General features: G+C 33.8%; 6 protein-coding genes, 1 long non-coding RNA gene and 1 pseudogene across 13 annotated transcripts; 6 read left to right on the top strand and 2 right to left on the bottom strand.

Annotated features, from left to right (window-relative positions):
• Nucleotides 1–724: 724 nt before the first annotated feature.
• On the top strand, nt 725–9,264 carry LOC147392251 (sodium/calcium exchanger NCL1-like). Its single transcript, XM_086459871.1, has 9 exons — nt 725–1,175; nt 3,869–4,048; nt 4,359–4,540; nt 5,733–5,878; nt 5,967–6,234; nt 6,323–6,447; nt 6,531–6,762; nt 7,678–7,980; nt 8,571–9,264. The coding sequence occupies exons 1-9, from the start codon at nt 785–787 to the stop codon at nt 8,817–8,819; spliced, it is 2,076 nt and encodes a 691-aa protein (XP_086315997.1). The 5' UTR covers nt 725–784; the 3' UTR covers nt 8,820–9,264.
• A 14,107-nt stretch (nt 9,265–23,371) lies between these two features.
• On the top strand, nt 23,372–30,827 carry LOC147392252 (sodium/calcium exchanger NCL2-like). The gene is made up of 9 exons (XM_086417371.1): nt 23,372–23,964; nt 26,592–26,771; nt 27,433–27,614; nt 28,148–28,293; nt 28,382–28,649; nt 28,944–29,068; nt 29,160–29,394; nt 29,658–29,960; nt 30,377–30,827. Exons 1-9 carry the CDS (start codon nt 23,583–23,585, stop codon nt 30,623–30,625), a joined length of 2,070 nt encoding a protein of 689 aa, XP_086273497.1. The 5' UTR covers nt 23,372–23,582; the 3' UTR covers nt 30,626–30,827.
• An 8,464-nt stretch (nt 30,828–39,291) lies between these two features.
• Nucleotides 39,292–41,756, top strand: LOC147392253 (uncharacterized). The gene is made up of 4 exons (XR_015183243.1): nt 39,292–39,322; nt 39,581–39,805; nt 41,332–41,371; nt 41,462–41,756. It is a non-coding gene; the product is annotated as an uncharacterized LOC147392253 (long non-coding RNA).
• A 14,200-nt stretch (nt 41,757–55,956) lies between these two features.
• Nucleotides 55,957–62,144, top strand: LOC147392254 (sodium/calcium exchanger NCL-like). Its single transcript, XM_086457586.1, has 7 exons — nt 55,957–56,481; nt 59,234–59,419; nt 59,542–59,723; nt 60,085–60,221; nt 60,307–60,583; nt 60,668–60,970; nt 61,519–62,144. The coding sequence occupies exons 1-7, from the start codon at nt 56,073–56,075 to the stop codon at nt 61,765–61,767; spliced, it is 1,743 nt and encodes a 580-aa protein (XP_086313712.1). The 5' UTR covers nt 55,957–56,072; the 3' UTR covers nt 61,768–62,144.
• Nucleotides 62,145–64,042: 1,898 nt separating this feature from the next.
• On the bottom strand, nt 64,043–66,793 carry LOC147392255 (uncharacterized). 3 transcript variants are annotated; one of them, XM_086457588.1, is made up of 6 exons: nt 66,356–66,792; nt 65,415–65,957; nt 65,238–65,345; nt 64,905–65,065; nt 64,576–64,804; nt 64,043–64,470 (listed from the first exon to the last, which is right to left on the bottom strand). In XM_086457588.1, the coding sequence occupies exons 2-6, from the start codon at nt 65,946–65,948 to the stop codon at nt 64,306–64,308; spliced, it is 1,197 nt and encodes a 398-aa protein (XP_086313714.1). In that variant the 5' UTR covers nt 65,949–65,957; nt 66,356–66,792; the 3' UTR covers nt 64,043–64,305. The 3 variants fall into 3 exon arrangements, with proteins under 3 accessions (XP_086313714.1, XP_086313713.1, XP_086313715.1); XM_086457587.1 differs by having other exon boundaries at nt 65,415–65,964; XM_086457589.1 differs by having other exon boundaries at nt 64,576–64,809; nt 64,910–65,065; nt 65,415–66,793.
• Nucleotides 66,794–77,978: 11,185 nt separating this feature from the next.
• LOC147392256 (transcription factor TCP4 pseudogene) lies at nt 77,979–80,384 on the bottom strand (annotated as a pseudogene). The gene is made up of 2 exons (XR_015170280.1): nt 78,413–80,384; nt 77,979–78,334 (listed from the first exon to the last, which is right to left on the bottom strand). The product of XR_015170280.1 is annotated as a transcription factor TCP4 pseudogene (transcript).
• A 10,645-nt stretch (nt 80,385–91,029) lies between these two features.
• LOC147392257 (uncharacterized protein At4g18490) lies at nt 91,030–99,156 on the top strand. Of its 2 annotated transcripts, XM_086417260.1 has the most exons (14): nt 91,031–91,179; nt 91,535–91,661; nt 92,024–92,215; nt 92,378–93,208; nt 93,405–93,590; nt 93,681–93,803; nt 94,558–94,749; nt 94,852–95,017; nt 96,025–96,092; nt 96,188–96,227; nt 96,357–96,512; nt 97,702–97,812; nt 97,913–97,998; nt 98,130–99,156. In XM_086417260.1, exons 1-13 carry the CDS (start codon nt 91,116–91,118, stop codon nt 97,967–97,969), a joined length of 2,313 nt encoding a protein of 770 aa, XP_086273386.1. In that variant the 5' UTR covers nt 91,031–91,115; the 3' UTR covers nt 97,970–97,998; nt 98,130–99,156. The 2 variants fall into 2 exon arrangements, 1 of the variants encoding a protein (XP_086273386.1); XR_015170279.1 differs by lacking the exons at nt 97,702–97,812; nt 97,913–97,998; nt 98,130–99,156 and having other exon boundaries at nt 91,030–91,179; nt 94,852–95,073; nt 96,357–96,453.
• A 415-nt stretch (nt 99,157–99,571) lies between these two features.
• Nucleotides 99,572–106,664, top strand: LOC147392258 (P-loop containing nucleoside triphosphate hydrolases superfamily protein). 3 transcript variants are annotated; one of them, XM_086458525.1, is made up of 9 exons: nt 99,572–100,146; nt 100,296–100,510; nt 100,720–100,879; nt 102,164–102,355; nt 103,256–103,418; nt 103,515–103,759; nt 105,740–105,916; nt 106,012–106,134; nt 106,219–106,664. In XM_086458525.1, the coding sequence occupies exons 1-9, from the start codon at nt 99,682–99,684 to the stop codon at nt 106,522–106,524; spliced, it is 2,046 nt and encodes a 681-aa protein (XP_086314651.1). In that variant the 5' UTR covers nt 99,572–99,681; the 3' UTR covers nt 106,525–106,664. The 3 variants fall into 3 exon arrangements, with proteins under 3 accessions (XP_086314651.1, XP_086314652.1, XP_086314653.1); XM_086458526.1 differs by having other exon boundaries at nt 99,573–100,146; nt 100,720–100,870; XM_086458527.1 differs by lacking the exon at nt 99,572–100,146 and having other exon boundaries at nt 100,373–100,510; nt 100,703–100,879.
• The last annotated feature ends 16,580 nt before the right edge of the window (nt 106,665–123,244 follow it).

The following is a 123,244-nucleotide window of genomic DNA, read 5'->3' on the forward strand; positions in this document are numbered from 1 at the left end:
GAAAGAAACCACGTGGCATAATCTTTGGTGGACTTACATCCCAAGAATGGACCTGATTGATCAGTTCTACCACTTGGATTTAAGTATTATGATTAATGGGTAAAGCCCATTTGAATATGCTCAAATTTAATGGACCTGATAGATCAGTTCTACCACTTGGATTTAAGGACTATTATTAATGGGTTATGTTTAAAACAATTGCATTTCAAACCAATTTGAAGATGCTCAAATTTAATGGACCTGATTGGTCAGATCTAAATTTTTTTTTTCTTTTTTTTTTGGATAAGTAAGGACTTTGTATAAGTATCATTTAAAAGGAACTTGCCCTTATTGTAGAAGCCTAATTCTAGGAAAAGAAAGAGAATCCCCTAGGAAGGAAAGAAGTATGAATCACTTGGATTTTAGTATTTTTCAAAATGGGTTAAACTAATGATATGAAACAATTGCATTTCAAAGCTGATTTGAAAAGACTGAAATCTGATGGCTGTAAATCACTGATCAGACTTTTATTTGTGTGATATTTGGATGGGCCAAGAGTCAGTGGGCCCTAGAATTGATGCAACACGGAACTTAAATATCGGTTTTCTTTTTTATTATTCAATGACCAAATTGCTAAGCAATTACGAAGACCTTGACCTTTTCTAAATTCGACCACCAAGTGTCAATCAGGACAATCAACTTAGAAGTTTCCTGTAAAAGGACTTGAGTGGTCATCTGATATTTTAATTTGGTCATATATACCTCCTCTCCTCTCCTCTCCAAGCACCAAGGGAAGTTCAAAAAGATGACAAACAAAGCTGGAGTTTCTATCATTCTTCTTCTCCTCTTCCTCCTTCTTGAAAAGGGAAAAAGTCGATCTCTTGGATTCTCTTCACCTGAATCTGATCAATTAATTTCAGATGGGATAGACGATCATGTCGATCAACCTTCCTTCCTAATGCTCAACAGGTTGCATTCTTCCGAGGAGTGTGAGCACATGTACGGGTTTTTGCCATGCGCAGACAACCTTGCAGGCCATCTCTTCCAAATTGTGGCGTATGAGTACCTATTGTATCTTGGGGAGAAATATGTTTCGGCTGGGAGCGAGCTCATGTTCAAAATCCTAGGCCCCGGAGTGTTCGGTGCTTCCGTGTTTCACCTTCTTGGTGCACTTCCTGAGGCCTTGCTAGTCCTTGGTAAGTTCCTTTCTGATTTTTTTTTTCTTAATTCGTCTTTCCAATAATTATGACCTTGGCTGGGTACACTAAATTTTGAAAGTTTTGTGTTTTTGTGAGTTTAATCCATTTTTTAAGTAATTTTCCTTAACTTTGAGTTATGATCATTGAAGTAGAATTAGGATGTGAAAGATCTTCCAAATCTAGTGAGAAGCTCTCTGGGGAGATCATCTTGGCCTTCCTAGTTTTAGAATTCCCTTTCCTTTGTACTATACTTTTTTTTTTTTTTTTTTTTCCTTCTATACAATCCTGTTTACTTCACACAAAAAACAGGGGGGTTGAATTAGGATTAATTTTTCAAAAATCCCATGTTTTCCTGTTGATTATTTGTACTATGTTTTTATAACACTAATGCTGAGATGACACACGATTTACTGTGATTCTCACAATTCTGACATTGAGATGCGCTCATAACCGTAGATGGTTTTTACTAGTGTGCATCTCCAAGTCAGAATTGTGAGAATCACAGTACATCCTGTGTCACCCCAGCACGACTCTTTTTATAATAAACATATAAAATATTATAAACATATATTACTTATTATAAAAACCTATAATACATGTGGGTACTTTTGGATTGATTGGAATTTTGACGTTTTCTCTCTAAAGCATGCCTGGAAGTTGGAATATCCAACCTGGAATGCCTGCATGAATTTCCAAGGGGGTACGAATTGTGATGGGAATTATAATTGGGAAAATGCTGAAGTAACATTGAAATTGACATGGTTGGGTGGGGGGCGGACAGTTCAATGTAACTCCAGGACAAGTTGTAACTCTTAGGAATTCGTGACCAAAACAACCAAAAGAGATTTATTTGTCAGAATTACAATTCCAACTAAAATAACGCTGAAGTGACCCCAAAACTGCACCTCACATTGCACTTTCCAGACATGGAAGTGTAACTCTTCCAACTATTGCAACTCCACCTTCCAAACCATTAGATAGATATATAACAATCAAATTAAGTTTACGTGTGATATCTAATTGTGTTTATGACTCATATGATTCTTCATGGAGTATGACTTTATATGATTCTTCATGAAGTAGATCTCCTTAAAGTACTCACATTTACACATTATGATTTGTAATTATTTCATAAGATTGAATTTAGTTGTTGTTGGAGTTATATTTAGTTCTAGACAGGGGCAAGGTCAGGATTTTTAATTAGTGAGGGCTAAGAGCTAACAATAAAAGTGTCATTATCTAATGTCGAAGTGCATGTCATTATTTTGAAAACACACACACATACAAAAATGTGACTTAGAAAGGAAGGTTTTTCCAAAATTTTGAAGATAAATAATTTTTTTTATTAAGTAAGAAAAGTTTCTTGACCACATTACCTTGTGGCGTCCGAAAACATGATTTGAAGCCACAAGATTGTAGAGCAAAAAATTCCAAGAATTTTGAAAAAAAAAAATTATTTAATTTTAATTTTAAATTTAGGAGTTACATATGTCCATTTTTAACACCTCTGATCAAGCACCAAAAAGTCTTCTTTTAAAAATTTCTTATTTGAATTTGAGTTTTTCTATAAAATCTACAACACTGTGTTCTTGGATTGGCAATTTTGTAATCGATGAGGGTCTAACAACCCTTAAAATGATTTTAAATCTTATTAAGTTAGTGAGATTAGCCTAACTCATTTTTGGGCTCAATGTCTCAAAGTGGAAATTTCGGCCCAACACATGGATGATGGGTCTGGCCGGCCAGGTATGCATGACGGTGAGTTTGAAAAACATTGTGGCCATATTTAATATCAATATCAAGCAATACAAAGGGGACTAAACCACGAGTAGTTTTTAAAAGCAAAAAGTTTAGTTGGGGCTATATTTAATATGGAGCACTACAAGAGGGGTCTAAATCACGAATTATTTTTAAAAAAAGACTTAAACTGCCTGCCCTTCAAGCATACCTTGTTAAAAAAATTAAATGCCAACATCATAGAAGCTTTGGTTTGCTTAAATTAATGTATCAAATACAAAGAATCCAAACTACATACGACACAAAATGAAATCTAAGAGGTAATTAAAAACTACCTAACCCTTATTTTTAAGCATTTAACCACATGATTTCCTAATAATTTAAGATAAATAACGAGTGATCAGATATTTCAATTTATATATATTGTTATATCGTGATTGGTGAAATACAGCTCAAGTCAACGTGACATCTACTAGAGTTGGATCTTCATGGATAACGATCTTTAGGTTGGATGTTAGGGATCATTTTATCCATTTGACTTGGTCTTGGATAAAAATTGGGATCCATCACCTTTTTTTTTTTTTTTTTTCTGACCCTTCAGAATTAGAATTAATAAAAACATAAGTTTAGACAAAATTGATTGAAGAACAAAATTCATCCGAATTAGATATAGATTTTGGTTAAGATTTTTAAGATGATGATGACTTCTATTATTGTTGATGATGATGATGATGATGGGATTTCATCTTGGGATTAGTTTCTCTAAATTAAAGACTAAAGCCATGTAAACTAATAATCAGGATGACAAAACAGCCCATGTTAGTTTTATTATTTTTATAATTGGTACACTATTTTTATATATAATCCCACTTGCATGACAAGAAAGAAGAAAAAATAAAATTGTGGCAGCCACGTAAAAACGTTGAATTTTGACTCTTTTTTGTTTTTTTCAGTATCTGGGCTTTCTTACAGTAAAGAGACTGCACAAGAGAAGGTCCAAACAGGAGTGGGCTTGCTTGCTGGATCAACAGTCTTGCTTCTAACATTGCTATGGGGAACTTGTGTTTTTGTTGGAAGGAACAAATTTCCAGGGAGATCGACTTCAAAAGATACTACTCTTTCACGCTTAACTGGTGTGTTTTCTTTCTACAAACTATTATAAATCTAAATCTTAGAAAGCTTCATACTTCAATGAGGTTTTGTATTATAAATAGTGAAAAATCTTATTAATGGGCTTCAAATCTGAAACTGCCTGATATACATGGACAGATTCATGGTTAAAATTTCAAATGTAACAATTTGATTACAAATGTATCTCCACAGTAACTCTTCCATTAATTTGTTAAATTTTCGATTTCATGACTCCTTAAATGTCTAGATATGATTTATAGATTTCCAATTATAAATTATTAATTAATAAGTTTCAATCCCTGATTATTGCAGATTCTGGTATTATTACTGATCAGGAAACTAGCTATACTTCAAGGATTATGGTCCTATCAGTGATCCCATTTATCATTGTTCAACTACCACATATCCTCCAATTATCTCATGGGAGACGCCTTATTATATTGGTTTCTCTTTTTATTTCCGTTGGATTCCTACTGTTTTACTTCCTCTATCAGGTAATCCATTTATTATTCAATAAACTATTTTGTAAATTAATTTACTCTTTCACATGTATTTGCATGCTAAAGCTATTTATTTGTTTCACTTGGTCATTATCTGAATAAAGGGACTAAGTATAGAAGTATCAATGTTCTTATAAACCTTAATTGCCGATAAATTAAATAAGTATTCAAGTCAGTTCAACTATGTATATATTTACAGGCATGCCTTTCCAAATGTATCAAAATCAATGCTAATCAACCCCTAATAATGTATATAATGTCATGCCATACATCAATAGTCACAACGTGAAAAAAACCTATATTTGAATGCCCGAGACTGTCCAATTTCATAAAATTTGATGGATCAAGGCATCAAAATTTTCACTGTCAATTTTTTTTTTTTTGACGGACCGAAACCATTAAATTAATGGAGAATGGGAGAAATTTGATGGCTCTAAGCCGTCAAATTGGGGATCATCAAAAACTTTAACAGCCATAGGCCATCAAAATTCACTTTCTAAAATTTGTGGGGTTTGGCCCGTCGAATTTTCTTGTCAAAATTTTCAGTTTTCACATAGTGAGTAATTACAGTGCATTTTTGATAAATCTAACCCTTTTGCTTATAATATGATATAAAATCCATCTATGTGAGCATTGGGCATGTGTTGCATGGTTCCAAGAACAGATAAAGATGTGCATTGCATTTTCTTTGTTTTTTTGCTGATCAAGCAAAGATGATTTTAATGATAGCCCAGAGCATACCCTCTATGATGCAATTCTAAGCGATGGGAGACCCATCAAGTCCTCATTAAAAGCCATTCTAGCATTACTCAGAAATTCCAAATCAGATTAATAGTGCGATTACTCTAGATCTTGAAGCGAACTTGGCTCTAGCATCCGCTACTTTGTTCACTTCCTTGAAGCACATGAACAATTACCCATTGAGGGTCGAGTAATTCATCCCTCATGCACCAGCTGGCCCCTTCAACCATCCATCAATCATTTTAGTGCCTCAACCACCAATAGAGAATCGGATTAGATCAAGTACCTTCCAGCTGAACAAGTTGAGACCTTCATATATGCCTCTAATTTAGCCGTGCAATTTTGATATTATTATATTTGTAGAAAATTGTGGCTATGACTCTCATTAAATAATTTGCTATTTTGTTCTGTTATTTTATTTATTTTTTTCCCAATATTTGGACAGGTTTTTACACCTTGGATTCAGAAGAGAAGATTAGAATATGTGAAGCATGAACATCTAATGGTTGGATTTCTAAGACATGTGCAAAGGCATGCATCGAGAAAACTACTCACAGAAGCAGGCACACCCAATACACCAGCTATAAAGAGGTAAAATAAAATCTCTCACCTATATTATGTAGTTTTCAAGGTTTGAAAAATAGTGTTTGATCAATTTTTTTCTCTATATCAATTTCAGGTTATTTAAGAAAATTGATACTGATATGGATGAAAATTTAACTTCTACTGATTTAAGAGAGTTGCTCTTTGAAACCAAAGCTTTAAGAACAAATTCAACTAAGAATGATGCAATAGAAGAAGTAATGAAAGATTTTGATCAAAATGGTGATAATAAGATTTCTAAGGAGGAATTTGTCAAAGGGTTCAAGAGATGGCTTGTTAAGCATAAGCACGTAATTGATGACGAAGGTTCTTCCTCGAAAAAGGCTCTAGATGACTTATACCAGGTAACATTTACCCCAGTTTCTATATATATAAATAGTCCCTTTTATTTTTAATGTTTTATAGATATCTTATTTGGGTATTTATGTACAGGAGAGAATGATAGAATATGCAAGAAGTAAGTACCTGATACAAGAAATTTTAAGACATGTACAAATTGACCCACAAGGAAGCCTCTTGACAAATGATGGGGAACCAAACGTAGTTAATATAAGAAGGTTAGTTCTTATTATGTACTTTATGCAGTTTTCATAATTTAAACCTATTATTTTTTATCCTTCACTAAGACATTAAAATGCAGGCTATTTGAGAAATTCGATCTTGATGGGGACAATTTTATCTCTCTTTCGGAATTAAATGAATTGATACAAGGTATCAAGTTTACAAAGATTGATTTGGATAAGGAGAAAATAGTGGAACAATTCATGAAAGAACTCGATAAAGATGGTAACCAAAAGATTGATCAAGAGGAGTTTGTCGAGGGATTCACAAATTTGATTGACTCAAGAAGGTCTCAAGATGACTTATACTTGGTAAGTAAACCAATTTAATGCATTAATTTCTTGATTCTAACCTTTTTTTTTTTATTTTGTTATCATGACATTTTTAAAAGGAACCATGACTAATTGCAAAATGAATGATTAATATAACATAATGGAAGTTAGTTTAATCCCTCGAATAGCCAAACTCTTAGGATATGTTTGATTGGACATGGAAAATAGGGTGGAAAATGACATTTTTCAAGTGTTTGATTGCACATGAAAATGGAAATTCATTTTCCACCTCAATCAAAAAGTCCTCTAAAACATGGATTTTACTTTCTCACCCATATGGGTGGGAAAGTGAAATCCACCCAATTCTTCCCCACTCATATCTTCTTCTTCCCTACCACCATCACCATCACACAAAACTCGTCGTTGTCGTCATCACCATCTCCGGTCACTCTCTCTCTCTCTCTCTCTCACCTCCACCACCGCCACCGCCACCACAACCACATTCTCTCCTCATCTTCCTCATCATCTTCTTCTTCACTTACCTCCGCCACTAACATCGCCGCCACCACCACCACCACCTCCACGTTCTCCCCTCTTCTTCCTTACCTACTTCCGCTGCCATAGCCACCACCACATCCTCCTCCCTCCCTCCCTCCCTCTTCCTCCTCATCTTCTTCTTCCTCTCCCCCTCCTCTCATCTTCTTTCTCCTCCTCCTCCTCCTTCTTCTTCTTTTTCCTCATATAATTTTCTCATAATTTTATCCAAGTACAATCAAACAATAGAATTTGATTTTTCAACCCTACCTATTTTCCACCACTAGTTTTTCATGGATTTCAAATTCCATGGGAAGTCACTTTCCATGCAATCAAACATACCCTTAAGGTAAAATCATTGTTGATAGTCCATATACCTTAGATATTGATAAAGAAAAATGTCATTTTTGTGATGAACAGGAGGCTTGGAAAGAAACTGATAAGTTGGTGGATGAGCGGGAGTCAAGTGAAGGGACAATTGATAGTCCTTTATGGACTTGCTGTAAATCAATACTACTATTGTTGCTGGGCACAACTATATTATCCTTACTTGCTGAACCTCTTATAGAATCTGTTCAAGATTTCTCCAAAGCTGCAAATATACCTCCTTTCTTTGTGTCATTTATCTTTATCCCTGTGGCTACTCATTCTAGGGAGGCAGTATCAGCAATTGTAGCTGCAAGTCATAAGAAGGACAGAACTACTTCTTTGACATTTTCTGAGGTTTGTCTCTCCTTTACATATAATTCTTTATCTAAATATTAGAAGATGTTGTGCTTTGGTTGAGATGCAAGATTACTCACAATATCACTCCCATGAATACTATATATCTTAGGCACTTGTAGTCACCAAAATCTTAATGGTGTTGTGGCTATTTACAGGTGACTTTAGAGCAACTTAACCAAAATCTTTACTTTTCAGTTGCACCACAAACTTTACAAAAAAATAAACATAAAAAATATTATTTGGTTCTATCTTTTGTTTTATGGATGGATCAATTAATTTTTTTTAAATGTCAATAGCATTGTCTAAATAAAAGAGTTCATTTACAATGCATAAATAAAAGCATAATATGCAATTAAGAAACGTGCATTTCATCAGAATATTGGTCACTTGTGATTGTGAAATATCTTGCACTGATTAAGAGAAATATAACTTTTTAATTAGAATAAGTATCAATAAGTATTTTCAATAATTGCTACTCATAACCCTAAATAGATATTAATTACACTACAATATGCCTTGATGATGAGTTATATGTGAATTGAATTACACATTCTTTACAATAACTAAGTACTTTTTTTTTTGTGCAGATTTATGGTGGGGTGTTCGTGAACAATATTCTTGGCTTATCTATTCTTCTGTCACTGATTTATATTCAAGGCTTGCAATGGGATTTCTCAGCCGAAGTGTTGATTGTTCTTAGTATTTGTGCTATAATGGGTCTTCTTACTAGCTTCCGCTCCAGATTCCCACTTTGGACATGCTTCATAGCCTACCTTTTGTACCCATTATCTTTGGTGTTGATTTATGTTCTCAACTATGTTTTCAACTGGTCTTAGGAGTTATAGAAGGTGAACATTTGATGGAGGAGGCGATGGCTAATCCAAGGAAATATTTCATTTCAATGGTTACTTCATATATTTCCCCAACAACAAGGGGTAAATTTTGAAGATCAGGATTAGCTTGGGTTCAATTGTATATTTTTTTATTTTTTCCCCTTTTCCCTTGTTGCATTTATTTTTCTTTTCAGTAAGAAATCTTTGCTGGTGATTATCTTGCCTCCATCGCTTCAAGAAGGAAAGAAGATAGAATCTAGCAGGATTTTCAACACCCTCCACAATCCATAAAAGAGGGTGTGTTTTGGCGAATTAATAATGGGCCAGCCTTCTTTTTCTTTTTCGTTTTTTTCTTGAATATGTAAATTAAGGAGCATTCCCCTTTTGCATTTGTATTTTTATTTTATCATTGTCAATCAAAAAACAACTCTCGCTTGCTTAGCAAAAATTAATCTTTGTTTGTGATTTTAAGTTATTACGAACTGGTTTAGATTCTCATTTTGATAGAATGTTTCAGTCGAGAGAAAAATTAAGTTGGTCTCAACCAAAACGATCCAAACATTTCAAAACAGTCCAAAACATTCAATACTTCGAGGTCAGTAGTGTTTTGTGGCAATGTTAGCCAAAATATAAAAAAAATTCAAATCCCTTAGAATTATGCAGAGCTTGTGAAATTATTAGAGCCACTGACTTTTTGGCTCATTTTAGTACACATGAGAGAATTTTTTTTTTAGAGTCTTGATAATATGACTCGTCAAGTCGCATACTCAATTGACTCACTGACATGACAAGTTAGAGAACCGTAAATCTGTATGCCTCGGGATTTTTATTATAGTGGATGGTAATGATATTCCTCAAGAGCTTGCGAAAATAATCTCCGATTATGTAATCTGTAACTATACTCGTGTAGTTCTTACTGAGTAAAACCAGCCTACTAAAAAATAAATAAACAAAAAATATAAAATTTTCCATGAAAACAAATTCTGAAATGACATAATACTTTGAACCATTTTCACAGCAGTTTTGATTGTAGTTTCAAGTCTACAATAACTCTTTAAGCTTATTCTAACTGTCTCTATGCAGATTAGAACAACTTTCACTCAAAGTGTAATTGAAAACTTTTGGGGTATCTATGGTCTTATTTTCAAATAACTTTCTCCTAGTTTGCTACCGTGCAAGGAGTTATCGTCCATGGGCAGAATCACAACCTATTGGCCAGGTTCTTCTCAATGATTGCATCTATGATAAAATAATTCCTATTAAACTAAATAACCGAGATTGAAATATGATCTTTTGTGAGAATACGTTGATCACAAAGAAATAGGAGAAACGAATTGATACCCTATTATGTTAGAGACTTGATTTATATAAGGATGAGTTCAAAGATTAAGACTGAGTGTGGTATCTTTGAAAAGAGAAATACAAAATTACGAATTTTAAGAAAATTGGAAAGTTTCCTAAATACTTACTTGGACAACGGTAGTAAAGAGTATGATTAATTAGTATAATTACTCGGTTGTGGGTCAATCACCATCTACTCATGTTTTATCTCCTATCACATTTTTGTCAGTTAAATTTGAAATAACTTGATTGATTTTAATTCCAACCCAATAAGAGTATATATAAAGAGATCCAACACAGAACAATCCCTTGTTTGTGGGGACTGAGTGAGTAAAAGATGGAAAATACAACCATAATAGAAAATACAACAAAGATGGAATATATAGCAAACAGAGATTTAAATTTGAATTAGTAAAATTCTAGCATTGTTTTTCGCCATCCTTTTGGCTAATTTTTTTTTTTAAATAAACAGTCTACTATCTTCTAAATATATAGCATTTGAATTAATCCCATATTTAATTGTTGCCGTAGACCGATTTGCTTTCTAAGGGTGTGTCGATGGTGATTAACGAATAGGCAAGGCCTAACGGTAAAAGATAATGGAATTCAACCAACTTTAATAAGTTAGCAACTTGGCACCTTCAGACGTTTCATAGCTAAGGTTGGTTGCCTTGGTTTGAAATAAGCCGAGAACATAGGACTGGTTGGAGAAGCAGTTAGATTGCAGATGGGGTACTGTGTTGTCCCATTGGCCAGCGACAAGGTCCAAGTTAAGCCTGACCTTAGAAACTGTTAGGGAATCAAATGCAACAGATTATGATACATGAGATACATTGTATCATATCAACGTATCTCATCTCAAAAACTTCTTAATGCAGAATATCCTAATTGATATTGTTACATATATTATTCTCCAACATTCTCTTCCTTTTCCTTCCTTTTGAGATGAGATACATTGTATCATGTTGCATTTGGATCTCTAACAGAAACAACAAAATTTCTGTCTTTTGGTTCTTGCTTTGTGCTCCCTTCAGGCAATATGGCTTTCTTAATACATGAAGCAGCTGGACGATAATAGCTCTTCGATTGCTATATTCTTATGATAGTGAAGGCATAGTTAATACTCTAAGAGAGAGTAGATACAAAAGTTCAGATTGAAGATCTTTGTGAGACGGCCCATGAATCTCGAGAAAGATCGTGGGGCACGAACGCCAATATATGTTTTTATCATTTGACTCATTCTTTATAATTATAACTTTATCTATTCCAGTTAATTGTTCTATGCATTTAAAATCAATTGATCTACCCAAAACTCGATCAATCCAATCTTAATAAAGACTAAAATTAATCAAGAGGGACCATTAATATTTTCTACCTTTAGGATCCCATAACCTGACCATGGGCGGAAGATTTAGGTTCAAACCTAATCTATATTTGAAATTTGGAGCCAAACCCAATTCCAAGATGGGGTTTTGTCTGTTGTCCCACACAACAATAGTTTAAGTCTTTCTTGTAAACTTTCTGGTTAGATTAATTGGGCAGGCAAAATGTCATCACAGTAGTACATGACTTTGCTGCCAAAAATTCAGGCATTTTCACTACCATCTATTATTGATCGTTTGTCGTCTTTTAAATTAACAATTTCAGCAGAATAATAATGGTTCATTAATTTAATGATAAAATTTACGTCTTTTGTTGGTAACAAGGAAGTTGACATGGAATTATTAATCCCACGAAGAATTGTATTTGTAATAAAAAATATATATATGAACGGTCAGCGGCGGAGTCAAGATTTTCTTGTAGTGGAGGCCAACTATGGTTAGGTGTATAGTTGAAAAACTTGAAGATGAATGGTTTTAGAGAGAAATTCAGAGATTTTTGAGTAGAAGTTGAAGAAAAAGATATTTAGGTCATTTCTAATTAGTGCATGAGAAGGTCCGGTCAAGAGGCAATGTCATCGATAAAAAATTGAAGAAAGGGAGGGGGGTAGGAGGGATTGGAGAGAAGTGAGGGTGTGAAGGTAAATAAAGAGAGAAATGAGGGAGTGAGGATAAATGGGATATGTAATTAGTTGAAAATATAAGGGTGTCTTATAATTTTATGGGAGTAATTGCCCCCACCACCTCCGCCCTGTGAATAATGTTGTTATAATGGGGAAAGGGAATCCTTAAATTGTCACTATTATGGCTTTTGATTTTTTTACGGAAGTGTGAAATGTGATACACGTGCAGAATATGAGTTAGACCATTTATGTGAATCAGTAAACTTCAATATATTTATAATTTATTAAGAAGGTATGATTGGAGCTAGGAAAGAAAATAACTTTAATATATTATAAATATATTGAAGTTTTAAAACTCTGTAAGGGCGTCTTACCAATAAGAACGACAAAATGCCGAAAGTATTCTACGATACCTACTTTTTAAATATTTAATATAAAGACTATGGATAACGATGAAGTAACATTAAAATGTACAGTGATAGTACATTTTGATGGAGTGGTGCACACATAATCATAGATGCTTTTCATCGAGATACGACTGAAAAGTATTATGATTATATCTGTCCTCATCGGAATGTCATCTCAATGAAAAGCCCACCACATCAAAATGTCAGAATCCATGTAGATTTCAATGTTACTTCCCTCAACTCAAAGACTTCTACGTAGTCCAGATTTGGGTTTTTTTTTTTTATCAAAATAGGATCATCCTACTTGAATTTGCTTTTATATAATTATTTTAACTTCGAGGAAAGTGTATTGATATGAAATTCAAAAGAAAAGTAAAGCGTTTAACTTATAAAAATAAGCAACAGTCAAGTAAGTTCAAAATTTTGACATGACCCTTTTACACATTACATGAAAAAAGGGATAAATTCGACGGACCTTTGGGATTTACCTTATCTTTCACTTAGTGATATAGCTCTACTATAAAAAAAATAAAATAAAAAATTATTAGGAGAAAGGAAAGCAGCGTGATGATTAAATCTTGATTTGAGTAATTTCAATCATGATCCTGGATGGTAGCTAGAAGAAAAAAAATATTAATATTGTAAATCTTTGATTAAAATTTTGCTCAAATCCAACAGCCATAAATTATTAATAAGCTAATTTTTAGAATGCAAATCTGTTAAAGGGTAGGGAAAATATTAAATGACTTAATGAGCTTAAAATCATTGTGCCGATAAAATTAATAATAAATAATAAGAGGTAAGAAATAAAACCATTGTGGGGTTATTGAGGTTACATGAGAATTATTGAGTTGTCCAAATTTGAAATTGTTCCGTGTTGTCTTATTCGTGATCAAAACGGATTTGCTAACATCATAAATGCAGTATAATCAAACCAAGAACTGATTCGAGATAATACTCAGTTTTAGTCAATAGTAGATGGTACCTCCAATTTTGGATTTTCATCAATATTAGAGATATATATTTTTTAAGGAAAAATTACTTAAAAGATATTAGTGGAAGGATTTTTTTTCTAAATAATCCCTAATTAAGATTTGGGTAGTATCTGATAAGGTCCCAATAATTTCATTTTGGGACCGTAATTTCACCAAGATTATCAAAAGTTTAAGTATTAGTTCCCTTAAAATAATAATAAATTTTATTAAATCTCAAATTAATGTGGCTAACAATAGTTTGTTACTAATTTCAGGTGAAAAAGGTACATTAGGAAACCAACAAAAGGTGTAACAATTACTGTTACAACATGCGAGCAAAAATGAAGTATCCGACAAAATCTCGAGGAATTTGGGCGCCACGTCACCGCCCCGCTGTTAGGCCTTGGTGCTCCACGGTGATTTCGAGGAATTTGTCATCGAGATTTTCACAAAAGCTTACAATTGCTTCAGTGGTTGTAACCGATTGGGTCATTCGAATCAAATCATCCGTCAAATCAACCCGATTACCCGAATACGAAGGTTATAAATTGGAAGGTTGATTTCAGAGAAAGGGGCTCTTCTCTTCTGTAATTTTTTATTTTTCTTGCTTAGAATTCTCTGTAATTTCCTTTTGAGAAAGCTCTTGAGTGTAGTGAGAACATCAAGAGTGATCCATTCAATGTTTTTATAATTCTTTGGAGAGCTATAAAGGAAGAATTTTAGATCGATCATCATCTTCTTCACCCATGTTCTTTGCTCTTTTATTAATTTCTGCAATTTTAATTCTTGCGATGATTGACTAAATTCTCATTAGAGAAGTTAAGAAAGCCAGAGCAAATTTATTCCTCTAATATAGTTTTAGATTCTTACTTTGTTTACATGTTTATTATTCTGAAAATTCTCTTTTGATTAAGATAATCTAGCTTGTAGTTCTGATCCAACTTAGATAAGTTCAAGAATGGCTATGCTCTGTGAAAAATCAAAAGAGAAGTTAGGCAATCTAAATCATATTAGTATTTTCATGGATAGTTTTTGATTACTTTCATTGATTCAATTGTTTCACCCTCCAATCCATAAGCAATGACTTGCTTTATGGATTGAGTTATCTCTTAGAACTAATCTATATTATGGATGATTTGCAAAGGTTTGATTAATTTCTCTAAGTCTTTTCTCTTAGATTTTCTGAAAGTATGTAATGTGATACACGTGCAGAATGTGATTTAGACCATTTATGTGAATGTTAAAATAAGGTGCAAGATTGTCGAGGGAATAGTTTAGTAAGGTATGATTGGAGCAAGGAAAGAAAATAACTTTAAGAAATTATAAATATATTGAAGTTTTAAAACTCTGTAAGGTAAGGGCGTCTTACCAATAAGAAGGACAAAATGCCGGAAGTATTCTACGATACCTATTTTTTAAATATTTAATATAAAGACTATGGATAATGATGAAGTAACATTAAAATATACAGCGATTGTACATTTTGATGGAGTGGTGCACACATAATCATAGATGCTTTACATCGAGATACGAGTGAAAAGTATTCATGATTATGTTTGTCCCTATCAAAATGTCATCTCGATGAAAAGCCCACCACATCAAAATGTTAGAATCAATATAGATTTCAATGTTACTCCCCTCAACTCAAAGACTTCTATATAGTTGAGATTTGGGTTTTTATTTTTTTCAAAATAGTATCGTCCTACTTGAATTTGCTTTTATATAATTCTTTTAACTTCAAGGAAAGGGTATTGATATGAAATTCAAAAGAAAAGTAAAGCGTTTAACTTATAAAAATGCAAGCAACAGTCAAGTAAATTCAAAATTTTGCACGACCCTTTTACACATTACATAAAAAAAGGGATAAATTCGACGGATCTTGAGATTTACCCTATCTTTCACTTAGTGATATAGCTCTACTATAAAAAATAAAATAAAAAATTATTAGGAGAAAGGAAAGCGGCGTGATGATTAAATCTTGATTTGAGTAATTTCAATCATGATCCTGGATGGTAGCTAGAAGAAAAAAAATATTAATATTGTAAATCTTTGATTAAAATTTTGCTCAAATCCAACAGCCATAAATTATTAATAAGCTAATTTTTAGAATGCAAACCTGTTAAAGGGTAGGGAAAATATTAAATGACTTAATGAGCTTAAAATCATTGTGCCGATAAAATTAATAATAAATAATTAAGGTAAGAAATAAAACCATTGTGGGGTTACTGAGGTTACATGAGAATTATTGAGTTGTCCAAATTTGAAATTGTTCCGTGTTGTGACCAAAGCGGATTTGCTGGCATCATAAATGCAGTATAATCAAACCAAGAACTGATTCGAGATAATACTCAGTTTTAGTCAATAGTAGATGGTACCTCCAATTTTGGATTTTCATCAATATTAGAGATATATATTTTTTAAGGAAAAATTACTTAAACGATATTAGTGGAAGGATCTTTTTTCTAAATAATCCCTAATTAAGATTTGGGTAGTATCTTAATAATTCATTCAATAAACTTTTCTTTTCTCAATAGTCCATAAACCTCATCTGTCATTATAATATTTTGAAAAACTACCATTTTGATCATTAATGACCTAAGGCAAAGGATCAAAATCTAAAATTAGAGTTACTATTTTCTTTCGCCACATTTATGATGTTTTTTTTCCATTAGATATATAATTCTCGACTATGTTACCTTCTTAGTCGGTTTGCTTGGCTCTAATTTGGGTTCACGATTTTTCATTCCAGAACAAATTTGGTTCATAGAGGTAGTTTTGTAAAGGGCGTGTAGATCATTTATAGTAGCCTATGAGAAAAAGACCAAAGGAAAGGAATATTTATTAGTTTGAAAATAAGAAAAATTACCTTAAGGACCTTGGAGGAGGAATTTTTTTTTAAAGAACCCCTATGCTTTGGGTAGTATCTTAGTAGTCCATTTTGTAAGGTTCTCATTTTTTTACTTGTCCAAAAACCTCATCTCTCGTTATAATGTTATTGAAATATCTAAACTACCATTTTACTCGTGTTCTTCATGTAGTTGGGTTTTCCAACAACGATTGTGATCATTTCCAACAATTTTTTTATCATGAATTACTACTGGACGATGATATACTCTTAATTTTTAACTTTAAATGTATTTTTTTGATTTATTTTGAAGGTTTATTAAAAAAAATTGAGATTCTAAATTTTTTTTTATGATTATGTTGTAACTTTTAATTTGAATATCTGTTTTACAACTATGATATATATATATGGGTCAGGTTCAAGGGCCATGTGAGAAAACATGTAAGAAAACTTTCGTTTTTCAAAATAAAGGTTAGAGGTTTTGGATTGAGCTGATTTTTTGCAAGGATGGTCACTATGATGAGAAGATCATCCTCACAAAAAATCAGCTCAATCAGAAACCTCTAAATCCATCAAAAGTGATTTACAAATTAGTGATAAAAATTGAAAAAAAATCGACGGTCCACATTCTAAATCACTTTTAATGGGGTTAGAAGTTTCAGATTGGGCTGATTTTTCTTTTTGGATGATCTTCCCATCATAGAGATCATCCTCACAAAAAATCAGCTCAATCTAAAATTTCTAACCCATATTTTAAAATTTTATTTACCGCCGAAAGTTTTCTAACATGTTTTCTCACATGGCCCGATGATCTCTATGATGGGAAGATCATCCAAAAAAAAAATCAGCCCAATCTGAAACTTCTAACCCCATTAAAAGTGATTTAGAATGTGGACCGTCGATTTTTTTTCAATTTTTATCACTAATTTGTAAATCACTTTTGATGGATTTAGAGGTTTCTGATTGAGCTGATTTTTTGTGAGGATGATCTTCTCATCATAGTGACCATCCTTGCAAAAAATCAGCTCAATCCAAAACCTCTAACCCTTATTTTGAAAAACGAAAGTTTTCTTACATGTTTTCTCACATGGCCCTTGAACCTGACCCTATATATATATATATATTAGGTAGTTTGAGAGGATTTACCCAGTATCAAAGTTGAAAAACTAAAAAATTTGGATCTCATTTACACTTTCGAGTTCACCACTTTTTATTATCGAGTTTAACATTTTTATTGTCTAGCTCATCACTTAGTGTCAAGTTCACCACTTTCTATTGATGAGGTTAACATTTTTATTATCAAGCTCACCACTTTTTATTTCGAATTCGATTTTTTTATGAAAATATTGTTGAACTCGACAGTAATTAAACATAACTTATAACCATCAAGTTCGCCAAATTTATGGACTATAATACTTATATCATCCAGTTCGACAATATTAATATTTTGAGTTCGACTATAATTATTGATGAACTCGACGATTTTAAATTATGTTTAATTATCGTCGAATTCAACAGTAAAAATATTTAAATGAACAATAAAAAGTTGTGAACTCGACACCGTAAATATGATCAACATTTTTTCATTTTTTTTCTTTCATTTTTTCGACTTTGATCCTAGGTAAATTTTCTCAAAGTACCCAAAACACATGTTATAGTTGCGAAATGGACACTCAAATTAAAAGTTACAACATAATCATCAAAAAATTTAGAATCTTTACTTTGTTCTTTATTTTTTTTATAAGTCATCAAAAAAAAAAAAAATCTAAATGTTCAAAATTAACAGCATATCATTCTCCATTCGTCATACACGATAAAAAATTATAAAAAATGATCGTAATCATTACTGGAAAACCCAACTATGTGAAGAAAATGAGAAAAATGGTAATCTGGGTATTTCAAAAACATTATAATGAGTTTAGGTACTATTAAGTAAATAAAAAATTTCAAAATAAACTATTAAGATACCACCCAAAACTTGAGCACTCTTTAGAAAAAAAAAACCCCTCCACCAAGGTCCTTTAATATTTTTTTTTCTATTTTCAAATTAATGGCTATCCCTTAGCTCAGGTCTTCTTCTTTGAGATTAATCAAATTCGTTCCAAATTAAATGACAAATTGTGAATTCAAATTCAACAAACCATCTAACAATGTAACATAGTTGTGAACCAACGAGCATTGGGTGTAATGATCAAGGCATCCTTCTAAAAAAGGAGAGGTCTTGAGTTCAAACCCCTTCTTTTTCACCCACAAGAATTTATCCCGACTTAATTAGTATGTAGTTTGTTGGATATTGTATGTTTCCAAGCGATTTGGGTGAGATATGATTCTAAGAGATTCTAAGAGGCTGGTTGCCTCACCTCTACTAGTCGGTCCTATGGTCCAGAAGCCCATCATTAAAATAAAATAAAATAAAGTAACATAGTTGTGAGCTATATTTCTATGTATCGTGACTAACATCTATTGACGATTTATTAGTGACAACGTATTTAAAACAATATTTCTACATCACTAACCAGCCAAAACCATTTAAGCTTTAACGTGCAAAATGCAAATATATTCCAAACATAGGCATTGACCTTTTGCATTCGGTGACTATTGTGACTTTACATCATAAACTAGATTCAAATAAAATACAGACCCATCAGTTTCCTGGACTAATAGTCCACACTGCATGGCTGCACGAACTTTCTTATTTAAGAAAAAAAAAACGGGTTTGTACGAAATTTTGAAACCTGCTTCAAAGTGGACTCTGTTAAGATGCATTGGGTAGACCTTGGAAATAAGCATTTATAAGGGTGTTTTATTATTATTTGAATATTAAGAGGGAGGTTAGGCAGACCCCTAACTACAAGAAGCAAGACTACAGAGAAAATCTATTCTCATTTTCTCAAGAAATATTTAATGCCCCTTAAGATTTGCTTTTAAAACCCATATTAACAAAACGCCAAACTATATGGGGGGCGTTCAATGGCAAACTTTTTAGCAAACTTTTTGGCAAAACATTTTTCAAAACATGAGTTAGAGGTTTTGGAATGGGCTGATTTTTGGTGAGGATGATCTCTACGGTGAGGAGATCATCATCACCAAAAATCAGCCCATTCCAAAACTTCTAACCCATGTTTACAAGCTGAAAACTCGTGGACCGTCCATTTTTTGTAAACTGTTTTTTATGGGGTTAGAAGTTTTGGAATGGGCTGATTTTTGGTGATGATGATCTCCTCACCGTAGAGATCATCCTAACCAAAAATCAGCCCATTCCAAAACCTCTAACTCATGTTTTGAAAAATATTTTGCCATTGAACGCTGCCCTATATATATATATATATATAAAATAGGTCCCGTTCGCCACCCTTAGTTTTACCACACACTTTAACAAACGCGTTTTGTCTTACATGGGTTAGAAGTTTCGGAATGAGCTGATTTTTGGTGAGGATGATCTCTATGGTGAGGAGATCATCCTCACCAAAAATCAGCTCATTCCAAAACTTCTAACCCCATCAAAATTGATTTACAAAAAATGGACGGTCCACGATTTTTCAACGTGTAAACATGGGGCTAAACATTTCGGAATGGGCTGATTTTTGGGGAGGATGATCTTCTAATCATATGGGAAATGTTCAGCACCCTAAGTTTTACCACACACTTTAACAAACGTTTTTTGTCCTACATGGGTTAGAAGTTTTGGAATGAGCTGATTTTTGGTGAGGATGATCTCTATGATTAGAAGATCATCCTCCCCAAAAATCAGCCCATTCCGAAATGTTTAGCCCCATGTTTACACGTTGAAAAATCGTGGACCGTCCATTTTTTGTAAATCAATTTTGATGGGGTTAGAAGTTTTGGAATGAGCTGATTTTTGGTGAGGATGATCTCCTCACCATAGAGATCATCCTCACCAAAAATCAGCTCATTCCGAAACTTCTAACCCATGTAAGACAAAACGCGTTTGTTAAAGTGTGTGGTAAAACTAAGGGTGGCGAACGGGACCCTATATATATATATATATATATATATATATATATATTTATACTATAAGCCATAAGATAAAATACTGCAGCTGGCAAATAATGGAGACGAACAAAAGAAAACAGGTGCCGGTCAGTTTGATGTCATCTCCTCACCTAAGAAAATTTATCCAATCAAAAGATATATGATCCAAATATTTAAGTAACAAAAAAACAAAAAATCAAATCAATGATCAAATGTCTTTGCCTTGTAAATTAAACTACTTAATTGGAGGAGCTTCCATCAAAGTTAGACTAAAACTTTGAAATGGTTAGATTATTAGTTGAATTGTTACAATCGATTGGTGTTTAAAGGATGACAGTGAAACACCATTATTGATGTTGATGATATGGATCAGTCTCAGTGAAAATTTTCTCTTTAATAAGAATCTTGATCGAATTGGAAACTTTCTCTTTAATAATCGTCTCTCCCGGCCCATTGAAAACCTCTCTCTTTGAAAGATTTTCACCATGGTAAAAAATACTTTTGTACAGAATTGTCCTACCCTTTCTCAGCAAATTTCAAGGCTTATTTTAGCAATCAAAATATTAAGATTTAAAAAAAAAAAATTTGCATTTCAAATTTGAATTTTGATTATAAATAACAGAATTAATAGTAAAATAATTGTCAATTTAAGGTTAACGTTTATTTTTCAAATGTACTTGTCCTAACATAGTTATACAGACTAATACAGTTGTGTCTTTTTGTCACGCATCTTTACGACTAAATCTAAATCTTATTTATTTATTTTAAATTTATTCTTATCATCTCAAACACGTCACAGGATGATATGTTAAGTGAAACCCTTTCCTTACTAACATATTAAGATTTTGAGCCTACAAAGAGTCATTTTGCTCAATTGGATTATAACATCAAAAATCCAACACTACAGTCCTCTAAGGGTATGTTTGATTGCACACGAAAAATAGGGTGAAAAATCAATTTCCACGGAAAATGACATTTTTCAAGTGTTTGATTCCACATGGAAATGGAAACTCATTTTCCACTCCATTCAAAAAGTCCACTAAATCATGGATTTCACTTTCCCACCCATATGGGTGGGAAAATGAAATCCACCCATATTTTCCATCCTCAATTCTTCCCTACTATCACCACCACCACCACCACCATCGCCACCACCATTACACTAATCTCATTGTCGTCGTCATCGCCGTCGTCACCATCGCCGTCGCCGTCGACTCCGTCTCCAACCACCTTCTCTCTCTCTCTTCTTCTTTTTCTTCTTCTACTTCTTCTCCATCCCTCACTTCCTCCACCACCACGTTCTCCCCCCATCTTCCTCACTTACCTCCGTCGTCGTCACCGTAGTCGTCGTCGCCACCGTCGCCGTCATCACCGCCACCGTTACAGTCGTTGCTGCCACCGTCGCTGTCGTCGTCGCCGTCGCCACATCCTTCCTCATCATCTTCTTCTTCCTCTCCCCCTCCTCTCATCTTCTTCCTACTTCTCCTCTTCTTCTTTTTTCTCATATTTTTCCATGATTTTATCCAAGTGAAATCAAACAATGGAATTTGATTTTCCAACCCTACCTATTTTTCACAACTAATTTTTCATGGATTTCAAATTCCATGGAAAGTGATTTTCCATGCAATCAAACATACTTCATTGAAAAAGTCAGATAAAAAAAAAGTAATTCAAAAAATAATTTCTTTTGAAGTAGATCCAATTTTTGAAAATGGATGGCTATCGAACTTCCACATAATTCCCAAACTTAAAAATGAAAAAATAAATAAATACATTTCAAAATTCATAGAATTTCGATGCCAAGAGGTGAGCCCAAGGACCCTTAGTAAGGGTGAAATCCTTACTTAGTAAGCCTAGGCATATTCATATGCTAATGCCATTCTGCAATAAAACCTTAAAATTTTAAGGGCCGATAAGGATTTATGTTCCATTAAGTAGTTAAAAAAAGATATTTGAGCATCAAAAGTTTTAAGAATCTCTAAGAACATTCTCATCATATTAAGATAGCACGTAGGTAACTTTAGGGTGATGTAAACATGCCCCTCCATGTTTGGTTACATGGGCTGATTTATAGTGGGGGCAATATATGGGAGCACGTACCTCCAATAGAGTTTTTAAATTATGGAATATCGTATTAAGGTGAACAACGAAGCATCGGATTTTTATCACGATGTAATTATTAAGATAATTATGATACATTGCATTAGGGCGCATCGAGAAAGACTGAATCATATTAATGTTGTAAATAGGTTAGTTATGTAATTATATATAAACCCTTCATTAATAATAAGAGCTTCACTAGAGATCATAATATTCGAAAATTTCAGTTATTGAAACTTCACAGCCAGAGACTTGTAGAAGACAAAATTCTAAAAACTTTGAAAGAAGAAAAAAAAAAAGAATTTAAAAAAATATATATTTATTTTTTACTGCTGATTTTTAATTTTTAATTTTGGAGGTTTTGTAATTGTCATTTTCAACACCTTGGATCAAGTTCCAAAAAGAATTTGTTTTGGTTTGAATCTAAGTTTTCCCATTAAATCTAAAAGATTTCTGGTAATCCCTGTGGGCCAACGACATTTTGTAAGATTTGAAATCTTCTTAAATTAGTAAGGAAAGTGTTTTTCATTACAAAAATTAGTGTCCAGGGATGGTTGCTTTCAACTTTGGAAAATACGAAATTATGAATTCTTATACCTGGGAAACCTATTTTATATGAATCGTGATAATCCAATGCGGTTTTTTTTTATACACTTCCTTCACAGAACCGTACAAAACCATGTAGAAAGGTCCGTAGATTTTTATTTTTCTAAGTAAGCAAGTTTTGAATTAATTTGAGAACAGGAAACAAAGGAATAAATTCCTTTGTTAGAAAACAAAATAAAAAACAAAAAAGACCGTATTGCTAGCTATCAAGTAAATTCCAAGCTCAAGGAGTCGATAGATCCTGAAAAATATATATATATACAGCACGTGGAAATTGTGTATGAGACTATAAGTTTATTGATTATTCAATGATTCCACGTTCTTATTTTGGTAAACAATTACAAAGACCCTAACAATGTCTAAATTCAGACGCAAAGATTCCATCAACTTGTATTCTCCTATAAAAATACTTCAATTGATCATCTCAGCTTCAACTTTGATCATCATCATCACCTTCTTCTTGGTGTTCTCTCCTTGCACCGATAGAGGTCAGAAAATATGGCAAAAGCTATAGTTTCTATAATTCTTCTCCTCCTCGTCCTTCTACTCCTCCTTGAAAAGGGCCAAAGCCGACCTCTAGGATTTAATTATCCGGAGTTAGTTTCAGATGGAGTAGATCGTGTTGATCAATCGCCCTTTTTACTGATGAAGATGCTACATTCTTCTGAGGATTGCGAGCACATGTATGGGTTTTTACCTTGCACAAACAACCTTGTAGGCCACCTCTTCTTAATTGTGGTGTATGAGTACCTACTGTTTCTTGGGGAGAGGTATGTTTCGGCCGGGAGTGAGCTCATGTTCAAGATCTTAGGCCCTGGAGTCTTCGGTGCTACCGTGTTCCACATCCTGGGAGCACTTCCAGAGTCCATGATAGTCCTTGGTATAAGCTCATTTCTGATTATTTTCTTAATTGTTTCAATATTGAGCAAAAGAATTTTTATAAAAGAAAAAAGATTTTTAAACTCCCACCACCAAAAAAAAAAAAAAAAAAAAGTTTTTTCAATGTTGAACTATTTGATCATGTCTAGTATTTTTTAAAGTTGTAAGTTCTTTATTTGTATGTCCTTAATTCATTTTTGGAAGTAATTTTTATTTTTTAGTTATGATAATAGAAGTAGAATTAGGATATATTTGCAAAAGATTCTATATATATTTTCCTTGATCTTATATTTTACTGTTTAAATTATTATTATTATTATTATTATTATTTAACTAAGCAAGCAAGGTGTAATAATTAGTGAATCGTGATAATCTGACTACCTCACAAATGACTCTCTTACCATGACAAGTTCAAGATTCGTAGATCTATACGTTTTGGGATACAAAACTGCACTTCCCCATAAAAAGTGTATCCCAAGGGAATCATATATCTCGAGGTGTATATATCTACTCAGGGTGGAGCTAGTAAGGAGACATTGGGGGCGATTGGCCCCACTCAACTTTTTTGGGCATTTTAGATACCCTTGAATTTATGCTTAAATTTGAGATACTCCTACATTTTGAACTATTGACATTTTTCGTTTGACCCTGTTGCCCCCACTCCCTCATCTTCCTCCAATCTCCCCCTCCAATTAACTATAAGTCTACCCCCACTAAAAGAAAATCCTATCTTTACCCTGGATCTACGATTCTCAAACTTGTCATCGTCAGGAGAGTCAATTGAGTGTGTCACGTGCGGTAGTCAAATTATCACGACTCATAATTTGTAGGTGATAATCATGATGAGATTTCATTTTGTGGTTGGCTTCTCTCAAAAATCGAAGCCCATCCAATGAATAAATTTCTACCAGAAAAAATCAGCAATCTTATCAGAAAAGTTATCACCTCAGTGACTTAACTTCCAGCTAAGCTTTTATGAAAATATATATATTTCTGTTAGTACTATCAATTGTCATTATGTGGAAACTTTGGACTGAAAACAATTAATTAATAGTAAAGGCTATACATTAAAAATTCATAGATTCCATTTCATGAATAGACTAGAGAAGGAACCTCTGTCATAGCAACTATATATCTAAGCTGACAATTCCAACCCTATCACAAGAGAAGAATTCAGCTTCATTGTTAGATATATAGCATTCGAAATATTTACTCCTACCTATTATCAATTTTCCACCCCCAACATATATAACCTGGATTTCCAAAGCAAGATCGATCAACATTAATTGTTATCCAGACTTCCATAGGTGTTTCCCATAATTAACTTCATAGCCATTTCCATGTAAAGACTGAGAATCTAAGAAACAGGGGCGGATGTAGAGTGGGGGCTGTGGGGCACTTGCTCCCACAAGAGTTTTCAAATTCTATGGTGTAATGTGCTACTGCGATAAAATTTAGCGGCGGATAAAAAAAATTGCCACTATTACCCCCATAAATTTTTTTTCCACTCTTAGTTGTCCCCACAACTATTTTTTTCATTTTTAATTGTCCTCACGGGTTTTTTTCTACTCTTGGTTGCCCCCACATGAGCGAAATCCTGGCTCTGCCCCGGTTTAAAAATATTATTGTTTGGCAATGTAACACAAAGAGCAATTCGAGGCATGGTTTTAAAAAATATATCCACTTGGTTTTTATTATTTTTTTGAATCCCACTTTATCACTATGTCACATGAGCCGTTGGAAATGGCTTTCTTTAATAGAACTTTATTGAGATGATTCCAAATATTGAGATCAACAATATTATATAAATATTATAAATATTTTTAGTGTTTTAAAATTATATAATAATTTAATATAATTTAATCATTCAATATTATATAAATATTTTTAGTGTTTTAAAATTCTATAATAATTTTATTTTTGATTTTGAGAAAATAACTTTATACATATACATAGCGTGCCATTTGGAGACCCTAAATAGAGCCAAACATTTTTTCAATGTATGGGTTAGGAGTTTCAGAATGGCTGATTTTTGGTGATGATGATCTATATGATGAGGAGATCATCCTCACTAAAAATCAGCTCATTCTAAAACTTATGACCCCATCAATAATGGTTTATAAAAATCGGACGGTCCACGATTCTTTAAGTTGTAAACTAGAAATCATCCTCACAATAAATCAGTGCATTCCAAAACCTCTAACCCTCATTTTGAAAAATGTCTAGCATAATGTTTGACTCTCTTTAGGGCCTCCGAACACTTCACATATACATATATAAATAAAGAGAGAGAGAGAGAGAGAGAGAGAGAGAGAGATTATCCTCACAAAAAATCAGTGCATTCCAAAACTTCTAACCCCATCAAAAGTGATTTACAAAAATCGGATGGTCCACAATTCTTCAAATTGTAAACTAGGGCTAGAAGTTTCGGAATGAGCTGGTTTTCGGTGAGGAAGATCTCTTCACCATAGATATCACCCTCACAAAAAATCAGCCCATTCCAAAACTTTTAGCCCCTATTTTGAAAAATGTTTGGTACAATATTTGGCTCTCGTTATGATATAATTTCACTTGCTTGCCTAACAAAAATAAAATTTTGAATTTTGACGTATTTTTCATGTTTTTCAGTGTCCGGACTTTCTTACAGTAAAGAGATTGCTCAAGAGAAGGTCCAAACAGGAGTGGGCTTGCTTGCTGGATCAACAGTCTTGCTTCTAACATTACTTTGGGGAACTTGTGTTATTGTTGGCAGGAAAAATTTTTCAGAGAGTTCAACTTCAAACAATTCACCTATTTCAAGATTAACTGGTTTGTGTTCTTTCCATAAACCCAGGTTTGGGATTATTGTTTGTTAAAAACAGTTCCTAGCGTTGTTTGATTTTTTTGTCAAGATTACCAGAATGCCTTTTCTAAATTATTTTTTTGTCACCTAAACCAAATACTAAATTATGAACTACTTTTTGTGAACTTCATTGATAAAGCAACATTAAAAATAATGTTAATGTGTATCATCATGGAAGGGTATATCATAATGATTGAAACTTAATGAGTGTATTATCGTAAAATTAAATTTTATCTTTTGACAGTGTTAGGATTCCCGCAATCAATCGTGGAAGTTGGAAACACAAAATATTAATTTCACATTGTTGCACTTCAAGCTTCCTGTGGAAATGAGAATCATGACAAGAATGCATTAGCAACCCAATTACCATACAGTAGAATAGCATGAGAAGCGCAACTTGATCACGTTAAGAAACGGTACCTAAGAACTTGATTGTGTTAACAAACGGTCCCTAAGTTTTTAGGTTAAAACTATATTACTATACATGATTTTAAAACTCTAACAAAGTGAAATGTGATCTTGAACCAGTAGCAAACAACATTTCAATTTTAGGATAGATATGATGATTTTATAGATTTTCAATTATAAATGATTAATAAAATAAGTTTCAATATTTGTCTTTTACAGGTTCTGGTATTATTACTGATCAGGAGACTAGTTATACTGCAAGGATCATGGTTCTATCAGTGGTGCCATTTATCATTGTGCAACTACCAAAAGTCCTCCAATTATATCATGGGAGACGCATTGTTACATTGATCTCTCTAATTATTTCCTTTGCTTTCCTATTCTTTTATTTCCTCTATCAGGTATTTCATTTATTTTATTATTTGAAAAAAAAATATGCAATTAAATCTTTCTCAAATCCATTGCGATTGAAATTCTTTGTATTGTTAAAATCATTCACTATTTCTTGAAGTTCGATCCCTCCCTCGAACGAATCATATTTGAATCGTCAAATCTAAATTGGTTGTAGGATCGAGAAGATGATTTCCTTTTTGTGGGGAATTTGAGATTTTTCCTATATTTATTATTTCTAATAGTTTTGGGGGCAAGTTTTTTACAGATTTTTTCGTAGCTGTCTGGGTAAATTTAATTCAATTTTTGGATATATTTTTTTTAAAGATCCAAATTTGCAGTGTATGGGATATGCCCCTTAATAATATCTGTAAATCATGATTTTCTTTATTTATTTAATCCTTAATTTGTTTCCTAAACCCGAAGAAGAAAAAAAGAACTAAAGAAATATTCAATGTTAATAAATTTGTAGAAAACTAGAGACATGTTTTCTCATAAAAATATTTGATATATTTTTATTTATGCTTTCTCAATATTTGTACAGGTTTTTCAACCTTGGATTCAAAAGAGAAGGTTAGAATATGTGAAGCATGAGCATCTGATGGTAGATTTTTTAAGACATGTGGAAAGACATACTTCGAAACAACTACTCACAGATGAGGGCACACCTAATCTACCAATTATAAAAAGGTGGATTCTTTTTTCACAAATATTATTTACTGTTCAAGGCTTGAAAGTTAGTATTAATTTTATCATTATTTTGCTATTTCTATTATAGGCTATTTGAGAAAATGGATGTCGATGCGGATGATATTATAAGTCCTTCCGAACTAAAAAAGTTGATCATGGAAACCAGTTATGTAAGACCAAATTTAGATGAGAATGATGCAGTAGAAGAAGTAATGAAAGATTTTGATCTAGATTGTGATCATAAGATTTCTAAGGAGGAATTTATTAAAGGATTCGTGAAATGGCTTGTTAAGAGCAAGCACGCAGTTCGCAATCGAGATTCTTACAAGAAAGAGAATCTGGACGAATTATACGAGGTAATTAACAAACCCATATCATTTTTTTTTTAATTTATATATCGAGATACATTTTGAAAATATTTACAGAAAGTAGAATTTATCCTTACCTATCAAAAAAAATGTTTTGTTGAAAACAGACAGAGTATATGGAAATGAGTAAATTTACTTTTATACCTCATTGGTTTAAACATGATAAATGACCATTATTTTTATCTTAAAATTACTTTTTTTGGGGTCAGTTTATCACAACTCATTATTTATTTGTACATTTGAGTTCACTAATTTTATTTTTCACCTTTGTTATTTATGCAGAAGAGAATGGTAGAGTATGCAAGATGTAAGTACTTGATACTAGAAATTATAAGAAATGTGCAAAGCGAGGCATTAGGAATCCTCCTTACAAATGATGGGGAACCAAATATACCTACTATAAGAAGGTTAATTCTTGATATCTACTCTATGCAGTTTTCACAATTAGATAGTATTTTTTATTTTTAATCCTTAATTAAGACATTCAAATCAATGCAGGTTATTTGAGAAATTTGACCTTGATGGGGATAATTATATATCTAGTTCTGAATTAAAAGAAATAGTACACGGTATCAAGTTTACAAAGACAAAAGATGTGGATAAGGAGAAGATTGTAACACGATTGATGACAGAATTAGATACAGATGGTGATCAGAAGATTAATGAGGAGGAATTTATCAATGGATTCACAAATTGGCTTAAAATACATGTGACCCAAGATGACTTATACTTGGTAAGTAATTAAACCCATTTTACAGCTTTGCTCTATTTTAAGCATAATTAGTACTCTATTTTGGCATCTTTAAAAAGAAGCTTGATTCCAAAAGTACCGATCCATAACAAATTACATAATCCTACTCAAGACGTGCAAATGATATGATAAAGAGTCGTGATAATATGACATCTTACATACCTAGCATGGATCACATGACTTGTTTGGATCGTGAGTTTCTTCGAGTTTGACTACTTGATCATGGCTTTTTTTTATGTATACAGGAAGCTTGGAAAGAAACCGAAAAGTTGGTGGATGAGAGGACATCAAGAAAATGGATGATCGGTAGTCCTTTGTCGACTTGCTTTAAATCAATATCATTGTTGTTGCTGGGCACTGTTATACTATCCTTACTTGCCGAACCTCTTATAGAATCTGTCTCAAATTTCTCCAAGGCTGCAAGTATTCCTTCTTTCTTTGTGTCATTCATCGTGATCCCTTTGGCTACTAAATCTAGGGAGGCAATATCAGCAATTATCTCTGCAAGTCATAAGAAGCACAGAACTACTTCTTTGACATTTTCCGAGGTTTGTCTCTCATTTAGATTTAAATTTCTATCTAAATATTAGAAGTTTTTGTGCATTTGTTGAGATGTAAGATTATCCACCATATATATTTTTCCAAATTTCCAATGAATCCTACTATTTTAGGCCCTTGTGATCACTGTGACATTTTCAATTAAAATGTTAAGTACTTGTTATTACCAAGGTTATATATAAAATTTAGATTTAATGAACATTAATATATTCATTCCATGTGTCATTTTCTTATTGATGTCTTAGCTACTTATAGGTGATTAGAAGGATCTTAACCAAAATCTGTACTTTCCAGCTGCCCACAAACTTCTCAAAATCATTCTTTTTTTGGGTCTAATCTTTGCCTTTTATTTTGCTATGGATAAATTATTTTGGGGTTATCTAATATTTGGAGTCTTTTATTGCAGATTTATGGTGCGGTATTCATGAACAATGTCCTTGGGTTATCTATTCTTTTATCACTTGTTTATGTGCAAGGCTTGTCATGGGATTTCTCAGCTGAAGTGTTGATCATTCTTATCATATGTGCCACGATGGGTCTTCTAACTAGTTTCCGCTCCCAATTCCCACTTTGGACATGTTTTATAGCCTATCTTTTGTACCCACTGTCTTTGGTGTTGGTGTATGTTCTCGACTATGTTTTTGGTTGGAATTAGGAATTACTGCTAGAGTATTAGGTTGAGGCATTGTAATAATGCGTATTCTGATACACTGTTGCATTCTTATTGAGATTAGTTAGGATCGATTAGATTAGAATAAATCTCTTTTAATAGGGTTTATTTTATTTTCTGAATAAACCCTTGTTAGTATTATGTAATGAATATTTAAGAGAATCAATTTAATTATATCATTCTTCTTTATGGTATTCAAGCCTAAGCTCTTGTATACGCCACTCTCTGGTGGTGGAGGTGTTGTCACTGCGCGACCTAAATATTTTCTTTCTTTCTTTCTTTTCTCCTTCAATATTGTTTTACTTTTTATTTAAATAATAGCTTCCTCTGTATCTCTATAAACCTCCTTAGCGCACACCCTCATGTCTCACAATTGCTACTTTCATTTTATCTAAAATCTCTCTAACGACAACAGTAATTCGTATACTCTTGAAAGAGATGATGGTAGATCTTATCTAAGTGATGAGTCGTCGGCTTCGACAAACTTAAAAAGAATGTGACAACGATTGGCTTCACAAACAAGCAAGTGACCACTAACAAGTACGATTGGATTTTCGATCATCCATCAATGTATCACTTCATAATTAGATCAAGAGTGGTTATTCAATAAAATCAATTGCATGTTCCTTCTTTGAAGAACCATGCAATTGTCGGGGGGACTGCTGGAAATAAGGTGCTTCATATTAAGATGCATAAAATATTTATATCATGGAAAATACTAAAATGACTATGTAGGACACCGCATTAGACATTGTGTTGATGTGGACGTGTGCAAGGAACCACAGATGTTTTTTCTTGAGATATGAGTGAAAACATCTATGATTCTGTGAAAACCTCTACTTTAGCTCAGTGACTAACGTAGTGTCTTGCACAGTCACTCTAGCATGACTCTTATGTCATTGATATTGATAAAGGAGGGGAAACAGTAGATGATACTAAAGTGAAGAAATTAAAAGCTGGATTGGTCAGAGAAGTTCAGGAACTGCATAAATCAGGGGCTTTGGTCAAGGTTGGACCGTCCATAGGCTTAAGGAGCGGGAGAAAACTTAAGGCTGTTAATGTCGATTAGATCCATTTCTTGGAACGTGCGTGGTCTCAACAATAGGGCCAAAAGGGCTTCGGTTAAGGCAATATTAAAAGCCCACAAACCACACATTGTAACACTTCAAGAAACTAAACTGGACCATGTGGATAGGGTGGCAGTAAGAGACATTTGGGGAGGGCGTAACGTGGGTTGGAAGCACCTTGCTTCAAATGGGACAGCAGGAGGGGTCTGGGTGTTATGGGACAAGAGATTGATCGAGGTGGAGGATTCTTTAGTGGGAGCTTTTTCTGTATCTATTTTGTGCCGGTGTGTAGGGAAGATAGACAGTTGGGTGTTCTCGGGAGTGTACGGACCTACGAGAGATTGGGAGCGAGAGCAATTCTGGGAGGAGTTAGATGACGTGGGCAAGTACTGGAACCGTCCGTGGTGTCTGGGAGGAGACTTTAATGTAATTAGATTTGCTTGTGAGAAACTAGGAGGATCGAGGATAACAGCCAAGATGAGGAGATTTGGGGACTTCGTGAACCGAAATAATTTAATGGACATTCCACTTCAAGGCAGAAGTTTTACTTGGTCTAACCATCAAGTTGAGCCCACCCTCAACAGATTAGACAGGTTCTTGGTGTCTGATGATTGGACTTTAATCTTTTGTCAGATTTCTCAGACGGTCATGCCAAATCCAGTGTCTGACCATTGCCCTATTCAGTTGGTAGCAGGGCCACTCAGCAGGGGCCCCATCCCGTTTCGTTTTGAATTGATGTGGTTGAAACATCACAACTTCAAGGAGTTGATAACCAATTGGTGGAGGAGTTTTTCATTTGCAGGAACAGCAGGGGAGGTGTTCAGAAAGAAGTTGAAGGCCTTAAAGATGGCATTAAAAGAATGGAACAAAGAATACTTCGGTAGAGTGGATGCGCAGAGTAAAGACATTCTCTTGAGAATTGAAGATTTGGATCGTAGGGAGGAGATGAACCCGATTTCGTTTAACGACAAGACAACGAGATTAAACCTTCGCGAGAAGTATCAGCGATTGGCACTTATGGAAGAGATCAGTTGGAAGCAGAAATCCAGAATTAGATGGCTTAAAGAAGGGGATGGTAACACGAAGTTTTTTCACCGCGTGGCCAATGCCCGAGACAGAAACAACCACATGACGAGGTTGTGTGTGAATGGGGAGTGGTTGGAAGGGGAAGAGGCGGTTGCAAAGGGGATTGTAGATTTTTACTCGGTACTGTATACCGATGGTGTTGATAATAGACCGAAACCTGATCTGCTACAGTTTGACAAGATATCTGAGGCTCAAAGCGATTGGCTGGAAAGACCGGTGCAAGAAGACGAGATTTGGGATGTTATCTCAAGCATGAAGAGTGATAAAGCACCGAGACCCGATGGTTTTCCTGTGGAGTTCTACAAATTTTGTTGGGAGACCATCAAGTGTGATTTCATGGCTCTGATTGATGAATTCTTTAGGGAGGGTATGCTGGACCGTGATTCCAATTGTACCTTCATCGCTCTGATCCCAAAGGTAGTTGGAACGGAAGATATTAAAGACCTGAGGCCCATAAGCTTGGTGAATACTAGTTACAAAATTATCACGAACATCCTGGCTAAAAGATTGAAAGGGGTCATTCAAGGGCTAATAGGGTGTAATCAGAGTGCATTTGTCAAAGGTAAACAGATCCTAGATGGAGTTCTAATTGCGAACGAGTGCATAGATTCCAGACTAAAATCAGGTAAAGCGGGTGTGGTGTGCAAGGTGGACTTTGAGAAGGCCTATGATCGAGTCAATTGGCAATTTTTGGAATACATACTGGGGAATATGGGTTTTGGTAGGAAATGGATAGCATGGATTATGGCGTGTGTGACCTCCCCCTCCTACTCGATTTTGGTGAATGGAACGCCTCACGGATTCTTTAGGAGTACGATAGGCCTCAGGCAAGGGGACCCTATATCACCTTTCTTATTTATCATAGTGGCAGAAGCATTTGGTAAGATGATGGAAAGAGGGGTAGCAAGTGGGTCATTCTCAGGGTTCTCAGCAGGGGCAGGGACGGTAAACATTTCACACCTTCAATTCGCTGATGACACTTTAGTCTTCTTGGATGACTCCTTAGATCAGACAAGGAGGCTAGGAGGATTGCTGTGTTGCTTCGAAGCTATTTCTGGCATTCCAGTTAACACAAGAAAAAGTAAGGTGTTTCCGGTTGGCTCGGCTAGATGTGCAACTCTTCTGGCAGCATCGTTGGGATGGCAAGTGGGCAGTTTTCCCTCGTCCTACTTGGGGATGCCTCTAGGGGCCCCCTATAGGAGGGTGGCGATTTGGGACCCGATAGTGGAAAGAATTGAAAGAAAACTAGCAGGGTGGCAAGCGAATTATCTTTCGAAGGGAGGTAAACTGACTTTGATTAAAAGTGTTCTTTCTAGCATTCCAATATATTTTCTTTCTCTTCTCACAATGCCTCGAAGTGTAGAACTCAAGTTAGACAAGTTGTTTCGCGACTTTCTATGGCATGACAGAGTTGGGAATAGAAAACATCATCTTGTGAATTGGAAACAGATTTGTTCAAATAAGAAACATGGAGGCCTCGGCATTAGGAGACTTGGGGAGATGAACGTGGCCTTAAGGGGCAAGTGGTTGTGGAGATTTGGGAACGAGGAGAATAGTTTATGGAGACAAGTTATAGAGAGTAAGTTTAAGTTGAACAGGACAGGGTGGGAAAGCGGTTCAACTAGACAACCATATGGATGCGGGTTGTGGAAGGGCATCATGAAGATCATCCCATTATTCAATATGAGAATAAAATTCAGAGTGGGTCAAGGTAACCGAGTCAAATTTTGGGAAGACACATGGTGCGGCAATCGGCCCCTAATGGAGATATTCCCAACTTTGTATTCCATATCCTCTAAGAAAGGGCAACCAATCACAGCCGTCCGACGATTTATGGGTGGAGAATGGGCATGGGATCTTGGTGTTCGTAGGGATATTGATGACATGGAGATCCAAGAAGTTGGTAGGTTAGTCGGTGAGGCTTCAAGTATCGTTTTTCGTATGGGAAGAGAAGATGAGAGAATATGGACGGCAACCAAGGACGGAAGTTTTTCGATGAGCTCCTTCTACCAATCCTTGTGCAATAATGGGGACCCACTTTTTCCTTATGCCGCTATTTGGGGTCCAAAGGTGCCAAGTAAAGTTGCTTTCTTCACGTGGACGGCGGCTCTAGGAAGGATCCAAACGACGGATTTGTTGATACGGCGGGGATGGTGCGGGGCGAGTTGTTGTGTACTATGTATGAACAACGGAGAATCTTCGGATCATCTCATTATCCATTGTAAGTTCTCGCATGGCATTTGGGCTCATTTCTTTAAGTTATATGGGGTCTCAACATGCTTACCGGAATCAGTTGAGGATATCTTCATTGGTTGGTCGTCAATTGGCTATTCGTTCAGCGGCACAAAGTGGTTGCTTTGGACTATTACGCCATTTGCAATTTGTTGGGGGGTGTGACTTGAAAGGAATAGGCGCATATTCGAGGGGAAACAAAATGATTGCTTAAACACGATCATGTCTATCTTGGGTCTTATATTCTATTGGTCCAAAGTGTATAAGGAGTTTAGGGGTCTGTTTTTTGAGGATTTTTTGTACAAGTGGGATGGGGTTTGTGATTCCATTCGTAATTAGCGTCATTTTGTAAGGTCCTTCCTCGTTTGGTCACCTCGACCGACTTGGTTTTTTCAGAAATATAATACTATTTATCAAAAAAAAAAAACAATCTGTGAAACATCATTGTCGCTTCCCGCTCACATAGAGTCTGTCAGAGTCGATGGTTGATAAATCAGATCATATGATCTCTCGCAATAGCATTTGATTGGATAACATGCACTACAGGAAAATGTCTGTATACCGACGAGATTTAGCGACGGTTAAGTTATTTCCGTCGGTGTAAGAATACTATAGCGACGGATAAAAGTCATACCGTCGGTACAGAGTTAATTTCCCTGTTTTAATTTTTCCTCTTCTTCTATTTTCCAAACGAAGTTTTTCTCTTAAGTTCTCATATTTTCAACCAAATAGAAATTTCATCCAAACCCTTTCTACAAACCCTCTCGATTTCGAACTCAACCCTCGCTACGAATTCTTTCGATTTCGAAACTTCAGCCAAACCCTTGCTATGACCTCTACAAAGTCTCTCGATTTCGAAACTAAACTCTTACGATTTCGAAACTTCTGCCGAACTCTCTCGATTTCGAAACTAAACTCTTACGATTTCGAAACTTCTACCAAACTCTCTTGATTTCAATCTTGTACTATTGATTTCGATCTTGCATTCTCTCGATTTCGACCTTGTATCCTCTCGATTTCCTCTTTTGGAGTGCTGGATTTGATGCGAAGAGATTGAGCTGATCTCTTAGGGACGAAGTTTTAACTCTTACAAGGACTGACTACTTCGTTGCAGTCGATTCTTTCAACAAAATTGTTAGAGACCGAAGAAGAGCTGATCTCTTAGGTATTCTTCTTCTCTGATTTTCTCCTTAATTGGATACTCATTCATTTTGGTTTGGATTTCGAAAATCAAAGATATTTGGGTATTGTTAGCTGTTTTCTTATCTTTTTTCCATGAGAAATGTAATTTTTCTCTCTTGTTAATTCAAATTCAGGAACTATTTTGATTGATAATTAGTTCAAATTTAATCATTTTTTCGTAGATGTTTAATAATTCCATGAAACTGATCTATCTCTATAAACGTTGAGTGGTTGATGATTTAGGTTAGATTTGTGAAAGAGATGTTATTTGCTATTGTTTTACCTCTAACTCAAATCAAGCTCCTATATAAGGACTGAAATGGTGGTGATCTCTTAAAATTTTAAGTTGAAGGAAACCAAACTATTGTCCATTAGAATCAGCCGGCAACAAGATATAAAATTATAAATCCAATTTTATTTATAAATTCAGTTGATGATAGTAGTTCAGTTCAGTTACATATAAATTTTAGTTTTTAAGGTATTTGTTCAAATTTAAATTAGCACTTAGAGGTAATTATGAATTAGTTATAAAAATAAATGAGATTATACATTAAACAAAGCAAAACAAATTTATTATGAATAATGATGAATGCATGTGAATGAAATGAATAATTAACTGAATGAAAGTTAGTGGCTATTTAATATTTGAATCTTAGTTGGATTAGTGGTTTGATACCTTTGTTTTTTTATTTGATTTAGAATAAAATTTGTTCTAGTAGTAAGGAAAAGAAAAAAACAGTCTCTATCTATCTCTCTCTCTCTCTCTCTCTCTCTCTCACACACACACACACACAATTGGATTTATAGATAGTGGAGAGTCGGTGACTTTGACATTTGAGAGAAAGTTTTCTGGTTTTGTGGTTTAGAATTTAGAGATTTAAGGAAGTTTGAATTATTTGTGTTCTGATGCTCATGGATGGCTTGTGAGTGTGTCATGGGTGGGAGGTTGTGGTCCTGGACTCCATGCTCTTGTCTTAGATGATGTAACTTGCAACTATGCAAGATGGTTGATTCTTAATATTAGGATGGGGTCCCATTCACAACCCAGCTCATTGATAAAAAAAATGGATATTTATGTGATTGAAAAAGTTTTGATTTTTTATATTTTTTTTCAAAAAAATGTGCTATTTTGGTTAAGTACAACTAGATTAGGGAAGTGGAGTCAAATTAGTAGTATAAAACTTTATTTAAGATGTGGAAATTGAATTGCAAGGCAGGGAGTTTCCATTGAGCATGTTTTAGAAATTGAACAGGTTTGGTCAAAAAATCAGTTCTGATTGTTGTTTTGTACTAATTACCGAACTTCCGATTCACAGATTTGCACTTTTTTTCGTTTCAAATTAACATTTTTGTGATATGTTCTTTTGTGTATGTGATTATGTGTTATTGGTTTAAAGGTGACGTCGTCGTGAGGTGGACATGCCAATAGATAAAAGTTGGATTCAGTTGCCTAGAAGTACCCTTGAGTATGATGAAGGAGTTATTAAGTTCTTAGATTTTGCATTTTCTCGTTCAAGGTTTGGTAACATGATTAAGTGTCCATGCGTCAGATGTCTCAATGCGATTTTAAAGGATCGAGATAACGTGCATGGTGACTTATTATGGTATGGGATGAATAAACATTATACTCGTTGGACTTACCATGGTGAGAAATTTGAAGATGAAGATAATAGTGATGAGTTTGAAGAGGGTGATGATATGCTAGGGATGTTACAAGATGCATTCGAAATCCCTAATTTTGATGATGAAGAGGTTAATGAGTTAAGCGATGATGGTCCGGATGAGCCAAACGATGATGCAAACAAGTTTTATGAAATGTTGAAAGATGTTGAGACTGAGTTATACCCGGGTTGCACTAAATTTTCAAAACTATCTTTCATTGTAAAGTTGTTACACCTGAAATGTCTTAACGGATGGAGTAATAAATCTTTTGATATGTTGCTTGAGTTGTTAAAAGATGCATTTCCTGTTGGAGAAAAGTTGCCAAAGAATTACTATGAATCGAAGAAGATTTTGCGAGGACTTGGTTTACATTACAATAAGATAGATGCGTGCCCGAATGATTGCATGTTATTTTGGAAAGAACATGAGAATGCAAATGAATGCGTAGTATGTGGTGAGTCTAGGTGGAAAACTGTTAAATGCCAATCAGTTGAAAATCCCTCTGATTCGTTTTCAAAGGAGAAGAAAATACCTGCAAAGATTTTGCGTTATTTTCCGTTGATTCCTAGGTTGAAGAGGTTGTTTATGTCTTCAAAAACAGCTGAACATATGAAATGGCACGCCGAATGTCGTATAAAAGATGGGGTAATGTTTAATGTTTAATTCTATTTGCTTAATGTTTAATTCTACTGTCTTTATTCTCTATTTTTATTTTCTTCCTTATTCTTGATTTTTGGCTTTTGCATATGGAATGTAGAGCTACAACACATTCTGATTTGGTTGTTCGGGCAAAAACATTGGGTGTGGAGGTCAAAATGATACACAATGCATCAGTAATGAATGCAGTTGGGGTTTGTGGTTTGCAACTCTACTGCTACGGTGAGACAATTTCTATACCATTTTTCACCGACAACTTGGTGTTTTGTTTACTCGACTTATTTTCTTCTCATATGGCTCTTCAGTCCCAATTTGTGTCACTGTGTCTAATGGGTTGCTCATCATCATTGAAACATCCAGTTTATTAGGCAATTTATGTTCGAGGAAGAAGTCTCCTTTAACAAATCTTCAGCCCAATCGTCAGTCAGACAACTACAGTTCCCCATGAAGACTCCATGTTCATCTCAAAATAACTACTACATATGCGTTGTTCTTTGTGTTGACGTGTCTTCTTTCTTTTCTTAATATTTCTTCTGCTGCCATAAACACATTCTCAATGATAACCTTGCAGCTTGAGACAGTTGGGGGAGTTGTGGCTGATTTCCTGAAGAAGATCAAAGGCCTCCTTCTAGTCTGCTCTGCTTTCAACCGAAATGCTTTTATGGACTAATAATTTCTATAAGAATCACAATTGTGAGACTGATTCTTTGGTGTCAGCTTACAGGGAGTTGCATTTTGGGATCTAGAAGCACTTCTAGAGGCAGAGGAATTGCACTACAAATGGCCATATCCGTCGGTAATTAAATCCTGTTTTTTGTTTTTTTTTTTTTCATTTTACCTTTATTAGTAAAGCAAGTTAGTGATTAGTAACTTGTAGGTGTGAGGCGGGTTTTGAACCCAAGTCATGGTATCAACACTGACAGACTTTAACCAACTTAACAAGTTGGCAAACTTTCACTTGTGGGATCATTCATGATAAAACAACTTGAGCATGCAAATGATATTTCTTTTCTCCTGAATATTAACATTATTCCCTGCATGATCAATAAAACAGGAGACAGAAAAAGTGGCTTTGGCAACATCAACTGGTTTAGATCAGAAACAAATAAATAATTGGTTCATAAACCAAAGGAAACGACATTGGAAGCCTTCGGAAGACATGCAATTTGTGGTGATGGATGGGCTTCATCACCAGAATGCAGCTCTCTATATGGATGGTCACTTCATGGGTGATGGCAATTACCGGCTCGGTCCATGAACACCAGCTGACTGGGTGCGGGTAAGCAGGATTATCTTATTGCTTCTCATGTTTGTGCTATAGATAATATTGAGTTTTTCTGTCTGGCTTGTTTCATGAATGATATAACTCCTACTCCTATATATGATTGTTATTGCAATTAATATCTGGGCATATTATTCCTTAATGGTTTTATTGTATTCATGTCTCGAGCCCTCTTTCTTTCGCGGGGTCTGGGTCATATTAGTATGGGCATGTATTCATCCTCAATTGTTTGTAGTATTGGAATCTCTAATTGCAACATGGAGAAAGTATAGTTTCATGCACTGTTCTCTCTTTAGTAGCAAAGAGTGGATGAAACATTCATAAGTGTACTAGAGTTTCATGTAGCAAAAACTTGATTTTGTAATTGATAATGGAACTTTAGAGCCTACTTGATTTGAGGAATTGTACAGGTTCAACGCTCTCAAGTTTCAACTTCTGAAAATTTAGAGTTGATTATATCAATAAGAATTGATGATCCTGAAGTTATATAGAACTCCAACTCTAGTTCTTTGTATATTTAGATTGGATGGTGTAGATCCTTCAATAGGTTTTGTGATCGACCAAAATCAAGTGGTATGCATCAATAGGCCAAGTATGATTTTTTTTTCTTCTCCTCTATTTGTTGTTTGTGGAATAAAAGATGTTTGGCAGTGGTTGGATTCGGGTTCATATCAGTATATCGAGGGGAGGAGGGGATAAGGAGTTTTGCGACTCCTTGAAAAATGAGAGTTACAAAGAATTGGAGACTTACAACTTTTTAATGTTGCACTTCTTGAAAACACATGGACCTAGAAACTTTTGTGAATTATCAACTTTTACCTCCCATTCTCTGTGACTACAATGTCACGCTCGGATTTCTAAGATCTGTGACTCAGTCCATGATCCGTGACCAAACCTGATGATCCAAAACCGGAAGTGATTTCAATAGAAAACAACTTTTAGTCTCTTGTTTCTTGAAGTTTAAAGCTCTGGTTTCTCTATAGCTCTTTACTTGTTGCAAGTCACAGCCTCACATTGGCTATCAATTTGATCATGAATTGCTGTTATAATCTCTCTGTTATTTTACAAAATGGCTAGAAATGGACTTCTCTTCCATGATGAAGGCAAGAACTTTCTGTCCTTGATGCTACAATGTATGCGTGGTCCATCCGTACGTCAATTGGACGGTTCAATTAGTGGTACAGCCTCTTGGATGGTCCATAGCCCAAAATCATTTTTTTTATCGGTGGCCCAAAATCATATTAATCAACTGTCTCAACCATCCACTTGGGAGCAAAATGAACTACAAATTTTGACAGGCTAAGAGAAGAATGGTTTTAACTATATGAATTAAGCCAATTACATATTTATATTGAGAATGGTTTTAACTATATGGTTTTAACTTGTGTGTTCTTTTTTGATATAAAAACCTTGCTAAAAAATTCTTGTAGGTTATTTTTTTTTTGTGAGAAATTTAGGACTTGCTTCTTGATGATGTTGTTTTTTAATCCTAGAAAAACTAACCTTAGATTGTAAAACTGCAGATATACGTGTGAAGGAACCCTCACTGGAATCTTTGTGCAGGTAGATATCTAAAACTTCTCTTTCTTGCAAAACATTACAAACTGCATGGACTTATCTGTTGTGTGGTTTGTGCCTCTTAAAATTTTCCAGAGGAAGAAAGCAGTATGAAGCACCAAAATATATGACAATCCATACTGCCATTGAACAGCTCTTGGAGGTTGAGCAGTTACGTGGAGAATCTGGTAAGATACACAAGCTTTTCCCATCTTATATGGCTTGTCTTGTTCAACATCTAGATATATTTTTTCATAAGTTTCTACATCTAGTAATTTTTCCCCTGGTCTAGTGTGGTGACATCTTTTTGGAGCTTAATCGTCACGTAGATTGGTTCTAATGTCTGGGATATCTAGTGCTAATAATAGAGTTTGGAGGTTTATGAGACTCAGCTTCCCTATACTTGAGACATGCATCTACACATGTCCAGCACCATTGTTGACACTAGAATGTGGAGAATGCACAACATTATGGCCTATTTGGAAATAAAAAGGAAAAGGAAATACCCCTCCTATCTATAGGAACAATCTAGCTTATTGAGTGGGGCCCGTTCCCTTCCCTTCCCTACAGCATAGTTGCTAGCCAGATGAGGAATGGGTTTACTTGAAACATGAAAGGAAAAGAAGAGGATAGAAAAAAAAACAAAATAATTGTTCAAAATTGACCCTCCTTAGACTCATCAAACATGTGTTACTCTATCTCTATTTTGAAGAATGACACATGCTGTCATCTATAAATCATGCGTTTTAAGTATGTCTCATGAGACCTCCTATGGGGCAATTAATATGACTGCCCTGCTTGCATACTTGTGTTCTTATCCTGACACGAGCACTCTGTTGTTGTCATTTCTTGGTTTTTCTACATTTTAAGATGATCTTTAAATATCACCGTATTCTTTTGTTGGATATGGATTACTTGAGTGGAGGATTTCATTATCAGGCACTCGTTAGGCGTCTCTCAGTTTGTGAGGCCATGGGTTCTGCTAGCTGCATTTGCGCAGATAAAACTGGGACATTGACAACCAACCTTTATCACTCCCACAGAATCAGATTGTTGAAGTTTGGCTTGCTTTTGGTGGGTGATTTTGATGCCCAACGCACTGGATCAGTTGTTTAGCTTTTAAGGATATGGAAATGCCTTCCTTCCTATAGCTCTAGCATTCCCGTGGATGGTTACACACTGATAGCTGTGGTTGGGATCAAGAATCCAGTGCGCCTGGGATTAATGTGAAAATGCTCACTGGGGACAATAGAAGGACAGAATTTTCGAAGTAGAAGTCCCCAGGAGATGAATGAATTAATTCCTAAAATTCAGGTACCTACTTCATTGTGTTAGATAACTCCTAGCTTATGACTATACTTAACAGAAGAATTAGTCTTTTGATATGCTTTGTGACGTAGATTGATATGCATGTGTTGTCCACTTTGTCCCCCTGTAAAGGTCTCTGCTACTTCACCCTGGATGTCCACTTTTTAAAGCTTTATGTGTAGTGAGCATCAGATTGATATATCGGGGAAATAGCCATTATGTTCTTCATTTTAACGTTGCAAAGGATTTATGGTTCACCTTTATTTGCTTGTACGGGTCTGAATTAAAACATTTTCATTTCGTTTACTGTGTGGAGGTGTGCATCAATTTTAATTGCAGGAAATACAATAATTGGTGCATATGCTGCAGGAAGGCTTATTGCATGGGATGGAATGGGCTGGGTTCGGTTGGCTTTTGTAAAATTTTTTTTTTAACAAAATAGCATATACCGACGGACTTAAAAAGTCTGTCGATATAAGATATAGCGACGGCAAATATACTGTCGGTAAAAGGTGTAAATACTAATGAAAACCCAATTTCTGGAAAAAAAAAATTTTCCAGAAAATAAGGGATATACCGACGGGAAATTTATTGTGCCGTCGCTAAAACAAATACCGACGCGACTATCTCCGACGAGTGCCGACGAAAAATCTGTCCGTCGGTAAAAGATTCTGCGACAGATTTAGGAGGATATAGCGACGGATCTAACCGTCGGTATAGGTCTCTTTTCTAGTAGTGATGACTTGATAATTATATCTCGATCGAGATTATAAATGACAAAAAAAAAATGAAACTATCAAGGAGATGGAAATTGTAGAGTTGGAGTTGGAGATTTTATTCATTAAAAAGATAAATAAATGATAAGGTCCCATAAAGTCATTTTTGGGACCGTAATTACACAAGGATTATCGACACGTGATTGTTATTTCTCCTTAAATAAAAACAAATTGTATAAAAATGTCAAAATTATTGAGCTAATAGAATTTCTTACTATTTGTAAGTAAAAAAGAGAAAATTTGGAGACAAATAAAATTGAAACAATCAATGCTCAAGCCAAAGTGGAGCATCCAACCAAAGTTTAGAGCCAAACACTGTCACGTCACCGCGTCACGGTAGCCTTGTGGTGCGTCACGGTGATCTCGAGGATATGTGTCTCGAGATTTGTGTTGAACCTTCTAGACTCTTTGGTCGTTGTAGTAGTGGATCTTTCTTGAATTAACTAAAGCAAATTCGACCCAAAACCCAAAAAGAAAACCTATAAATTTAGGGGTTGTCCTAAAGAAAGGGGTCCCTTTTCTTCCTCCTATTTTATTCTGTTATTTTCTGTTTATGAGAGAGAGAGAGAGAATCCTTATAAGTGAGAGTTAGAAGAACCTTCTCTTCACCTTTCCTCTTTAATTTCCTCTTATAACACAAGTGTAGTTGATCCTACCTTCAAATTTTGGAATCGAAGTGCAACAAAGAGTTTCTCATTTTCTTCTTCACCCTACACTTTCTATTTACTTTGTTGCAATTTTGTTCCTCGTGATGATCGGCTAGACTCTTCATAAAGAGGTCAATGAAGCTAGAGCGAGTTTATGTTATTATTGTCGAATCAATTCTATGACCTCTATTTTAATGTATTTTTGTGAAGCTTATTAAGATGAGATTATGCAATTTGTATCTAATGTTTTAGCTATGATGATTCATGTTAGATGAAATCAAGCTTAAGCATGCTCAGTGACAAACTTGAGATATAATTCTGATAAACTTACATTAATCAAGAATTCACATATGTTTTTACTCACCTAAAAAATTAACTAATTTATCTTCCAATCCACAAACAAGAGTTTTGTTGCGTGGATTGAGTTAGAAATAAAATTGTTCAGATTTTTAAGATAACTTGCAAAGGTTGATTTGGTCTCTCTAATCTTTACATTACTTTAATTTCATTCTACTTCTTAGCTGCAATTTCTCAATACTCTATTTTAAAATGATTTTTAAAAATCTGTTTTAGTTTTGAATCGAAAGAAGATCCGAATCACTATTGTTCCTGTGGAATGAACTTTGCTCACCAAAGTTTAGTAGTATTTATTCATTTTTAATCTATGATCTACTGCAATCGAACAATAAACAAAATAAATCATCTAATGAATGGTAGTTTGTCGATAGTGTTGCCACCGTCGACAGTAGAAGGCGGATTCACTAGATTGGTTTCTCAAAAGAGACTATGCTCTAATATCATAAAGAAGAATGAGATTGATTGATTCTCTTAATAAGATAATAATTACATCAACCCTAATAGGATTTTATATAAACCAAATCATATCCAAAGATAAACTATATTCCTAATAAATCTCAACCAAACCAATCTAACCTTATGTTAATCTCAATAAATATGATACGATGTATCATACTACACCTTATTACAATGCATCACTAATTACTCCAATAGTTTTTTGGTTTGAGTCTTGAGGTTGAAAAGAGAGAGAGAGAGAGAGATAGAAAGAAAGAGATTAGTTATTGTTGTGGTTACGGTTGCCACATTTCCATGGAAGTTGAAAAGCTTGAAGATGTTAGATCTGGGGTTCTTAATGGCAGATAGAGAAGAGAGGGGGAGAGAAAAGAGAAGAGAGAGAGAGAGAGAAAAAGAAAAGGTACTTATCGGTGTAGCGATTCTCGCTAGAGAAAATCATCAGTGGTTGGTTTGAAACCCTAAAAGGGGAGATGAGGAAGAAGAGAAGAGGGTGTAGAGAGTCAGAGAAGGATTGAGATATTTCTATAAAAAATAATTATTTTTTTACCTTATTTAATAAATATAATTATTATATTAAATCAATCAAATATTATCGGATTGGATGTATAAATATCCGAATCCATATCCAAAATTAATTCGAATCGAATTCAATTTTGAATTTTTAAAATTATCGATTTTTTCGAATCCAAATCCATAATATCCGATTTTTCAAATCGAATTTGGTTTCAAAATTGAATTTTCAAATATCCATTGACAACCCTAATTAATATCTTCTACATTACGAAGTATTAATGATCAGGATATTTAACATTAAATAGTATAAGCAATTGAGGTTAACTTAAACCTTTATATTAGGTTTACTTTCTATAAAACATCCCAATAAGGTTCATGTAATAATCATTCAAGAATTTTAATAAAATTATTTCTTCAATTATAAAATATTAAAAGTCGAATACTAATGGAGAAGGAGATGGCTAATCCAAAGATTATTTCAAGTTAATAGCTACTTCATATAATTACCAATAACTAATCTAAAGAACATGAATGTCATGTTCCAATCCTTTTTTTTTTCTAATGTAAGGGGTTTAAATTTAAATATTAATTAGTATTTGAGCTTGGGTACCTGTATACTTCCTTTTATTTTCTTTTTTCTTATTTTCTTTTTTTCCTTTCTTGTTATTGCACTTATTTTGAGTTCTAACATCTTTGTTTCTGATTGTAAGATCTCACAAACAAGTTTTAAAATCTTGTCTCGATTAGGAAAAAAATCAAAATGGACTCAAATGAAATATTTCATGAAAATTTCAAACATTCAAAGTTTCAGGGTCAATGTTTCGTGTCAACCTTGATCAAAACCGAAATGTTCCTTCAAAATACTCCTAACTAGTATGATAATTTGGACCATGGTCACAAATATATAGTTTTGAACATAATTTAAAGTCTATTTCTACTTGTCTAAATGTTTAATCCAAATATCACATGCACAATTGAACCACTTCCACTCAATGTGATTGCCTAGGTGGCTTCATTTGCTTCTAAGGCTGTCGATGGGCAAGCCAAGTGAAGTAGTAACTGAGTCGATCCTAATTGGGCCTCAAATTCATAGCCCAATGGGTTGAGCTAGGATGGGCCAGATCAACCCAGATATTTTCATATTAAGAATATCTTCATACAAATATTATAGTATAGGTTACCTAGCAGATCATCCAGCAGGCCTAATTCTCAAGCCTAAGACCGGCCCTAAACAGTAATTGGACCTATCTCAGCCCAGCCAGCTAATTTTAATTAGCTAATAACACTACACATACCCGAACCACACCGAACCAGGCCAAGTTAAAAACCCAGCCCATTAACAGATCTATTTGCATCTTCAATTTATCATCTAGCCACCCACCCAACTCTTTTAAATTAAAAACTTTTTGACGTATCTATGATCTTGTTTTCAAATAACTTCCTCTTTGACATCTTTTATCCTTTATAATTTGTGGAATTGGGTTAGGAATGATGAAGAAGACAATGATTTAAAGATAGAGGGGAAATTATGATTGATGATTGGGCTTTTTTGGTTGGGCTTCGAAAGGCCTCAACATAATTGGGCCAGGCCACTTGTCAAGTTCCAAGTTTGGACCCAACCCCGCAGCGTTAATAGATATAAAGTTTCGGATTTTGGAGGTAGGTCCACTAAAACTTTTTTTATTATAAAATTACAAAAATATATATACAAAATATCTATATAATAAAACAAACATGTAAGGTCCACCTTTTGCTCCATTTATGAGAGATAAACATCCCATCCACCCTTTATTTAAGTCTTTCAATTTTAACCTTTCAACTTTATCGTCTTTCCTCTCTTTTTTTTTTCAGTAATACCCTTTTAATTTTCTCTTATATTCCTTTAACCTCAACAAAATTTAATCATACCCTTTCAATTTTATTATTTTTCATTTTCTACTCTCTTAACCCCCAAAGATGATGCCCATGGTGTAGGCACAGGTGAACTCTAGTCTTTATTATAAAACACAATGATAGGGCTCACTTATGAGGGATGAATATCTCCTTTGTCTTTCCTCTTCTCCACTTCCAACTTTATTAGTTTTATTTATTATATTTTCTCTCCTCACCCTTCTTTCCTTTTTAAATAATATCTCTCTAGCTTTACTTTCTTTCTGCTTTTATTCCAAAAGAGGATTTACCCTCTTAACCCAAAAGAGGATGCGCATACCTAAAGGCAAATAGGAAATGAGCTGAGGATAGAATAAAACAATGAGCCTAAAAATAAAAATAAAAAAACACTTTGCTTACTAAGTAAGGAAAGTTTCCTGATCGCATCAATTTGTGACATTCAAAACATGATATGACGTCATAGGGTTGTGGAGGACACAATTATAAGAACTTTTAAACCCAAAAAAAAAAAAAAAAAGCGGAAAAAAATTAATTTTCACAGTTAAATTTTAATTTTAATTTTGAGAGTTTGATAGCTATTCATTTTCAACATCTTGGAACAAGCTTAAAAGGAACTTTTTTAATATTTTTATTACTTTAATCTGAGTTTTTCAATGAAATCTTGAAGATTGCCAATGTGATAATGCATGTAGGCCCAACGACCCTTAGTAAGATTCGAAATCTTACTAACATAGTTAGGCTAGCCTGTTTCCACAAGAAAATAGAACAGAACACTGACGAGGAAATTCCGTTCTCTGTCGCCTGTTTGAATAGGATGTCTGTAAGACCATAAAATCAAGGATCTTTTTAGGTCATTTTATATTAGCCTATAAGAAATGACTAAGGTCAAGGGACGTGTCATCAATTTGAAAACATGGGGGTGTCTCAAATATTCACCAAAAGACTGTGAAGGGACGGTTTCTTCGAATCGAACCGTACAGGTTGAGCCCACCAGTCAAAGACAGCTGAAACAAGAACTTGACGTAGTGCCACGATGAGACCGACAAGAAATTTTTTGTTGTGAGATTTTTTGCTCACAAGAATACCACAGTATCCCAGAAAGGGACAGAGCAAATGAGGGAGACCCCACCAAATTTTTTCAAAAAGAAAAATTAGTCATTAGCCCTATATTTTGATTCATATTGGACATACCTCCTATGTTCTTCAAACATGCAGCCCCACTCAAAACATATGAAAAAGAGAGATTTAAGTGGCAAACATTGGAGCAATGGTTTTTAAACTTGGTGTTATGTTTCGTCTCGTTCAGTTTCGATATAGAGTTGACTCGGATGATACGTCTCGTCTCGTTCGAGTTGTCTCATTTGACATTGAGACAATGGTTTTTAAAATTTTAAAAATTAAAAAATTCTGAAAAATTTTGAAAAAAATCAAAAATAATTCCTATAAAAAATGAATTCAAAAAATATAAAATTAAAAAAAAAAATCGATTTGGGAGTGATAGAATTGATAGAAGCTCGCATGTAGACTTTTTGGAGATTTTGGGCTATTTGTACCTTTGGTCAAAACAGTATAAAAAGTTTGCGGGTTTCTCTTTTGATGATTTTGTCTTTAGATGGAATGACCTTTGTAATTAGTGTTGTTTTATTTTCTTTCTTGTTCTTTATGAGGTCTCCTCGACCTCCTTGTTTTGTGTTTTCCTGTACTCGTTTTCCTTTATCAATATATTACACTTTTCAAAAAAAAAGAATTGAGGGTTGAGGCTTTAACTCATTTGTATCAGTTAACTCGGACAAGATTTTCAAAATCTTATCTGATACATCTCATTTAACTCACGAGTTTAACCATTACTGCGCTGTCTCGTTCGTATCGCTCGAGATAATCGAAAGTATCATCCGAGACGACTCGCTTATCTCACGATACGCGGTCGTCTCATAATACTTTGTGAATTGATGTCGTTGGGCTTTGATACCAAGTTAACTTGGGTGATATGTCTCAGTCTCGGACAAGTTTAGAAACCATGCTTAGAGTGGGTCTAGCAACTTTTTAACAGGTTAATTATCTAAATTCCTTCACTTATTTTAATATATATATGGTCAAGATCCATAGACACATAAAGTTACTCATAAAATTATAACGTGTTTTGTCTTATATGGATAAAAAATTTCGGAATAAATTGATTTTTTATAAGAATGATCTCTATGGTATAAGTTGGTTTGATTTTCAAATAGAATCCCAAGACGAAATATGGTAAAGTGTCTGGTTTTAAACAAGGGGCTAGTCAAGCGGATTTGAATATCCATAAGCTATTTCTCACTGATCGATGTTGGGGTTTGTTATAAAGAAGTGAAAAAGGCTGCTGACTACATGGCATCCATGTTATAATGTTGGCAATACTATTATATTCCCTGTAGACTTACACATTGATGTTAAAAAGATTGTAAGTAAGGATGTGAGAGGGCATATTTATGAAAGATTGTAATTTGGGTTCTTTTTGGTAGGGATCTGCCTAACTAAGCTCCGCTTAATTTTCAAAAATAAAATATAAAAAATCAGTCAACTTCAACTTTAATAGATAATTTATTTTACTTCTTCAATCGATCTTTTTGAACATTTTCTTAATCCCTTATATAGGACCTGGGAATTTTTATATAAAAAATCTCATTATCTTTTACCCTAAAAGTTGAAGATGATTGATTCTTAGGAAAAATCAAATTCGAAGCGTTTTTTATTTCAGGTTGAAGAGGTTAATAAGGTCATTTACATTTGTCATGCACACATTTAATTTGATAGATAATTTTGAAATAGCCTATTTTTTTAACCAATGGCATTGCCCCTTGACTTGGGTCTTCTCTCATAGAGTAAGAAAATTTATGTAAATTCCATTTTCTTCAACCTCTAACCAAAAACTCTTGAGTTTTCTCCCCAAATTATTCATCGTCAAGCTCTTCAACCTTACCATTGAATATAATTTGCCCCCTACAAGAAAACCCCAGCTCCTCCCCTACTTCTTTCAATTGGTAAGTTGTAGTACTCCTAAAACCATTCTAATCACATATGCACATGCCACGCCTAGTTGGGTTTAGACCACAGGGCACAAATTATGGGTTCACATGTAGGTTTTGTGGGCTTTGGTTCACGAAATGTTCTTTTTATTGAAAATTTTATCATTCTTTTTACCAATTTCTTATGAGTGCTTTTCGCTTATAAGTTAGTATGTGAAGAATGTTTTCTAGGATAATTTAGACTTATGCCTTACATTTTGGTCAATATTAAAAACACATACTTGAATTTTAAACTCATCGCATGCCCCTAAGTCTTCTCTCAAGTAGAAAGTAAACGACTTGCATGTTCTCATCTTCAACCTCTAACAAAAAAATACCTTGATTTTATCTCCTAACTAAATCAATCATTTTCAATTTCAAATTCCTGTCTACTTCAACGTACAAAATGCGAAGGATTTTTGGTGAATTAGAAGATGAAATCTTTTACTCTCATCCTGAACTTGAAATTTCTACGTACAAATGAAGACGATTTTTGGGTAAAGTAAAAGACAAAATCCCCTACTCTCATCTTCAATCTGACAATTCTTCCTATTTTAACGTACAAATCTCAAGAATAAGTTGGATTTTTGGGTGAACAAAAGATGATGACTGATTTTTTGTAAAAAAATCAAGGGTTTTCTACAATAGGTTAAGACAAACTTGAAAGTGATGGATTAAAAACAAGGATTATTGAAGAATAATTACGAGCTTGAAAATGATAGGTTGGAGGGAGAAAAATCAAAGAGTTTTAGTTATAAGCTTTCAAGATGACAGTTCCATGGGAAGAAAATCAAGGCATTTTTGTTAGAGATTGAAGAAAAGGACATTTTCCAACATTTATTTTGTCTCTTGGACAAAACCTTGGTTAAGGCGTGGGCATGTCATCACTTTGAAAATAAAAGGGGGTATTTCAAATATTAATCAAAATGTAGGGGATATGTCTAAATCACCCTAAATAAAAGGGCACATTTCTGTAAAATCATATTGATTATTGAGAGATGCCCGGTAATTTATCAAGTAAGTCTATTTTTAAATTTATATATGTGCATTTATCGTTTGATGGTTAATTTATATTTACTGCCACATACATTACACTTACGTTTATTTTTATATTATTTTTGGGAAACAATAGGATGTAAGTTTGAGTAACTTCTCACTTTTTTGCCACATTTCACTTCTTGCTTCTATTAGAAAACACTTCAACTTATTTCAGTTTAGAGTAAGAATGACGTGAGACCGACATGAAAAATCTCACTTTCTTTGAAAGCCGCAATCCATAACAGCGTCCCGTTCCTATTGAAAAATATGGTGACTAGGTGACACTTTTTTTTTTGGAAAATGCTGAAATGACAAAAAGACTTTACTATAATTCTCACAAGTCTAATGTGGGATGTGCACATAATCATAGATGTATTTTCTCGTGATACGAGTAAAAATCATCTACGGTTATGTATGTATGTCCACGTCAAAATTGTGAGAATCACAATAAATCTTGTGTCACCCCAGCACGACTCTTTTTTTATGGGAGAACAAATATATCATTTCTTGCTTTTGTCCACATTTCACTTCTTGTTTCTGTTAGTAACACTTCCAACTTCTTTCACCTTTAGATTAAGTAGCACATCTAAGAAGCAATGTGAGATGGGCATGAAAAATCTCATTTTCTTTTCAAATCACAAAACAAAATGGTGTCCCGTTCCTATAGAAAAGTAAGATGTCTTTGTGGCACTTGTTTATGGGGGAACAAATATATTGAGTTGCATACCATATAAAAAGAGTTGTGATAAGCTAACTCTCCCAAGTGACATACTCAAAATACTCTCCTGAAGTGGCATGTGCTAGAATCATAGACTTTATGCCTCGGGATACACAATTGCACATCTCCATAAATTTATGCAATTGTGTATTTCGATGAAAAAAAAATCTATGGGTCTAACACATGTCATGTCAAGAGAGTGTTTTGATTATGTCATGTGAGGGTGTCAGATCATCATTACTCATATAAAAAAGGCTTAGGATCTAATATGGTGTCCTGTTTTTATAAAATAGGAACGATGTGTACATGACATCTTTTAGTTGGAGTTTGAAATACCTCCGCCTCCTAATCAAGGGAAGCGGGTCCTCTATAGCACACTTTTAATAGATAAGAGAGTCATACTAGAAGAAAAATTGACCACTCAACCCTCTTTTAATTATGACTTAGATCTGGTTTAAAAAAATCAAATAAAAAAAACTAGTTCTTTTCTCCAAATTCATGTCTTTACAAATGAATGGCTACTAAATTCCCAATATTTAAGTTTGGGATTTAATTGCATTGTTGATGGGGCACTCTTTTAACCGTTGAAAGTGTGCTACAGAAATCTAATAATTTTTAACTTCGTCATAATTTGTTATATTAAATATACAACTTAATAAATTTTTTTTTTATAGATAAAAATTTATCTTAATTAAACGTAATAAATTTTTAAAAGATATAATGCATTTTAAGTACCTATCAATAATTTATATGAAAAATTAAAGAATTTTACATTACATACATTAATTTTGATATAGGAGACACCTTAAATCATCTACGATATAAAAAGAAATGATAAAATAAATCGATTTTAGGTACCCACGGGATTCCCATTAGATAGAACCTAATGGTTCTTGTTCCTATCGATTCAGTTCCATTTTAAACGCAGATCTAATCGATTCCATTAAAAAGGAAATCATAATAAGGGTTTTTGGTTATGATCCTGGTTGATTTCGATTAAATGAATAACCATTGACACCCAAAAAATGAATTATTTATGAGGTAAGAAAATACTGAAATGACAACAAAAAAAAAAAAATTTACTGCAATTCTCACAAATCTGACGTGAGATATGCACATAATCATAAATGTGTTTTCTCGTGATATAAAATAAAAATCATTTACGATTATGTATGGATGTTCTCGGCAAAATTGTGAGAATCGCAGTAAAGTTTTTGTCACCCCAGCACGACTCTATGATGTAACATGCCAGAAACTCTTACCAAACACATGCCACGTAGACATCATTATTTATTTCATAGGAACTGACACTGTTATGTTGTCGACACCCGACTATTTCCAGAAAAATTGAATATTTCATGCCATGTAATTAGTTGATAAGGTCAACTTATCCGTTGATACCATCCAAGTCAAACGCGGTGCCACGTTGCAAATCCAAGCAAGATGTCCTTCCCAAAACACGGTGCAGTGTACGTGTGTAACTGTTTGGTTCACGTGTCTTTTGCGCGTCCATAAATCTGGAAAAAGTCTTTTCGGATCACAAAAATAGTATGTTACTGATATACCCTCAGATTTGCATAAAATTAAAGTTTCTTTTCTTTTCTTTTTAGTGCAAAATGTTTTATTAAAAATGAAGTTCCCACATAAAAAATAAAAAATAAATAAATAAATAAAAAATAAAACTAAACTTTTAAATAAATTGTGGTATTGTATTTTTTATTTTAAGATTCCAATTTAGTCAAAACTAGGGTTGTCAATGGATCATATTTGGATCAAATTTGGCTTTAATGTAGAATCTATACAATAAGGATAGCATTGGATCCATACATCCCAATAATTTATTGGATTGGATCTTATTTATTAGATTTTAAATATTTTGATTTAATTCAATAAAAATTGGATTGGGTTAGGATCCAATCATTTTGATTTTACACATAATAATATTTAAAATTAATTTATGTATTTTCTCATGCATTATTATATTGAGATATGGTTGATCCAAAATCAACCAATAATATATATTGGATCTAATCCTTATGAATTTGATTTTTTATTGGAAACCAAAAATTTTATCCAACCGCTAAGTTATTAGATCAAATAGAACTTTGGATTTGATTAGATCCATTGACAACACTAAAAAGAAAGTTTAAACATCTATTGCCAATGCGCCAAATTTTCTTATGTGATTAGGTCCATCCACTTTATTTGCCACTTAAGCATTTAATTCCAATTTTAAATGGTGTTTTTGTTTCTATAAATAGATTCATATTTATTGAATAATTTTGATATGCCCTTTGAGGTTTTCATTTATATTCGTGATACCCTGCATTTTCAAATTGATGAGATACCCTTTGACCTCAATCTTTCAATGGAGAATGATTTTTAATAAAAAAAAAATGAAGATACCCTCTTCTTGTATTTCTTGTGTTTCAAACTTTTTTAGAATTTTTACGTTTTTGTTTAGATTCTTTCTTAAGATTAAGAAATTGGATTTGCCTCGAGAATGAACGATAGTGATTTTTGAATTTTTAAAATTCATTCTTTCAAATGTATGATTCAATCTGCGTGATTCTCCGTAAAAAAAAAAAATACTTAAGAAAATCATTTCTCCAAAAACATGATTTTTGAAGTGTATGATTACAAATTTCAACTAGAAATCATTTTCCAATCCAAAACGGTTTTTCACCCTACATTGAAAATATTTTCTCACCCCATCCCTTGGGAAAATGATTTTCTATTTTCAAATGATATTTCTTTTAAAAGTATCTAGGAGTGATAATGGGTCGGTTCCAGTTCAGTTCTTAAGAACACATAGAACCATTATCACTATTTTTTTCGATTATGATTTTTATTGATTTTGATTCCGACTCTAAAATAAGTGGAATAGGAATCGGAATCAGAACCTCAAAAAAACATGGGTACTCATCGGATCTCATTCTCAAAAATCAAATGGAAAAAAATATTTTAAATCCTTATAAATAAAAAATCTTTAAAAAAAAAAAAAAATCAATATACTATGTGCAAAATATCAATTTAATTATAATTTCTTCTACTAGAGGTAAGAGTTAATTTTTTTTCTTCAAAAATTAAAATTTAGCTTCTCTACGAGTAATAAACTTTTAGAAGAGATAGCACATTTAAAACTCCAATACATAATTTTATGAAAAAGTAAAGAAATCTATATAATACATATTAATTTTAAAACATAAGAAAACCTTAAATCATTTAAAATATATTTTAAAAAAATTAAAAAAATAAATCAGTTTCGAGCCCTGATCAGATAGAATCTAACGGTTATGATTCTTATCGGTTCGATTCTATTTTAGACCTAATTCTAATCGATTCTAATAAAAAGAGAATCAGAAACAGAGTTTTCAATTTCGCTTCTAGATAAATGGGTACCCATTGACACCCCTGGGACTATATTTATTCCTTATCCACAAACTGGTGACGACATACTTGTTGACTTTGATATCCTCTTATAAACTAATGAATAGTGAAAGGCAATTTTTAGTTTATATATGAGAAGTCAAAGATAAGGGTGTCATATCTTCAATTTGAAAGCATAAGGAGCTATTTCAATTATTCACAAAAATCATAGAGGGGCATTTAATTGTCCTAAAACCATAGGGACACCCAAAACATTTACTAAAATTTGAAGGAAATGTTGTTGTGACTTGCTACGTGTGAACACCGTGTCCTAGCACCCTGTTTTTCAAACTGGCAAACAATAAATAATAATTTTATATTAAATTTAAAAAAAATGAACACTAAGAGGGCAATATGGTAAATTCAAAAATAATAATGTACAAATAATGAAGACTCCCTCCTTGGCTCTCCTACTTATTTACCTTCCACTTTCAAACCTCCCAAAGGCCCAACTGAAACTTCAACTGCCTCTCTCTCTCTCTCTCTTCGAATACAGAGTCTTCTTCACTCCTTTTAAACAGTTGAAGAACAAATATGGCTAAAAAACCCATATTTCTCATACTCTCTCTCACTCTTCTTTTCCTCTCTAACCTCAATCAGAGCCGATTCATCTCAGACTCTGCTTCTGATTCTGATTCTGATCTGGTTTTTGATGGAGTGGATAATGGCCGAAAAACACAATCTTTACTTCTCCTTGTCAAGAATCGATTGTTTTCCTCATCAGCTGAGAGAACATGTGAGGAGACGTATGGGTTTCTGCCCTGCACCACAACTATTATGGGTAATATGTTCTTAATAATTGGATATGGATACCTAATGTTCGTTGCAGCTCGGTATCTCTCTAATGGAAGTGAGCTTCTTCTGGAGATTCTTGGCCCTGGTATTATTGGTGGTCTCTTTCTTCCTGTTCTTGGTGCGCTTCCCGATGCTTTGCTTATTCTTGGTAAGTTATTATTATTATTATTATTGTTTTTAATTCGATCTAAGCTTCCTTTTTCACCATTTTAGCTGAATCGAAGAGAAATTTTGAGGTTGTAGAAGCAAGGATTTGGATAATTTGTTTATTGGAGGTGTTTTTCACTATGAATTGATGAGATAATTTATCTTTTTCTTTTCTTGGTGGAGGTTAAACTGGATTTTAATGGTTAAAATTAGACGATTTTGATTTTAGAAATATCGCTCCACATTTTGGTGAATTTTTTGAAACACCCCCTTATGTTTTCAAATTGGTGACGTGCCCCCATAAAACTTTGTTTTATATGCCCTCGTCTTGGACCTGTAGCCAACAGCCTTTGTTTTTTGCTTTTTGTTTTTGTTGTTGTCTTTTTTTCAAAAGCTATCGTTTTCAACCTTAATTTATTCGATGAACTTCAACAACCTTGAAACATGGAGGCAAGATATTAATTTTGTGGACAATAGAAGACCGGATTAAAGGGGGACGTGCCTTCAGTTTGAAAAGACAGGTGTATCTCTAATATTCACAAAAATGTCGAGGGGCATGTCTAAATCACCCAAAATTTAAGGAGTGGGGTTGTTTTTGTTTACACCATTTGGATATGTTCGTATGCAGTACTTATTTTATTTAAGGGTAAATTATTTAAAAATAATAATTTATTTTTTTTATTATTTATTAAAAATAATAAGTTTTAATAATTTAAAAAAAATACTAACAAGGTCAAACACCCTTGTTTAAGAAATAAAATCTTGAAATACCAAAATTACCCTTATATGTAGGTTAAGTTCAAAACAAGGTACTTTGACCACCAAATTTTTTTTTTTTAAAGTAAAATACCTAGGTTGATTATAAATATCAATTAATATTGGTTTGGAATCTCAATCTATTGTAATAATTGACTTCAAGATAAAAGTCGTCGTAATATCACAATTTGAAGTAACCATCGTTTGTAGTTCTAGCAATTTTAATCTCTAGTGTTATCTTTATAATAACCTTCATATTGGCATTCAACCATTTTTCAAGCCATTTTAGAAATTGGATATTGGCTTATAGCAACTAGACAATTAAGAAGATAAATATATATATAGAAAGAAAATAGAGAGAGCAAGATCACTAGAATTAAGTGGGGAAAAACACCTTGAAACCCATATTTATAAGTGGAAAGTAGATTGTTATAACTGAAAATTGGCCCTTGAACTCCCTGTTTTCATTCAAATTTCTACTTGTTATCTGAATTTAAATTCAAAATTGAAAAAAAGCGGTTTAATGACTTGTTTGCGTTCAATTTTTTTAGACCACCTTTTTTCAACTTTTTATTTAAAAAAAAAAAATTAAAATAAGCCGGTTGACCACCTTGTTTGCTCTTTATTATTTTTTTAAATGAAAGTAGGTGGTATGACTGTCTTGTTTTAAATTTTTATTTAAAAAAATGAAATTCGGTGGTTAAACGACTTGCTTTAACAAGGGTAAATTCGGAAACTCTTATTAAGGCGGTCAAATGACCTAGTTAGTATCTTTTTAAAAAAAAATTGAAAAATTATTATTATTTTATTTCTATAGCAAAAAAGTTACTATGTATGGAGGAGAGTGGATTAAGTGCCCTTTTTGTTTTTTCCTCCTTTTTTTTTTTTTTTTTCCTTTTCTGGTTTGATTTGTTTTTTTTTTTTTTTTTTTTTTTTCAGTTACCTTTTTTTGTGTGTCTCAATTCAAATATAATTTTTTCAACTGATTTTTATTTTGTTTAAATTATGTAAAAATGTTGAATGGATGAACAGTATAGCGCTCTCAATTTATAAGAACAAGGATCTTTATTGACTTGGGAAAAAACATATGATAATCCTTAGCAAGTTAATTCGGTGGGTAATTAAGGAAAACTGATTCTCCTTTTGAGTACGAGTTATCGAGAAAATACATGCTAGAGTGGTAACTAGTTGTGGGAACACATGGTGGTTACACAATTGAATTTCCTTTACAATGGGTTTTCATCAAGTTAACCTTTAGTTTCTATTCATGGAGGTAAAAACGATATAGTGTTGGTTGGTATCTCGTAGTGGCTGATGCCACTTTAGTGCATGAAATTCAGCAACTTATTGAGAAAATCTTAATTAAATCATGATTTTTTTCTTCACCGATTTAATCGTTACCTTTTCAATGAGTCATGACTTTTCCGAATTTCACAATAAATCTAAAAAAAAAAGGTATTTCAATATTTTACCAATATGAGCATCAGAGAATGAGTGAAGATGGCATTGAATCTGATTGGTTGATGGATCCTAACTTGATTCATGATAATAATTTTATTTTGAGCAATATAAACCTTAAAAGTGTTGCATACCTATCGGTTACTTTGTGGATGAAGTCAATGTGTGGTTTAATTTATTGTTGAAGTTTAATATGTGATTTGACAATATAACATGATAACAACACTTAATAAGAACAACTACAAAGTCCCAATCCTTGCCCCATTTTATTCTTTTATTTATTTTTGAATTTTCCAAAATTTTCCCTTGCTGACTTGTTCCTGAATCCTGACTTGGTGACTATACTCGAGTGGAGCATTTTCTCCCCTAGCTTTGAATGAGTTTTTCTGTGATCCAATTTTATAAGTTATTAATTTCTTTGTCAGCAAAGCTTATTTTTCAATGATTTAAATCTCATGTCTTTGTCAATGACTAAGTGTTGGCAAACAAGCTGAAGGATTGTTATTGATTCTGATCTAATTTCTTGTTTTTTGTAATAGTATCTGGACTTTCTGGAAGCAAAGAAACTGCTCAATCTCAGGTCTTGGTTGGAATGGGCTTGCTAGCTGGTTCAACTGTCATGCTTCTCACAGTACTATGGGGATCTTGTGTTGTTGTGGGCAAGTGTGATCTCGAGGATTCCACTGCAATAGATTTAAAAGATGCTAAAGGGTTTAGCTTAACTGGTAGGCTTTTTTTCTTGTTTTTCGCTGGAGTATAATTAGGACCTCAAGTTCTTCACATTCTCAATTATTAAAAGTATCTTGAAGTGGGTTATAATTCATAATTTCTAGCTCTATCTTTGCAGGGTCTGGTGTTAGTACTGATATCTGGACTAGTTATGCTGCAATGATCATGGTTGTATCTGTTGTTCCATTTATCATTGTCCAACTACCACAGCCGTTTGTTTCATCTTCCATGAGGCGCATGGCAATCTTGATTGCACTCATTGTTTCCATTGCATTATTAGTCTCATACTGCTTGTATCAGGTATTTATGATCATCTGCTTCTATGCTGTTTAATAAAATCCAATATGTAGTATACAGTTTTCATTTTCGTTGTGCACATAAAGCTTTAGAAATTTTGTATGAGGGTATATGTTGATCCATGACCATGTAACAAATATGCTCCAACTTGCATATAAGAGAGGGTCACGGGGCTTAACAAAACCCATAAAGACTAAAGTCAAAAAGATTGACGTAGTGGGTTGTTCTTGCTTATTCCTTTAGTAGTAGCTAAATATCCTAGTTTAACAACTTGATTTTATCTTATAATCATTTAATAAGTTGGAGTTGTTATTTTAGCTTGCTAAAATGGTGACAGTATATTTCCTTTTAAATATTGGTGCAGGTCTTTCAGCCTTGGATTCAGGAGAGAAAACATGAATATGCAAAGAAAAAACATGTAATATCTGGCCTTCTTAAACATTGGAAAGAACATACACTCCTAACCGATGTCGGTGAACCTGACATAGAAGTTATAAGAAAGTACGTCTTTTTTATACTCACAACTTTTTTTTTTTTTTTTAATTGGATAATCTATTCAGTTTTGAATACTCATTCTTAATGGCAGGTTATTTAAGAAAATCGATGAGAATTCAGATGGAGCTCTATCGCGCTCAGAGTTAAGAGCTCTAATAATAGGGATTCGTTTTGAAGAAATAGATTTGGATGCAGATGATGCTGTCAATAAAATACTAAAAGATTTTGATACATCTGGTGATTCTTGCGTTGATGAGAATGAGTTCATCCAAGGAATTTCAAAATGGCTTAAGGAAGCTAGGCGTTGTGTAAATTCTGATAGGAATGCAGGTCCTCAAACGGTGGACTTTTTAAGTGATTATCATAAGGTAAGTTGTCTTGTGATTTGCTTTTCTATGATCCTAGCCATTTCAATATTATTTTTATGACATCTACAAAAAATGCATGTACAGAAAACCAAGAAAGAACACGATCTGCTCGGGAATCAGAATGATGAAAGCAATGAGAATGTTGAAAATCCTAGATTGACATGCATTAAAGCAGCATTAATGTTGCTGCTAGGAACAGTTATTGCAGCTGTATTTGCAGATCCCCTTGTAGATGCTGTCGACAATTTCTCCAGCGCTACAAATATACCTTCTTTCTTCATCTCGTTCATTGCTCTTCCATTGGCTACAAACTCCAGCGAGGCAGTGTCGGCACTTATTTTTTCCAGCCGGAAGAAGCGAAGAACTGCTTCTTTGACATTTTCTGAGGTTTGTTCTCCTTTTCCTTTAGACGTTTCGTGTATGAGCCATACTTTGCTTGATAGCTTATGTTTAAGTGCACAGCTCCTTGCAAAAAAACAAAAAAAATGGGTGTGTGTTTGTGTTTATGTGATAGACTAAAATACGTTTTTATGTCTATGCATACACACATCAGAGCATTCACACATGTGCATCTACACACAAGAAGGACTCGATTTGTTTTTAAGTCAAAGACTTGTGTTATTGCATTTCAAGACAACAACTAGAGTTGAAATGCTAAAAAAGAAGAGTGGGAATTCACTTAAATCTGCTTAATCAGTAAACAAGGTGATAGTTGCATAATAGCTAAAAAACTATGTAGAAGTGCTTTAAATGGGTGTATGAACACTGACCTCTTATCAATGGTCTTATGATTTTGTGGTCATTACTTGCAAAATCTGCGTGAATTATTGAGAATGGAGAATGAGCTTCGACTTGTAAAAACAAAAGCACAAAACCAATAAGATTTCATTATACTTAATCTGTATATGTTAAACTAAGTGAGTTATTTGATGCAGATATATGGTGCGGTGACCATGAACAACATCCTTTGCTTGGCTGTCTTCTTATCACTTGTTTACATAAGGAACTTGACATGGGACTTCTCGGCCGAAGTGCTTGTCATTCTTATTGTTTGCATTGTGATGGGTGTCTTTGGCAGCCTCCGTACCACCTTCCCGCTTTGGACATGTTTGATTGCATATGCGCTTTATCCATTCTCTTTGGTGCTTGTTTATGTTCTTGACTACATTTTTGGGTGGTCATAGTCTTTCCTTGAGATCATAGAAAGCTAATGAGAGGTATTTGTTGGTTATCAACGTGCCACTGACGGCAAGCCCAAGCCTTCCAAATTCTCTCTAAGGTCTTCTTTTAAGATGTTTTCTGTAATTCTCTTTAATGCCAATCTTTTAGGATGTTTCCTGTAATTTTTTTGAGTGGGAACTGAGTGATTATGTACAGATAATGTCTGTAATCTGTGACTCCAGTTTTACCTTATGGTTTCAAGGACTGGGTTTTGGGATGGACTCGGCATGTGCCAATTCCAGTTTGGGAAGGCCGAGTCCAGTGGAACTGGCCGAGTAAATCCCCTCCAACCCAGTTCAAAATGAGTTGACATCAATTAGCATGATTTCAAATTTACACCTCTCAGTATTATTGGCATGTTTTCTGGATCTTAATAGGCCACATCCCTACATTCGTCTCTATTTGACATCTGGGTTTAAGCAAACTGGGGGCTTAGAGCCATTAATACTTGGAAACTTGACCGAGTTGTCAAACCTCAGCCATGACAGAAATGTAGCCAATAATTTCTCAAAGGTACAGGAGTCCCAAAACATGCTAGGTTAACCAAATTGGCTGAGCTAGTCTGAGTTGGCCCAGATGTTAGGGACTAGTCTCTAGTCTGGTTGGACTAAACAGAGTGACGTGTCTGGCAGGAATTTGAAGCATGATTGCATAACCAATCCAATTTCTTAAGGCTTTGTTGTAAATATGAATCAATGAGAGCCTGCATGATTGTGTAGAATATCTTCTAAAGATTTTTTTTATCAGAAAAATCTTATTTGCGGATGTATGGCTGTAGATTTCTTGGAGCTTTCTCCTTTCCAGTCTTGATGGGAGAAAATTGATTTTTTTTAAAGTTAGATTGGGAAGATCTTGATATTATTCTCTGATTCTCTCATTGTCCCTTAATCGGAGAAAATTGATTTTTTTTTAAGTTAGATTGGGAAGATCTTGATATTATTCTCTGATTCTCTCATTGTCCCTTGCTCCAAAACTAAAAGGAAAACATTCATTGGCATTTTCCAAGTCAGTCATCCAGCAGTTGTTTTCTAGGAAAATCTATCTGAAAAAAAAAAAAAAATGTTCACACTGAAAGTTAATTTTCCCGAAAACAAAAATTTTCTCTAATGATACACACCACAGGTTCCTTTTAATTTTTAAATGCTAAATAAAAATAAAATTAATAATAATTACCATTATCACAACATACTGTTATTTATTATAATAATAAGTACGGACCTACAACAACTCGATTTGCAACTCTGCTGGTGTCATTTAGCTCTTCCAATCACCTGGTAACACTAGTGTGGTACCTATCAAGAATCCTCTAACACCCAAGTTAAATAAGAATCAAGATAATCTTCTCTCTAGTAAATCTCCCAATTCATCCTGCAGAAAAAAAAGGTCTTTCCCTCGATCTTTCTTCTAGGGATCCTCTTCTTGATCACACAAATTATCAGAAGAAGGTAATTGAACATTGTTGATTTTACCAAAACACTCCTAGATTCTTGGGATATCTGTCTTATCTTGGCGTTGTAAGTCATGCTATGTCCTTTAGACTAGGTAGGGATAGAGAACTAATATCTGGACTTACTCCATCGTTACTGAGCTGCAGATCATGTTCGACCCATGTTCAGATCAGGACACATGTAGGTTTTAGATCGCTTACAGCTTTTACTCTCTACAATAGAGTATAATATATTCTTAAATATCATTTAAATATGGAAAGCGAGACACAAAACTAATTGAACTTACTCAGCCAGTTTGTGAAAAGAAATGATCAGGTTGGACCAGCCAGAGTCAAGGAGTCCCGACAGATCCCATTCTGAGTGGGCCGAGGTAAATTGGAAATTGACAGGGTCTTGAGACCACTGTTTGTTGTGCTGCCCTTGGATTACATTACAAGTTTAGGGTTCCATGTTTTTGCCTTCTTTTGTGGGCAACACCTTTCAGTTTATGGTCCATGATGTTGCCATGTTTTACTATTAAAGAACAAATAAATTAGTCTAATTTCTGTGCCAACATTCAACTCAGTGAATCGACTCGTTGAGTTTGTAGGTGAGTCTTTGCCCTTTAAAACCCCACTCCACCTTACACGAACGACGATGGCTTATCTAATTGGGCCAAAGATTTCTGGGTCAAACCCAAAGCTCTCTCTCTCTCTCTCTCTCTCTCTCTCTCATGTCAGCAACCATAATAAACATTGGCTTTTAGCGATGCTACAGAGAAAACCAACATAATCCATAACCAAACTAAACAGAATCACAAAACAACACAACTAACATTATTTCAGAATAAAACAAACAAAATCTACATCTCTATCTCTAATGTCCAATAACTCTCTCTCATGGTCATGCTCACATGGGAAAGATTCAGAACACATAGTCTTCTACAGCAAATTCATGAACAAATCTTCCTCCTGAGACACTGAATTCTAGTTCCATTTCCATCCTATTTGAAAGAAACCATGGATTGCAAATGCTAAGAGTGACCCACATACATTCTTCAAAATGGGTTCCTACTTATAGCTTTAGATTGAGATCCACACCATCAACGGTCTCGCTTATTCTGTCATTTGTGGTCGTTCCCAAACGGCCATTCTGCTGCCCATTCAGAGGAAAGAAGCTGTAACAAGGCTGGTGTTGAACTGACCCATCTTGACGGATCAATGGGTCTTCAATGTTTCCCTTCACATTCAATCAAACACGTTCAAATATTAAAAAAACAAAAAAACAGCGTAATTATAACAGTAATTTGGGATAGTGAAATGCGTAGTTATCATTTAATCTTACTTGATATGGTGGCATATTGAATTCGGCCTGTTCTTGGTAAATGGAGGGCAGAAACGCTAAGGGTTGCTTAAATTTAGAAGTTGTTGAACATGATGAGGTTGCAGGGAGGCCTAAAGTCAGAAAATCGCCATCTAGAGCTCCATTTTCTTTAATGCTCTTCTTTGGGTTCAGCTCGGGTGAGCTTCCCATTCCGTTGATATGAAGGGCAGTGGAGTCTGCATGACCTTCTCTGAGAGGAGGAACAAAAACAATGTGAACCAACAACCACTACTACAACAAAATGGCAAGAATGGGAAATAAGCGGAAAAAAAAATAAACATCAATTCAACCTCAAAACTGCATTCCCCTTTTCGAAATTGAACATGCCACCGTTGCCATTACCACATAAAGATGTTTCATCGGATCTGTAGAAGTGAGGAAATTTGCAGGGGAAGGACGGACCCAACTGGTTGTCTAGAGCGAAGGGCCATTGCCGCTTCATGCCAACCATCTATACTACATACAAACAACATTCACCATTAGAAACAACCCCTTTCGCCATTTTAATTAGGAGAATAAGTTCTACTAGATTGTAACAAAGTAGTTAATGAAAATAAACCAACTCCATTGTCATAGATTGTTTTTAAGTCATGAACTTAGATACAAAGAATGACACCACATACCTTCTCCTCTGACCAGAGAGGAGTTGGATAGTTGCTATAACAGCTTTGGTTTGAAGGGGGCTCCATCTGAAGATTTAGTCCAGATGATGAACTCGAAGGGGCGGTCACCTGCAAGTATGCAATAAGATTTCTCTTTGAAAAATAAAACGATTAAAGGAAAAGGAGCAATTCTCTTACCATTGAAGGAAATTGATGATAGTGTTGTTTCCCTTGCATTACAACAAGAGGAGACAAATTTAGTTTCGAATCGCTCTGTGAATTTGATCCAACTGCGAATTTGGTACTCTCCCCATTATGATTCAACTCTTGAGAATTCCACATTGAAGGGAAATAGCCATGGCCACCCACATTCGAGGTTGACCAACCAATAGCAGTTCCACCACCACCTCCACCGATTGGATTGGCAAAATTATGACCATAAGGAAGAGGTGGAGGTGGGCAAAACAGTTCTTGATTCGAAATTGGAATTGGAACTGAGGAAGATGGCCTAAATGCGGACGAAGAACAGGGATCAATTGGAGAAGGTTGAGGAAAAGGAATCAAAGAAGGTAACGGCCGGTGGACTGACGATCCTATCTTCTTTTGTTCTTCTAAACGAATCTTCTCTAACTTCTCAACACCTAGACCTCTTTGTGGGATTTTCTTCTGCTTAGGCTTCGTCGAAGATCGACCGCCACCCCCACCACCACCACTACTGCTATTGCTAACCATTTTTATTCTCTGTTATCTAATCCAAGAACACCCCAAAAACAGAAAACCCTCAAAGACCCAGTAACAGAGAAGCAACATATGAAGAGAACCCACTAATACACAGACACAGAAGAGTGAACATGAAGAGAACCCAGATACAAAAATTTACAACAAAAAAAAAAAAAAACAAAATCTCCAAATTTTTCAGAACCTCAAATCTGAAGAACAGATACCCAAATGTTTAAAACAGAGAAGTAAAATGCAAGAAAATCCATAATTACCCAGTAATAGAAATGTGAACCACAACTCAAAAATTCAAAAACAGAAAAAAATAATCTAAAATCACCATTTCAAAACCAGAATTTTCTTTAAGAACAGAGCACCCCAAATGAATAAACAAAGAAGAAACTCTGAAACTGAAATCCCACCAAGATCACGCAGGTTCTGGAGCAAAATTCGGGGAAGTCTCACCACCCAAGTTTTCAGCAAAGATTAAGGGAGAGAAAGTATCTGAGAACTCCGGATCTCTCTCTCCTCAATTTTTTGTCTGAGATACAAATCAAGCCCTTTCAACCACGCAAATCCAAACCCATATCAAATCTTTTACCATCAATTTTCTCGCCTAAATCCTCGCTCCACTAAAAAGAAAAAAAGAAAAAAAAAACTAAAAATCATTTTTTTAAGACCAAATCTCTGTCTCTATCTCTCGTATATAATTGAACTAAGGTTCCCTTTCAAATAAACAGGTTGTCACGCAGAAACACATTTCTTCTCTGCTCTTCCTCTCCACAATTTCTACTATTTTTCTAAAAGAAGGATTATTTCTTCTCTGTGAAGTGTGAAACGTTGTGGAAAACTTGCCTCGTATGGAAATTTGGCCACCACTTGCAGATTTTAAGTACCTGATTTGTGGGCCCCACACATGCATTTGATTCAGCACTACCCTTCATGATCGGCAAATTTGGGTATAGTCCTCAGGATTTTGTAAATATTTGTACATCCCTTGACCATGGTCTTATATGAGAGATGACGAAAAAATGTTGAAAATAACCTCATCTTCAATCTCTTGCAAAAAGAAGTTTCTTTTCACCATAAACCATTTCTTCATCCTTTTCAATCCTTAAGCTTTTGGATAAAAAGTTTGACTTATTTGATTAAGCCTACATTTATTTTTCTTTGTAGTAAAACCTATTGTTCACAATAGTTCCTTTATTTCTTTTAGGGTAAAAAATTTATTTATTTTTCTTTGACCAAATAGTAGAAAAAAAAAATGTTATTAATCAAATCATGCAAGTAACAAGTAGTAATCTTATCACCTATAGTGAGTTTTTGATTATCCCAATACCTTAGATAACCAATGTTTTATGTCGGAGTGTCGGTCAATTGTCAAGGTTGACATTTTGAATGGTTGTCCTTGATGATTCATGTTCAAACGTTGAGATCGACCACTATAAAAAGATCCATATTGATGAACGAATGGTTGATCTCAATGATTCATGTTCAAATATCAAAATCGACGATTTATAATTGTTGATTTGACGGTTGTAAAAATTCGTTCTCAATTATTAGATGAAAGGTTGACCTTAATGTTATGAATTGTCTCGACAATTTGAATCATGGATCTCACTTATTGAAAGGGAGTGAGGGGGTCATAAGAAAGAAAAAAAAAATCACTAAATGGACTATCAAGTTACCGTGAAAAATTTAGGGGTGTTTAGAAAAAAATATAACTTTCGTTACGGTTCGTTACGGTTCATTAAATAATTTTCCCTAATTCTTAGGTCTGAAGAATGTAGGCCAAGTTGGGTTTAACAACTTGTAGTTTAACACAGTCTGACCAAACACACACGCGTCTAATATCTCATGAGGACGTTATTCCGTTCAGTCTTTAATATTTTGTTAATATTTGTAGAAGTATTTATTAATTTAACTTTTATTATAAAAATTAAGATTATAACGATTTCATTGTATAGAGATTTTTCGATATTTACAAAAATGCCAATACACATAACAATGATTCCTTTACTTTTCTGCCACGAACCATAATAGTTCATTTAGAGTCAGAGAGAGATCTTAAATGAGGTCAAATGGATTGCCATGTAGGGGTGTCAATGGGTACCCATTTAACCGGAATTGAAACCAAAAACTCCTGTTTCAATTTCCTTTTTATCAGAACCAATTAGAATCGAGCTAATAAGGAACCGAACGGATGGGAACTCGAACCGTTAGATTATATCATATAGGTAGCAGACCAATCCACTTTGTTATTTCTTTTATACCATATATGATTTTATGGTTTTCTATATTTTTAAATTAATACATATTATATAAATTTTTTCAATTAATACATATTATATAAATTTTTTCAATTATTCATATAAACTACGCATCAAAATTTTAAATGAATAATATCTTCTAAAAGTTTATCATTAGTAAAGAAAATGAATTTTAATTTTTTGAAAAAAAAATCATTAACTCATATCTTTATTGGAATAAATTATAATTAAGTTGTTACTCTGTAGATAATAAATTAATTTTTTGAAAAGAGATTTTTTATAATGATGATTTAAATTATGTTTTTCACATTCGATTCTTGAGAATTGGAATTGATAAGTACCTGTGTTTCTTGATGGTTTCATTTTGGTTCTAGTTATTATAAAATCGAAATCAGAATTGACACAAACCACAACCAAAAAAATATAATGGTTATGGTTCTAAGTACATTAAGAACCGAACCATGACCTACCTATTGACACCCCTCCCCCTGCTCTATTGGTAAAAATGACACCTCGCACTTCTAAGTTTCATTGAGATTTCGATGAGGTTTGAAAATTTTTAAAAACTAATTTTTTTTACTTGATCAAAGGCTTTGAAAAAGAATGTTCATTGAACTAACAAATTTAAAATACTTTTATAAAAATAAAATATATAATTAATTAAGTCTTGCAAGGAACAAGAAACAATCTTGTCACTTATAACGGGGTTTTTGGTTATCCCAATACCTTTAGAACACTAATGTTCTACGTTCAGTAACAATTGATTTTTGAGATCGACGATTTGAATGGCTGTCCTTGATTATTCATGTTCAAAATGTCAAGATTGACAATTTTAAAAAAAAGATCAATAACGATAATTAAATGGTTGATTCAACGATTCATGTTCAAATATCAAGATTGACGATTTACAATAATTGATTCAACGATTGTAAAAAGTCAATGTCAATAATTGGATGAAAGGTTGACCTCAATAGTTTGAATTGTCGATCTCAACGATTTGAATCATCCATTTCACCAATTGCAAGGGGATGAGGGGGGCAATAATAAAAAGTTCACTAAATGGACTATCAAGTTACCTTGAAAAAATTTGAGCTTGTTTAGAAAAAGAAAATCTAGACTATTTAGTTACCATGAAAAAAGTAGGGGTTGTTTAGAATGAAATACATCCCTCCATCAAGGTTCATTAAATAATTTTCCCTAATTCTTAGGTCCAAAGAATCTAGGTCAGCCTGGGCTTAACAACTTGCCGCCCAGTCTGACCAGACGTACATGTGTCTAATATCTCATAGAGACGTTATTCAGTTCATAATCTTTAATATTTTGTAATCGTATTTAAAAATATTTATTATTTTACTTTTTAGTATGAGAAATTAAGAGTATAACGATGTCATTGTATAGATGTGTTTTTTAAATAATAATTTAAATATTTTTTTACATTTACAAAAAATGTCAATACACATAACAATAATAACCTTACTTTTTTACGCTAAAGTCCATGATACATAATGGTTCATTTAGAGTTAGACAAAGGTCTTTCAATGAGACCACATTAATTGTTGCGCAGGGGTATGAATGGGTAACCATTTAATCGAAACTGAAAACCTCAATTTTGGTTTGTGTTTTACTCAATATGGAACCAAACTGATAAGAATCAAAACCGTTCGGTTTTATCCTACGGGTACTCAAAATTTATTTTGTTACTTCTTTTTATTTTATACTAGAAGGTGGCATATGCAAACAAACATGTATCAAAAGGGTTTATTTGTAATTTAAAACGTTGATTGAAAGATTTTTAAATATTACATAGTTAAAAACAAAAAGATATTTTTGTAATTTTGAAAACTTACTAATACGATTTTTGGGTGGTTGGTTGCAATTTTTATTTATTTATTTATTTTTGACCAAAATGACTCTGATTATCTTAAATTTAAATGTAGAGGTGGGGGCATTTTTTTATTCCAAACTTTGGTGTTGAGCCACTTCTGCTCCGACTTCTCTCATTATAATAGTAAATATATGATTTTAGGTTTTTTTTTTTTCCTTTTTCAAATTAATACATATGTATTATATCAAGTTCTTCAATTTTTCATGTATTCAAGTTTTAAATGGCCCATCTCTTCTAAAAGTTTATTATTTGCAAAGGAAATGAATCTTAATTTTTGAAAAATAATAATAACTCATGTCATTATCTTTTGAATCTCTCAATAACTAAGTTGATACTTTGTAGATAATATATTAATTTTTTGAAAGGAATTTTTTATATATTTTTTTTCAATTTATAACAATGATTTGAAATATTATTCCCCCATTTTATTATAAAGAACTAGTACCAATGAGTACTCATGTTTATCGGAATTGGAACCGACAAGAACTAGAATCGAAAAAATATTAGAAAATTTTTATTGACACACCATGAATGCTAAGGGGAGCCAAAGTCGAAAATAAAATTTTATTTTTAACATGAAGTGCCCAAATTCGTTTTTTTAGAATGTTTATAGTTCTACCTTCTAAGTACATTAACAACTGAACTAGTACCTACCCATTGACACCCCTACTGCCCTGTTGGTACAAATGACACTCCACCCTTCTAAGTTTCACTGTGATTTAGATTAACTTTGAAGAGATTCAAAAGATAAATTATTGTTTACCTTATCAAAGGCTTTGAAAATGATCGATGGGTTGAAATCACAAATTTAAAAGGCATTGATCAACTAAACAAAACAAAAAATAAAAAAAGCCTTTTTTATTAAAATTTGAGTTGTGCTGGAGTAACATTGAAATGTAAATCGATTCTGACATTCTGATGTGGTGGTGCACACGTAACCATATATGCTTTTCACTCGTATATCAATGGAAAGCATCTATGGTTATGTGTGCACCACCACATCAGAATGTGCGATCGATGTACATTTTAATGTTACTTCAGTATTATCCTTAGAATTTTGAACTTTTCCATGTAATATTTTATATATTTTTGAGTTTTTCTAGTTAATATGTAATTTTAAATATAAATATATATATGGTCCCGTTCAGCAACAAACATTTTGGCAAAACATTTTTCAAAACATGGGTTAGAGGTTTTGGAATGGGCTGATTTTTTGTGAGGATGATCTCCTCGGTAACTTCTAGCCCTAGTTTACAAGTTGAAAAATTGTGGACCGTCCATTTTTTATAAACCATTTTGAATGGGCTGATTTTTGGTGATGATGATCTCCTCACCGTAGAGATCATCCTCACCAAAAATCAGCCCATTCCAAAACCTCTAACCCATGTTTTGAAAAATGTTTTGTCAAAATGTTTGTTGCTGAACATTTCCCATATATATATATATATATATATATATATCAACAGTTTAATTAGTAATCAAATTTGTTTCTGGATGAATAATGATTTTTTGACGCCCATCTTAGACATACGCCCCATCACAGAATCGTAGATCATTTACCTTGAGATACATATAATCATAAGTCTTTTCTTGTGTATCTCGAGGCAATTGATCCACGGTTCTGTGATGGAGGCATATGTCAGAGGGAGGCGTCAGATGATCATCACAACTCTTTATGGATTTTGTTTTCAGTGAAGAAGAACTATTTTTTTTAAATATTTAGAAGGCTTTCAAAAACAATAATTTCTCCGAAACGGGACGGGATCTAAAATAACATTTAATATAAGTGTTCTTTACATAAATTTTTTTTTAGAAAACTACAGATTGGGATGTACTGGGATGTACACCTAAAGCGCAACATACAACGATACAATACATTAGGACTTGTTTGTTAGTTTTCGAGAAAAGCTCATTTATGGTCTAATTCAAGATCATTTCTGGTTTGATTTGATCTAGTTTTCTTTTGTTGTTTGATGAAATAAATTGCTTTTCCTGATTTCCTTTTCTCCTACGAGCAGATTCTATTTTAGATTGTGCTCCAAAAAAGATATAATTGAACCAATTTTAGGACAAAAAAATATGAAATTTAAAAATATGGCCATCGTAGGGTTGTGGAACAAGATTTAAAAGGTTCAAACCTGAACTAATCTTGAGTGGCCCGATTGTTAAATTTCCAAACATGCCCTATGACTAGTAGGAAAATGAGAGAAGCATATAGCACCACTATATTTGTCTCAGCAATTCATACCCGTAAGTTCAATGAAACATGGAAAACGGACGTTATTGTGAGAGTCAAAAACTTGCATGCATCATCCACCGTTCATGTGGCATTTTTTTCGTCATCATCATCTTATGAAACTAGTCGCTCAACGTCGAAGTGAAATTCTCTTAAGAATATTCAAAAAACATTCTTCAAATAATTAGAACAATCTTTGAAGAATTTAAGAAATTGTGGTTACAAATTTCAAAAGCTTTTAGAAGACATTAAGACACTATGTTATAAATAGACCTCTTCTCCTCAAAGGGAGAGAAAGGAAGAAGAAGTAATGATGGAGAGGGAAACCAATAGCAGAGAAGATCAATCGTACTCTTTTCATAGAATTTTCATCGTAAAATGACTCAATGAGCCCGGAGACGTACCCTACAATTCTTGGGAAATCTCGTAGACAAAATCACATTCTCTTATTCTTTTGTCTTTCTTTACCAATCTTATAATTATGAATAATTTATATTTTGTGATGCATTTTATGAGGTATTGATGATGACCTGAAAATGCACTCACAATTGCAAATAAAATATAATAAAAATGAAAATTGAGTTTGGCCCATTTAATTAGAAAAAATGTCAGAACACGAGCATGCACAAAGAATCTTTGGTTGATGGCTCAATCATCATCTTGTTAGAAATGATGCCTTAAATTGTTGAGATTGCAATAACCATCAAACTAGTATGAGACCAAACAATCATCTTACAGTCAAATCATGTCCTGTAAATTAATGTGACAAAAAGTAGGCAATTACCATAGAATATTGTCCCTCTTGACATGAAAAATAAATGCACAAAATCTCACAATAGGAAAATAGAAAGTTAAGATATATAATTTCTCTAATAGAAATCTTACCATGTTGAATTATGGATTAATTTGAGGTCTTCATCATGTGTCATGCATCTCTAAGGTGTTAGAAATCCACAGTCTTATCCAAGGACTAGTCATGGGGCATGCACATGCCATGCCTACACATCACATGCTCCAAGTAAGTGAGGGTGTGTCCTTGCATGTGACCCTTGAGGAATTAATGCTCATACTGGGTATCGAATTTATGACCTACGGGTATTAACCACTTATCAATCCAAAATTGCCAATGAGCTAATCCCTCGTGATGTCAAATAACGCTTAAGGCTCTCCATCAAACCAACGGTTGAGATGGGAGAAGATACTAATGGATTCTTAAGAAAAATGTATTTCTAGGAAATCAGTAATGATCCCGAGCAAATTGTTGTTTGAGGTTTAAAAACTCCAATTGCTAATATCAACATTAACTTAATAAGTTCACAAATTATACACATAATTTTTATTTTCTAAAATTTCTTCAAAAGTCTTTACTGAATTAAAAATATCTAAAAACCTTAATTTTTTCCATCCCAAATTTGGGCAATTTGTGACCAATGAAATACAAATTAGATTGGATCTGAAATTTATTTAATAGAGTCATGATAATCTGACTTATTCACGTCGACACCCCTGGTGTGATAGGGTTGAGAACTGTGGATTTACTCTCCTTTGCTTTCTTCAGGATACAAAACTGCACCTTTTTATGGGAAACCATAATTCTATATATAGTTCCCAATCATGTCACGTCAGGGGTGTCGATTGAGTATGCCACTTGGGTAAGTCAGATTATCACGATTCTATTTTTTATGAATTGGATCAAAACCATGTCAGATGTAATTTTTTTTTTTTTAATTTTAATTATATCTCATTATTAGAATTCAAATCCGATCAGATAATATAACCGGATTACAAAATATATATAAATTTCATATATATCTATATATATATATATATATATATATATATATATATATATATATATATATATATATATGTATGATATTAATTGATCGAGAATTGATTTAATAGGTTATCAAATTGGATTCTTATTGGAGCCCAAACCATCACCCAGTTCCGAAGTTATCAAATCGGAATGGATATTCGAATCTGACCCAATCTTATGATAGCCCCACTCTTAATTATTTCTGATATTTCTTTTATTTATTCCTTCATCATATTTGCCAACCTAGAAACTGGTTTTCATTAAGAGGTTTTCTACTCAAAAATCAATATTCCCATTAAATATGCCATCTTAAAAGAGCACTTTTTCTCAATTTGGGTAGATGGAAAAATTATCTATGCAAACATCTACTCACTTTGGAATCCCAACCTAACTCTATATCAAACATGTGAAATGGACCCTCAATGAAACCCTAAAAAGCATTTCCTTTGGAACCCAAAAGAAGATGATTGCATGTGATACCAAATGCTAGAAAACAAAACCCCTCCATAGCAATATCTTAAGAAAAATTCCTTCACATGTGATTAAAGAGATGCCCACTTGTTTCAGCAAAAACCTATGAGAACTCAATTTGATTCACTATAAGAGGTCTATTTCATGCTATAAGTAATGAAAATCATCATGGCTGATATAGTAGGTCCCATAAGAAGAAATTACTATTTATATGTATTTATCATGGTAAGTGTCTCAACTCTCAACCCTAATAAATACTCAACTATCTCAAAGAAAAGTGATTTTAATATGGTATGAAACCTAGTTTTAAAAACTTGACCCGACTTGAATCTAGTTGGGTCAACAGGCAAGTAAAAAACTATATGAAATTTAAAATATTCATTTTTTGTTACCCACAAAATATTACATATGGAGGAACAGCTCACTCGAGTTTCTCTTTGACCTGAGTCTGATACATTTTGGGTCAAGTCACCTCGAAATCTAATAGAGACAAAGTCAATTTGGCCACTAAGTTATGCTAAAATCATGGTTTGAACTATTGTCTTTGAAATATATAAAAATGTTGTATGTTATACCTCATACTTTTATTAAATTGAAAAGGGGATGAAAATTGGATTGATTCCAAAATCACGATTTTACAGATTGGATTTGAAATAATGTACTGGTCTAATTAATTTCTTATCGGATTGTTACCAAGTTGGTACCACTCCAAACCCAATCCATTGACAGACTTAAATTATGAGAATAAGTCTATCAATCAAGAGATTAAAAAATTGAAACTCTACATTCCATTAATCCTTTAAAAACTAAGCATGGAAACAACTCGGAGTGATTAGCTCAATGGCAATTTCGGACTGATAAATGGTTAATGCTCATAGGCCGTGAGTTCGATACCTAGTATGAGCATTAATAACTCAGGGGCCACCTGCGTGCATGTGATGTGCGGGCACTGTACATCGCCAGGATTGGTCCTTGGACAAGACCATGGTCTATGGACTGGGCAAAAACCCAAATATGGGTCCGATCCCCTATCTATAGGGATTTGAACTACCAACGGATTGGTTCGGTATTAGATTAGTGCCACTCCAATACCAATCGGAATATTTTAAAGATATACCTAATTCAAACGGATTAATGAATATGCGAATCGAATTTGATCCTCTTCATTTCATCCTTAATCTGAAATTGATCTGCCAAAATTGTTTTATCTATATATATTTATATGAAATTAAGAAAAAAAAATATTGAAATATGCTCGGATTGGATTTTTTTCGAATCTGATTTTTCATGTTTTTTCAGATTAGACCGGTATGGTTATATTTCGGTAGGGCTATCAACGAATGCTTATTGGTCCGCATACAACAATATCCGAATCCGAATCGAATTTTTTTATTTGATGTCCAAATTTGAATTCGAATCCAACAGATGTTCTAAAACTCTATCTGAATTCAAATACGATTATCCTATTAGATAATATCTTATTAAAATTCGAATAATTTGTATATGAAAAAAAATAACATTATTTTTCCTATCCTATTGATTTTTCATTATTAAAAAATTATATTATATATTATATTATTTATCTAATAAATAAATCAAACAAAATAATATATATATATATATTATTTTGAATCGAATATTATTGGATTCGAAATATTTATATCCAAATCTGTATTCGATAAGGATTCTAAAATATAAAACTATCCTCAAATTCAAATCCAATATCCGAAATTTTCGAATTCGAATTTTAGACTATCCATTGATACCCTATATTTCAGATCATTGCCAGCTCTTACAGGGGGAAAAAAAAAAACAGTAAATAAAATGTGAATAATTAACATCCCATTAATCCAACAAAAGTTAGGAAAAGAAAGGAAACAATTTTATTTAATTCCAGAATAGCCAAAAACCAGAACAAAAATGTCTTAATTGTGGAATCTCCTCTCCTACTATTGTACCTAAAACCACTGCCTCTCTTCTTTTTCTTCTTCAAAGAATCAAGATTCTACTCTCACGTCCAATCTCTCCATACTAGAATCCTACGATGCATCAATCGCACTCTCCAAACTCGTTACAGCCGACTCAGTTCGACAAATTGGGCATGTAGAGTTACGATTCAACCAAAGATCAATGCACTTTGAATGGAATAAGTGGTTACAATTAGGTAGAATTTTAAGCATCTCTTCTTCCTCAAATTCGATCAAGCAAATTGCACACTGTAATGTGGTAATTTTATCAGGCGAATTGAGTTTTGTGTTATAAAGTAACATGGGTAAGGAGGAGATGAGGGATGGGTGGAGCCCTGTCTGAGGTGACTCGAGTGAGTTGGATTGTGGCTCGGTAACGATCACTCTGAGTTGATGGGATGTGGCTCGGTCTCGTGCTTGTCTTAATAAATATTTGGTATAGAAATACTGGAGGAGGATGGTGATGAGTGCGGTTAAAAGGAACAAACAGAGCATAGTGGCTAATACGACCTTCTTGTTCTTGTATTGGTCGAGCCATGGGTTAGGGTCAGGGTCAGGGTCACTCATGGTGGTCAAGAAGGCGAAACAGCGAGGATGGCTCGGTTTGTTTTCTTAATTGGTTTTTTATTTTGAAATTTTTAAGGGGGAGTCGTGTGTGATTTATAAAGGATATATGTAAGTCTAACTAGAGTTTGACTGGGAATCCGAATCTCTGTATATATCTAATATAAGGGGTAATTTAGAGATACCCCTTCGAGTTGGGAGAAAATTAGAGATACCTCTCTCTCAAGGAGGGGTGTCAATGGAAGGAAGGTTCCTAAGAAAAAAAAAAACAAACCTTTGAAAGAAAGCTGCTATTGGCACCCCAATTTTTACTTATTACATCCCAATTCTTTAAATTATTTATCACACCCCAATTAAAGATTAAAACACACTATTCAAAGATTACAAAGATTTGGAATTATTCCATATTTTTCCACCAGAATTGGAATTTTTTTTTCCATCTTTCCTTAGTTGGGAGCAACATGAGTTGCAAAGTGAACTACCAACAACCCAACATAGCAACATTCTACTACTATTCATGGACAAGGATTTCTCCTTTACTCCCCCCATAAACTCCTACCTTTTGACAAGGGACTTTGAAAATGATGGATATGTAAAAGATGAGTGATTCTTCCAATGCTTTTGGGATTGAAGGAAGTTAATTAAATATGCAAACTTCCATATCCACAAACACAATCACAATCTACATCCTGACAAGAGAAAGACCCTTCTCTCATTTTTCAGATTTTAAAAGCTACAAACCCTATCAAATAAGAAATAATACAATGCAGAGATCAGAAAAAGAGATGGATTCTTCCTCAGTTTGAAAGAATTCTCTCAAAATTAAGTTGATATTGGCATCTATATTCTTTTATTTAAGAGGAGAAAAATGAGAATTTTATGAGAACAAGCAAGTTTTCTTTATTGGAGACATAACTCATAACATTCAACACTAGAAATACTAAGAAATCCAACAAAAATCAAACAAGTAGAAAGCTCTCCAAACAGGAAAGAAAGTAGATACATAAAACAAACTAAGCCTAGCTAGCTTAACCAAGGATAGAAAAACCTGATTTCACACAGATTTGTTCTTCCCATGAAGGGCCATTGGATTCAGAAAACGAAATCGATCCCTTCTCCTTCTTTCTCGTCCGGATTAATTCCGGTTCCACTCTTGTTCTTATTCTCGTTCCAGGAATGAAAGAAAATCCTGAGACATTAGAATGAGATTCATGGAGAACAAGATCTAATTGACATAATTGGGGAAGTGGGTATTGGAAACTAATACCTGGGGAAGGGAAAATTTCGATTTTTTTCATCACTCAATGGCTAGAAGCAGAGGACGGCTTGTTGGAAAAACCGTCGTTATGCTCCTCTTCACTCTGAATTCGTGCTGGAATTCGAAACCCAGAGAATCCAATGCAAGATATGGATGATGGATGCATTGTATAAGTCTGATGATGATCAATGGTGTCAATTGGTGAGTCGATCCAAGCACGAACATGTGGTGAATTACTGGACTGAAGGGGTCCCCTCTGTGAAAAAAATGGATTTTGGCCGAACATTGGTTGCAATGCCGGTGAATTAAAGACAAATTCTCCACCTCCACCAACGCAGACATCCATGCTCCGCCACATCTCGGGCAGCTGTTGCTGCTGATCCGACCAATTCATGGAAATGGCATCAAATGCAGGTGAAGCAGACGTAGAGAAAAGAGTTTGTTGGGTGGACGATGAGGGTTGATGGAGACTTGGGTCTTGGAAAGATTGAAGCGAAAGGCGAAGATCTTGAATCTGGCTACTGCTGGTTCTAGATAGTAAATCGGGCGGATAATTTTGAAAATGGAGCGAAGAAGAGGACGAAGACGTAGAAGCAGAAGCAGAAGCAGACATGGGGAAGAAGGACTGAATAGTATCAGCAATGGAGTCAGAATCTAATGGAGGGAAAAACCCAAATCCAGAATCGATTTGTGGCTCATCAACCATTGGCTGATCAATCGAACCACCTTCGATAAATTGTCGATTATCCTCTTGTGTGGGAACAATTGAATTGGGTTGCCAAGGAGGAAGCTCAGCAAGCTTGTCGATGGCGGTTTTGGCCTTCTTGATGAGCCAATCGACGGCCTTGCTGGGTCGATCGTAGCCGAGGCGGTCTTGAACATCGTAGAATTGGATAGCGGTGTGAGCGGAGAGACGAACCCTTCGGTCTCTTGGACCTTTAGCTGTGCAGACTTTGCTGTGACGGTCTTTCCTTCCAATGGATCTCACAATGTGACCTCCTTCCACCTCTACAATCTCTCCTTCTACGTCTCTAGTACTTCTCCTTGATAACCCAATTCTTGAAGGTTGTTGGTTGTTCTGATTTTCTCTCATTCTGTCCTCGAAACTTGCATGGTTGATGGTGCTCCCCTGTTTTTCAAAAGAGGTCATCAAAGCAGAGTTATTATTGGGAGCCTGTGTTTGGTGGAATCTTTGTTGTTCCTCTTGTTGTTGTGGGTGATATTAATCTTGGTGGAGATGGCTCTGAAGGTGATCCAGAGTCAGAATCTTGTTTTTTTTCCAATTAGAGCTTTGGATTTCTTAAACTTTTCCTCCTCTTGTTGTTGCAGATGTTGCAACTCTGAAACCTGATATTGCTCCTCCCCAAATTCTTTGCCATCCAACACTTCAAATCCCATCACCAATCTTTAAGTACTCTCTTTCTCCGTCTCTATTATAAAATTTTGATCAAACCGAACTCTCTCTCTCTCTCTCTCTCTAACCCATCTCTCTTTTCTATCTCTTTCTCTCTATGTACCCTCTGAAACTCTGCAAGAACTATAAACAAAGAAATTTGAAGAAGGCTTCCGGGGAAAATTCCTGCAATGGGTTGTCTTCTCCTTCTTATATGAGAGAGGATAAAAAAAATGCGTACTGGGTTTACAGAGTATCAGAATTTGGTCAGAAGAAGTGATGAAAGAACTTCATAATCTCAGAACTGCTGCTTCTGCTGTTTCTGTGTTCTCTACTTTATACACAAACCCCAACCCTCATTCACACTTCTCTCTCTCTCTCTCTCTCTCTCTCTCGTGGTCGGTTTTAAGAGACTTTACTTTGCTTGGTAGAACCGTTGGTTATGACTCAATTGAGTCCTTTGGTTTGATAGATTCCTCAATATCTCACTTTCAGAAAGCGACCCCTTCTTCAGAATTTTGGTTTTTTATTTCCTTCTTTAATTTGCTTTGCTGAAAAGAAACCACATCACCTTCTTCCCACCATGATCTCTCTCTCTCTCTCTCTCTCTGGCATGACTTCTCAATTACTGCGGATCCTCTGCTCCACGAGTTCATAGACTTTTCTAAACATCAAACCACGTTTGAGGTTCCACATAAACAAACGGTTGAGATAATGGAACAATTCAGATTTCCTGTTCAAGATACTTGCCTGATGTGGAGTTGCATATGTTTTAGTTGACACCACAATTTGGAAAGATCCCTTTTAATACTACATTGCTTGAAGTTTAATAAGTGTTAAAAAAAAATCCTATGATCTAAAGTATAAATCAAACAAGAACACAAGAATCTCATACGATACAAGATATACGTGATTTGGTCAAAGCATCTACCTATGTCTATTGTCGAAAATGACGATTTCACTATATTAATCATAGAAGAACTAAGTTATAATTTTTCTCTATCTCTCGTATATCTCTCACACCTCTTAGGGTTTCAACTCTTATCATTTCTTAGGGTTACAAAGAGGTTAAACGGGTTGAATCCAAAATCAAATTAAATGGGCCCAATATTTTGTTCGGGGGTGAAGCCCCCGAATCCTCAGTAATGGTGGGGAAATCTCACACATTATCAATTAAACGAGTTATGCAGGTCGTTAACGAATCATCAAAAAGATCCAAATTCAATTCATGACAATTCTCCATATACAAGAATAGAAAACATAACTCAACAATAAGAATACAAAACACCTCATAACAACTTATTTATTTTAATTTTTCCTGCACCCAAAGACCTGTGAATATTTGTTCCTAAGTAAGAATTCGAAATTCAACAGCCACCATGACATGTACTCATGGTAGTCACATTGAGATGAGTCAATAGTTGATTTATGATGGAGACAATAGGGCTATTAATGGATTGAATCATTATTTGAAATCTAATCCGATTACTTTTTATTTGAATCAAGGACTTGAATTCCAATAAGAGGCTGATCCAATAAGTTATTCAATCATTTCTAGATCAACATGTCCCAATCCAATAAAGACCCAATTCTATAAAATGTGAGATATCCAAATTATATTATATATATTTTATTTTATATACGAAGTTTGTTTAGATTTTAAATTTTAATTTGGATTTGTAATTTTAATCAAAACTTGTTGACTTAGAACATCTTTAACTTTGTACCCAGTCCCTCTCAACTGCCATTTTGTGTAGTGGAATTTAAAATGGGTGTCTCCGACACCATTTTTTGAGTCATGAAATTTTGAGTACCCATATTTTTAGGAGAAAAAAATTACAATTTCAAATCAATTTAAATTTGAATTAAATTAAAAACAAAATTATGTATTATAATTTTTGGATAGCACAATTGGAATGCATATCCATTGATGGATACCCATGAGCACCAAATGACCCATAAATGATTATGGGCAACTATGTGTTGGAGATGTTCTAAGAACACAATCGGAAAAAAACTAATCTCAAACTAGGTTTGTTTATCTCCGTCAAACGAATGGTTGAGATGAAGAGATACTTGTAGTGATAAGATATCTTATATTGAATGGTGAGCGTCAAACTTCGTTTGAGGTGGGAAAAGTCCTAAAATAATTTAAATTTATTTTTATAAGCCAAGCTCTCATGGAGACTGACAAAAAGGAAAGATTGGCGCAAATGCAAACGAAGCGTCCCTTTCTATTATTCGCCGCCCATCCCTCTCTCTCTCTCTCTCATATGTGTAGTGGCGCCACTCTATTGTCTCTCTCATGTGATTTATTAGGGCTAGAATGCTCCTTCTAGTGTTCTTTGACGCTTGAAATTATCAAGCTAACTAAGCTAGACAACAACGCGTTCGGATCAGAATCTTAACCTTAATCATTTCTTAAAGTGCACGTCATGTTCTCATAAGGGGTGTCTATGACCCCATCAAATTTTATAATAAAAACAGTTAGAGTATGAATCATCCATTTTTTAGGTGAAATATACACATATTTTTTAAGAAATATTTACGAAAAAGTGATCAACTTTTGACTTCACTCATGTTCATTTTAATTATCAAAACATGAATTATAATGAATTCGAAGGTTTTTGAAGTGACTATTTCGCATATTTAAAGTGACAAATTCACTTTAAACCTGTAAAATGGTCATTTTGTTTTGAATTTTTTTTAAACAAAAATGTGATTATTCACGTTTCGATAATTAAAATGAGTAGTGAGGTAGAATCGTAAATAACTCATTTTTAGCTTGTGAAATGGTAATTCCCCATTTGTTTTTAAAATAAACATCATATCGATCCAATCAAATTGAACCAAAATCCGACCAATTTGATAAATATTCAATCCTGATAGTTGATTTGGTTTTTAAAACATTGGTCCTACCTGACCTATTATCTTAGTTAATTTTAACTTTTTGGGTTTCAATTGGTTAAATCCCATTCAAGATTAGATGGGCTTGAGTCGACGTTGTCATCACTCATCATCGTGGAGGTCTTATCCCAAAAGTTATGTTGGCTGATTGAGTCATATTTCTCTAATCATGACAAGCAGTGTCAAATAGAGTTAATGGATCTACTCACATACACGCGTGCGCACACACAAAGACAAGGTCATTAGGTCTTAGCACCGTTTGAAGTTCGAATTTATTTTCATTGACATTTATGAGTGTAAGGGTTAGAAAGTAAAGCTTCTGCTTACTTTAAAAGGGGTCGGATCTCACGTGTCCTCTTCAACCATCATGAATGGCTTTGAGCCACACAACTACTTGACATATAGATTAATTAGTACCATGGACAGAGAAGGATAATTGTCATAACAAATCTCCTTAAGGTGATCCTACGAATGTGATAATCATCATCACACATATGTCCAATGTTATAGGTTCAACATGATATTTGCCCGTCTTTGCATCAGTTACAACCACATCACCATTCCAAAAATCAGTTATAAAATGAATAATCAATGTAGGCTTGAAGTTATGTAATTCTCCTTATTCCAATGTCAAGGCCCTAATTTTTTTGGTACAAAACATGTTGGATTGGTGGATCAATCCTCCCGATTGACAACAATCTTTTTATTTTTTAATCATTTTCATTGGTAACGACATTTATCACCGAATGTCCAACCAATTGCTTATACAGGAAGATTACTAATTTTCTCAAGGAATATCTTTCCATCTCGACGTTTTTTTTTCATTTTATGAATGGTCGACTAACCTGAATCAGTTGTCTTGGCAATGATTTCAGACCTAACTTTATCACTTATTGGGTGAATTAAACTCTAAGGTACCCCATCAAAAGAAGGATCTAATTTTCTGTGGCATGAAATAATTCCTTTTCATTTTGAATAAAAACTTAAAAGGTCTGTTGAGACCCACTTGGGGTGATTGATTTCAAGTTAAATGTGTTGAGTCCACTTCAATGAGAAGCATACCAAAAGGAGAAAATTAAAGTTGGAAACTGATAGTATCCTTCCTTTATTGCCATTATTGTTGCCACACCATCTTAAAAGTCTAAATTGGTAGATGGTCTTTTAATATTTTTATGGTGTGAACCTTCGAATCTACAACCACAACATCCCTCGGCATAGGGTTCACAACGTGAAACAAAATCGATATTTGACGGATGAAGGCGTCAAAATTTTCATTGTCGAATATATTTTTTAGACGGGCCAAAACCGTTAAATTAATGGGGGATGAGAGAAATTCGACGACTCTAAACAATTAAATCTGGGGAACACCAAAATTTCATCAATCATAGACAGTCAAAATTAGCAAGTCTTGACTCGTTGGATTTTTCAATTTTCACGTTGTGGTTTGATGAGTGTCTCAAAACACTGAATTATACGCATGTTTCCCAAACATTTATCTTAATTTTTGTTCTTATTTCTCCGTATTAAGATAATAATCATGATAAACCTCAAAAATACCTTCCTCTTGTCCCTCTTCTTCTTGCTAATTCTCTGTAATTTTTTAATTTTTCTTTGAGAGAAAGAGTTCTTGTAGAAGTGAGATTTCAAGAGTGTTTTTCTTTTATCTTCGTTATTTAATTTCTCTTTGTAATTCCATTGAAAGATTATCAAGTTGAGAATCAAATTGCAACATAGACTTACTTTATCATCTTCTCTACCATATTATCTTTCTTTTACTATTGATGTAATTTGTTCCTCACAATGATCGACTAAACTCTCTATATATAGGTCAATAATGTCGGAGTGAGTCTATCTTGTTCTTGTTTAAACAATTATTTCATAATTGCTTTAATTGTGCTTGTGAGAAGTTTATCAAGATCAGATTATCCGATTTATATTGATTGTCCTCATTTTGATGATCCATACTTAGATAAGATCAAGCTTGATCACGCTTAATGATAACTTAAGATATAAATCTGATAATACCATTTTGATTCACTAATCACTTATACTATTGGATTTATCTACAAGAGTATTAATCGAATTATCTTCAAATCCACGAATAATGGTTTGTTGCGTGGATTGTGATCAAATTAGGATTGTTAGACTACCAAGATTACTCAAATTAGGATTATTAATCAATTCAATCTTCGCAAGATTACTTGTGAAAATTGAATTGATTTCTCTAGCTTTTACCTTGTTTCAATCTCTATTTTTTCTTCAATTTCATTACTACTTAGCTGCAATTTTTTAATTTGTCTTAAAAATCTATTTTCAAAATTTTGTTTTGATTTCAATTTGAAGGAAAAGTTAAATCACCTTTGTCACTGTGAAACAAATCTTACTTACTAAAGTTTATTTTAATATTTGCTTAATCCTACATTTATGCAATCTACATAGCATCGATCATGATTGTCCATGGATTGATTGGTATAAATACATTCAATGGTGGAATACAATGATTCAAATTCCTAATAATTAAGATTATTCATTCGACCAAAAGGTCTGGACTTGGGATTGGGATAATCAAAATAGTTTTGGATTGGATCATAATAAGAAATCTAATGTATTATAGAGGTGATTTTCGTTCACTTACACCTTAAGATGAATAATGATGTCAACTTCCGTCAAATCACCTGCTCTGAGCACCAATGTGGTATCTATCAAAAATATTCCAATCATGAACCTATTACATTATCGACATTATTAAAAATAAAAATTTCAATTCAGTAAATTTACAATATCATCCAAACAAATGACTTCTTTAGTTTTATATATTACTTTTTACCAAATTTTTTAAAAAGAATTTTTGAGTAAAATACAAATTACAAGTGAACTTTTCCTATACCGTATCTGTATGTAACCAAATCACTAACTTTCTAGTATAGTTAGTAGTGTTAAAATGTAATGATTTTGGCGATGATGATCTTCACACACACACACACACACATATATATATATATATATATATATATATAGCTCCCATTAGTTTTTTTGGGACATCAAAACACTTAGGGTATGTTTGATTGCATGGAAAGTCACTTTCCATGGAATTTGAAATCCATGGAAAATTAGTAGTGGAAAATAGGTAGGGTTGGAAAATCAAATTCCATTGTTTGATTTCACTTGGATAAAATCATGGAAAAAATATGAGAAAAAAGAAGAAGAGGAGAAGGAAAAAGAAGAAGAGGAGAGGAGGGGGAGAGGAAGAAGAAGATGACAAGGAAGAGGAAAAGGGGAGGATGTGGCGGCGATGGTGGCGACGGCGATGGTAGCGGTGGCGACAACGGAGGTAAGTGAGGAAGATGGGGGGAAAACGTGGTGGTGGTGGTGGTGCCAAAGGAGGTGAGTGATGGAGAAGAAGGAGAAGAAGAAGAGAAAGAGAGAGAGAAGGTGGTCGGAGACGGAGCCGACGGTGACGGTGACGGTGACGGCGATGGAGATGACGACGGCGGCGACGGAGATGACGACGGCGGCGACGATGAGGTTAGTGTAATGGTGGTGGTGGTGGTGGTAGTGGTGGTGGTAGGGAAGAATTGAGGATGGAAAATATGGGTGGATTTCATTTTCCCACCCATATGGGTGGGAAAGTGAAATCCATGATTCAGTGGACTTTTGGAATGGGGTGGAAAATGAATTTCCATTTCCATGTGCAATCAAACACTTGAAAAATGTCATTTTCCATGGAAATTGATTTTCCACCCTATTTTCCATGTGCAATCAAACATACCCTTAGTTTCACTACTAAAATACGTAAAATAGCAATATATAATTGATTAAGAAACATATCAGGTATCCATTGATATCCTTAGTTCAGTTGACATTGAAGATGTAATTTCAAGGTTTAAACCACAAATTAAATGGTACTTAAAATTTAATATTTTGTTCAAATACAATAAAAAAATATTTACATTTTTCTATTAGTTTTTACACAGTTACCTATTTATACATCTTTTAATAATTTGTATATTTTACTTTTATAACAAAAATTCTCATACTAATGCTTAACATCACACATAAATTCCTTCCAGTTGATGTTGAAATGGGTTTGATACCTATTCTAAAACCATGCGTATGTGTTTTTTTCCTTCCCTCGTGCATTCTTTTGTTGATTGAATGTTGACTGATGTGGCACATTGAAATACTGGTCCAAGGCTTCCAGCTAAAGCATGAGGAACATGCCTGTCCCGCCCACTCCAGCCCATGCGCCACTTTATTAGGGTAGCGATATCAACGTCAAGGTACAATTTTTGATGTTGATGTCAACTACATGATCTAGTGCGCATGAGCGGGCTTTGTCCTCTTGTCTCAGTGCTATAATGTTATTGAATGTATTTAGTTAGGTTTGGTTCATGTTTAGGGTCACGCTTGAGTATGAAAGCTATGTCTGTCGATCTGGCCAATCAGCCTAATAACTTATATTATAAATTTATTTACAATATATTCTTATATGTTAGGACGGTATTTTTGTCTTCTGTGGGTTAGAAGTTTTAGAATAAGTTAATTTTTAGTGGGAAAATACTGAAATGACAAAAAGAATTTACTATGATTCTCACAAGTCCGACGTGAGATGTGCACATAACCATAGATGTGTTTCCTCGCGATACGAGTAAAAACCATCTACGGTTATGTATACATGTCCACGTCAGAATTGTAAGAATCATAGTAAATCCTATGTCACCCCAGCACGTCTCTTTTTGGTAGGATGATCTCATCCTTACTAAAAATCATTTCATTCTTAAACTTCTAACCTCACAAAAAGTGGTTTATAAAAAAAATTGACGGTCCACGATTCCTTAACTTATAAATTGGGGTTAAAATTTTTGGAATTAACTGATTTTTGGTGAGGATAATTTCCTCACTATTTAGATCATCCTCACAAAAAAAAAAAAAAAAAAAAAAAAAAAAATCAGCCTATTCTGAAACTTCTAACCCCATCAAAAGTGGTTTATAAAAAATCGTTGTTAAACTATCTCGATTATATATAGAAAATAATACATATCTTGGTTGGTCAAAGTTGTCTCTAGAGGCAACTCAACTATGAAATCAACATATTTTGATGATGATAATCTTGATGATTCTTTTGAAAATACATCATAAAACAACCTAACTAGTACAATATCTTCTAGAGTCATTTTCTTCTCTCTCTCTGTCACAATTACAAAAGCGAGAATAGATAACCCTTCTCAATATTAAAATCAGTGTTTCTTGGACACTAATTTTACTTTGATTTTATGTAAGGTCAATGGGACGGGTTTTGGCTTGATCCATCATGGACAAGGTTTGATTAGGGTTATTCAAATACCAACCCACAAATTGATTTGAATTGAAACAATTTGTGGTATGGTTCGCATTGAGTTTGTGAAATGCAACGAAGCCAACTAATTGGATTAATTTATCGTAAATTTTCATGTACCTTTTTCCATGTTGATAATATTTGAGATAGTCCCTATAGGCATCAAAATTTAAAGAGATCTTGCAACTCTCTAAATTATCAAAAAGTCCCTAAAAATAGACTTGAGCCTACACATTTTTATTAGGACCCGTTGATTCAGACAGACCTCAGATGATTTGGGTTTGGACTTTCGTAGATTAAACTCGTGATTTAAATAAAATGAAGTTATGCACATATTAAGTGTTGGGCTCTACACCCAAATAAATGAGTCCGGCCTACCAATAATGTATAGAATCTTTAAAATATGATTTAGACAAAATTAACCTTTAAACCAACCAATCATATCCTTTAAGTCAAGGGTATAGATGAAAAGGTGATTCGACTTAAGTCTATAAATATCAAAACCTCTCTCATTTGGGAGGAATTTGGATCACTTTCTCTTGGAAGATAGAAACTCTCCTTCTAGAGAAGAAAAAACTCTCAAGCCATTCTGTAGAGACGAAGCAAAGCTCTTCAAAAGAGAATTGGATTCTGATTTAAGAGAAGATTAAAACCCCAAAACTTTTCTTCAGAAGTCAATAAATTATTTTTAACCAATAAAGCACGAAGTTCAAAAAAATAAAATCTACATAAACATTTACAGAAAATCAAGTATCAAAAGAAACCATTTATACATAAAAAGTTGTCTTCTTAGTTGATCATGAACAAAGCCTGGAGAGAAGAAAGTTACATTCACGATATCATCTTTGTTTTTGTATTTGATTTTTAATCAGAGAAAATAATTGAGATTTGTACTCTCATCTTTATCAAATCAATAAAATCATTTGCAATCTTATTTCATGAATCTCGAGGTAGAATTGTGAAATTTCTTGTCGACAGTCCCTTAAAACTTCCAAATAGACAGTGTGCCCCTTTGACCTTAGTCTTTATTAGAGATTAACGAAAAATGACTAAATGCCCTAATCTTCAATTTAGAATTACAAAGAGCTTGAGTTTTTTCTTTCCAAAACCCACCATCCTCAACTTCTATTCTTACCCTACTCTTCTTTTCAACTTCAAATGTCCTCATCCCTATCTAATCCTACTAACGGGTTTGTTCTAGAGTGGCTAACTTGTGAAATTGAATGCCAAATTGAGTGAAGCCACGAACTAGTTAACATAGGGTCGGATAGTATTATTAGGTTTATTTGGTTGCCGAACGGGGCTTTGGAATTTAGTAAATTGAGTGGCACGGCCCATTAACTTATTTTATTTTTGAATATAACACATATTAAATTTTTTGGACTTGCTCGGCCTAGCCCATAAATAGACCCAAATGGATAGTCTGGGCTTTGGCAGATTTTATTCCCAATTAGCATGGGCCCAGCCCATTGCAAGCCATAATTGGCAGATTTTATTCCTCAATTTCCCCGACAGCCCAACTGATGAAACTCCTACCTCGGGCACTAATCGGTAATATGATACATTTATTAGGGTTATTTTGGTCATTTAACGAACAAAAAGCTACTACTTCGTTTCCCGCCTCTTCACCTATATATACAGAAGAGTTTCGAAGTTCGAAGTCAGATCCATTTAACCGCCATTACATATCTCTATCGAAGCAGCGATTTCCACACAAATATCTCAAATTTCAGAAAAGTGAAAACCAGGCAAGTTTCATCGATCTTTCTTCTCTTCGTCTCCCTTTATCTGATTCTTAAACGAGAAATCGTTCCTTCATCTTCTACCTCAATCTCGAAATTCGTATTACTTAGTTGAGATCAAGGAGAACTTTGTTGGATTCGAAAAATGCATCTTTCATCTTAGTTCTAAATGTTTCAGTAGTGAAATCTCGAAGAAATGTATGATAATAGATTTTTTAATGAGGTATTCTTGTTTTGCTCTGTATAAATAGTTTGTAGATTATGATCTCTTTATGGTGTAATTTAGATCTTTGAATTTTGTATGATTTTCGGTGAATTATCATTCATATTCAATTTTGACATTTAAATCCGTCTGTTTGTACAAAATGTATAGGAATTTGTGGATCGGGGGAATTTCAGCTTAATTAGGCAACTACATCAATGGATCGACTTAGTTTTGGATGTTTCAGTACCGAACTTTCATAGATCTGGTCATAAATCTAACTTCGTTGTGAAATTCATTCTATGATCAAAATGAATTTGACCTAAGTACAAGAGTTTAAGGAAAGTTCTTCATAAGCCTAGTTTGCGAGTTCGTGATTGGAATCACAAAATCAGCCACTTACGATTTTAGATCTTTGAATTTTGTATGATTTTCAGTGAATTATCATTCATATTCAATTTTACCTTTAAATCCATCTGTTTTGAGCAAAATTTATATAAATTTGTGGATCGGGGGGAATTTTCACTTAATTAGGCAACTGCATCAATGGATCAACTTAGTTTTGGATGTTTTAGTACCGAACTGTCATAGATCTGGTCATAAATCTAACTTTTTTGTGAAACTCATTCTATGATGGATTATAATTTATGTTTGTTGAGAAAATGAGGTCATCTTCTATGTTCTCCATGTTTTAGCTGAGTATTTTCATATAACAAACATCTGATCATGGATTACTTGATAATCTTTGAGTGTTTTATAGGATTATTTCATTTTTCTCTAAAAATGAAATTGACTGAAGTGCTAGAGTTTAAGGAAAATTCTTCATAAACCTAGTTAGGGAGCTTGCGATTGGAACCACAAAATCAGCTACTTAAGTTTTGATAATTATCATGGTTTTCAGTGAAATATAAGCGAAATGCTTTTAGTTGTAAATTTTTTCCCATCATTTTTATGATTGTGGGAAGTTCTGATGACTTGTTTGTATTACCTGGGTTTAAAACTTGCCTTCACCTACTGATCGCTAACCACAAAAACTGTTTTTTTTTTCATTTTCTTAATCCAAAATGGTGGTCATCATCTGGCATTCTCTTATGATTGTAGAGGTCCTGCAAAAGACCATCCTATTCACATAGATGGAGGAATCACAGAAGGAAGCTGTTTCAACTGCTAAATCACAAAAGAAAAGTTCACTTCTAGGTGTGTACATTTATGCCTTTTAGTTCAAGATATTTCTTAAATAATCATGTTATGTTCTTTGCTTTGTTTGTCATGAAAACAGTAGTAATTGGTAAACTGAGTAAGTGTTAAGTGTGTATGTCCATTTTGCAATGGCATTACCCATTGTTGAAGTTGACAATGTTGGGCATAATTTTGGAGACGGATTGTAGACTAAGATTAACTGTTTGAATGAATATTTACTTTCAGCATATTTCATTATCACTTGAATTCTAACTTTCAAACACTGAAAGATCATTGAGTTAAAGAAATTTCATCTTTTAGACTTCAAAGTGAAGTGAATCCTGTGCTGATACTTGAGTTCCATGTGAAACAGTTGAAGAAATTGAAACGGATTTTCTCAGCTCCTGGAAAGCAATGTCTGTGACAGAAGATGATGCAATGGATTTTAACTGTGAAACAGTTCCCAAGGGCAGAAACAACAAATTCAACTTTGACAAACTGTGAGTGTTCAACACCTTGAGGGTGTTATTTCTTTAGGTGCCCTTTAAAGGATCTAATCTTCCAAACTTCATTTTCAGTATATTCTTTTCTTGTTACGCGATTTTAATCCTTTATATGACTACTCTGTTGTTTCACTATCTCTAAGGAAAACTGTAGCACTAGCACCATCGACGAGATTTGTGTATTGCTAATCAAATGGCTCTTGAGTAGGGATATATTTGCAAACATATTCTTGCTAGCCCACCATCCAACATAAATATTGCATTTCTTTTTGTTTCTTTTCAGCTTTCTTTTCCTTTTTAATGTGAAAGAGAAAGACTTCATGTTATAGATGCTACTAATGGAGCAATTTTTTCTTCAGGGACATGGATTTCTCTCTGGATGGTGATTTTAGCAAAAAAATATCATCCTTCAAAGTAGACATGCCAGACCTGGATTTCTCAAGTCCACCCAAAAAACTTGGGAAGACCAAGGAAAGAACCGGAAAAGAGTCCATCCTTGGAAAAAATGAAAGCAAACAAGAGCGGTTCACCTTTGCTTTTGATTTCGATGAGTATGCATCTTAACTTGCAGATTGGAAGTTCTCTCTATCACATTGGGTTATACTTATTTATTGATTTCAATTTTTCTACTGATTATTAATGCTTTACGATCAAGAGAGTTTCACAATGCTTTACCAAGTAATACTTTACTGGATGTTGTGTCTGACATGCAGATTGGGTAGTTTTGATTTGGATTCAAGCTTGATGAAAGGGGAAAAGAAATCTGATAAATTTGTGGATGATAAGGGATTTGATTCTCCAGCTAAACATAACAAGAATCAAAGTGCCAGAAGCAATGCTACTGCAACTATTGATGGAATTGAAGACACTGACACCAATAAATTACCTACATTGGAGCACACGGACACTTCAAAGTTTCAGAGTCTGATAGGGGGTCTTGGGAATCTTCCGTCAATAGATGATGGTTCTCCTTCCACATCTGCAAATTTTAGAAATCTAAATGCATCGGATGATGCGACATTATCTCCAGAGAAAGAAAGAACTATCAATGCAAATGAAACAGACCATTGTAGCCAACAGTCAGACAGGACAGTCTCCACAGAACCAAATGCTCAAGAGAATATTCAAAATTCATCCATCCAATCAGTATCATGTGATGATTGTATACAAGAAACTATTCCAGAATTACAGGCGGAGATTTGTTCCTCTGGAACAGAAGTAAACACCAATCCAGGAGGGGAACAGGATATTAGTGTCAAATCAACTGCTGCTTTGGAATATAACCTTGTTCATTCACATAATCTGGAACGTTCATCCCCACCATGCGTTGCAGGATCACAGAGCACTAATAGTGAATTTGAGAATTTGGAAAGTCAGAATGGCATTCCTATGGGAGATTTAAATGGGAATGACTCTGTGCAAGACTATTCAAATATTAAAGATGCTTCAATTGCAAGTGTTCCACGGAAGACGCTTCATGATACAAAGCCTACAAACGAAGAAAAATCCTCAATTTCAGGCCTTCTCCATGCACCATTGCACAGGTCAGCTGTGGTGATTTTTTATTTTATTATTATCATCTGTGGTTTCCTTTGATCCATTATTTAGCACTTGAGTATTTCCTAAGAATCAGGTAGACAAGGATTTGGCTCGTTGAAGAGAGTTTGATAAACTGGTATTATATGCATATTACAAAATTTAGTTTCGTATACTGCTGATGACATTGTTCACTTGCTGCAGGGAACCCAAACGTCAGAAGCTTATGCAAAGAACAGAAAAAGGAATTGGCAGTATCCACCCAAACTCTCTAAAGAGATCAGAAGAAAATGTATCACAATTGAATATGGCATCAACTCCACAAAAGAATTATTCTCTCAGCAACAACAGAATTGAAACTGTATGCTTAAGTCCTGTAGATGAAAGAAGGTGCTCCTCTGTTTCACTAATTTTTTTTTTTTTCTTCTAGAATCAATTTCACTGTCAGGGTACAAATGATTTCATGTGTTACTTCTACAGGAGGGATTTTAAATCTAGTGTTGCACAAGTTGGGAATCAAAATGTTGAGACTTCAAAGTCTCTTGATGGAGCTGTAACGAAAGGAGTACCTGTTAGACTGGGAACTGCTAAGATTACTTCTGGGTGAGACATCTTTACTTGGAGTTTCCATATCACAAAAGTTTCATGCCTTAATTTCTCATGGTTATGGCTAAGTTAATACATTGACTTGAAATCTGGGATAATGTTGTCTTCTTAAAAGATAGACTTTGGATTTCCTTAATACCTTTTTCTTTGATGAGTTTTCTAGCAGAGAAAACACTCTCTACCAAACTTAATTAGAACGATTACAGAATACTTGGTCAGGGATGTTTGAGGGAAAACAAGCTGAAAATTGGTCGGAGTAAAACATAATATATACTGTGCAGGCACTAAGGAAATAAAAATACTGCTATATACAATGAATAGCCAGCAAAAGAATCCTAAAAATCATCAATTTTTGTAGCAGTCCAGGGATTCAAGTTATTCCAAGTGTTTGTGAATGCCATTATTGGTATTTAATTCTCTTGGGCAATATTATGTGGAAAAGGGGAATATATGTCCTCTTTGGATCTACTTCTCAGCTTATGGTCTTGGGTTAAATGAATTTTCCTGGGGATTTGTTGTTGTCCCAGGCTATTTTTTTCTTTTTTAATTTTTTTCTCACTGACGGGGTTTATAAATTATGTGGTTTGCAAAGAAAATGTAAAAAAATACTTCCTCGATTTCTCAGTAGCATTTCAAAGCTACTATAATATTAGTTATTAAGGGGGGCTTGCTTACATTGTACTTGATGAAGAACTTCTCAACATCATATGCTTGAGATAAGCATTTTGAGCCTGATGTGAGTTTTTTGCAGCTCCCAAGTTTGTTCTTCCAGCTTACCCGGACAGACAACTAAATCTGGCACTCCAAAATGCATCAATACTAGACTTATTTCGAGCATTGCACCAACTATAAACCCCAGGAGTATCTCTGTTGAAAGGAATAGAGTTTCTCCTCTGAAATCTGGCAATAAGATACTCGATGTCACTGGCTTGAAGGTTTCAAGGTATAATTTCCTCAAGTTTTCTTCTTCTTCTCCATACCTTTCTAATTCTACATACTTTTGTAGTGAGAACTTTCCTTAATGACTGCATGCTTCTTTACACAGGCCTATAAAATCATCACATTCTTCAGTCCAAACAGAACCCAAATCATTGAGGCACTCAAAGGATAACAGAGTAATCCATGAAAACACATCACCAAATATGGTCAGTGCCGTTAATGCAGAGAAACAAGGACTATTAAGCCCATCAATGAAGCGGAAAACATTTGAGGTCCATTTTCTTTACCATTCCTTTCTAGTCAAGATGCCTTCAGAGAATATGAACAGGTGTGGCCTTCATATTTTACAGTTCTTCTGTTGCTTCACAAATTTTTTTCATGGTTCTCTGTTTTACGGAAACACCATACATACATAAATTCAGAATCACCTGTGACCTGCAAAGCATTTCAAGATGTTTGTAAGCGAAAGAAAGATGGGCGAATTACAATTGTTGGTTGCTGTCACCATAAATACCAAAGCTGGTGAAATGAGAAGCAACGGCTTTGTAATAGGTGAAGCATCCAGAAATAAGAAAGCAATGTGTTTGGGAATATTTGAACCGTAGGAAACACACAAGTATATTTCTAAAGGGCTTTCAGAACTTTGGGACATTAGAAGTGGAATATTTTAAAGAATTAGAAATTCCTATACTGACGGATTGCCAAAGTTTAAGATATCATACCGTTTCAGTATGTATCAGCTGATACGTACTGTTATTTGAATGTTTCAGTCTGCGTTGGTTTGTGTTGAAATGTTTCGGTATGTTCTGGTTTGTCTCAGGATGTTTTGTCCGAATTATTCCGAAACGAACTATAACATAATGAAACTAAATCAGAAATTAAAAGGAGGTGACAAGTTAGAAATGGTGACTATTCTAGGGGAACCATTTTGGTGAATGTTTTAGTTTTTTACCTTGACCAAAACATTCCTCCAAAAAAAAATTTTAAACCTTAGTTCTTGCTGTTTACTGCACCTATAAATGTCTAACTACTACGTCTGCTATAGTCTTTTTGATTTTTTCCACAAGATTATAGGCAGCATATATCAGTTTCTTCACACAAAGTAGTAATTTTTATGTGTTCCATGTTCACGTCTTGTTAGACTTCTCCTTTACATCATATGTTGCTTGTCCTATGCATATTCCTCCATTTGTTCTATCTAAATCTCTTTAGTTGTCCATTTTCATAATTATTTCTGGTAAGCTGTATCTTTAGTTTAAGATGATTTAGTATCTGTCAGGCATCAAATGAAGATCCAGTGGCTTTATATCCATTGAAACGTACTACAGAATCACCTAGTCGAAGCAGGTAGCTTGATATATATTATTAAAGGTTGATCAAGGCTAACTCACTTTTCTGGGTTAATCACTGTACTGATGAATGTTCTCTCGAAAAATTTGCAGGAAAGCTATGGAAGCTCCTGAAAGAGTCGAAAACAAACGGGTAAGTTATCAGAACATGCTTTCATATCCATTTGATGAATGTTGCTAATTTTATGATGGAAACATAGATAATTTTGAATCACAACATCAAAGTAAATTTTTATTATCTCTTTTTCTTTCCTTTTGATAGGTTCGCAGCAGTGAGAATCTGCTAGATAGTTACCATGCAAACTTCACGCTTGACATTCCTCGAGATACATGTGTGGCAGAATTAGAAGTCTCGTTATTGATGGAGAATGATGGTAATGTTGAGAAGGCCGAGGCCTGTGCAAAGGAACTTGATGATGTAAGTTAATTTTGCATTTTATATCTGTTATTTTTTGGCTAATTAAGGTGATGAAATCTTGAGTAGATAAATTCAGTCCTAGATAAAATTTTTTTCCCTTTTTTCCATAAGTAAAGATGTACTCACTAAGGTGAGGGAGAATCCCCTGAAATACTATGTACAGAGAAGAGGGATCCGAAAGAGAGAACCAAAGCTGAAAATTACAAAATTTTCGAAGTCTCCTAGATTGAAAAAAAGAGAGTATAGGATACTCACCTAAATCCATTAAGTATCGAACCCCCAAAAACAACTTTGACTCTAACCAACTGCGTCTTCAGTTTCTATACTTTTCTTTGAATATCTTGCAATGACTTTCTTTCTGAACATTCCTACAAATAGCAAAGAAGCTATCAAAGAATTCTGAATGCTAATGTGAACTCAACAATTGTCCTCAAGTGAGCTCAATCAAGTTTCTAGGAATGGCCCAAACTAATCCAAATGTCCAAAAGAAAAATTGGCAGATCTGTGATGTGAAACTACAGTGCATGTTTTGGTTTGTTAATTCTGCACAACCCTTCTCAATCCAACCTGACCTGGGTCCCCTGTGAACAGAGATGAGCAGGTCAACTTGGCACATTGGGAGTTTTCTGAAACTAGATTTAGGTTTGGGTTAACCTCCAATCTTACCAACTCACCCAAACTGCACTCCTAATGGCTGGCTAAGATTTTTTAGTTTTTTTTGTCTAATCTAGTTTTGGTCATTTTGATTAGAACCAAGGATTTAGAATCCTGTCTTGCAAGCTTTGCCAAGGCCAGGAGAAAAACTGAAACTGCTCAGCCATGACAATCCCTTAATGTTGAATGTTTCGTTCTGATCTTGGTTGAAACATTCTGTGACGGTACAAAACATTAAATCATGTTAGGAAGCATTTTGCTCTCCATTCCACTTGGCTCTGAACAGAATACAATGGATGAACATGAATCATTTAGCTGTCACCAAATTTTTATTCGGACTCATTTCACATTTCTGCTTTAGCCAATCTGCAGTCAACTAAGATATTTCTACTCAAGATCTGCATATAATACTTTGTCCAAGCTTCCGATCTCTTATTTTATTCCACTCTTATAATCTTATATCACAACTTTTTAATGAAAAAAATGAGAGGAACAAAACAAATAGTACATGGTATCAGCGATTTTATTTATGCAGATTTGCAACATGTTGAAAAAGAAACACGAGGAAGCCAAGGAATTACTGGTTCGTGCAATCGTAAACAACAATAATCTGCTGATGCTGGATCATCCCATATATGAAGAGAAGATATCCTTCTGTTATATAGTTTTAATTTTAATTACAAGCTGTGCTCGTCCATCTCTGTCAACCCAAAAAATGAACTTTGGTTTTCTTTCATAATTAACACATCCGCATGGTTCAGAAGTTTGTGAATCGCATGACGTCTAGAGAGCTTCGAACATGATCTGTTGATACAATATTTTGAACATATAGGTACATTTTTCTTCCCTTCTCATATAAAAAACATTAGCATTAAATGTGGTCATGCAACATTCATGTTTCATGCTATTTGCAGTCTGTTTTTGGCTAAGAGTTTTGATTTGATTTACGTTTTGAAATTGCAGCGGCTGGTTATATGTTCATCCCTTCCCCGCTGTAGTTCAAGCCATCAGAAACCAATTTGTTTTTCTGCATTGGTTGCTTCTATAAGGCCATGCAGTTATTCACATACCACACACACACACACACACACACACACTCTCTCTCTCTCTCTCTCTCTCTCTTTCTCAATTGATGATGGATTGACTAAGTTGGATAAGCTTGTATAAATAGATAAACGCAGTAAGTGCTCCTTGTCACGTACAAGGTCTGAAAATTTGGGTACTTTACAGGATGACTGAAAACCATAGTTTTACAGGTAATTTTCTAATTTTTGTGGTGTTATTCTCATGATTTACCTGTATCCTTGAAACGAAAACCGACTCTCTTTTGGACATTTTCATATCCATTCAATAACACTGGATGTGGAGTTCATTTTTCCATGACCATTTCCCCCTAAATTCATTTTTCTTTTAAAACGTTTTTGCAGTTTGTCACTCTTTCCATAATAATGCTTACAATATTCGATTAATACTATTATTTATTCAAATTAGTTTTATTATTTATTTAAATATTGTTGGACAATCAGTCCTTTCTTAATACTAAATTCAAGATGTTTTAAACCCACCACATTTTAGTAAATATTTGAAATGCACCCTTATGTTTTCAATCTATGAGATGCCCCCTGAGTCTAGTGTTTCTTCTAGATAAATAAAACATGACCTAGAACAATAAAACATGACCTAGAATAAGATGCTCTCATCTTCAACTTATAATAAAAATTCTTTGATTTTTTTATTTTTATTTTTTATAAAAATCTTTCATTTTAAAGTTCTTCAACCTCTATGATTCAAATTTTTAGTCACATCAACCCTTTTAGTGGTTTAAAAATTTTAATGCAAAAGTTGAAGACGACTATGCTTTGAAGGGTTAAAAAATCAAGATTTTTTACTAGAGATTGAAGATGAGGTTTACGTAAACAAAATGGAATATCTCAAATATCTACCGAAACGCAGTGGGGTATGTCTAAATCACTCAAAAGGTTAATAATTTCATCAAGGGAAATGTTCAGCACCCTAAGTTTTACCACACACTTTAACAAACGTTTTTTGTCCTACATGGGTTAGAAGTTTTGGAATGAGCTGATTTTTGGTGAGGATGATCTCTATGATTAGAAGATCATCCTCCCCAAAAATCAGCCCATTCCGAAATGTTTAGCCCCATGTTTACATGTTGAAAAATCGTGGACCGTCCATTTTTTGTAAATCAATTTTGATGGTGTTAGAAGTTTCGGAATGAGCTGATTTTTGGTGAGGATGATCTCCTCACCATAGAGATCATCCTCACCAAAAATCAGCTCATTCCGAAACTTCTAACCCATGTAAGACAAAACGCGTTTGTTAAAGTGTGTGGTAAAACTAAGGGTGGCGAACGGGACCCTTTCATCAAAGCGGATATAAATAAATAATTATCTGCTTCTCAAAGTACACCACTCAAAATACACTCAGAGAAACAGAGTCAAGGAGTGAAGGAAAGAGATAGCCTTCCAGAGAGGGCTTAAATCACACATCCAGACGCATGTTAGCATTCCCGCCAAATCAAATGCTCTCTTCGTCTCCGATATTTCATCTCACCCCACCGAAACAACCACGTGTCCGTACAATTCAAGCAGAAACAACCTCTTCTCGTTCCCTCCATTTCCCAATTTCTTATTCTTCTTCTTCACCTTCTCATCATCAAATTACTAGTAATAAAAACATCTCCAACTCCCTTCCTCGTACATCTTTTCTTTGTTATGCTTCGGATTTCTCCTCGGCTTCTCCTTCATCACCAAACGATGAATTCGAAGTCGAATTGGGACAATTATTGGCGCTGTTGCCAGATGAGATGCGACGAAAGGTCAGCGAACACGCAGAGCTCCATCAACTAATTGAGATTGTAATGGATTTGGGTCGCAAACCTCTCGCTCGATTCCCCTCGGGAGACTTTGTACTATCTGATAATCCAATCACTTTCAATGATCTTGAGCATGCTACATCCCAGGTAAGTTAAATTTATGCTTATTCTTCTACCTGTTTGAGCGATTAGATGCCTTAAATTATTGTAGATTGCAAAAATTGGGATCCCAGCATTCTTTAAGAGTACAAAACCATGCCCACTTCACTTCTTAGGAGTAGTACCTCTTATTGCAGGTTGGCGACTTTGCTATCGACAACCGTGCAGGCATCAGCAGAACGTTACACCGTATTAGTGCCATAAAAAATCGTAAGGGTGCGATTATAGGCTTGACTTGTCGTGTTGGCCGGGCAATATCAGGAAGTGCTAATTTGTTGCGGGACTTGGTTAAGGACGGGTCTTCTCTATTACTCATTGGGCCTCCAGGTGTTGGAAAGACCACAATCATTAGGTATATATATTCTTTGTATTTGTTACCAACAACTAACAACACAAACATGTAATACCTCTAAATAATTTAGAGTTAAAATCTGTGAGTCGAAGGTCCAGTCTTCTTTACATAATTTTATAGTCTACCCGATATGTTATTTGATTACTGCAATTTGTTGTCGTTGTTCCTCATCATGTCTACCTATCCAAACAGGACTTACAATTTTGCAGGGAAATAGCTCGGATGCTTGCAGATGAGTACAAGAAACGTGTCTTGATTGTGGACACCTCAAATGAGATAGGCGGTGATGGAGATATACCTCATGCAGGAATTGGTAATGCTCGGAGGATGCAAGTCCCACACTCTGATATGCAGCATGAGGTCTATCTTGTGATTCTCCTTGATCCCTCCCATTTTTTTGTTATTTTATTCATTAATTATTTTCTTTCCTCTACGGCTATATAACAGAACTTAAATTTGACAGTTTGAAAAAAACAGATAACTAGTTATGATACATGGTTATTTTAAATTAAACAAGAATTTTATCAGTTATTTGATATATTTCTTTTATACTTCGCAGTAACTAGTACACCAATTGTTAACTTCCAGTGTTTTGCTAGAAATTATAATTTTAAGCAGAGCGGTTATTTTGTCTAGGTGTAAAATCAGCGTTCCATCCTTTTTCTTTACTATGTATGAAAGTTTTACCTCTAATGTGTGAAAAATCGGAACAACTAAGACGAAAAAATTTGCACAAACACAAGGATTTACGTAGTTCGGCAGTGTGCCTACGTCCACTGATCATAACAAGAACAATCACTATTTTCTCTCAAGTTTTACAGTCCTAAAGATCTCTATTTGTAAAACCGGGCTCAAAAACAGAAACCCCCCAAATATAGAAAATCCTTAAGAAACCCTAAAAAAATTTGGGCTGAGAGCTCCGCCCCCCTGCACCCCCACAACTCTACGTAGCACAACAAAATATAAGACATCTCATACACTAGATACTGTGTGGGATGGATTACTAAATTTGTTCTTTTGAAGTTCATGTGATTTTATTGCATTTTCTTTTTTATGTAAATTAATGCATTGCTTGTTGTAGGTATATAATTTCAGTTCTACATTTATATGTGGGGAACGCAGCCTATTAAGTGATTTGGTCATAATGCATAGCAGTGGTATCAATTTCAGTCACCTTCATCATCTAACTTATCCCAAAGAATTGGGGTTGGCTGAATGTATCTTGCTCCATTCAATTCTGTTTTAGGCTACACATTTCTATTAACACTAGTGTGTTCATCCACAGTAGCATGCCTATGGAAATTCCCATTAGCATGAAGTAAAGGAATTATGCAATTCCTAATTTTGATAAAGGGCCACTCTTTGTAATGAGAATATAAGCATGCAAATTTTCAAAAGTATGGGGTGCCCCAATCATTTCCTGAAATGAAATATTTAATTTATGTGTATTAACATTGAATATATATATGAGGATGGTGATGAGCATCAAATTCATAGTGATACTTACTCAATTATATTACAATATTAGGAAATATGCATGAGCATTTATCGTAGGGTTGTCATTCTAAAAATAAGGATCCTATCCTAATAGGAATTATTTTGGATCACTCCCTATAGGCTTTATATTAGTTGCCAATGTTTTATGTTATCCAGGTATTGATAGAAGCAGTAGAGAATCATATGCCCCAAGTAATTGTAATTGATGAAATTGGCACGAAACTTGAAGCAATGGCTGCAAGCACAATTGCTCAACGTGGAATTCAGCTGGTTGCCACTGCTCATGGAGTAACAATAGAGAATCTGATTATGAATCCTTCTTTAGAGATGCTTGTTGGAGGGATACAAGTAAGACAACCATATTTTTTTGATTCATGCATTTCGTTTCTATGTTTCATCCAGAACTTACAAAGAAAATAAAATCTGTATGTATTGTTTTGTGATTGAATAATAACTTCTGTTAATTTGGTGATTTCAAAGTTAAGGCCAATTAAAATATATTTAAAGATTTGAGCTCCTCCAAGGCATTACCAAATCCTTCATGGATAGCAAAGAATATTGTAATGGAAATTATGAAAAAAATAAACAAAATGTAATGGTGGAAAAAATGGCTATAATCTCATATAAATTTGATATGGACACACACAATAGAATTACACAATCTTTTGTCCTTTTTCCAAAGACATCAAGAATTGAAGTTTACTCATAATATTTGGTGAATTTATGGTTCAGGCACAAAAGTTCAAAATAGACGAAAAGTGTTAAAAATCAATTGCTAACTCTGGTCTATTTAGAATCGATTGAATCCACATCCTCTTAGCTAAATACAACCAACAATATATAAGCCTTAAGCTTAATAAGTTAGCAGCTATTAGCTAGTGTAATACCAATACCCAAAAAGCTATCATGGATTGAAATATCAAGAAGTAATATCAAGCACAATCCTTTTCAGAATCACTGAAAGTTTATCTTGATTTTATCTATGTAGTTTTTCTTTTTTTATTTTATTTTAATTATTTTAGTTCCTGATTTTCTGTATTTAGATTAATTTTCAAAAACGTTTTTCCACAATCATTGTATATAATTCTGATAGATAGTATGTCCCTTGCGTCAGGGAATTTTAGCTAGGATCTTTTGACCTTTTGAATATTGAGAATCCTAAAGTCATTATTACTTGTCAATTGTATGAACCAAATTAGCCAAAACACATGCTTTTATTCTCATTACTTACTTTGATGTCTATGTAAGAGTGTTACACTCGGAGATGAAGAAGCCAGCAGAAGGGGTGTCCAGAAGACTGTACTGGAGAGGAAAGGACCCTCAACATTTACTTGCGGTGTGGAGATTATCTCCAAGGCAGAGTTACGAGTTCATCGTAGTTTAGAAGCAACGGTAGATGCAGTTCTTTCAGGTGTTCTTTTATTCCCTTTCTTTATCTTTCTCATGTTCTAAAATTCTGGTGATATTTTATTGGTTATCTCCTTATTCTTTGATGTGTTGTACAAAGGTCGATTGCCAAATATTGAAGTACGCAAATTAAGCACTCAGGGAACGGGACATGAAATGCTTACTGTACAAAGGGAACCATTTATAGACACTTCCTCTCATAAACAAGATGAAATCATGGTTGAAGATCTTCTGGAGATGAATGACTACAGAATTATCCAAAATGATTTCACTTCGGAATTTGGTTCAGACATGGCAGAGAGTTCTTGCATGGATGGGGTATCCATTCGTCTATACGTTTATGGGGTAAGATTTTTTCACCTTTCTCCTGATAAAATGGAAATCATGCAAGTAAGATTGTCATTATTATACATTTAAAAACACTTTTTTGTGTTGGTCACTTTCTTCGAATCTGTATATTTTTAATATTTATATATAAAGGGCTGCTGTGGACTAAATGCTATTCTTGCTGCTTTTGTTCGAATTTATAACTGTGGCTCTCATTAGCAGGAGTACTCTATAACTGCGGTGGAATGAATTTTCTATTATGCTCGGCACTTTTTCAGTGTAGTTTTTAAACACTTCTCCGATCTTACATTCCTTACCAAATGCCACGTTATGTCTATGCTAATCCAAGTGATAAACATGGACATGGAGACTGGAGATATGGAGGCAAGACACAAGTGCAAATAGGGTAGCCCATTCAATTTTTTTGTTTTTGGTTTTAGAACGGTCAATTCTTAGTCCTCACAGAAATGCCTAAAAGTCTTGACAGTTAGGTTCGTTACAATGTGCAATTTACATAATTTTTCTAGGCAAATAAATAAGATAATTATTTTGAGCTATGGCAATGACAAATGATACCACCGAGGAATTGAGAATATTGTTTCATACCGTTATGCATGCAGCATTGGTTTTCAGTTCTGGTGTCATGCCAAATGAGAAAATTGCATCTCCTTTAAAGCACACATGCACTATCAAGTATTGGAATTGGTATCATGTCATGTTAATTTGGTAAGTTAAGCTAGTGAAATTCTAGATGCTAATCATGGATATTGCATTCATCAAATTGGATTATTAGACTCCTTGGAACCATTGAAGTGTTTGCACTTCCCTGCTATGCGGCTTGTATTAAGCTGTACCATTTATCTGTCCTAGTTTTATCACTTCTGTTGCCTGGATATAGGTATGGGTCTCAAGAGTCCGAAATGGGTATACTGTCACATTCGGTGAATCCATTACAGAAGGTTCATGGACTTGGCTTTAGCTTCCCTATATTTCTTGTCTAAGTCCTTTGGGGTGTGCAAATGCCTATTTTTTGAAGAGCTAGTTTTATATGGGATGTTGTTGTAGGTACATTATTTTCATTAAAATATACTTCATATCTCCTAATGAAGGAACAATGTATAAGGAGATGGTCTCTGATTCGCCATCAGCTCGACAAAGAAAGCAGAAATTTGGCATTGGCTATCCCATCTTAATCAGGTGATATGTGGTTAGAACCCTGTTTAAAGCAGCTAACTAGATAAAATATGTTACCTTTTGATGGTACTTTCGTACACTAAATACACCCCAACAGGAAAGTCCTCAAGAGAGGTAGGCCCTAAGGAAGAATAAAGTGACTTTACTGAGAAAGATCTACCGTTATACAAAATCTCTAAAATAAAGGTGACATTACCTTACATGTCAGGATGTATGTAGGGATTATTTTGTGTTGATATGTGTCTACCATGGCAAAGATCGTAAACATGCTGTCCTTGTTACATAGGGTTGGACGAATGCCAAGAGTTTTAATACCTCTCACACTTGCTCATGTATGTGACTTCTCATTTTTAGCTCATAAGTCATTTTCTTACTTCATAATTATTTGAGTCTAATATAATCAAGTGAGATGGACAAGGAAGTTTTAGATATTATCGCCGCACCTCTCTTCTTATCCACTGTATATGTGATTACAATTGCAGTCCAAATTCAACTCAATAATCCAAAATAGGATAATACACAATGGTATTTTTCAATGCTCCACATGACCGTCTTTGAAGCCTGAGATTGTTTAACTTAATCGACTTGTAATTATAGTACTGTTAGTCTTTGCCTTCTCTTTTTAGTGATATTTTTCTTTAATATTTTTTTATGGCAAAAAAATTGAGTAGTCATATTTAGGTTGAACCTAATTCCTTTTTTCAGATAAAAATGAATTGTTTTGTCTAGTCATGCCTTGCAGTAGCTAATGGGTTAATAAAAGAAACCATCAGTTTGAACTTATAGGGTGAGCAGTTATTCTAGATTCTGGAGACAAGCGTGATGCAAGGGATTAAGCAGCTGAAGCTGGATGATGAGATTATATTAACTGATAATATCAGTGAAGCAGATGCACTACTTGCTTTGCAGTCCAAACTTAAGAAGAATCCAAAGTTTCAAGCTGTCGCTAAATCTCATGACATACCCATTTATGTGACAAAGGTAACTAACTGTGTGCACTTGATTTCTTATTTATAGCAATAAAATTTCATGATTACTATCTGAATGATGCAACAAGTTATTTGTTTTTCTTGTAGACAAGCTCGTTGGTGCAGATAACAAAGGCTGTAAGGGCATTAGTGAATGAACATACAGATGAGATGAAAGATTCCAAAGCAGAAGACAGTATGAATTCCTCAGAGAAAATCGACGCCTTAGAGGTAAAAATGGATTTATCATTCACAACTTCCTCATGTAACTTCATTTATCTACGTCTGATGAAGAAGTTGTCCTTAATTTGATAGGAGGCTAGATTGGCTATCGAACAAGTTGTAATCCCAAAAGGAGAACCTGTTGAGCTACTCCCAAGGTCATCCCATATCATGTCTCTTCAGATTGACCTCGTTCAAAAACATCAGCTACAATGGGAGAAAGTTGGTGAGGAACCAGATGTAAGACTTCATATTCTTCCACTTCAAACTAGGATCGATGAGGGTAATCATGTTAGTGAAATGATTGAAACTGATAGCGGATTTGATGACCGCAGCATCAATGGTGACATAAATGGTTCAGTCTACAATGTGGACAGATTACCTCTTTTACCCGATTAAAAATCCTGAATATTTTAAACAATGGACTACATTGTTTCAATGTAAATCTTGTGGCAGTCTTGCAAGCTTTCGCTGCTTGGTAGGCCTATACATTTACTGCTCTACCTTGTTTTTTAACTTCTGTGATTGGCTTGGTTTCATGTTTCTCAGGCTTTTGGTTATTAAATAATTTGCATAACGTTTTCTGTCCAGTTGACTTGAGATCGAATCAGAGTTGTTGGTCGATTTAATGTCGCTGAGCTTAGATTTGATTCTGTGCGCATTGAGGAAAACTTTATAACCCTAATTGCATCATTACATTTGTGTTTCTGATATAAATGTACTTGGTAAGGTGCAAAAAGAAAGAGCTTTTAACAGGAAGTGTCGACCCAAGTTCACTAAAGAGTCAAGAGATGCTTATAACTCGTCTAGAGAAATCCGATAATTATGATCGAAAACCCATTAAAAGTGGATATATGTTCGAAATGAGGACAAAAAATTGGGTTTGTTGCTGGCTTAGAGGTATCTGAAGGATTTGCGGTTATTTAAATGAATCTTGTTCCTTCAGTTTCACTCTATTCAGAATCATGTCTTCTTCCATAGTAATAGATCCACTCGTATGATCCTAAAATTAATGGATGCTTCACCTTGGTTTACAATTCTTTTCCTTTATCTGTATTTGAACATAGCCTGAGACTCTCTTCTTCCCCTTCAAATCTAAAAACTTGATTCTTGAAATCTAAAAATCTGAACCAGTCAAACACCTGCATTTAATTGTGGGCTCTCATGAATGTTATTGTTTTAAGAAAGCAAATATTTTACAAAAAATAGATAGAATTAAAATGACTTTATTCATTTTAGATCTTTTATCTTTTGCCCATTGAAATCTTTGGCTGGAAAGAAAATGATTGGGAATCTACGTGGGCATCATTATCAAAGTGGTTATGTAAACTTTTTTTTTTTTGTGGCCTTCAATAAAGACAAACGAGGAGAAGCTACATAAGGACAAAAGGATGGCCTTTTGGTAACGCATGGCCGTTTTTTTTGTTTGCAGCGTCCCTCCAACATTATCTATATGCATATCTTATAAGGGTGTTTTTTAATACTTAATTTAATATTAAAAATAATATAATAAAATGATTTTTAAATTTAAAATATTAACTAATTAATATAATTATGGAGATTGTAATTTTATTGGTTTTTGGCTAAGATGATGCTAATAGTATTAAGTTTAAACTTAAAAATAGGGGCGTTGATAACAAAATTTACAAATCTACCTTGAATTACAAATAATTTTATATTGATTTTGATGAAATGAGAGTATAAATCTCAATATTTTCCTATAATTAACAATCAAGTACAAAAAAAAAAAAAAAAATTGAAATGTAGCTTTTCTTTTATTTAGATTTTGTGTTTTATTGGCCGAAAAAGTTGGTTGGACGGTGAATTTCTTTGTGCTTGATATTCTCTGTAGATTTTTTTCTCTAAATTTGACGTTTGATCGGTTGAGAAGAGTTTATTGGCTTCCGAAGAAGGGCTTGATGCTTGATCTTCTCTTTAATCAGAGTTTGGATCTTTAAAGAACTTTGCTTTGTTTCTGGAAGAGGACTTGCGAGTTTCTTCTTCTCTAAAGGGAGAGCTTCTATTTTTTGAGAGAAAGTAATCTAGATCCTCCTTCAAATGAGGGAGACTCTTGTATTTATAGACTTAAAGATAATTTAGCTTTCTAATTATATTTAAACTTAAAGAGATTTGATTGGTTTGTTTAAAGGTTAAATTTGTCCAAATCCAATTTCAAGGATTCTATAGATTATTATTGGGTCAAACTCATTCATTTGAGTGTAAGACCCAATATTTAATATGCAGATCATTTGATTTTGTTTGACTATGACTTTTATCCATGAAAATTCAAAATCCAATTTTTAAAAAGTCTATATTAACCAATGAGCTTAATTTGTATGTGTGAGGCTCATTTATGGATTTCAAGAACTTTATTTCAATTTGTAAAATTTATAAAAACCCTAAGATTTCCATACCTACAAGGGGTATTTTTTTATCTTTCAAATTTTGGCATTGAATTACTTTTACTTCGCTTTCTCTTATTATGATAACGAAGATATATGTGGTTTTTGGGGCATTACATGTACCCAAGGGATTTGGGTAAGATATGGTGCTCTTAGAGGTCAATTACCTCACCCTTACTAGTTGGGCCTAGGGTATGTCATTGAAAAAAAGAAAGATATACTAAGGTGTTGTTTGTTAAACTGAAAAAAATAAGTGCTGAATAGCATTAAGCGCTGAATTTAAGTGTTGAAAAAGTTGTTTGTTTAGATACTGAATCATGTTTGTTACACATTGTTGAAACTAGTAAATTGTCTTTGTTACCCTTACAATCATATTATACATTGTTTGCATGTTTCAAATGCCTATTTCTTATCAAATACAATAAAATATATTATTTCTTATAAAATTAAAATACAATTCATTTTTAAATAATAAATAATACTCAAATCTTCAATTTATAAATAATAATTTCTATTTATAAAAGTTCACAAATTTCAAATTAAAAATAATAATGTCATACAAGTCACAAAAATTTGAAATCAACATTAAAAGAACTTAATTTTGGATGAATAACTTTCGATGGAAATGAAGGATTGTAATTATAAAAGTACCCTATGAATTAATAAGGGCAACCTACACCATAGCCAATTTTTTTTGTTTTATATGGGTTAAAGTTTTTGGAATGAGCAAATTTTTAGTGAGGATGGTCTATATGGTCTAGAGACCATCCTCACAAAAAATCAGTTAATTTTGAAACTTCTAACTCGTCAAAAATAGTTAAAAAAAAAAGAAGGGATGATTTACGGTTATTGAACTTGTTTTGATAGGGCTAGACGTTTCAGAATGTACTGATTGTTGGTGAGAATGATCTCCTCATTGTAGAGATCATCCTCATCAAAAATCAACTTATTCCAAAACTTTTAACCCATATAAGACAAAATAATTTAGTCATGGTGTGTGTTTATTAATTTGTTGGGTGCTTATATATTAATGAGGAGATCATCCTCACCAAAAATCTACTCATTCCAAAAATTTTAACCCATATAAGACAAAATAATTTAACTATGGTGTGGGTTTATTAATTTGTGGGGTTTCTATATACTTATCCATGGAATATAAGAGGTAATATCTTTTTAAGAATATGGGTATACTTGTCCATGCTCAAAAAAATGAAGGGCATATTTATCCGTGTCGAAAAAACGAAGTGCTTACCGCTTCAGCACTTTTTTTCAGCATCAAAATGGTGCTGAATTTTTTTCACTTATTTTCAGCAATAAGTGTTGAAAATATAGAGTAAACAAACGCGCTATTTTAACAAAAAGTGCTGAATTTAATTTTTTTCAGTAATAAACGCTGAAAAATAGCGCAAACAAACACTGCCTAAGTTTTTCCCATATTTAACCTATTGTAGAGAGTGATTTTTTGTTCATAGTGCTTACAAACTCTTTAGTGCGTGCCACTTAAGCATGATAAGGGTAGTTTGATAAATTAGGATGACATTCGATACACACAAGGTCGTGATAGGTGGATCTCGGATTTCTGTGAGCAAAAAAATTTTCATGGTTGAGGCTCTATGTCAAATAGATGATTAGGATAACCCCAAGTAGTTTTTATTTAAATAAAATAAATATTTTGGGATCGAAGAATACCTTATAATAATTTAAATATAAATATATTTAAATTGATTTAAATGATTTGAATTGTTGGAGATGAAATGATGACTCTGACTAGAAAACTTGATATCAGTGGGGGGGTATGACGAGATACTCAAATTTAAAATTAAGGAGTCAAGGTGCCACAATCCTACTTTACGTACAACAAATTTTTAATGCATCTCCGAATATTTCAGTGTTTAAGTTAAGAGATCTGAATCAAACAAATGTGTTCCAAATGCAATAATTTAGATTGAATTCTTCATCATTAAGATCTTACATTTTATATTTAGGTTTTCGTAAGTTAGCCAATGGAAGGAAAGATTTCTAGGGATCATTAAAGATTTTCTTTGGGATTCATTTTCTTCCATCTCACCATATTTTTGATGTTTACCCACTCTAATATTTTCCATTCTTCACTCATTTTAGGGTGTTCTCTAGTTGAATTTAAAACCAGTCTAAAGTCAACCGAAAATTATGAGGTCATGTCCCAGCAAAAAAACATCTCTTTTTATTTAAATGCTTTAATTTATTTGATAATTGGACCACCCTTTCACTGCAGAGGAATAATTAGTCAAAATTCTTTGCATCGCAGCTAACTTTTGAATTATTATTTTTTAAATTACAAATATATATAAGATTGATCAAACAAAGCTTATTAATTAATAAGTAAACAAACAAAAGAAAATGGTTTATTATAATGTCCATATTATCTTATTCCCTATGTGTGCCGCACTTCTTATCTAATGCTCTTCTCATAAATTAATACTAAATAATAAGCTATCACTAATGAATAATGCGGAAGTGACCTCAAGATTGTATCCCATATTGCACTTTACTGATGTGGAAATGTATAGGAACCATAGATGCTTTTCATCGAGATACGAGTGAAAAACATTTATGATTCTTATACACTTCCACGTCAGGAAAGTGCGACATGAGGTACAATCTTGAGGTAACTCCAGCACGACTCATCAATAATTTCTTTTAACCAATAGATCATCCTTATTTAAGAGCAATGTATTGAAGTCATAATGATGGTCCAAATAAAAATAAAAAGAATCTATCCAAGATCATCATTATCATTACGAAGTCTTATCCAAAAATCATGGGATCTGCTGAACAAATCATATTCCTCCATTCAATTATGTTTCTAGCTAAGCGAATCGTGCAAGAATCATGACGTCATTGAAAATGTTACCTTAAGACAAAATGATTGATGTTACCTTGTGCAATGTCTTATAAAACATTATTTGGGCCCACTATCCTTATAGGACAATATGTTTATTTCGTGGTTGCTCAAATCTAACATTTATTTATCACTAATGTTTTGTGTATAGGACTCACAATAGATAATCTAAATATCATGGAGTTGATGGGGCGAAAAGTGTGTCACAATGGCTTTTTCAGGGAACGACGTCAAGTTTTGTTAATGGGAACAGTGAATTCAATGTGCTAGTGACATGAGGATTTCTACGTGCTCCTCGAAATTGTTTTATGCATGGCACTCCCATGAAACTTGTTTTCGTCTTCTGTCAATTTAAATTTATTTATATGTGTTTTTTTCTGAAAAATAAAAGCATTTATCAAAGAAAAGTTTGAGACTACATAATTTTATCATTTTATTCATTAATTCATCATACATACTAAAATATTTGGTGTCAACTGCGTGAAACCCTCCCTTCCCTCTACCCTCTGAGCTGTTCGGGACCTACAAAATGTTTACGATTGATTCATGGAGTGGTGTTGTGGGTCAGGTCCTCCAGGGCTCGATCTCTTGGACTCATATTCTCTTTTAGTTGTCCGTTCTTTCCCTGAACCCACATTGAACTTTTCTTTTGAACGCTCTAGCATTGCTCGAAGCGATTTGCTTAATATCCCCCTCTCTGGAAATGAGTTGAGCGGGCGAGATTCAGAGCTCACCAATAAAAGCAAGATAAGAGAGAAACAAACCCGAAACCTCAAGCTAGTCATTTTCTTTTCAAGTCTCTCAAACTGTAAGATTTGAGAGTATGAGGCAGTCATATATACATACACATGGTTCCCTATTGTTATTTAATTAAACCTAATGGTCACCATATGGGATAAAAAAATTATCTCTTATAGTGATATGCAATAGCATTGCTGCCACAAGAAAACAAAATTGCATATTATTACAGTAATCAAGAAAAGATACCTAGGACCCTTCACATTTGGAAAATATTCTTTGTTTCAAAATCTAATATTTTGTTTAAGTCTTTACCAGTCAAAAGTGTTTTCCAAGTCATAGGCTTTTGGACTTATGCATTATTTTGCAGAGATGGAAAAGCTTCAAAGCTTTCCCTTTGGAACATTGAGAGGTCACTACACCGTTCGCCTCTTCTCAAGAACAAAGTTAAGGTAATTTATGTCACAAGCGTCCAAGACAACTTGTCTGTATCATCTCCTCTTCATATCTCTCAAACAAATAGAACTCTTTTTGTGTTATGTGTTTTCTTTGTCTTCTCTTGAGAACTAACGTGATTGGAGATCGACCCACTTAGGAGCTAAGTGGGAGTACTGCACTTTAGAGGCACCACAGACTCTTTCTAAGTCAGTTGAGAGTGATTTATATCCAATTCTTTGAGTCAGTGGAAAACATGGTTTTAAAAATCGTTAGGGACCAAGAGGAAGTGCCCGAGTCATCTCAGTATTGTTCATGAATTAGCAAAATTTTCAATGTGAATCTTCCCTCACATTGAATCCTGCACTAAGCATGTTAAATCGAATTTAAGGATCGTTTTCCAAACCCAGCAAACCATTAGGCCAATGAAGACAAAAATATGATCATTTTCTTCACTACAACTACGACAGGCAATAATCGCGCTAACAATGCAATAAACGATTGTCTTTCCTTTGCCAACAAATCTTCTCTCAATTCCAAGCGCTTTTCAAGGTGAAATTTCCCTTTGGAGTTAAGAGTCCAAACTACTCGGTCTTCTTCACCCTCTTCAAGAATCGGATGATTTTGAACAGGAGATATCACCTCCCTTGTCCCCTCATTGGATGCACGGCTCCTCTAAAGCCCTACCTTCATTTCCAACAAAATCAACTACTCTAGCCATGGAGTCCAACTTTGAAGCAGTCTTGGCTGCTTCAAAATTTTGGAGGAATCCTCCTCCTTAAATGACACATGGCTTTTTGAATTTATTTCACATCCCTACTTTTGTTAATATTTGGGATCAGTACTCCTTATTGAAAAAGTCACGTGTAATTCAAAGGAAGGGTTCTACTAAACTTTTGAAGCGGTATGGCCGCTTGAAAGATTTTTTTTCCCTAGCCATGGGATGACTATTAAATTGAGATAGTTACATTGAATCTAGAGACTATCGACCACCCCAAAAAAAGGATCCAGCCCCATCACTATTAGTAATCCAAGGTGTTTGGAGGCTTTATCATGAGTATGCACATAACAATTCTCTATGCGTTTTGGGTATTTTATTTATTTATTTTTTTGATTGATAAGTAGGGCTATGAAGGGTCCCATCCTTTTATATTAATGGAGTCTAAAGCCGAAGAAAATTACAAGTCAAGTTCTCTAACAATATAAGAGATAAATCAAGATGGACCATGCACTTACCAAAAATGTTTCACTAACCCGGCCTTATTCCAATCATTTAATCACCTAATGCCAAGGCCTTCGTTAATTGATACACTACTCTTGGATCTAGGGAAGGACCACACCAAAGAAATTGGGAGAATAAAGACTACTTCCTTCAACACCCTCTTTGGTACATTAATTAAAGGAGGAGCTCCAATGCATATGAAAAGGAAATAGTGTCAAACGAATCAACTCTTAGACGTACATACGATAGAAAATCAGCTTTCCATCCTTCCAACTTCTTTTGGAGTCATTCAACTAATGGATGGCAAATATAGTATGACATACGAGATGAAAAGAGAGGAAGACCCAAATATTTCTCAGAAACGCTGCCCTCTTCAAATCCGAGCCCCCCCCCCTCAACAACTTGTCCAATTAGTGCTAAAGAAAACAACACTTTTTTTCATACGTGGAGACTAGATATCGAGAAAAATTCACATCCAATAATTTTTTGATATTCTCATTTATCAGTTGAAGTCACATTAGTTTTAGAGAAAAATAAAATGTTATTGACAAACATCAGATGAAAAACTATAAAAATCTCTTACTTTGAATGAATAAAAATAATACCCTTGTCGACCTTCTCTTCTAAAATTGCTTAACCAATTGATATTTATCAACGTTATCTCCAATAAATCATTGCTCCATGAAAAATGAGGTTTCAATTGTCTTCAAGTTAAAAAGACCAACACCATTAATGCATTTGTTAAATTATTTCGTAGCGATCTAATCGCTGGTGTGTGACCATACCCACCTTTTTATCTTGGAATCTAACATTTTGAAATCCTTCATAATCATCTTGGGATTTAGGTTACTAGCCAATCTTGATATGTCCCTCCACAAAGATCTCCAATTCATAGAACTCAAAAATAAAATTGTCCCTTAACTGAACGATTCTACAATGAATAATCTGCTCTGATTGAATTTTTCTTTTTCTATTTTGAATTTAATTGTATCCCACCCTTTCACAATTCAACAATATTCCTGAGAGTTATAATTATCAATAAACTTCCAATTTCTACAAACATTTCTACACAGAGCAAATTAAAAACTCTTCTATTGTCAACCTTTGTTTTGCACAAGCCCAATACTTAAATTCTTTGACGATTGCTCTACCGATTTTTTCTTTTTTGACCTTTTTCCTTTTCCTCAAAATTTTTTTTTTTTCATTTGTATTCAGATTTAGGGTATGTTTGGTAACACTTCTGAAGTCTGAAGTCTAGTTTCTATTTTTTGAAATATGAAATCTGGTTATGGAAAAGTTGTTTATTTTTCATTTTTAAAACTTTCTGATTACGAATAGAATTTTAAAACATAATGGTTATTTTGACAATATTACCCTTTTGTAATTCTAATAAATTATTAACTGAAAAACATAACATGTTGTAGACACCCCATTTTTGCATTTGTCTAATTCGACAATTCGTCACCCGGTTACCGTGAATTCCTAATGATGATCACAAAGAACTCAAAGACTTGTGAATACTATCCCTGTTTCCTCCTATTTCCAATCTTTTCATCTCCCCTACTCGTTACGACTCAACATAGAAATTTACACATGCTTAGGATCGCTACATCTTACACTCGATTTAGCAAGCATGTACGTTTTAGGTTCGATACACAGTTCGATAACTTAGAGACCTCGCTACGTTAGGAAAATATGATTTTGAAACTTAGAAATAACAAGTCAAAATTGAAAGAAACCTCATGTTAAAAATTTGTAAAAATCTGAAAAAATTGACAAAATGACAAAAATACCCTTCATGAATTTCGGACATCGGAAAGACCTCGAAAGTACCTCCATTGCACTCAGAATATGATTTTGAGTCTAACGGGACCCAAACCGACGAAAACAGAGAAATTTAGGAAAAATCATAAAAATGACCGAAATGCCCCTCAACCTTCAAATTCAACATAGAGATCCCGATCGTTAGGAAAATGTAATAAAAATCGAAATCCAGTTAAAAATCTAATCTAACTAAAAATAAAACTCAAATTAAATATTCAACAATTCAAATTCAAACAATTAAATAATTAAAATTAAAATTAAGCAACAATTAAACAATTAAAAATAAAATCAAATAACAATTAAATAATTAAAATTAAAATTAAAATCAAACAACAATTAAACAATTAAAATTAAAATCAAACAACAATTAAAATTAAACAATTAAACAGTTAAAATTAAACCATTAAACAAATAAAACTTAAATTAAAAATTAAAAATTAAACAATTAAAATTAAAATCAAGCAATAATTAATTAAACAACTAAACATTTAAAATTAAAATCAAGCAACAATTAAAATTAAACTACTAAACGTTTAAAATTAAAATCGAACAACCAATCAAATCAAAATCAAAACACAACCAACAAATCGGATTAAAATTGAATCAACTAATTAAATTAATATTAAAATGAATCAATAAAAAAAATTTCAAACCAAAAAATCAATCCATAAGACTCAAATCAAAACAACCGAAATCAACCAATCAAGACGTAAGCATCGAAGAATTAACGAACTACGAGTAGCGGGGAATCCCCACCATCATTCTCAAAAAAGAAATAAAAAAAAGGAAAGAGGGAAAAACGTGTAAACATAAAAAAAGAAAGAGAAAAATTAGAAAGGTTTTTTTTTTTTATAAAAGGAGGCTGGACACGTCTTCTGCTGGCTTAAACGTTCTCTTTCTCTCGATTCTTTCTCATAGACGTCTTCTTCTTGCTCTCTCTGCATTCTCTGCTCTCTCTTATGGACGTTTTGGCTGATCCCTTTCCTCAAAATTTTTCACGTCTTCTTCCCAACAAGCTGAAGCTCTAGATTACTTTATGGCTGAATGTTATCCCTTACACGTTCTGCCATTAAACCTTCTCTGATATCCCCCCTAACCTCTTCTTTCCTGCTTTAATCTTCTTCTTCATCCTCTACTTGCAACACAGTTCTCTCCACACGTCCCTTTCTGTTCTGGACAGTAACCATAGCTCCAAGACGACCTCCATCTCTACAAAGAAAAACGTCCATTGCTGCCACTTCCTTCTCCCCCATTAAATCTTCCCCAATCTTGCTGCAATACTCATCTCCCTTGCTGTCCAACGTGTTACAACAGCCAACTCACTTCACTCTTTTCTTCATCAGCTTTGGTTGAACCTGCGACACTGCTTGCCACCGTTAAATCCGCAATGTCCAAAACCTGCTATCCCGCTCTTCCCTTCACTGCAAAACGCTTGGCCACAATCATCATCTTTATAGCTGCAACATAATTTTCCATTCCTTCCCCACCATTACAGCAATTATAGGGACGCCTCAACCTTCATCTTTGATCAGTGCTTTAGTAGCCACTGCTTTCAGCCATCGTTTTCTTCGTACACAGTATAGTCGTCTCTCGGTTTGGGCTGTTCAAGCTACTGCTACAGCCTTGTTACATCGCATATCAGAGAATTCTCTTTCGCTGTCTTCACCTTCCTCAGTGGGTAGTCACAAGTTTTGGGGACCATACCTGAAGGAACCTACTCACTGTCCCTGTCCAATAGGTATATATGTATATATATTTTATTTTATTTTTTTGTTCTCGTTTCCTCCTTATTCTTCACGACACATTTTTTTTTATGTATTAATAGAATTAGGAAAATATTTTCTAGGTAATTTTTATTTTTTATTTTTCATCTTTGCATATCGGTGGGATTAGAGTTTTTTTTTTATTGTTTTTATGACGGTAGGATTAGGGGAATATTTTGTGTGTGTGCTTTCTTTTTATTTATTTTTTAGGTTTTATTCATTCTTGTGTATTGATAAGATTAAGATTTTTTTTTTTACTCTTTTCTAGGTCTTATTTATTCCTTGCACATTGATAGGATTAGGAGAATAGTTTTGTGCTTCTTTTTTGTTTATTTTTATTTTTATTTTTTATCTCTGCATGTTAACTGTATTAGAAGATTTAAAAAAAAAATTATTACGATCATTGTGCTCGATTGGATTGGTACGATTCATGATGATATTTAGGCTCCTTGCAATATTTTAGGTTTGGAAAAATATATTTTTGTGATGAATTTGAGATGGGTTGAGATTTTTCCATGTAATTAAAGCACCCCTTGACTTGACAAATATGCATGTTGTTGAGTGATACCTATTTTGACAAAATCAAAAATCATGTATGCATGCTCGTTTGGTTAGTTTAAGGATTTGATGAATATGAAAATTTTCTTATGAGTTTTTCTTTCAAATTTGGAAATTTTATGCAATGATATGTGTCAATCTCCAATTTGGTAAGTGTGATAACCTGAATTATTTGTTTTTGACAAATTTCCAATCTGGTGATTCTTGGCAAATCCATAACCTTCCAATTTGGAAATTCATTTTCATACAATTCTCCATTTAGAAATTATTTGCAGGTTATTGGAAAATTCATATTTGGAAACCTTCTAATAGGAGGTTGCATAATTTTCTATTTTGGGAAAGACACATACTTGTAAATTTCCATTTTGAGAATTTCATATTTTATCAATTTCCCAATTTAGAAGATTCTACATCCTTATATTTAGAAGGTTCACATTTATGAAAAATTGGGAGTTTCTAATTTAGAAATTTACATTTTTTGAAACTTTCTATTTTGGAAAATGTATCTTTTTGAAATTTCTAATTTGAGAATTCAACATATATTTTTTTGAATTCTAATTTGGGAAACTTCAGATTCCAATTTGAAAATCCTAAGTTCTAATTTGACAGTTTTTATTTTGGACAGTTTGGAAAATACTTGCAAGTGGAATTTTGATAATTAATTTTAAATCATGGAGCTAATTAGGACTTTTTCAAATCCTTTCATATCTTATGAAATTCAAAGAATAATCATGTAATAGTTGGGATAATTTTTAGCCATATGATTTGTTTGGAAAATCCAACATAAATTGATGATGATGATGATTGGATTGTGACCTTGACTGTAGTCTTTTTATGTTGACCATAGGATGATTTTGGATTGTAGTAGAGACTGATCATCTTGATCGGACGGGTTTGGTGCCTAACACCTTTCGAAACCCGTAATCTGACCCCTTACCTATATCTTTGATCTGTGGACCGATCCATAGCCATTTGGAGTTATTTATGATTCCTAGACCTAAACTAGGTGGCGACTCCCATGTTTCAAAAGTCCCCATTTATAAATCGGACCCCTATCCACTATTTAGTGAAGAAGGGTCGAGGTGATTTCACATGTTATGCATAATGAAATCATCCACATATTTAATTTCAATTTCTAATAAATCAAACACCCCAAAAATATTGTTTTTAAATTGAATTCATACTTGAGAACTTATATTCCAACAATGTAATACTCAAATAATAAACAATCATGCATTTTCTAGTTGTCTTACAATCTAATCACGTAAAGTGATCATATCAACTGGTGCTTGCGGTGATAATATTTGATTATATCATGGTGAATCTTCTAACGGTTCGGAGTCTATTAGATTTTTGTCTGAGAAAATTTCATTGAAGTAATAAAGAAAAAAGGTTGAAATGAACAAATAATGATTCAAATGCCAAAAAAACCTCAATAACTAAGCACTTGAAATGCTACACACTCAACCACTTCCCTCAAAAGTATCAAAAAATAACTTCTAAACTCTTTGAAAAATTTCAGTGAAAAAGAGAAAATCTGTCAGATCCTAATTATCCTATCAAACAATTTGCTTGCCTATGGTAAAAAATATAGATGACATTCAAAAATAATTTTTGATGTGCAAACATTATCCAATTGAATTAAGATGTGAACTATCTAATCACCTCTTCATTATCTATGGAATAGATAATTCTGAGCTATTTGTAGAGTAGACACTAGTATCCAATGGTTTTAAAAATCGTCCAAGACCAAGATAACTACTTTAATAATCTCAATCATTTTTTCTTGAAACACCCAAATCAACAAAACCTAAATCCCATTCATTCAAAAAGCTCTAGAGATTTTTAAATAACAAGCATATAATCGAAATTACTTATATGAAACATATGATGTTAGAAGAAAAAGAGATATCCATTAATGAATGAAAATGGTAGATCAAAGATAGAGAGAGATCTTACTGTGTTAATTTCGGAGTGAAAAATATAGGATTTTCGAACACGTAACGAGAGAAAGGGAAAAGACCTTGACAACACTGTTATAGAAGATGGAGATGTAGAAGAAAAAGAAGAGGTAGAAAAGTTAAAAATAAGGCTTTTAGGGTTTGTACAAAGAAGGGATAAGTGATCGAAATCAGTGTTTTGAGGAGGGTATTTTAGGAATAAAAAATAAATTCAGAATTTAGAATTTTCATCCAGCATCCCCACATCACTTAACCAAAACTTCTAAATTTTGATTCTTAATTCTGAAATCTAAATCGAAACAAACAGCAATAGAACTTCTGAAGTTTGCATTTTAAAGGTAGACCACTTTATTCAGACTTTAGAAGTGTTACCAAATACACACTTAAATTAGACAGTTGGAGATCAAATTAGATATGAAACCTATATATACGAGTATTAGATTCTACAATGTTAATGAATATTATGGTATCAAAACTCCAAAGTCCCTAGATTATGTCGTTTTAGCCCCCCAAAAAAGTCATCCTGGTCGACCTAGGACTAGAATATAATACCTATATCACTTAATTAAAGTTCATGTTAATCTAGCCATATGTTCCTTTGGTGAATTGGTTCTTTTTTATTCTTCAGCAAGAACTCAGATTCTTTCAAGGCTTTTGGGTGGTATTTTCATCTTAAATCATTGAGTTTTCAAATCAACGAGGAACTCTACCAACCTTGCCACCCTCCAAAATTAATAAAACAAAAAAAAAAAAAACAAAAAAAAAAAAAAAACAAAAAAAAACTAAAAATTAAAGCAAATAAATAAATGTTGAGAAAGAAAGAAAGAAATGTTGAGAAAAAGAGGAAAAATCGAATCAAGAAACGCAACGAAATAAAACACAAATCACGCATAGAAACACATAATTTTACGTGGTTCCCTCAAGATTGAGGTATGTCCATGGATCACACTGATTCCACTATGAATAGAAAACCTATAGTTATAGATTATACCCTTTCACCAAAAATAAGAAATATAAATACCCTAGGAAACCTAATTAGGGTTAATAATAGTGAAATTGTGAAAATACCATTGGGAAATTTCCTTTCGGGGGCTTTAACCCGAAAACCAACGTGAAAACGCAAACCATTCAAAAGAAACCATCTATCAACAAAACAAAATAGTTTCATCCCTAGTTTGAAACAACTTTTACTATATCTCAAACATGTAAGAATACCTTTCAAGCAAGGAACAAATGTTAGGTAGAAGCGTAACAAAAGTAAAATAAAGAAGAAAAATGAATGCACAAGATTTACGTGATTTCACAAATTGCTTACGTCCACGGTGGAGAGGGAGAAAAAAATTCACTATCAACAATAAAGATTGCAAACTCTTTCCTCTGCTGGAAGGGACCTCATAGAGCAAGAACATAAAGAAACCCTATTCAAAATACCTATATATACCAAAAACAATTTGCCCGCATGGGCCCAATCATGTAGTCTTTCAGGCCGAGCCCATTTTGCTTTGGAAAAAGGTCCCTTTTGATACTTCCTTGCCTCTTGAAGGCAAAATCCAATAAGTATACTAGACATCTCATAACACTTAAGTACTATAACGCCTTTTCTAAACATAAAATGCTGACATTTGTTCAATTATCATATTTTCATTTCCATAATATACCTCATTTTTTCAACTCTGTCAAATCATAGCTACTAATGACCTTTCAAGACAATGATTGATGTGGAGTCTAAGTCAAGATTACCATACTTACAAAGAATTTTTATGTTTATCGTATATGTATCACTTTGAGATACACAGACTATCTGAGATAAGAGATTGGGATGAGTTATTAATTCCCAGCTGATTATAGTGGGTATCTTTGAAGATACCTTGTCCAAGTAGGGACTCACAAAGTTACTCTGTAAATAAAAAATCCACTATGGTCAAATAGAGTTAGAATTCCTTGCCAATTCTAGGCTTGAAGAGTTGCTCAAATGCATAAATAAAAGGAAAAACACCATGTATTTTTTGGTGGATTGATTGGTATTAGAGAATTAAGATATGAAGCATTGCAATAAGGTGTATCGTAATACACCTTATTACAATGCCTCATATGCTAATACTCTTATATATTGCAATGCTTCCTATCCTAAAGTTCAAATTTTTGGTTTCCGCAATACATCTTATTAGAATGTTTCATATCCTAATTATTCTTCAATATAATTCAATGAGTCGTATCCTATATATATTCTAATTGTTGGTTTCATATCACATTAAAACTTCTTACAAAAGGACAAGATGAAATGCGTGAAAATAAAATTTTCATTCATACCCATAACATGTGACAATTGTTTTTAGTAATTTGATTCCAACACCTTACCAATTACAAAGGAGAAAGATCAAGAACTGGAATCTTTTGAAGGAAGACAGACCGTTAATTTATTCGAAAGTTTGTTTTTTTATCTTTTAGTTTGGATAAGACAGGATAAAATCTACAACTTGCTAGATCCAAAAAATGTAAATTTTGACTCTTGGTAATTAAAATATTCCTACACTTTAATCAGGACAGATGATCATTTGACCTCCACATCCATTCATTAATATCTCTATTTATCTGGTTTATATACTTTTATTTCACAGTCAAGTACTCCTAGTATCACTTATGAAACATTTTTATACTTAAAAAATATCCGTTAAGATTCTCTCTCTCATCTTCAAACATAAGAAAGTTTGATGGATAAACATATTTATATAAAACTAACCAACAAAGCTACCGATTTGGAGTAGAAAATAAGCATTTTTTCTTCTTTTTCTTAAATAGCCATGTTGACAACACTTTACAACATCTCGTGTGGGGGAGTGGCCCATTGGTGCGTGGCAATTCGGTAGAAAAAAGAAACTTTAAAAAAGAAAGAAGAAAAGAAATAAACAATAATAAGTGAAGCGTGTCGTAGGAAATTTGGCGTATGTGAATTTCTCATGCTTCAAAACTAGAAAACTAAACACGAGTATCTGCCATATGGAGTCAACTCGATAACTCATGATTCAACTTGTATGAATCAATAAAATACATATTAAAGTTATTTATCATCATTGAAGACATATCGCAAGGATTTGGGGTTAGTTAAATAAATCATATTCCACAACTCTACTATGTCTAAGCTCATGTCTTTTTGTCATTGAAAGAGATTCTTACAATGTTATAAAAAATTATTTATTTGCTAATTTATGAGAAACGTCATGTATTACACAATAAAGATCAAAAGGGGTGAAAGATCAATCAACCCTTTTTAAGTTTGAAAACTGAGCCATTTTGAAATTCCATTAATTCGAGTTGATTAGGAATCGTTGTGTTTT

The sequence above is a fragment of the Akebia trifoliata genome, chromosome 11 (genome assembly GCF_017979445.1).
Source record: "Akebia trifoliata isolate Shusen 1 chromosome 11, ASM1797944v1, whole genome shotgun sequence".
In the NCBI taxonomy this organism is placed as follows: Eukaryota; Viridiplantae; Streptophyta; class Magnoliopsida; order Ranunculales; family Lardizabalaceae; genus Akebia; species Akebia trifoliata.

Excerpts from the sequence above, each read along its gene's own strand:
- LOC147392251 (XM_086459871.1), top strand. The coding sequence starts at position 785 with ATGACAAACAAAGCTGGAGTTTCTATCATTCTTCTTCTCCTCTTCCTC. Across the intron at positions 4,049-4,358 it reads TACTCTTTCACGCTTAACTG|ATTCTGGTATTATTACTGAT; the intron begins GTGTGTTTTCTT and ends TGATTATTGCAG. Across the intron at positions 4,541-5,732 it reads TGTTTTACTTCCTCTATCAG|GTTTTTACACCTTGGATTCA; the intron begins GTAATCCATTTA and ends ATATTTGGACAG.
- LOC147392252 (XM_086417371.1), top strand. The coding sequence starts at position 23,583 with ATGGCAAAAGCTATAGTTTCTATAATTCTTCTCCTCCTCGTCCTTCTA. Across the intron at positions 23,965-26,591 it reads AGAGTCCATGATAGTCCTTG|TGTCCGGACTTTCTTACAGT; the intron begins GTATAAGCTCAT and ends CATGTTTTTCAG. Across the intron at positions 29,395-29,657 it reads CCCAAGATGACTTATACTTG|GAAGCTTGGAAAGAAACCGA; the intron begins GTAAGTAATTAA and ends TTATGTATACAG.
- LOC147392254 (XM_086457586.1), top strand. The coding sequence starts at position 56,073 with ATGGCTAAAAAACCCATATTTCTCATACTCTCTCTCACTCTTCTTTTC. Across the intron at positions 60,584-60,667 it reads TTTTAAGTGATTATCATAAG|AAAACCAAGAAAGAACACGA; the intron begins GTAAGTTGTCTT and ends ATGCATGTACAG. Across the intron at positions 60,971-61,518 it reads CTTCTTTGACATTTTCTGAG|ATATATGGTGCGGTGACCAT; the intron begins GTTTGTTCTCCT and ends TATTTGATGCAG.
- LOC147392255 (XM_086457589.1), bottom strand. The coding sequence starts at position 65,948 with ATGGTTAGCAATAGCAGTAGTGGTGGTGGTGGGGGTGGCGGTCGATCT. Across the intron at positions 64,810-64,909 it reads TCGAAAAGGGGAATGCAGTT|CTCAGAGAAGGTCATGCAGA; the intron begins TTGAGGTTGAAT and ends TTTGTTCCTCCT. Across the intron at positions 64,471-64,575 it reads TCAATATGCCACCATATCAA|GGAAACATTGAAGACCCATT; the intron begins GTAAGATTAAAT and ends TTGAATGTGAAG.
- LOC147392257 (XM_086417260.1), top strand. The coding sequence starts at position 91,116 with ATGGAGGAATCACAGAAGGAAGCTGTTTCAACTGCTAAATCACAAAAG. Across the intron at positions 93,591-93,680 it reads AGTCCTGTAGATGAAAGAAG|GAGGGATTTTAAATCTAGTG; the intron begins GTGCTCCTCTGT and ends TTACTTCTACAG. Across the intron at positions 97,813-97,912 it reads ATCCCATATATGAAGAGAAG|ATCCGCATGGTTCAGAAGTT; the intron begins ATATCCTTCTGT and ends CATAATTAACAC.
- LOC147392258 (XM_086458525.1), top strand. The coding sequence starts at position 99,682 with ATGTTAGCATTCCCGCCAAATCAAATGCTCTCTTCGTCTCCGATATTT. Across the intron at positions 103,419-103,514 it reads GGTAGATGCAGTTCTTTCAG|GTCGATTGCCAAATATTGAA; the intron begins GTGTTCTTTTAT and ends TGTTGTACAAAG. Across the intron at positions 103,760-105,739 it reads TTCGTCTATACGTTTATGGG|ATTCTGGAGACAAGCGTGAT; the intron begins GTAAGATTTTTT and ends CAGTTATTCTAG.